At 40.1% G+C, this 144,179-nt stretch overlaps 4 protein-coding genes across 6 annotated transcripts; 2 read left to right on the plus strand and 2 right to left on the minus strand.

Moving 5' to 3' along the window:
- Positions 1 to 7,671: 7,671 nt before the first annotated feature.
- MAT1A (methionine adenosyltransferase 1A) lies at positions 7,672 to 24,485 on the plus strand. The gene is made up of 9 exons (XM_009087510.4): positions 7,672 to 8,020; positions 14,644 to 14,721; positions 15,224 to 15,346; positions 16,993 to 17,105; positions 18,669 to 18,812; positions 19,486 to 19,704; positions 22,634 to 22,816; positions 23,309 to 23,442; positions 23,726 to 24,485. The coding sequence occupies exons 1-9, from the start codon at positions 7,927 to 7,929 to the stop codon at positions 23,826 to 23,828; spliced, it is 1,191 nt and encodes a 396-aa protein (XP_009085758.1). The 5' UTR covers positions 7,672 to 7,926; the 3' UTR covers positions 23,829 to 24,485.
- A 1,674-nt stretch (positions 24,486 to 26,159) lies between these two features.
- On the plus strand, positions 26,160 to 30,238 carry LOC108961639 (uncharacterized). Its single transcript, XM_018911008.3, has 6 exons — positions 26,160 to 26,437; positions 26,754 to 26,833; positions 27,258 to 27,372; positions 28,087 to 28,193; positions 28,417 to 28,531; positions 29,384 to 30,238. Exons 1-6 carry the CDS (start codon positions 26,374 to 26,376, stop codon positions 29,569 to 29,571), a joined length of 669 nt encoding a protein of 222 aa, XP_018766553.3. The 5' UTR covers positions 26,160 to 26,373; the 3' UTR covers positions 29,572 to 30,238.
- Positions 30,239 to 41,285: 11,047 nt separating this feature from the next.
- LOC103814212 (pulmonary surfactant-associated protein A-like) lies at positions 41,286 to 43,335 on the minus strand. The gene is made up of 3 exons (XM_030241314.2): positions 43,140 to 43,335; positions 42,436 to 42,513; positions 41,286 to 41,734 (listed from the first exon to the last, which is right to left on the minus strand). The coding sequence occupies exons 1-3, from the start codon at positions 43,294 to 43,296 to the stop codon at positions 41,358 to 41,360; spliced, it is 612 nt and encodes a 203-aa protein (XP_030097174.1). The 5' UTR covers positions 43,297 to 43,335; the 3' UTR covers positions 41,286 to 41,357.
- A 6,550-nt stretch (positions 43,336 to 49,885) lies between these two features.
- Positions 49,886 to 66,886, minus strand: LOC103814211 (pulmonary surfactant-associated protein A). 3 transcript variants are annotated; one of them, XM_050976273.1, is made up of 5 exons: positions 66,772 to 66,886; positions 59,753 to 59,840; positions 52,231 to 52,369; positions 51,154 to 51,231; positions 49,886 to 50,440 (listed from the first exon to the last, which is right to left on the minus strand). In XM_050976273.1, the coding sequence occupies exons 3-5, from the start codon at positions 52,352 to 52,354 to the stop codon at positions 50,064 to 50,066; spliced, it is 579 nt and encodes a 192-aa protein (XP_050832230.1). In that variant the 5' UTR covers positions 52,355 to 52,369; positions 59,753 to 59,840; positions 66,772 to 66,886; the 3' UTR covers positions 49,886 to 50,063. The 3 variants fall into 3 exon arrangements, with proteins under 3 accessions (XP_050832230.1, XP_050832229.1, XP_030097179.1); XM_050976272.1 differs by lacking the exon at positions 66,772 to 66,886 and adding an exon at positions 65,161 to 65,253; XM_030241319.2 differs by lacking the exons at positions 59,753 to 59,840; positions 66,772 to 66,886 and having other exon boundaries at positions 52,231 to 52,802.
- Between the last annotated feature and the right edge of the window lie 77,293 nt (positions 66,887 to 144,179).

The following is a 144,179-nucleotide window of genomic DNA, read 5'->3' on the forward strand; positions in this document are numbered from 1 at the left end:
CAGTATAAACTTGCCATTAGTTTTCTCATTAGCCAAGATTTTTAAAAACACAGAAAAGAGGGTACCTGAAAGGAGTTGGCTTATGCTAGGTGCTGATTTCAATAACAATTTTCAAAAGCAGAAAATGAGATGCTTCACTTCACTGGCTAAACCTTCTAATAAGTGCTAGTCAAGTGTTTTTTCTTCTCAGAGTCAATAGGAGTAGTTGATAGGTTTTGATTGTGGCAGGTCTGCTCTGATCTCTGTTTTCTGGCTGACTTACCAAACTGTTGAGAGGCCAAAGGCAACACTGATGTTTAATTACAAGCAACAAAGATTGTGGACATTAAAAAGAAGAAGCAGCAAGAAACCTATAAGCTGTCAACCTCCTGTCAAGAAACAAGAAAGAATCCTCTGCATAGAAATCAAGTAATTGATATGAACGTAGGAAATTTAGGTGCTCCTCAAATTGATTAATAGGAAAACCTGGAAGAGGGAAAAAAGAAGAAGGAAGGGGTAAGAAAATGTTGGAGGAGAAGAAAGATAGAGATATACCCTAAGATCAACTCTTCCACATGTTTAGCTATGAGCTGTTGCCTGGGGGGAGTCTATAGACCTATGTAGATGGTAAAGAGAATAGGTTTGTCCTTCTCTTTCCCTGCCTAGTAGAGCTGCAGGCTTCAGTTTCCACTTAAAGGACTAAAACTGTCTTCTTCCTAGAGATGATCTAGTGTGGCTGGTTTATTTTCTGGAGTACTGAGATTTGTGCATAACTTGCAAAATGAAAAAGTTATTGATCTTAAGCCTTAAGAATAAAATTTTGGAGTTTATAGTCTTAATTCACATTGCAAACACTGATCATATTCAGGAGGTTTTTGGGGGGCTTTTTTTGTTCATTTGAATAATTTTTCATGTTTTTGTACAACAGGCATTCCAGGTACTGATATTTCTCATTGCTACAAGTGTTCTTGTTGCTAAGGGTCAAAGCAAGATTGTAACACATCATAATTCTTGAGTTTTTTAGTTTGTTTCAGGGCAAAGGACTTGAAAGAAAAAAAAATAAGTGTCATAATGAAACTCTGAGAAGGCAACTATTTCTATAAGTCTAAAGATCTTTTGGTGAGATCCATTTCCCATTCCATATTCTATTAACTGGAATCTAAAAATATTGATGTGTTGTGATTCCTGTGTGAATTTTTGTATAGTACTGTTTATATACTTTTGTTAGGTGATCCTACATACCCTTCATCCATTACTTAATGGATGTTTAGACAGATATCAAAGAATATTTTTGGCTTTGTTTTAGTTCAGACCTGCTTATCTGAAACTGCTAAATTACTAACTGCAGTGAAATCTTTCAGACATAGATAGAAGACAATAATCTTAGCTGGTTGCTAATATATTTGCCCAGGTGAAGTATGTGAAATTACTACTTAGGTGGCAGCCTTCCCAGTCTGGATCAACTGTAGTAGCAAGGTCAGGGTGGAGGATTTCTGAAAGGTGTCACCTGTCAGTTGACTTGGTTAAGAGTTTCCTGCAGATCTCACAGCACCAGTAGAGCATTTGAGCTCTGTAGCAGTGACAGTGAGAGAATTTCTGAAAAGGCTGTGAATAACCACGGATAGGAATCATGGCTAAAATGGATCTTGGATGTGTGCAGTATCTTTTCTCCTGATAGCCATACAAGCCTAACTCGTGGGCTCACAGCATTGTGTAGCTATTTTCAGTCATGCAAAATGCATGTAAAATTATGCTATGTGTTATTTACTAGATTAGTATTGGGTGTTTGAATAGATGTTTGCCTGTATCAAGCAATTCAAGTATGTAAATATTTTCATTGCAAGCATAGAACAGTAGGAAAACATACACTAGTAGTGTAGGAAGCATACACTACTTCCCTATGTGTTTCACATTTGGGAAGTAGTGTATGCTTCCTACACTACTAGTGTAGAAGCATACACTACTCCATAGATGATGGAGAAGTATGTTCCAGCATTTTATCTTGAAAAAGTTCAAATGTGTCTGAATTTAACCTAATGTTCCTTGTCAGGAAGCCAGAATTAATGAATTCCACAACTGTTCTTGCAGATAGGTTTCTGAAACCTGACTTCATGTACTAAAGTCAATATTTGTTTCAAAGTCCAAAGACCACCTGTACTGTAAACATCTGTGAAACACTGCAGCAAAAACTCTTGGGTAATAGCTGTTTAAATGCATCAGTCTCTTTCCTAAGATACTGAGGAAATCCTAATGGTTTACACTGATAATGCCACTAGACATGGGAAAGCAGATAGATGATCATACAGAGCCCAAGCTGCTGGAAGCCAGCTGAAGTTCCCTAGCCAAACTGAGATAAAGATCTATGGCTGTAATGGGGTTTAGTCTGGGCAGGTGATCAGACCTGTCATTCACAGCAAAGAGCCCTAACTAATCCCACAGAAAGAAACTGTGGCTGCCTGTGGATCTCATGTGTCATCACACCCTGTGCAATTGAAATTAAGGGTTGTGCTTTGTTACATGTCAGATGATAGTCTTTTCCTAGCCAAAAAACTGACCATAGCAGCTGGAAAAAACACCCAGTAAAATACATAGATGGCTGTTTGTAAGGTTTAAGGGAGATCATTTCTAATTGAAGACTTTTCCATACCTGTCTAAGGCATAATTTTAACAATGAACGGGTGAATTTACTACATTTACTATGGTGGCTTATGAGTAAAATGCTAAATATGTATGTTGTAGACTGCTACATTTACAAGCTGAAACTTTTAATTGAGTGAGGTGAGTATGGAACAGGGCTCTATTTTTTCCCTTCTACCCTCTCATCATTTGTGAAGGATACAAAGAGCTTGTGATTCCATTGTAATAGGCCTTCACATAAGCATGTATCACAAACAAAAGCTTGTGCATTGCTCTACAGAGCTTATAACTTAAACAGGAAAACTGCTAAAGACTAAAGGCAGAGCTGATTATATACCAGTATGGTTTAATGCTGTTTAAATGAAGCAATAGTAACCAATCAGCAAATGGAAAACTTTAAAATTTAACTGATCTAGCTATTTTTGTACAATTTTTGGTACAGCAAGGGTTATTTATGAAAAATTATTAGAAAAAAGACTTTAATTTATTGTTATCTCAGGATTGAGACGTGAACTGCTAGTACTTTTATTAGGTGAATAAATAGAAAATTAATTTATATTAATTTTTGCTAATTTTAAAGAAATAATATTCCCAGTAAAATTAACACCAGGATATATTTTAATGAAAGCCCAATTTAGCCCCAGTGTAGCTTTAATTATTTCCTAAGAAACTAAAAGTTGCCACTTCATGTATAAAGGCCTAGCACATATTACTTTATACCGTGGCCATGAACAACCTGTTCAAGTTGGTCCTTCTTTGAGCAGAAGGTTGGAGTAGAGAGTGTCCAGCTTTAAGCATTGGGATTAAGTGAGGTATTTGAAAACAGAATTTGAGGTCAAACAGATGCAAAAAGGACAAGCACAGGGGAGAGAAGCAAAATTCATTATTTTCTCTGATGTTGGTAATGGAAGAACCTGGAAACACTTCTTAGGAAATGTCAGGGATGGCAGTTGGGAGATGCAACAGAGGACCTCTCTGAAGCTGAAGTGGAGTGTGTTACACAGAATGCACACTAAGAAGTTGCCCTGACTGGAATTGGTATTTACTCAAAGAGTCATAAAAGCCCTCCAGAATGAAAGGGCTGAATTGCTCATGGTCATGTGCAGGAGGTCCCATAGTCCAGTCTGGAGAAGGTGAAAGGTGAGATGAAAGAATAAATGCTGGCTGATAGACGCCCATCTCAGGGCACACACTACCTTCTTTCCTTCTACAATCATAACATTTTTTTTCTGCTCTGCAGTATTTATTTTACCCTGAATGTTTATGGGCCAGTGAAATCTACACCTGCATATTTGGGAGGCCTTGAGCCACTCTCATTTTCAGATAATACTAGATAGAGGCAAGAGTTTTGAAGCAGGTGGGAAGCAAGTTATGAATTCCCCATGTTCAAACTCTATTCCTGTATATTGCTGTACTTAACCATGTTTTGGTTCTTTAATGTAGTGGAATTGTAACTTTAAGTTACTGTAGTAAAAGTGTGTGATCTCTACATATCAAGTCATTATCCTTAAAGCTGTGATAAGAGAGAGAAATTGCATAGCTTAAGAAATGGTCTCCCCATAACTGATTCTAGTAATGCAGAATTCTTCCAAGTTATGGATACAATCCTCACTCAAAAGAAATCACCAAAAAGTTCCCATGGTGGTGAAACTGTAAGAGTGAAGGAGCCTGTACTGCTTGCCAGGAAAACTTGATTCTTCTGCAGCTGAAGTGAGGATTCCTAAGTCTTAGAGATACCTGCTTTCTTCTTTGCCCTTCTGCTGTCCTAGTGATTGTCTGTAATTTGTTAGGTCAAACTTGTTTCTCACTTCTACAGATATCATTCACCCATGTAGGCTCTATTTTCAGAGGTTTATAAGCTGAATGGGATATCAGTAGTGACAAGAAGGGAGATGGAAATGCACAAGTAAAAGGAGGGAAAAAAAAAACAAGAAGAAAGGGAAAATGTGTTTTAACTAACTTGGATAGAAGCAAGACAAAATGAGGGGAGAGGAGAAAGGCAAATAAATATAGAAAAGGAGAAAATAAAGCAAGTAAAGCAATCTGATGAGAATGAGAGGTCTAGGGTCAAGACAATTTATCATCTTTCTAGAGAATCAGCACCATCAATAGCAATCATTCATAACAGTTTCTCTGCTAAATCTTGTTCACTGATTTCCAGGGCTTTCTCAAGGCTGTGATAAATCTCTGCCTTCTGGTCAGTCTTTGTTATACTAGCTAGAAGAGGGGTGGTCTTGCAGAACTGCTGTGAGTAAAAGCAGCAATACTATAGGATGGTGCCAAATATTAATGCTCCTAAAGTCAATAGAAAGACTTAGATTGCTATTCCAATTGAAACATGGCTTCAATTGACATTGTAGACAATACAGAGAAATTCAGAGGGGCAGAGTTGTTTTTACATCAAGTTTTTTCCTGTCTTTTCCCTTATTTGAAAGCACAGTAGTCATATTGATTTGGAAGGTTTTATCAGTAGGTATCTTCTGAGTAAAGATCATAGAATATGGTCAAAAGGTAATACAATTATGGGTAATATGTGAATTATAAGGAGATTTATAGAGAAACTTTATTAGGGCTTGGTATGACAATAAAATTAATAGAAAATTTGGAATCCTGTTACATTGAGTATCAGCTGATAACAGCTGATTCATTATCAATAAAATGGAATAAAGAAAAATGCTGATATCCATCATTCTCTTAGTGTCATCTTTCTTTTTTTTTTTTTTCATAGACAGGAGTGCTATGCCAAAAAGACATGATGGTAAAACACTATCTTACCTTTTTACAAATATTTAAAAAGTCAAGTTTTTGGCGTCTGGGAAGAGACGCCAAATTAAATATTACATAATCCTACAATGCTTTAGCACTGGTCATAGATGTCCTAGAAGAGAACATGCTGAGGTGCTTCATGGCCATAAAGCAAATGTATTGCTCTTGATAGTAAAGGCACAGCTGGAAGAAGCTCAAATTGGAAGTTTTACACAAATTCATGTAAAATGCAGCTGGGCAACATTTCTGGAGTACTAGTACCAGAGAGGCTTTTGAATGAAGGGTGACCCTCCAAAGGTCACAAGGACCAATGCATTTAACTACACAGAAGCAAGTGCCATAAGAACTGTGAAAACAAAATATACAATGGTCCTGCAAACTCATTCCTCATGTATGTCAATACTTGTGGTCTTCAGCATTTTGAGAGCTTGTGGTTTTTTTTATTTTTACATGTGATAAGAGAATTGTGTGAGAGTACTGCATTCTCTGAAGTGTTACCTTAAAACCATGAATGCTGATTGCCAAACTACACTTTCTCTCCTTAAGTGGCATTGAAAACCAAGGAAAAGTAAAACCAGAAGCAAGAGAGAGTGGAACTCACAGGCTAATGATAATCAGTCTTGTCTGCTTTTGTTAGATGATTATTTGTAGAATCAGAAAGAGAACTCTTAATACACACAAAATAGTTTTTTGCTTCACCCATTCCCATTGTGTCTTTTGGTGCCTCCATAAAGAAGAAGAAAACATTTGCATTTAAGAATGAGTGCTTATCAATGTTATTTTACTTTAAAAGTTAATATAATTTTTTTAATGTTACAGATTAACTAGGTTTAATATGGTTAGTTACTCTTTGGTCCTATTTGTGATTTTTTTTTAAAATTTTTTTTACTAATTCAATTTTTTTGGGTGGTGTTAATGTGTAATTTATTCAGGCTGGGATAGTATCTTCATGTCAGTGGGGCGACCACAGTTTACTCCAGAAAAATCTGTGCCTCATAATTTGTATCTGATGTGTGAATTTGTGGAATTTAAGTGTAACTGGTGCTCATCATTCCATGAGATCACTTCTGTTCAATAGAAAACCAAGGAAGAGTATTTGAAATGAACGATTCTTTGTTGATGATTATTAGAGAGGGACAATGCTGCAGCAGATTACGGGTGAACATTCACAGGCATTGGTTATTGTTTTCAGGAATGTAGGCAGAAAGTGAAAATTCTAATGAGTTCTTACATAAATATGTAGCAGTGAGAAATTTGAATCCAAGGAATCTTTTTGGGGATTTTTAAATAATGTTATTATTAATAATAATAGTGATAATAATGGCTAAGGGTTTGAAGTAAACTAAGTTTTTAAACTGAAGAGTGGTAAGGAATTTTCTTTCATAGACCTGTGCTTTGGTCAGAGATTGAGAATATAGTGGTTTCTGTAAAGGAAATAAGGAAAATTACACCTACTTATAGTGGTGGGCATTTTGTGGATCTATCCCATGGGTATGTTTACTTGTTTTTTATATACTCACTTAAAGACACGATTACCCACAAAATGCCCTCTGCCTTCATACCTGACATGCCATCAGCATATTCCAGACATGAGCCATTTGACTCAGAAGAAATACTCTGCAGTAGAAATGATCACTGAGCTCTGAGATGTGGCAGTTATTGTATTTATAAGGGTTATGGAATATAGTATGGGAATATGATACAAAAATATAATTAAAATGGACCTGTATTAATGGAAGAAAGGACAGGGGAAAGAAAAGCAAAGGCTGAAGGGTAAGCTCTGTGTAGCAGACTGTGAAGCAGTGTGGTGCTAGATCTTATCAGACGTTTTGTCTCTCAAATGTGCACGAAAAATGAATGAAAATAAAAGAAAAAAACCCCAATTCATGGGGGAATTCTAGTTGTCTAGAGATGAAAAAGTAAAAGGAAAGTATGGTTATATGATGCAGAGCAACCTTCTTCGAGTCCTTCATTAGGAAAGACGTGAGTTTACACATTTTGTATCTATCCCTGCAAAACCACAACACAGAGTTGGAAGTACACCATAGATCCCAGAATCAGGGGAGAGCCAAAGAGAAAAGCAACTGACCTGAACTGTCACTAGCACTGCTGCATTACTTCATGCTCAGTCGAGCTACTAAGATAACCAGTCTTGCAAAGGTTGAATCCAGAGTGTTTCCAAGAACTGAGTTAATTAGTGAAGTATCCTAAAGTTAACTAACTCCCCTGCCAAGAAATGGGCTCTTCCATTTTCCTCACATGATTATCTGGGCACTTTCACTTTTCCATATATAGGAGCAGCTCAGGGACTGACAGATCAGGCTAGGTAGGGATACAGACTTCAGGCACATGCATACTCCTTGCATGCAGGCACGGATGCATGCACATGCTGCTTGCACACGCTGAAATTCAAGTTAGCCCAAGAGGTTACAAGTGAAGATAGCAATAGTTCTGCTGCTAAAGAGCCTTCTTAAACAGAAGGCACTGAAGGTAGAGCTCTTCAAGCCCTGTTTCTAGTAACCCACCAGGAGCAGCATCACAGCCATGAATGGGCCGGTGGATGGTTTATGTGACTACACGCTCGATGATGAGGGGGCTTTCATGTTCACATCGGAGTCCGTGGGAGAAGGACATCCAGGTAAGAAGCCTGCTCTGGTAAAAGTCTGAAAAGTGTAATATTTTCATTTGAGGTGTTTTAAAAGCCTAAAGCAGAATTCACCTGGTGTCAGCCTTACTAGAGAAGTTATTTGTAACAGGGTGCTTTTTCTATTTTATTTCTACTGGACTTTGTCCATACAAACTGCAGAACTCCTATAACTAGAGTGCTTCCAACAGGAGTTTATGTGCTTTTGGAGGGTGTGTGCTCAGCTGAGAAAGGCAGTGAGGTTTATGGGTGCTGCTCTTTCCTTTTCATCTACATTTCTATCAGTATTCCTGTGGAGACACTACTGTATCTCTGACAGGCTCAAGTTTCACATATGGGTAAGAATGCATAGCTTGCTTCTCGAGTTCCATATCTTTATGGGTCCTGTGAAACTGTCCTGCACATAGGGAGTGGTCTAAGGCTGTCACCCATGACAGGAATATCCCCAAGTAGCCTATCTTGGAGCCTTTTTTTAGTGGTTCCGGTAGCTGGACGTGGCAAAGCCACCAGTTTGCCCCCTGCCTCTCACCCCTTTCCATCATCTGATGCAATATGTGGAATTGCTTAAGCAAATAGTGGACAGTTATTTGCTAAACTTTATGTGTGGTCAGCAGAGATTAGTTCAATTTTATTGAAAACAAATATTCATCCACCGTAAACATACACCTTATGTCAACAGCAACTGCTTCCTCAAGTGAGGCCAGGGGACAATGGGCTATTTGAGGTCCTGAAAAGTGTATTTGTTTTAGAAGCTGATTTGGTGGCCTGTGCTTTTTGCTGTAATAAGGCTTTTTGGGTCTGTATTCATGTTATGTGAGTGAATCATAAATGGGTAGGATGATTTTATAACACAGGATAAAAAGGTCAGCAATGAGAACTTTATGTCTATAGTTTGATACTCTTCTAGATTAACTTAGTACTGCAGATCAAATCCATGGCTGATGCAATTGAGTACCTCTTCATCAATGCGAAGGCAACTACATCAGGTTTAACCAGTTGGGGTTCTTTCTGATGTAACACAGTCAGAAAATGACAACCATGTTTTGTCCTTGGAACCTGTGTCTCATGTCAGATTTATACACATTTACATCCAGTGTCTGTAGTGCTATGGAGTTTCCTGGGAAAATCACATAATACAGTAGGATAATTTTACATGGCTGATGTTATTTCCAAAGACAACTGATCACAAGTTATGCTACTCTAATCATTGTTTTTTAATCATTTTGGGGCAAAAATAGGGAAGTCTCAGAGCAGAGAGAATTCGACTGAGTCCCCAGATCCCTTGGTGTGTTTTCTTACCACTCCTCTTTTTATCTTGGTTCTTGTTTTAGAATTTGGCCAATTTTTTAGCTCTTATTCACAGTCCCTCCTTTATTTCCAAACCCTCTATCGGGCCTTTCTTTTAGGCCCCCTGATTATTATTTTTCTCCTGTGCTGAAATCCTAGGTGGGCCCTTGAGAAACACAGTTGCCACTTGGATATCCCTGCAGCTTCTTTCATCCTGGAGAGCTAGCTGGATCTCTGGGTCCTATGAGATACAAAGTACCAACCTGGGATGTTTATTTTAGAGTGAGTGGAAACTGAAATTTACCTGAGTGTTTTCAAGGCTGTGATGCTTTCTGAAACAGCCTAGACCTTTGCTTAGTGTACTGAAAACCCCAGTGCCTATGGCAAAGGGAAGATAGAGATTTTCCAGATCAAAGGAGGAAAGGCTGGCAGTAACTCTGGGTTGTCCTGCAAATTCTTTTTCCCGAGCATCAGCATTGGATCTTAATCATCTCAGTGACAGCTCTGTCTCCTGACAGCAAATTGATCACCTCTATACCCTGGCCAAGCCCCCCTTTTCCCCTCTGTGGTTTTGCACAAGAGGTATAGACATGCCATTAGGATTTTATCACCCAGCAAAATCTTGGCTATTTCTTAAAATGAGGCCCAGTGCCTGAGGCTGCAGTTGGGCTTCTGATGTTATCTCTAGCAATAGAGTTTTATTGTGAGTTTTGATTTCCTCTGTTTATACAAAATGGATAATTTGCGTGTTCTTGATTATTTCTCTTCCGTATGTGATAGTATAATTTTGCTAGAGGGCATTATTTGCAGTAAAGATCCTGAACCAGATCTTTGTCTGGTGGAAATTTGAATTGTTCTGATTGTATTAGCTGAGTATTGAATGCTTTAATGGAGACCTTCTTGATGCACAAAGCAGGAGAAATTGCATGCTTATTTATTGGAGTGTACAGAGAGCTGCCTTGTATCTGTGCAATGCCTAGAGCTGGGTGGCACTGAGAAGTCCAGAAGTCCAGCTGTCAATAATTAACCCACAGGTATCACCTGTGCTCCCCAAAGACATTATAGAAGATTGTTTATGCCATCTTCTCACTCTGATTCTTCAAAACCCCCTGGGCATAACATTTGGGAATTGCTTTCAGATCTTTAATCATTTAGTGGTGTAAATTCCAAATTCTCAGAGGACTTACACATGACTTCTTCCTTTCAATATAAGAATAAAGGTGCACAGACAGAATCATGAAAAAGATAACTCTTCTTTTCTGGTCTCTATTTTGTCACTGCTCCATTTTCCTTAGTCCTGTGGTGTCTGTCATGCTGCACAGGTTTCATGGTGCTTTGAAAAGCATTGTGTGTTTCTGTGCCCCACAATGTCCTACAGATGTCACACCACCAAGGAGTAATTCCCTCCTCTGTCTGGGTGGCTTCAGGTGGAACTGGCTGCAAACTGGCTTCCATTCAGTTTTCCAGAAAGTACTAAGGAATGTCTTTAAAAATATAAGACCAAACATCTTCTAAAAGCATCCTCAGGTTTTCAAGTATATAGAAAGCACATGTTTATCTTGTAGATATTCACAAGGGAAAAAATCCTGAAGGAAAAAAAACCCAGAAAATGCAGATCTGTTCAGCATGTCTTATATCTAAGATTATATATACTTAATGATATGCATGATACTTCAGTAAACTGTGCACTGAATTAGGAGAACAGCTGTACAAGACATTTGGACACTGCTAATATTGCATTACCACTGCAGTTATCAACTAGCACTGCTCAAGGGGTCTTTTAAATAGGAAAAATGTACAGCACAATGCAGGTATTTGAAGTCTTTCTAGTGAAAGTCTTTTGTTGGAAAGCTGATTTTTTGATGAAATGCTTATGATAAGTATCTGCATTTCTTCCCTGTTTAATTTTTTTTTTTTAGCAGAAAACTAACAATTGCTCTGTTTGCCATGCTTTGAATTTAAAAATTCACATTCTAATTTAATTTTTTTCTGTTGATAAAAATAACATATCATTAAAAATACTGAATTTAATGTTGTTGATTACATGTTTTGAGGAAAATTACCCTTGCCATTTCAAATGTTCAATGTTTATTATATTTACTACACCATCAAAGTCAGAAGTTTGGCTGTACCACTTTGTTGTATTTTGTGGAGCTTTTTTGAATAAAATTTTCAGGTCTTACTGCTGTTCATTGGGGGTTTTTTCCTCTGTTTGGTGAGTCTGTGAAAGTGAATTCCTGTGAAGGTTCTGAGAATTTTTGTTAGGCTCTTACATACTCTAGATTCATGTAACAGACTTAAGTCTAACTATCTGGAAAACTGAGATGTTTCTTCTAATTTTCAGAGATCACCTTTGTTGTTGAACACCTCCTTTACTTCCTAGTATTACAACTGGGATTTTGAGTTGAGTTTATCCTCAGCCTCCCCAGACTCATTTTGTGGTTAGCAAGAGCTGTTCCATGGCTTGTTGGCATCTCTGGGCCTGTGGGATGACTGGATTTCATGACAGCAGTCATGGCTATTTAATTCTTTCCTACTCAGTCATTTCAGATACCCCTTTTGCAATATTCATTCTACTGGGTGGTACTTCATGACATAAAGGTATGCATGAACTGAATTCTGACCTATTACATAGGGTTTTCTTAAGATTGCACTGTCTCACCAGAGGTGTTCCATCACACTTTCCCTGTTTCTAAAAAAGAAGGGAAAATAAAAAGGGAAAAAAATGAATAGACAAACCTCTCACACTTACCAGATAATAAAAGAAATGGGCCAGCTGAGATGAGAAATTTAAATAACATAATGGAGGGTGCACAAAGCCTGCTAAGCTTTGCTAAAAATAGAATGCCTGGTTTTATTTTACACCAGAGACCTTTACTAATAGACATGCCTTTACTTTAATGCATTAATCAGCCAATCATCCATTGGATTTCTCTTTCCTGTCTTGACAGACATCTCTGTGTCTGGGTTTGGATCTAGTTGCACTAAAGCTGCTGGTTGTTGCACCAACAATCAGATATTACATGTTTATCAAACTGATTTGCCTCAGACTATTTTAATGTAAAGGTATGCTCTAACTATAGTAGATCAAATTATTCCAATCTGTTATTTGAGTTTATTAGGGTCTCACTCTAACAGATGTTAAAGATCAACAGGGTTCTTCTCCAAAATATAATCTGATCTGACTTTCCTACATAGATAATAATATTTAATGCAAGAGCTCTTCAAACAAGCTAGTAAATGGCAGCTGAATTTCATTCATACCTTTTAAAAAGATAATTCTATTTTCATGTAGACATTTGAAGGATAAGGAATCCTGCATGCCTCTAGATGAATGGTTTCCATGGCTCTCACTCCTTTCAGATTCTCCTTTTTGAATCTTTATCTGTCTCTTTTTAACTTTCATTTATCAACTGTAATTACATTATTCCCCATCAGAAAAAAACCCCTTTTCTCTCAGCACAGTACTTTTAGGTTCTTAGGGACTGAGATCTCAGTGCCTATAGGGGTTTCCTCTGGTAGGCTGCCTTTCCTTCAGTCTTTCAGAACTAGGTGGAGTTTGGTTGATTTCATCCTGCAAGATAGACTTTTCTGATTTAGGGCATTCTTCTCGTTCTGTCCTAAACCTTCCCACAGCTTCCTGACACCCTTCTTGAGTGTTTTGGCAAGAATGCATGTAGCATCCCAATGAGTACCATGCAGGAAACTTAGATATGTGGCACAGAGGCATCTAATGCAGGTGAGACATGCTTCATGTGGAGCAAGGACAGAAATAAAGGTTGTTCATTGTAACTCTGGGAGGTGAAAAAAAGACTACAAAGCAGTCCCAGCCACTACAGTTTGCTGCTGGGTATTGGACCCAAGAAAGCCATCCTAACCCCAGGGGCTCTGTTGTCTCACCCAGGTAATAAATTGCATATTGTTGTCAATATTTCTTGCTTGCATGCTTGAAAATGTGGATGTATTTCCTTATAAAATGAAAAATTTGAAGAGTGTAAGCAAAAATACATTTTAATCACTCCTGCCACCTTTGTACCCAGGTTTGCTAAACAAGGTTCAGTTGGACATCTAATTAAATTGCAAGTCTGATTCCTGTTTGGTAATAATTGTCCCAAATTTAGTAATCCATGTACAGTTCTTGCAAGGCTGAAAGTTCCTACCTTTGCCAATTGTCTTTTGTGTTCATTCTTTTTGTGTTGAAGTCATGAGATGGGAGAGAATATGGGAGATAAGAGTGTCAGAATCTCATTAGTTCTCCAGTCCTTGATTTGTCCCTCTTTGCTAAATGTACACCTTCTTCACGAAAATAAGTGAGAATTTATTTTGACTTGAGCTTAAGTGTATTAAAAGCCTGTAATGACAGACTCTTACAAAACATTGCTTTCCAACAGATTGTGTTGCACACAGCAAGGCAGGAGATTAATTAATTTTGCCACACAGCTTGTTATGTGAAAATCTCAAAGCAATACTAGACTTTTTTAAAGAACAGTGAAATTAAATTATATAAGAATATTTACCATTTTCCACGTGAAAATGGTAAATATTGCTATGGGTGCTGCCCTTTTGTGTCCATTAGATTAGCTTGATTATTTGATTAAGATTGAATATTTGTTTTAAAGATTAGAAAAGAAACAAAGAAAAACACAAAATACTATTATGAAAAGCTTCAGCTGAAACCTTTGTATTTGGCATGTGACTCAAAGTTTACCTCAGACTAACTTCAGCTGGTGACCCCTTCTTTGCTGCTGTGTATGTATTCCCTGTGCTGCCTTATGTGGGTTGCAGGGTTTATTAGGAGGTGACATTGCCAGATGGCAGGAAGCAGTGACAAAAATCAACCCCAAGCCCAGCCCTCCACTGAGCTGTGCATTATCTCTATTACTCTAAACACTTCCTCAGGCTTTACCACCAGTGCAGGTCAGGTACATTGCAACTTTCTGTTGGGGAGATGGAAGTTGGTGGTAAAACATCCCCATTCCATTAGAGCATCACTGCTTTGCAGAGCTGGTGGTGCTGGAGAAAGAGAAAGCTGGGTGCAAAACCTCTTAACCTCTCGGGTTATTCTGTGCATTACACACTTGTTTCACATCTAAGTGCATAAAACTACAGGTAAAGTTCTAGTTAGTTTACACCAGTAGGTAAATGCCCTACTGTGTCCACTGAGTTTGCTGGAAGGATGTTTAATGTGTCTTTCTCTTTAGCTCCCTTAAATATGGCAATAATAAGCAATAAAAGAATTCCTTTCTGAAATACCTGCTGAAAGTGATGCAAACAGTCCATGTCCTGTATTGAGTGGTGTGGTTTTGAATCACAGCTTTGATGTCTTGCAGATAAAATCTGTGATCAGATCAGCGATGCTGTACTAGACGCCCATCTCAAACAGGACCCGAATGCCAAGGTTGCTTGTGGTGAGTTATTTGCTGCTTTGCTTTAAGTCATTGCACAGTCACATTATTTTTCTAGGATATTTGCAAAGACCTAGCTCGTTTCACTCTCAAAAAATGACATAAGAATCTCAGTTTTCTAATGGAGAGATGAGGAGAAACAGTAAAAGCTTTTGTAAAGACTGAAGAGCAAGCAGGCTGTGGAAGAGTAGAGCCATTGATTTTGTTTGTGGACTGAATTTTCCTGGAAGGAACAGGTTTACATATCACTGAATTGTGCTCAGTGTTATGACTTTCCCATTTGTAAATTGGACATATTAGTTTTTTCCTTGCTTTCAGACAGATGGCAAATATGAAAAGAATTTTTTTATAGATGGAGTTACAATGCTAAAAATATGGATAGAAAGGATTTACACTGTATACATCCAATGGATCTCTCAAAATCATCATCACCACAAACACAGTTCTTTGTCTTAGTAGCTGGTTTATTCTGCTACTGTAATCCTGATCTCATCTCTCTTTTCAGAGACAGTATGCAAGACAGGAATGGTGTTGCTCTGTGGGGAGATCACTTCTCGTGCCATTGTGGATTACCAGCGAGTTGTCCGAGATGCAATTAGACATATTGGCTATGATGATTCAGCTAAAGGTTGGTGGAAAAACTCATGAAATCATGGAAGAGCAAGCAATAGGCAACTGCAAAACAGGTCTGTCACCACTTCCATACAGGGGCTTTAGGAAGCCTGACACAAAATGAATGTGCTGTGTGAAAGCATGGTGCTACATTATACGTTTTCTGGCTTTACCCCAGTAAGTAAAAACCTTTCATTAGTTAAAACTGAATTTGGAGTAGGCAGACTATACTTTGAACTGTGGTATTTGGCCACAGTAGTTAACTGCTATTTGAACCATAGAACCTACCACTCCTCCAAACTTGCAAGAACTTGACTCTTGGTTTTTCATTTGGCAAGCTGGTTGTTGCACCTTGGTGCAAGAGAGAGAGAAGAAACCTAGCTCATTTCGTTGTACCTTTGTATTTTTGTACTGCTGTAGCATTTAGAATTCCCAGGTGTGAAGGTGGTTGTCACTGCAGGGTGCTTTGTCAGCTCTGAATATCTCCTTTTACACTGAGCAGTGTGTGGTCCAGACCTAGGTGGTGAGATACACAAATGATAAAAAAGACAAAATGCTCTGTGCACCAGACACATTTCCCTTTCTGATTTGCATGTATCTGTTTATAGAGTGGAAATATTTCAAGTATTCTGTTACAGTGAAGTGTATCTTTTAAGAGTTTACGAGTTGTTTACTGCAGTTCTTTGATTGCAATCAAATTTGCAGGAGGTTGTGATGTAGAATATTACAGCAGCTCAGCTGCAGGTTGCCTGTGCTGTCACACAACAGCAGTGCTTCCACAACACAGAGGCAAAGCTAGGAGGTCATAAATCTCCTTTTTATCCAAACTGCCAACAGTGATGAGGGGAGATTTGGTGAGCCAGTAAAAAACAATTTCTAGAAGTAAAAAAGAACCCTAAACCAAACAATTATGTACAGAGATATAATTTCCTTCTCTACATAGCCTACTGAAAAGAGGGTGAGGAGCATTCAAGTGGATGACATGCACATGGACGTGTATATATGTTGTACTGGCTGAACATGAGTTTGGTTTGCTCAGCAGCTGTCAGTAGCTATAGTTCTAGGAAATGTTGGATTTGGAGAGAAGCAAGTTACTATTAATACACCTAGGAACAGGTGGGAAATTTTGCCACAATCTTCTGTAAGTCTTTCAATTTCTTTTTACAACCTTACTTTTGGACTTGGAAAGCCATATAAGTTCCCATTTCCACATTTGTTGTGAGACCTGAATCTGGTGGTTTTCTGTTTGTGGTTCATGCAAAGTCCCATGCGTATTTAAGTACGGTCAATGCTTTGAATGTATTACAAATAATGTGGAGAGAGCAGAGTCTTCAGTCACTGAAAAACTCAGCTTCTGGGAATTCATGTAGAGGACTTCATCAGTATTCATTTGGGAGAGGCTCATAATCTGAATTGGATTGGCACAGGGAGTCAGTACAAGAAAAAATAACCAGTAACAAGCAAGAAAGGCAACCCTATATATCCCACCCCACCCAAAAAAGGTTTCAGGTGTGGTATTGACAAAAATTTTCCTAAAGAATAGCAGTTTGGTTTTGAGTTCTGAATATCCTTCAGAATAAAAATTTTGTAATCTGGTTCCAGGTTACTTTCCTTAATTGTGACAGAAAAAGTTAATTCACTGCTATTATTTTTTCCTAATAGGCTTTGACTACAAGACTTGTAATGTTTTAGTGGCACTGGAACAGCAGTCACCTGATATTGCCCAAGGTGTTCATCTACACAGGAATGAAGAGGATGTTGGTGCTGGAGATCAGGTAGACAAAGCATCACATCTAAAACACCAAAGCTGTTTTAATGGAAAAAATTTACTCCATCTTAATGCCCTATTTTTTATGTCAAAACCCATGTCAAAGTATTTCCACACTTTCCTTTATGCCAGAATAAAACCTGTAATTTTACTAAAACAGTTGGAGGTTCCTTGTGGGCAGACTTTTGTCTGGTGTTGCTTTAGCACTCCAGGCAAATCAGGAGAGCCCTGGCAGTTTGTAGGAGCAGAGGAGGTTCCCTTTAGAACTCAGAAAAGGTTTTTTGTTTATGTATTTCATGGTTTTGTTGTGTAGTTTTAGGTTCATCAGACCATTCATCTTCAGACTTGCCGTGTAACATGGAATAAACAAAGGATCTTTTCACGTTCAAAGAGCTGTTGAGACTTTGTGCAGCCAAGCATTAGGTGATGTTTCACCTGCCCTCAGCATTAGTACAATAAATGCCAGAGTACATTAAATTCTCACTTATTCCCAGAGGCAGCTCTTGTAATAGGTGCTCCATGTAATTAAGGCTGTCCAAACTGAGTTTCTCTGAGCTAAAGAACACATGTAGGCATTTATGGTGTGTTCTCAAGAGAGAGATACTAACAGAAAAACTGCATAATATGACTGATGATGAGTTAATTCAACATTTACTAGTTATCACTAGAAGTAATATCTAGTTTGTATGAGTGCTGTTAAGAACTGTAAGGGCAAGTATCAGAGTTCAGGAGCCAAGCTAATATTGTTAAAAAATCCCTTGAGGACTAAAATTAAAATTATTTTCTGCTGTCATGGGGACATAAGACTACATAAGATGAAAAGAGATTTGACTTCCTTTGACACTTTGATGGCTTCATTTTCCATTTGATCCAAGTGTCTTCCTGTCTTTTTTTCCCTTTTTTTTTTTCCCCGCACAACATACACTGGATGAGGAGAAAGAAAATGCTGCTAATTCTATTTATCAAATGATAATCTGATGCAGGGAACATGACAGAATAATAAAAGTAATATATAACAGTATGAATATAATATATAACAGTAGAAGCTGTGACTCTAAGCACGTGGCATTGAAAAATCTGAGGCAGGTGCCTTAAACTCTTTGAAGGGTATGTCCTTCATGGACTGCTCACACCCCATTCCACTGAAATTTCAGATGTGAGCTGCAGTAAGTATGTCTGTATTCATACATAAAAGCCTTTGGAACATTTCCAGGCTATAGAAAACATCTTTCCCAAGACAGAATAGTCCTGAAATATTTTCTCCAGCAGATTTTTTTTTTTTTTCTGTGAAAGAACCTATTGTTTTTTTGCAGCTAAGTCTTCATTTTTACTGAGGTTTCTAGCTCAACAATGTAAGCCTTCAGGCTAGTAAAAGAATTCTAGGAACATGATCTGCTTCTCATTACACTGTAACGTGTTGGAGCCTGATCTGAGTTTTGGCTTCTTGCACTGTGATGTAAAACAGTAGAAAGCAAACCTGAGGATACTGCTGGTTTTTTGCTTCAGGTTAAATCTTATTGCCTTTGATTGTAGTGCCTTTAACAGTGGTTGATGTTCTCTCTTCCTGCAGGGTTTGATGTTTGGCTATGCCACAGATGAGACAGAAGAATGCATGCCCCTAACAATTATTCTTGCTCACAAACTGAATGCCAGGTTAGCAGAGCTGAGGCGCAGTGGAGAACTCCCTTGGCTGAGGCCTGACTCTAAGACACAGGTAAATTAAATACTGCAGGGAATTGTCCACAATGTTGGAAACCAGCTCCTTGTCTTTCCAGAAATACTGAGGGTTTTTTGAAGGCAGCAGTTGATGTGTTTCAGCCCATCAGGATAACCTACAAGGAGCAGATAAAGCTTTTCCACTGCTCCTGACATTGTCTCCTTGGCTGTTGGAAAATGGTTAACTTGCCTCAGAGCACTCCACCACCTGCCACTGAAGGGATGCTTAATCCTTCAGAGCTAAAGTGGTTTGTGCTTGCTGGAAAAGTGACATCCCAAGGATTTATTTGTATTTAGGGGTCCAGGCTGACATTTCCAAGATGCACTAAGAACATAAATTTCTGAGGCTTGATAGTTTTGAAGGAAACTGCACCTGAAAGACATATTTTGGGTGATTTCATAGAGAATCAAGTTGTCCTGATTGAGTTGGGTTTTTTCTATTTTTTTCCTTTATTTTTTTTCCCTTAGCATAGCAAAAATTCAATGAGGAAACAGGAAATGGGCTTCATTTTTTATACCCTGGCATCACTGCGAGCAGCGATCACTCGAACGTCAGTAGCGACATTTCGCTGCAGTTTTGCTTTCGGAATAGCCCGGGTGACATTTGCTGGGTGCCACTAACACATTTACAGCAACACATTTACAGCAGCTCCGTTGTTTGTGCCCCTCAGGTGACAGTCCAGTACATCCAGAAGAACGGGGCCGTGATCCCCGTGCGCGTTCACACCATCGTGATCTCGGTGCAGCACGATGAGGGCATTTCCCTGGAGAACATGCGCAGCACCCTGAAGGAACGGGTGATCAAGGTCGTGGTCCCTGCCAAATACTTGGATGACAAAACTGTTTATCACCTCCAGCCCAGCGGACGTTTTGTGATTGGAGGGCCTCAGGTTTGTGTCATTGTATTATTTTGGTGGTCTTATGAGGTTGCCTTTCACCGTATGTGTGTCTTCAGTGCTCAGGTTTTGGCATCTCTGTCCCAGGGTAAGGAGCAAGCTGCCCAGTGGAAGGCTTTTTCTGCAGCTGGATGTGGGAGAAGGGCCCAGGGTTTCACGTGTCCTATGCCAAAGTACCCTTTGAGGGCCTGGTGATACTGCACACGTGTTGTGACCAGGCAGGCAAGTCTGCATCCAATCCTCCATTGCATGTAGAGTGTACAGCCCAGTTCTGGGTTTTCAAAACCCTCTGGGGACCAGCACTGAGTGAGACCTGCAGTCCTTCCTCATGGGAAGCACTTCTTATACAGAGATGGACAAGAGAAGCTTTACTTCTCCTACAGTGAACCTGCTTTTCAGATCTACATAGCACTCACTCTTCTATCTGACACCAGTAAGAGCTGCAGGTGTTCATCTGTCCTGAAAATCAGCCCCAATGAGGCTTCTTCTGGTGAGAAAATAGATGTTCCTTTTACTTTTAGGCAATGCAGGAGATAGGATTTATAATTTGATCCTGTTCTCACCAAAGTCAGGAAGAACTTCCACTCTCTGTAGGATCAGCAGTTCTGAGATTTAGTTTTTGAAAACAAATTTACCATTATGAATGTTTTAATCTTCATATGCCTTCAGAACTATCACAACAAAACTTCAAAAACTCCTTCCTGAAAATTAGGTTCAATTTTAAAACAAATCCAAGTTTTCCCTTTGATTTACAAATTCTTGCCAGAATTTTCTAGAATTATTTCTAAGGCACTCTTTTTTATATTAGTGCCATGCAACAGGTAAGAAGATGTTGAGACTTATTATTATATTATTGATTCTACAAAAAAAAAAAAATATTCAGTTGAATGGGTTGTGTCACCGTAATTTTGTGTATCATTGACATTCTTGACTATGCACAAAAGGAGAGTCAAACTTGAGCTGTAACTTAGAGTGAATGAACCAAGGCAGCAATCATAGCTACACAGAAAAAGAAGGCTACACACAGGAAAATTTTTATGTGTGCAGTGAAGTGCACCCATTAAAAATGTAAATCTTTCAGATGTGTACTGAACTGCACATCCCTTTTAAAATGGACTATAGTTCCAAGTGATAAGCCAGCCAGGGACCCCTTGCTACTCTTGTGCTGGAGCTGTGTTGCATATGTTTGCACATACAAACTGAGAAAAGTCACAGTGTCCATTTACAGCTGTTTAAACCTGGGCTATGTTTACTCAGTATGGGTCAATCTGCCTATGTGTCCATGACCTTCCAACTGCTATCATCACTTGTGCAATTTACAATGGCATTGCAGCATAGAAATAACCATTTCTCCCCTTGACTTTACCAGCTTTAGCTTTCTGCTTATTTCTCAGAAGAGCGTTATTCAGTTTTATTTTTAACAAAGCTAGCTACAGGAGGCTGTCTTACCTCCAGCTCAATTCATCTAAGGAAGATACATGTATTTCACTTGGGATTTTCATCTTATGGTTTTGAGTGTGGTGGGACCTTGAATTCTGGCTATGGCAAAATGAGCAGGTTTGCTGCTGTCATCGTTCTCCTACCAGCAGTACCTGCTGGTGTGGTGAGGACAGACCTTACAGCTCATCACAACCATGACTTCCCCACACTTTACAAGTGCATTTCTACTTGTTCAGCACCTTTGAAACAAGAGGTGGGGTTTTTGCCTTTCACATGTCCATTTATTCTTCCTCTCACTCAGTTCTGCAGTTAAGTCATGGTGGCATGCAAGGTGTTGTCATTGCAACTGTCTGCAATGTCACAAATTAAGGTTTGAGACGAGCAGAAAAACCCAAGGATAGGATCCTTTAATACATGCTCAGCTATCTAAAATCCAGATTGATGTCCCAGTGCTTTCTGAGCAGAATGGAACAAACAGTGCCAAAGGTTTACTTCTGTGTATATGCACAGTGTCCAAGAAAAACCTTGACTCCCCACTGGTGTTTGCCGTGCAAACATTCCAGCAGTTGAATTTTAGTGACATGATGTTCTGAGGCAAAGAATTTCAAATCTGCCTGTACAGGTGGCAGTGGAATGTAAAACTTGAATATGTTTTCCTTTACACGAGAAAACTTAAAGATTTAGTAAATTGCAGGGGTCAGACAATTAGGCTGGTGCTGATCAGCTAACCCAGAACAAATGAAAATATGAAGCAATTGTGAGGAGCAGTTGGGATAGCTATAGGCAACCAGAATATTATCTGTGCTTCCTTATTTAATATTTTAGAATATTCATCTATAAGTATCTTTTCCTAGAAATAAGTAATCCTTTCCTCAATTACCTATGGCTGCCTAGTACTCCATACCCATACAGTTCAAATTAGACTATAAATATTTTGGGGTTGGAAATGCAGTTTTTAGTCCATATATGACAGTCTCTGATACTGCATTGGCAGTGTTGGGTGCAATGTCCATGTGACCATCTATAAGGTACCACTGACATACTTTGGACTGTAAATTAAAAAAAAAATCTACTATTTAATATTAACACAATTTATGATTTTGACTAAAAGATACGAAAGGCTGGATTTATTTTTTTTTTTTATATTTTAAACAGTGTGAAATCTTTCATTAGTTCCTTTATGGCACACAGCATTTCAGCAATATTCCATAATAGGTTTGGATACTTAGTGGGTGATTTCTAAAGCAAAGCTTCCATGTTATCTGGGTGTAAGCCTGTTGGCTTGATTAACCAAACGAATTTGTGAAGGGCTTATCTTGAGAACCTGGCCTTAAAGAACAATTAGAGCCAGTGCTGTACCTTGGTGAGACAAGTTCATTCCTCCAGCCATCCCCAGCAATGCCCAAAGTGTGGTCAGCTTACACTGGGGGCCTTGTTTGAGACGGAGGGGATGTGACATGGAGCACTTCTGTCCCCGGCTCAGGGCGACGCCGGTGTCACGGGCAGGAAGATCATCGTGGACACCTACGGCGGCTGGGGCGCGCACGGCGGCGGGGCCTTCTCGGGCAAGGACTACACCAAGGTGGACAGGTCGGCCGCCTACGCCGCCCGCTGGGTGGCCAAGTCCCTGGTGAAAGCTGGGCTCTGCCGCCGTGTCCTGGTTCAGGTATGGTTTGCTGGGGCTGCTGCTTCTCTCAAATCCGTTCTCCCGTTTCAGGTTGTCTTTGAGTGCCCATGGCACGAGCCGCCGTAGTAGAAGATTGTTTTGTGGAGAAAGGAAGACTTGATCCTTTGTTCAAGCCCACTGTAATGTCACTCATAACCAGTGGGCTTCTTGAAACTGGAACTTTGCCTTTAGCTTTCTGGCTATTTTATTGGCTATTTTTCTGTATATTTGTTGAGCCCTCAACCCTCTGACACTCACTGTCATTGAAATGAGCATGGGGTGACTGGATAATGAGGGAGAAAGTAGTCCAGAGGCCTCAGCATTTTCAAAGTTTTCTTTTTTCTACAAATACAGATTGTGCAAATATGAGAAGTGAAGGGGAGGCCTTAGTTTTCATAAGATGATTCATAAATTAATGCTTTGTTCTGCTGCCCACTGTTGCCCAGAGGTGCTGTGTTTATTGGCTGACTAAGGAACCTTTTTTCCCCACAGGTTTCCTATGCCATTGGGGTTGCTCATCCACTGTCTATTTCACTGTTCACTTATGGAACTTCCCAAAAAACAGAGAAAGAGCTGCTGGACATTGTGCACAAAAACTTTGATCTTCGGCCTGGAGTCATTGTCAGGTAAAGAAATGTACAGAAAGGGAAATATCCCAGTAGTTGCATCCAAGAAATGATTTCTTGCAGAATCTTCAGCTGTTACTGAAGGTTTGGCCTTCTATAGAGTATGGAAGTCAAATACAACAACTTTTGCATTCCAAGAACTTTAAGTTACTTTGCTCTGATAAAAAGGTGTCTTTTGGTTTACCAAAGGAGTTTAAGATTATTTCATATTTTCCATTTAATAGTAGTTATCATGAAGTATCTTAATATGAAATTTTTTTCCTTCTTTTTATTATACACACAGGGATCTGGATTTAAAAAAGCCCATTTACCAGAAGACTGCATGTTATGGTCACTTTGGAAGACAGGAATTCTCTTGGGAAGTGCCTAAAAAACTCGTGTTTTGACATCAGTGTCATGTCACCTTATAAAACCAGAAAGGAAGACCACTAATGATGAGGATGCTTCTGAAAATCAAATTTGACAGCTTTATATTCAACATAAGGAATTTTAGATTTTAAAAGGAAAGAAAGAAAAGGTTATTTTCTTGGAAATTGATTTTTTTTAAACCCTCAGTGTCTTTCATTATCTAAGATATAATGGACAGAGTCTGTTTTTTTAATCAGCATAAGACAGCAAAATACAGTTTACTTTTAACTGCTGCTCTGTTGGTTCTTTGGATACAGACTGTGACTCAGGTACTCAACCCAAAAGCTGAACCTCAAACCTTTGATGGGCAAAGGTGAAGATGACTTTCCCAACTCTGACTAAGGATCAGCAGATCTGTTGCTTCTGATTAGACAATGGGAAATTCCAGGGTCCAATTTCCTTACTGGAGTTAGCAATGCATACCGCTGGGGGCTGCTTTGATGGGAGAAGGCTGAATAGCACCTAACAGTATCTTTGCCTCTTTTATAAAAGATGTTAACCTGTGTGTAATATTTAAATCACCTTCAGTGCAGATGTGCTGTTACTGTCGCGTTTCAATTACCTGTGTTTTTGAAACAGAAGTGCTCTCCTATGACACAACAATCATAGAATAAAAAGCTTTTTCCTACCATGTATGTAAAGGTGTATCTTTTTCTATATTTTTAAAATGCTGATGCAAAATGGTCCATCTCAAGTCAGCTGCTTCTACTCTTGCAGGAATTTAGTTTACCAACATAACTGAATTTTATTTGATTTTTAAATTGTTACATGCAGTTCCCTGTTAATACGTGTATGATCACTCTTTAGCCCTTGTGATTAATGGAAATTCTGTGGAAAAGTATTCGATTTTTATTTGTAACTCTTAGGTAGTGAGACCACATTTATCTTCAGTGATAGTTTTTTCGTCAGTAGGCAACAACTTAATCCTCCAATGCAAGGGTTGCCTGTGTATGGCCCCCAAGAGGGACTTAAAGCTTTCAGCCAGTATTCTGAGAAATCTGCGCTGGAGAAGTGCTGCCACCCCGTGTTTATCTCCTAAATAAATGTCTTCATACAGTGCCTCCCGAGCAGGTGTGGTGGTGGAAAGAAAGCGCCTGTGATGAACATTAAAGAAAAAGCTGCCATTTATTCCTTTCAAGTATGTCCCAAACACAATTTCTATCTAGTCAAGCCAGAGGTCTCTCCACTTTTATTATTTATGCTAATGTGCTCTGTGTAAGTTGAGATAAACAGGTTTATGTGTAGCTTCTGATCTCCCAAGGACTTACCACATTCATCAGTGGGCCTTGCTGGGTACCCACCTGGGTACATTTTGGCAGGAAAATATCTTAAAGAACACCTGCATCTTAGAGAATGAGTTGGCAAAGATTTCCCAGGGACTGCTTTCCTAGCTGCATATTGCTTATCTTCCAAGGAATATGGAATATGTGTGTGTCAGCCTCAGCAAGGTAAGCTGTTTGGAGCTCCAGGTCATAATGTAGTACACTACAACCAGCAGAAGTAAGTGAATGAAAAATTAACAAAAACAAACTAATAAAAAAATTAAATAAAATATTTTATAATTAATTAAGAAATAAATAAATGTGTTTCACGACCTGACATGAAAATAGAAAGTCCGTGCTCAACAAAAAGAAACACCTGCAGACAGACAAAAGGTGGTGACAGTAACAACCATTAAAGGTTTGTTGGAGAGGAGGGGGGGTGTGTGTGTGTGCCCAGCTGGTTGGCAGGAAGGTGAGGCTGGCCCGAGGCTTGGCAGTGTGTGCAGGTGTGTGACAGGCTCTCAGCTGAAAGGCTGTGACTCTGAACCCTGCACTTCACACACGGGTCAGGCACACCCCAAGGAAAATTGGATTAATCTGCTAGTAAATGTGTAGGGTAGAAAAGGTGGAACTTTTGAGGCAATTTTGCTACCTATTCAGCTCTTCCCATAAATGGATTTAAGCACATGAGGTTCATGGCTTCATCAAAAAAAAAAAAAAAATAGAAATTAGCAAGATTCTGGATGCTACAGGATACAGACCATCGCCCATTGGTTCAAAGCTGTCACTTGATGTTCTGAGCTTTCTCTTGGAGCACGACATACAAGTTAAAGCACTATTATGGCTACTTTATCAAAGTGTGTGTGTGTGTGTGTGTGTGTGTGTGTGTGTGTGTGTGAGAGGCAAACACAGACAGATGGGGAGGTGCTGAGAGAGCCAGAGCATGCAAGAATGCATACACTAAACATGTTTACAGTAACCAGTTAATGTGAAAATTTCCCCGTGGAGCTGGCAGCAGCAGAGCCAGTCTGCCTCAGTGCCCTAACGAGGACATGCCCTTGCGGTCCCCAGACTGTTCTGGCAAGCTCTCCTTGGGCTTCCCAGCAAGTGGGGCCATGTGTGCCTCCCCCTAATCCCTGATCACAGGGGAGTGAGGCACAGGGTAAACAGCCAGCCACACACGGGCACACAGCTCTGTGCCTGACTGCAGGGCTTTTGCTCTTAGGCACCACAAGCAACAAGTGGTCTCCTGCCGAGAGAAATGTTCGGCTCCTGCCTCCCCTGGAAAACACTGTTTGTTCTAAGTTTAGCAGTTCTTTTTGCAGGTAAGATGGGCTTGAATATGAGTAACAATTATTTAAATAGGACTGTCTTAGAGAAATGAAGGGCCTGCTTGGGAACCCAGCCCTGAGTGGCCCCAAACAGGTGCTCACATTGCTGTTTCCAACAAATCAATATTTGTACAGATTATTCAGAATTGAGCACTGATCACCTCAGGTATAGGAGCTGGTACAAGGACTGTGGGATGGGATAGAAGCAGGATAGAGGGAGAGTTCCTCTGCACAAGTGGTATTTGGGGTTTGTTCACGTGTCAGGAGGGACTATGACCTAGCTAAGTACCTGCTTCTGCTCGTCTTTCAGACTTTACCGAAATCCGAGCGTTTGCCGATCGAAGCGAATGCAAAAGTGCAACCATAGATGATGTGAATGGGAGTCTCAAGGTAAGAGGCTGGCTGAGCAGGGTCTGTTCTGCACCCACCTCCTGTGCTGGTGGGCTCCTGCCGTGTCTGCCTGCTCTGCCTGGGCAAGCACAACCCCTGTGCTGCTTTGGCAATGTACAAAGTACACGCTGGGGGTGGGGGGAGCCACAGGCACGAGCAGGAAAGCATTAGTGCCATCTGACTTACCACAGCTTTGCTCCTGCTACTGCTAGTCCAAGAAGGGTCCTTGTAGATATGTTTTCCAGTTTGGCCCTGCTCCAGATATATAAAGTGGCTTGAAGGTAAGCAATATGGTGAGATAAATAACAGTAGCTACCTAGACATACATGAGCTTCTTTATTTACATATGTTCACAGATAGGTTAATTCTAAAGCTCCAAAGTATTTCCTTTTCAGCTTAGACTTTTTCTCCCCTATCTCCACAGAAATTTTCGAAATGCTTGCCTGAAATGATTGCTGAGGGTGAGAAAGCTTCAATCAATTTCCTGGCATGGACACTACAAGAAACTCTTGATCTGCTGCGCCCTGTTCAGGAGCAATGTGAGGCCCCTCCTGGCCAGCCCCTTTGCTGGGTGTTAAACTAAGTGGCAGAGCAGGAGCACAAAGGAAACTTTTTCTACTACAGAATGAACCAAGTGTCTGCATTTCTTCAGGGGAGGAGGATAAAATAAAAGATAAAATAAAAGATAAAATAAAAGATAAAATAAAAGATGTCTCAGCAACAGGGAGCACTGGGACTGGAGAGCAGCACAAACAGGGGGTCCCGCTGTCCCTGCAGCCCCAGCACTGGTGCTGAGCAGCAGCACAATCACAGGGCCAGCAGGGCCTGCTCTGCCCTCCAGCCAGAGCCTCTGGGCTGTCTTGGAGCTGGCATGCCAGTCATATTTTTCCAGGAAATATCTGGATAATTTTGGTCACAATAGCACTGAATGTCAGAGCTGTGAATGCAAACGCCACAGTGAGCTGCCTCTAAAGCTTAACTGGGGCTGACCCTGTAGTCTAGGGGACAAGTGAGGGGAAAATTCAGTGGATGTGGCCAAAAAAAACCCCAAAAAATAGTGATGGGATGAAAAAATTTTAAACAAGCGAAAACGCTTGCTTTGATGATGTCAGCTGAATGACATCATCATTCAGCTGACATCATCATTGACAGGTCAATGAATTTGCTTGGGAAGGGGAAGCTTTTATGCCCACTTTCACTCTGATGTGTTGTTTTCTTGCTCTCTTTCTTTTTCCTTTTTATCCACCCAAAAGTTTGCAAGCAGCTATCTCCATGCCCTCGCCCAGTGGCCCCAAAAAACGGGGGGCTGGTGTGTGTGACCATTGACAACACTCAGTACTGCAAACCCATGTGCAACCAGGTAACATTCCTGCCTTGCATATTGCTGCATCTATTCCTTCCTTTGCAGCTGCTTATTTGGTAAAGCCTGATTTTGCTTGCTATACTTTGTTTTATATCCCTCAGGGCTGGGAGAGGTTGTAGTGTTTGTGTTTACCTGCCCTGACTCTTTCTTCCCCTGGCAGCTACCATGACATGGCCTCAGACAGTGTTTGTTTATTTTCTCCCCACCCCTGTTTTCCAAGGGTTATGACTTCCAGTTCCTCAGGAGCAGCAGGCTGTATGAAGAGTGTGGCAATGCCACGGGGTTCTCCTGGACCACGCAGCTTGTTGGGGAAAAGGCACTGGCAGTCTGCAACCGTGAGTGCTCCTCAGATAGGTCTGCTCATGGGGACACATGGAGCTCTCTTTTGTGCCAAAAAATAGCAGGAAAGAAAAGTTATCTTTTTGTGACAGCCTCTCGCGTGTGACACCGTGAGAGCCAGTGCTGAGTTGGCAAACTGATGAACAAGAAAACACATTGGCTCTAATACTCTCATGAAGGCACTGCTATTTCAACTTGGGGTATCAAATATGGCATTTATGCAAATGTCTGTGGGAGGATGGACCTGTTTTTTTAAAAACCAGTGAATTGGCATCACCACAACACGAACCCCATGTTGCACAAGAGTTGTGTGACCCACTGGACGGACTGCCATTGGACATAAAACTGTTTGTCTTGCAACAATAGGTGAAGAATCTCAGCAAATTGGCCAACACCTGTATGTACACACAATAAAGCCCAGCAGCTGGGCCCCAGCCAGCAGTGCTGCCATCTTCATGGCAGCCCAGGGACTGTAAGGCTGCTCCCATTGTATCCATTGCTCAATCTGTGACCCAAAGCAGGCTCTTTGACTGTGTTGTTACTACCTTAATTTAAAAATAAATGTGCATGTAGATACACAAAAAGGCCACCCTACCTCTCCTGTGCTTAATGGAAAATATTTTACTGTCGACAGTGCCTAGTTGCTAGAGCAGTTGCTAGTTGTTTTCCAAGGCTTAATAAAAGCAAGCAATCATCTGGGCACTCTTATTCCAACTTGGAGACTTTAGTTTAGAAAAGTGGAATGCCAGCACATGTTCAAAGATCAGGACAAAGCTAAGCTAAGTGAAATCAGCTGCTTATTTATTTTGTTTATTTGTTTGTTTGTTTGTCATCTTTGATTTTTCCAGCCTCCGAGGTGGCCATCAGTGGAGCTAAATCTGCCTATTTCCCCAGCAACAGCACCTGTGTGCACACTCTTGCCTTCCCTGAGGCTCAGGCAGAGCAGCTGAACATCTTCCTCCGGGAGATGGCCGAGCGCGGCATCGACGGCTCGGGCCGAGACCCGGGGGCTGACTGTGTCACCTGTGGTTACTGACAGCAGCCTGAGCACAGCCAGCCTCTGACTGCACTCGGGCAGCAGCAGCAGAGCAGTGAAATCATGGCTGGCACCTGTAAACACACAGCTTTTATTTAGTTAAAGGTCGGGAGATCGTAGTCATGACCGCAGCTTTGGGCTACGGACATGTAGGCTAAATCTAATCCCGCAGCTCATGGCAAGAATTTCAAAGGAAGAAGACCACTTTTATGGCTTTAATTTGTCTAGCTGGAATGAAGTAAGATTTTTTTAACAGTTTTTTAATGGATACCTTCCTATTGGCTTAACTTCTTCAGGATCTCTGCAGAGAGTGATAACACTGAGTGTTGTCAGAAATTGTCCTGTCAGGGGTCCTCTTTACTGAGAAGGGGCTGTGCTTCCACTCACATTTACAGCTGCCAGTTACTCACTGTTATTGCTCTGATGACCATTTAAGCTGTGTAAGTGACGAGAGTTCCTGGCTGCAGGGGTATGGTACTTTATTCACTTGATTGCTTGACTGGGGCTTAGTACAGCAGCAGAAAACCTGTCCATTGTCCACCTGGCACTAAGTGAAAGTGAAGATCAGAAGCAACTCATCATTGGTCACCCAGTTTATCTGTGGAGCTGTAGCTACCAAACAATGTGCATGTGAATTATTGTGAAATATAAACAAGAAATTCAGTTACTGCTTGCTTGGTTTTCAGTGGAATCTGTGCTTGAGGTAATATTTTAATTTTCTTCTGTTGAGCAAACAGTGAAGCTGTAGATCTGAAGACAGACTCATCTGTTTGTGTTTCCTTTCCCTTTTTTACCTTTTCCCTATTTCTGTTGATCTCTCAGACACAGACTGCATAGTTTTGTGGTACATGATGTAAAATTGACCTTGGCCTCATTATTCAGATAAATGATTTAAATATATATATTTGCATACTTATATTAGGCTCAGAATGGAGTCATTGCAGCAAGCAAAAAACCCCATAAATAACCCCAGCTGCTTCAGAGCCCAGAAGCAGACAGTCATATGACAATGAGTGGAGCAGATAATTACACCAGAAAAGGAATGAGCTGGCTGCTTTGGCTGCTTAAAACCATGTGGCAATAAATTAAGTCATTGTGCTGGTGATAAAAGTGCTGTAGTCTTAAAGAAAAACAATGAGATTTGAATCACTGATTTTTGGGTTTTATTTATTTATTTATGGCAAGCAAATGATCTCTATCAAATGAAATTATAATGTTTTAAGTCTTTTCATCCAAATCATTATCAACCGATGCTCATGTAAAATATCTGGAGTACTTTGCAGTATAATTTAACTGGTATATAACTTTGCAGTACAATTTATAACTGGTGCTAAACTCCATTTTTTCCTCTCAATTTTTTAATCTATTCTAGTGACTTTCCAAACCAACCAACAAATTAAATGCCACTCATATTTTATTTCATGAGGAAATCAAACCTGTAATCTAACAGAAACTGTTTCGTTTCTAGGTCAGAAATCCTCATAGTGAGTGTCACACAGTGTGGAAGAATTAGGCTGGAAAGGTTTAATTACCATCTGTTATGAACCTTACATTAGGCTGGAGATTGGGTTGCTGGGATGTTTTTCAAAAACTTGCAGAGAAGAAATTTTGTTCTATTCCCACCACCTGAGTTCTTATTTATATATAACAGAGTTGGCTCAATAAGCCAATATGACACAGTCAAAAACTAAAGTAAATTTAATCATGCTATTTCCCAGAGTACATTTGCATAATTTCATTGATGTAAATGGTTGCTGGGTGTTTGCATTAACTTGTTGTTGGAGTCTGGCCTGTCTGAGCATTAGACCGTTCCCTACAAACCCCATCCTGCTCTAGTCCCAGGATGGGGTTTGTTCTGGCACTAGGGGGTTGAGGAGAGAGGGAAATTCATATAGAAGGAAAGAATTTAAGAACATTTTAAACCATTAAGTTCTCAGATCAAACAATAGAAGCAGGGGAGGCTAATATCTTGAAATATTCTCAGAAATTTTATTTTTTTTTTATGTTTTGCAATACAACCAGACTAAACCACTGCCTCCCCAGAGTATCCTGCATGCTTTGGATAAATCCACCTGCATAAGTGTCAGTCAGCTAAAGGCTTTGGTAATATTTACAGTGTAACTATAGAGAGGGAGGCTTTCCTGATATTAATTAAGGGAATACAGTGCTGCATCATCCTTCTCTTTCAGTCCATTATAACACCAGAGAAAAACTCAGTGCAGGAGCTGAGCCAACAGCAGTCATTACAACCCAGCCAGAACACCCAAAGCAAAGTCTGGAGAGCTGCAGCTCATGGCCACAAAATCACACACCTTCTCTTCTCACAGGAACTCAGCAGCTACAGACTGGCAGACCCACTGCTCTAGGGGGGACCACAGGTAGTGAGAGATGTTCTGAGGGTGAACCATCCTCCCAGGGCAGTGGTGGGAGCGGGGCTGGCTCACACGGAGCCCTGCAGCGAGATCTGCGGCGCACGCCTCATCCTCCAGATCAGCACCGCAGCTGGGGGCAGCAGCATCAGGAAACTCATCACCAGCACTGCAGCAAAAATGACCAGCAGGATTTCCCACGGGGCCAGGATTGTTTCCACCATGATTTCCTCCATCTCAGGAGTCTGAAGCTGTAAAGCAAAAGATGTGCTGCATTATATACTTGCAAATAGGAATTATGGCTGAATGGATGTGTTTGTGTCAGCCAGAACAGGGGTGTCAGCCTCTTTGGCCTATTCCTTTCTCAGCCTAAAAATTAAACCCATTTCCTGGGCTGCAGACCCCAGAAGAGCTCCTGCTCTTTCTCTCCCTCTGTGTGCCCTCAGGAGCCTCTATAGAGCATCAGCCTGCCCTTCCCCCTTGGCTCAGCTGCAGTTGTTGATGCTGGTGTAGACAGCCTGTCCACCCTAAAGCACTGCTCCTAACCCTTGGCTAAGCCTTTATCTTTAAAATTTTGATTTTTAAGGCCCTCCTCTCCCACTCAGAGCATCATTACACAAAATGATTACTACACTGACATGTAGCAAAGCTAAAGCTGAAAACAAAAGAATATGATGGAAAGGAGAACAGGAATTTGAACAGCCATCAGAACGCATCTTTTTCCATGTATAAGGCTTTAGAAAGAGCAGGGTGCTTAGGAAGGAGTTTATCTGTGTTGATTCTGTTAAGTGCTATCAGGTGTGTCCTAGGAATGCAGTGTTCAATACAACTCCTGCCACAGGACCCACACACCTGAAAGTCACCAGGATGGCCAGTCCCCTTCCTGGACCTACACACCTGAGGGTGTGTAGGTCCAGGAAGCTGTACTGTGGGTGAATAAATGAGGGGCCAGGGGCTGAAAAGGTTTTTTTCTCCCCAGTCCCTTGTGCCAGTAGTGAAGAGGTTTCCTCAGGGGCTGCAGTGCTGCCTTTGCTGTGGGAACTGGGACTACAGCTCACCAAAGGAGGTCTCAGATTTGTCCAAGCATGTGCTTTACTGGGTTTTGTTACTAGATCCTGACCTTTATGTAAAGGTGAAGATGGAAACTGGGCTGATAGAGTATTTATGTCTTAGAAGAGTAGAAAATTTGAATAATTTCCAGGAATTGTGCACATGACTGTTAAAATTGCTATCCTTTTTTTTTTTTTTTGTGGTTTGTAAGGGGAGTGTGTGTTACCAGTGTGTGCCAAGTAATAAATCTTGGTGGATTCAGGCCATGATATCCTTAGTGAAACCTAGCTATCCATCAGCAGAGTCCTGATGGAGATCTCCTTGGCTGCTGTGTCATGTTCTAGTTGCATTAATCTCAACTCCTACAAGCACAGAAAAACTTCAGAGGATGCAGCTCAGGGCCTGGAGCACTCTCTCACTGCTCTCTTTTTACCAGTGAAGCCACACACCCATGGCTGGAGCTGGAATGCTGCCCACCAGGCCCATTCCCTGAAGTGGGCTGTGCTCTGTGTCTGTTTTCTACAGAGCAGCTCCTGGATTCTGTGTGTGTTCATCTGCTCTGACCTCTGGCTCTGCTGCTGTGGGCTGTGCTGCAGAGCCCATCAGGCTTTGGGATATTCTCACCTTCCCTGTGGCAGCCTTGGGTGTTATTCCTCTCTTCCCACTGGCTCTGGATGAAGACAGGTGTGAGGCTGTTCCTAACCTGGAGAGGGATTTTTTATTTTGCTCAGGAGGCTTCCTTGTGCTGCTTCCCTGCTGCCTAGGGCTGCTGCACAGGGAATGTCACAGGCTGTTGAGTTTTAATAAGGGTGTCTTAAGGATTGTTCTGCATTAACCTATTCCAAGCTTCTCCTGCACCTGTGTTCTAGATCTATCCCTAAATTTAAGGAATGGGTAGATGAGTAAGGGTGTCTGCCAGGATTTGAGCTGAACACATTGAATGACATGCAATAAAAGACTTTAGAGAAGCATACAGTGAAGGAGTTAGGGAAGGGAGAAAAAAGAGACCTATTAGAGGTGGGATTTGTGATTGTATCTTCCATTTCCAGTGTTTCATTTAAGACTTGCCCAAAGGCTATACAAATTGAGGTGGTTTTTTTCCCATACTATGGTTGATGAAAGACCATTCTGGATGCTAAAAGTGACTTAATCTTAGCACAGTGGACAGACTATTTTCCTACTGAAACCACAATTCAATCATTTAACCCTCCAGAGAAAACAAGTGTAAATTCATTATATAATTCTGGAAATGAAGTTGGTACTCTTCACTACCGTCATATATTTAATGCAAGCTAAAGTAGAGCCTGTAAAAATGTACCCTAGATTGTGGATTGCTTCATTGCTCCCCCTATCTTAGCAAAGATTCACTTTTCAATTGCAATACTTCAAGATCATGGCACACAACTCTTGCACAGGACAGTACAAGCAGGAAACAAAATACTTTAGTGTTTTTAGCTGATGCACTGTGTGCTGGCTTACAGCCTGCAGCAATATAGAAAAGCCAGAAAATAATGTTTGACTGGTTGCTTTGAAGCCTTACCTTTTGATTATTAGGAAAAAGAGCAAAACCACATATAGGGAGAGAGTGATTTACTCTGCCTTGCTGCTGTGGTGCTGCAGGATGCAGCTGAGACAGCTGCCTTGGGGCCTCTGCCCTGCAAGGAGTGCACCCCAGTCCTTCCCACCACCTATTGAAACTATTGAAGAGGACTGTTCCTAATTGATGTCTTTTTAACCTGGCAAAGGTTAGATTCAATACAGTTCCTTTTCTCTGCTAATCCTGTTTCCCCTGCCCCCTCCAAATTACACATGGATATCTTGATTTTGGAGAAGTAAGGGAAAACCTTACAAAGTAAGGGAGGTAGGGAAAACCTTACAAAACCCCCGGGTGTATTTATCCCACTATCACTTCTGGGAGGGGGGAATTGCACTTCCTCAATGTCCAATGAAGACAAATGCAGAAGGGAGCAACACTGTAAGAAAAAAAAAAGGCTTATTTGCAGTCTACAGAAATGGTGTGAAGGTTCAAGACAGCCCTCTGAATCTTACTAACAGTAACTTTAGTTACTGTAACTTGAGAAGTTCCCTTGAGCAAGATGCTTGTGGGAGGTGGTGGCCTCCCAGTCTGTAACTTACTCTCACTTGAGGTTTCTTTGAAAATGTATTGCATAGGGCTAAAAGAGGAACTGCTATCTGAATTAGCAAGTATTTATAGAATTTATTGGCCTTCAAACTACAGAATTAGCGGCCATCATGTAATTTTTCTTCTGTGCCTGGGAAGTCACAAAGCTAGTACTACTGGCTAAACTCTGGGAACAGAAAAGCAAGTTTTAAAACTTTGGGAGCCCAGTAAATTTGTTAATGCAGCCACCAAATGGCAGAAGGGATTGAAGTCTGCAAGGTCTACTTTATATCAGTGAATATTTATATTTTCTTTTGTTTCTAGGAAGATATTCTGATTAGCAGCTAGAGCACTTAATGTCAGTCAAAGACTTGTCTTTGTGAAATCAAGTGACAGGACTCAGTTCTTACTTTGGTGGAGATGGATTCAGTCAGATTGGATAAAAAAACCACAATCAATAGCACAAAGCAATATAAAATTTGTATAAAATAGAAAAATGTAACTGAAATATTAAACATTGATTATTAGTGATATCTTTAAACAATTTTAAATATTTTGTTAGGTGAGGAATTCCACTAGATTCTGCTACAAATGATATCAGATAAAACCACATGGACTATATTGAATTTCCAGTATCTTCTACGAAGAGGTGTAGAAGATAGGTGTTTATGTGGGCAGGGGTTTTATTATCTACACCTGAGAGCTGCTCAGTCACATTCAAAGAAGGGCTCCCAGTGGCTTTAGCAGGACCAGAGCCGTGAACACTTCCCACACTGCAGGGTGTGACCACTCTTCTCCCAGGCACACACTTATTCTAAAGGCAGAACAAGCTGAAAGGGGCAAACCAACAACAACAACAACGAACTTGTTCTGCTTCATTTTCCACTCAGTCGGTGACATAAATATTTGCCCTTCAACTGGGGACAACAAGTGCTCCTGGGTGCTCTGAGTGAGCTGCCAGCTTCCTGTTAGCACTGCAGGATAATTACATGGCTGGCTTTCTGAGGAGGTCACTGCTGCTGCAGCCTCCTCGAGTGCCTTGGAGCCCTGTGCGACTGCAGGAAGGTGAATGCATTCCTCTGCCACTTCCCTGGCTCTGGGCTACAGACAGAGGCAGCAAATGGTAGGAACAGGAAAAATTCTCAGACCTAGGTGTCTGGCACAGTGATGGACTCGAAAAGAGGGTGACGATCTAGAGATAACTACAGTGCAAGTGGAAATTGTCACTTAGAACTCCTGTAAGAACCAGAAATCATAGTAATGAGTTTAGAGTCTAGAAAACCTTAGAAAGATCTAATAATGCTGCTTTGGTCTCTAGAGGGCTGACCCTTTCAAACCAAGAGTGTATGAAAACGCTCAGAATCATTAAAATATTAACAGAAATTTCACTGAATATGTTTGTTACAAATCTCTCTCTCTACAAGTAACTCAAGTATTAATTAAAATATTTCAGAATTCATTTTTAAAAATTTCATCCCTTATAAGGCATGAAGCAGATTAGTCTGATTATTTTTAAGTCAAATCTGAATGTATTTATTTTTCAGTGAGTAAAGACACTGCAGGATACAAATCAAGCTTAAAATCTCTTAATGTGCAAATTGGGTGCAGAAATTAAATGTGTGAAACCTGGGGGAAGATTTTTTAAAACAAAAATTATGATGAAGACAGACTATTTAATAGATAAAACTAGCATAGCAAAGTGTGATTAAGCAGATCAAGCCCTTAGTTTCACCTCACTTCCAAAAGTAACTGTAATCAGGAGACTACAATGAAAGTTTAAAAATGCAAGAGGAGTTTCTTGGGTGTTATACAATCATGCTGTTTTGGACATTTAAGTTTAGATTTTTGTATTTTGTCTAAAAAGATGGTTTTGTGCTCTCATAGATAAGGCATTGCGGCATATTGGGTTTCTGATTCCTGAATGTGTAGCAGTGAGGAGATTCCTACATCTGAGTCACAGACATTTCCTGTCCTGAAATATTTAGATTTTAAACACTTTTGAATAAACTTAGCACACCTCCACCTTGTGTAACTGTAAAAGGAAAATAAAGGACTTACAGACATAATTATAACCATTTAGCAAACTATTTTGCACTTAGAAATAATCATGTGACTAGGAACTCTATCTTCTTCAACTCTTCCCAGCTGACAACCTTTTACCCGACTTACAAACAATTATAGTTATCCCCTTACTTTTATAGAAAGGCATCAAAGCAGCTGAATTTGTGTTGAATATTTTCGTCTTTCCCGAGCGGACAGCAGGCACCTGTCTCTGTTCTGCGCACCCTTACCTGCTCCGTGCCCCCGGGCTGCCGCGGCTCCGCTCGGCCGCCCATCCTGCGCTGCGGGGCGGCGGCTCCACCCGGGCAGGGCGGGCTGGGCGAGCCCCAGGGCAGCGCTGCAGGAGCTCCGGCCCTTGCCTGGACAGCGGGGCCTCCACCACCTCCCACCTGTGCTCTTAAAGCGGCACCAGCCTGCCCCGGGAGCCGCTCTGCTCTGCCCGCAGTGCCCCGGGAGCGGCGGAGCAGAGCTGGCTCCTCACCCTGCCCAGCCTGCTGATGTCTCTAAGTTTATTGCAGATCCAAACATTCCTACACCAAATTCTCTTCCACCTGTGTATATTCAACAATCCGCTTGGTACTGAACAGCTTAGCTTTACTTCAATATTTGAAAAACCACAGCTATGCTCAGGCAAACCACAATCAATAGAACAAAACAACATCAAATTTGTATAGAATACAAAAGAGTATATCTGAAATATTAAAGATTGATTATTAGTGATATCTTTATACATTTTAAAATATTTTATTAGGTAAGGAATTCCACCTGATTCTGCTATAAATAATATCAGATAAAACTGCATGGATTGTATTGAATTTCCAGTGTCTTCTACAAACGGGGAAGATAGGTGTTTATGTGGGCAGGGGTTTTATCATCTACACCTGAGAGCTGCTCAGTCACATACAAAGACACTACTGCTGCAGTCTGTTATATAAATGCATAAACCTCTTCAGAGGCTTTGCTAAGCCAGCTCTGGCTCCTCTCCACGCTGCTGTGGAGGTGGCACTCCACAGTCCCAGAGAAGTGGCCCTGCTGGCTGAGCACACTGCTGCATCTGGCTCTTGCCTCTTGACAGGAGAAGATGTGAAGGCCAAACTGCAGCCTGCCTTAAAAACTGAACCCTGAAATCTGTGCAGCAATCTCTGCTGGAGTGGATGCATCCAAAGGGATGTGCAGAGCTTCAGATTGCAAGGATGTCCCTTTAGACCTCAAAGCCACGCAGCCAGCAGTAGGCTTTTCAGTTTCTTACAAAGCAGAAAAAAATATTAACCAGGGTATTTTCACAGAAAATAACAGCTGTTAATAGCTTTTCCCATGGTGGATATTTTTATAGATTAAAAATGATTTTCTGAACAATTCTTGGCAGGGGGATGGGTGGAATAATTTAATAGTGCTTTCCACTACACAAGACAGAATCAGTAACACTTTTCCCTGCAGAGCTTGACAAGCCACTTCCACGTCTCTCAATATTTGACACTAATATTTTGTCCTGCTAAAATCAAATTCCTTGCTAAGTTGCTTTCTGAGAAACCTGTTTATCCTGTTCTTTTACTAACTCTTCAGATTAATACAGTTTTAACTTTACTTAATCCTAGTGGTGGTACTAGTAGTCCTACAATCAGAAGTGGGGAAGTGCATGCCATTGACTGAAAATCACAGAGTTTGGCTTGTCAGCATGCTGGGTGGTCCAGAATATCCACAAGTACTAGCAAATACAAGTCCAATAGTGGCAGTTTTTAAAAGCACAACTAATATTTAGAGTTAGGATAGGGTGGATTAAGCTTTTAAAGTAAGCTCACAAATACTTCAGAAAACAGCTTTTGAAATAAATTTGAAATAAATAGGCTTGCTAGCCTTGGGAAATCCTGTCTTTCTACAAATCAGAGGATGCTGTACTGCCATCTCATTCAGATGCAGGAAATAAGTTTGGTGCCCAAATGCTGAGCCAATCTGCCTTTCAGGGCAAGACTGCTGTTTCCAGATCTGCTTGCTGTCAGCAGGGTTGTTGGAGGTGGCAGCTTCAGGCAGAATGACAAACATTTGCTTTGAGGTTCCGTGTCCTCATCCTAGTACCTACTGAAGGCAGCTGCTTTCTTTGACACACCTGCAAATAGCTTTAATTTTGAGGTAACTCTGTGACCCCCCTGTGAGATTACAGGATAGAATAAAAAACTTACCGTGGCTTTAAATGTTTGCTGGTGGTGGGCTGTGTGTCCAGCTTCATTCTCAGGCTGATGTTAATCACTGTACATTTCTTAAACTTTACTGGAATGTGATGAGTGGAAAATTACTACATCTGGTGATGCTTGTGGTCCTGTTTCCTTGTGCTCATGGCAGAGTCAATTTCACAACAGGAGTCATGCAAGGCTGAGGACTGGGCAGGTGAGCTGATAGGAGCAGGCAGATACTGGTGAGCTGTAAAGTGTGAGTAAGAACAGAGTTTGAAAGTGAAGCAGCGCCATACAGACTCCTGAGTCCTCATTTCTCCTCTATGTACCTGTTTCCACTGGGTTAACTGAGGAGTCTACCTGATATGGGATTCAGTAGTTTGTAGTTTGGCTGTGCTGTCCAGAAATAAGGCATTTGTTAACAGCTTCTAGATCTCCTTACATGCCAAACAGATGCATGGATAAAAAGGACTTTGCTCAGAAATTTTTCTCTTGGCATATGTTGGGATAACTTTATAGATATTGGAAACAGGGTCCTATTTAGTATGCATTGTGATGCAGGATTTAACTACTGCTGGAGTGAATAATTGAGTCTGCCTGTGGAGGTGGACCACCTGCAGGCACCAGGCTGCCCAAGCAGAAAGGTGTCTTGGTTTGACACCCACCTTGTGGCACTGATTTTCCCAATACCTAAAAGAAAAGCAGCTTACTTTGCAGAGAATAACAGCAAGAATTCACAGGACCTGACATCAAGCAGAGGGCTGAAATAGACCAGGAAGACCCATTCCTTGTCACAGAGCAGGTGGTGAGACCACATGCCCCAAATAATCCTGTAATTGAATTTAAGCCAGCCCAGGAATGTTGTGAGTGGCAAGGTGCTGCTCTGGAATTACAGTGATTTGCACAGTACAAGGTCCCAGGCAGCCTCCCAGGCTCACACAAGCTGTGAGCACACCTTCCCTCCACTCATCTCTGAGTGTGCAGCTATGCACAAAAAAAAAAAAAAATCTAAACTTGGGGAATCCTCACCTTGAGTAGGTGAACAGACTCAAGCAAGAAAGCTGAGAAAGATTTCTCTTAATCCTTTGGCTTAAGCTGGATGGTGAGATGGTGAGCTGGATGAGACTGAGCAGCTTCTGCACTGAGTGCTGAGTCACTTGGCATCCTCCAACCCTGCCCCTGCGGGAATCCCAGTGAGGGCCTGACAGGCATCTCTGTGGTGCCCAAAATTGGTTGTATCTGAATCTTATGACAATACAGCCTGAAAAAATTGGCCTTGTCATGGCTCTGCTGATTTCCCCTAAATCACACAGGCCCAGTAATTTTTCAGCTGTCTCCCCTGTGTTTTCTTCCACAGATCCCATGTGACAGGGGACCTTGGTCTTCTTGTGCTCCTTGAGTCAGGAAAGGCATTAGGAATTCTGAACAGGTGGCTTCTGGTCACCTCTTTTGAGGTGCAGGAAGGCTAAAGCCCTGCTGACTGAAGTGTTCCCATGGGAAATGTAAGGAGGGTGGCTCTGTGCCACCCCAGCAGCATTGCTGGTGTCTTCTTTAGGGCACCTCTTGGGGGTCAGGGTGGCCAAAGCATCATGGGCTGAGCAGGGAGTCTATATGGGGAGTTTTGGTGAGGGAAACTTCCAGAAAGGGATCAAAATACACACAAACTAGAGGTTCATGGGTAAAGGAGTACTGGAAGATCTTGTGGCTGCAAGTCACTTCAGATATGCAGCCAAGAACTCTAATTTTTGGTCTTGTAATTAATCAGCAGGCTAACAGCAGTAGGAACCCATAGGCAGCAGTATTAAGACACTCAATGGGCAATGATTAACAAACAGAAAAAATGGCCTCTGCTTTCATTGTACAGTTTCCTCTTTAGGGCTGGCATTTGTTTAAAAGACAAATCAGACTGGGAAAGAGTGCATTTTATTTTTTCATGCTGCTTTATCTAAGTTCACGAGCTACAAAGGAAGACACAAGTGATAGGGAAGCATATTCCAGCCAGCAGCAAGGGAAGCACTAAAACTGGCAGACAACAAGGTGATTCTTGTTACACCTCTTGTCATTCCAGGTGCCATCAGTGTACATCTCCACACACTCCTCCTCCCCTTTGCCAGAAGGTTCATTTGGATACCAGTTAGTATAGCCCAGCTGAGCACCGTTCAGGAGCTGGAATCTTCCTGGAATAAGGGATTGTTTTATCCCCAGGTAGGCGTAGGTGTTAAAATATTTCACAAAGTACAGAATGGCATCATTCTCTCCAGGGCTCTTTGGAGTGGCAATAGAGCCTCCAGCCTCTTTACATTTTTCCACTGTAGCATCAAAATCAGCTTTTTTTCCATTGGTAGCAAAGATTTTTCCTCCTGACTCTGTTATCATCTTGTTCAAGCGAAGGACTGCAAGCGGAGGGAAAAGCTGTTAAATGTGTACTGTTAATTGTGTGCTCACTTTGCTGTCAATTTTAACTCTTGCTACTTTGCTCCAGGACTTTAGATTAAACCCAGGAAAAGGTAAAGGAAAGGAGAACTTGAAATCAAAGAAAATTGAAAATGGAGAAGGGAGAAAAGGGAAGAAACACACAGATGATGAAACAGGAGAATCACATAAGAATTTGGAGGGGGAAAGGAAATGAGGAATCCTTTTTTAAAAAAAAAACATAGTATTTTCTTTGGACTCTCTAGAAGACTCTGAGGTGGTTTGCAGTATACCAATGTTCTTGAGTGAGAGGGATCTTAGATTTGATCTGGTCATGATTGTCTTAGTATGTTTTTAGTGTTCTCTTTGTCTTTTGGGGGCACAAGGTGTGCATGGAGCAGCTCTGCATAGGCAGGGGTTTTAATCTGCCACATTCCTGCCTTGCTTGCACTCATACTTCAGAGGTGTTACCAGATGTCTCCCACTAGTTATGAAAATCTAATTCCCACTCCCCCACCCCCATTTGAAAGTTTTCACTCATTGATATACCAGTGAAGAAGATAGAAAAAGGAATGTTATAAAACTGCAGAAAATTCTGCCTCCTTCCTAAGAAGCAAATTTTGCCCACCTGGTCTACCCCCATTAACCCAGCAGCAGCAGAAAGTAAAGGCAGATAAAATACCTCCTTCCAGTCTGGAAATCCGATATTCCAACTGCTGGATGGGGTCTCCATGTTCATTGCCAGCCCGAGCTGTGAGCTCTGTGAACAAAACCATCTATCATGCACTTGGCTTTACAGTGTCAGTCTTGGCTTTCAAATAAAGCAGGGCTCATCATATGAAATTAATGTGAACTTTTGAAATGTTTGTTTGACAACTTTTGGTTTACTGCTGTGTTTTAAACAGGTGATATCCTCACACATTAATCTTTGTAAGGACAGGGGATCAGTTCCTGAAAGTCACCTGCAGAGCAGGAATCCTTGTGGAAAAATGGAACTGGCAATCTGAGTTTTCTCTCTAAGTGATTGAGCCAGTCCAGGCAAAACTCTGACACTTGTGCAGTAGGTTTAGCTGTACTTTTAACTGTGTCTAGGGACTGAGTCCTTGATAGAATCCTTCAGGCTGTTCAAGCAGTTGCTTACAGCTACAACCTAGGACTCAGCAACAAGTTTCTTGTCTACGGAAAATTCAAAACTTTTCTCTGTGAGTTGAACCACTGCATCATTGAATAGAGATTTAAGCATCTTACTTCCTATAAGGAAATTAATATTAAGTCCTGATTATTTTATTTCAAGTAGATCACAGATCAGATTATGGTAGATAGCACTGAGTTTTCAAAGCATAAAAATAGAACAGAACAGATAAAAATGGAGATAACTTCACATACCTGGTATTTGTTGCTCATCTTCGCTGTTGCTCCCACCTCCAAAAAAAGGCTTGAAAGGGAATGATGGAAGAAATCCTGCAGGTTTGCCTTGAGCACAGAGTGGGAGCAGGAAAAAAGCTACTGCTAAGATTTTGTGCAGCTGTGGAGACAGCATCATTTAAAGCTAAAGGTAAACCAGACTGGTTTAGTCTCCAGGGTAGAGTCCTGCATTTAAATAAAAAAAGAGAATGTTTTAGAATTTTTCAGAGTGTGAAGTCTGACATATATTAGGCTTTGCCTGCAGTGACATGAATTTCATTCATGTAGTTGCAAAGTTATCTTATTTCAGACAATTAAGATATTTTCCCAAAAGACAGTCTGCTAAGTCTACAAAAGTCTACAGAGCAAAAAACCCAAACATCCCCTCAAAGCTCTTTCCTGTACCTCAGATACCATTATATGCCATTTTTCCCCATACAAAAAGTTACAGTTTCATTTTACAGGAGAGCAATAGACACGTGGCTGTTTTTGCAAGAAAATGTTTAAGACAAAATGGGACATGCTGTCTTTGTCAATTGCTTTAAGAGCAAGACAAATGCTAATACTTATTCTTCTATAATACTTATTCTTCTATTGCAGCACCCATTTTTTAACATCTCTTCACCTAAGGTGACATGGTCTATAAAAAGAGGTGAAATTGTTAAAAATGTTGATACACACATTGAAATTGGAAAGTTTTGTGATACAGTTTAACAGATTCAACATGGTTGAAGCAGCAACCTATCTAAAGATGTTCAACTTACCTAGCAGCTCCAGTGTGAACTAGAAAGACTCATTTAATGGTCCAATTTATAGGGCATGTAACTTGAGATTCATCTTCTTATCTACAGAGAGCACAAAGAATATATCATATGATATGAATTGGCATATAAATGGAAATTTAATGAACTTTAACTTGAATGATAGGGGGAATGTTTTCTTCAAGAGGTAAACATACTTAAAACATGAGGAAAGTATTTGAAGGTACTTTTGTAACTTGTAGAAACACTTTCACAGGTTTTAAAACACCAACCCTGGAACAGAACAAATTTCTCAATTCATATTTGAAATACCTAATGTTTCCACAGAGTGGGTGTGGAAATGTCACAGAAGATAAGCCATAACAAGTTCACCTGAAATATAATATGCACCAGGAACACCACCATCATTTTTGTAAGACTGAGGACTTACCAATGATTAAGACCAAAGTCTCATAGCTAAACAAAATCTCACAATTGTAGCAGCAAAGGCAAGTGACAGTGGTGCATCTGCAGCACATGCAGAGGAGACAGCTAGAGAGACACATGCTGAAATAACTTACAGAACACTCCAGGGGAGGCTTATGTGTCAAAAAGAGCAGTTTTCTCCAGTGGAGCAAGGACCTCTCAGTGAAGGAGAAAAGCTGCTTTATGCCAGTCCTGTAAGTACAGAGGCCCAAGACAAGAAGCATCACTGGAATGGAGATGGCCTTGGCAAGTATTTTACAGCTGTACTCAGCAGCGAGTTGGCTCTGTGCAGTGAGGGCTTTGAGGAAAGGTGTTTGTGTCTGTATCCCAGTTCAACCCATCATGCTTGTGGTGTCAGGCCAGCATCCTGATGTTGCAGCAATGCCAACAGCCAGGACAGCTGGGGAATGAAGTGCTTTGAGACAGGATGGGGAATGCCAGCAGGATCTGTATCAGTCTAAGCAATGCTGCTGGGTCTAGGCAAGGCTAGATCACATCCACAGGCACTGTGCACCCGTGCCCTGCACTTCCACACTCACCTCCACCTCTGATGTGTGCCTCAGCACCTTTGTCCTTGGTGGTGTGCCCACAGATGCTGGATTAAATCCTGCTGCATTGTTTATGGAGTGCCATTGAGTGCCCCAGCCCTGTGAAAAACAAACAGGCAGTACCCAGCTGTGTGCACATCGACAGAAGAGGGCTGGTTTCAATTTGCACAAGTTACCTTTGTTTCAAACTTCTTGTCAAATTTCACGTTTCTTAGCTTTTGAGTGTTTGATGTAATGCTTTCAACATTCTCCTGGCAGAGATTTTTTACTTTTTTGGGAAAAAAGCCCCACCAAAATCAAACAGAGAACGTGAGACGAGCCAGTACCTGGGTTCTAGATGGGCCCTGGAAAAGGTCACTGGCAGATCCTGGCTCTTTGCATCCATGGTGAGAACAACTTGAACGTTTAACTGCACCTGGAGGAAACCACAAGTGAGGCAAGTGTGAGAAGAGGAGGAGGTTTGCCTGCAGTTGTGGGTTTTACATGCTGACTCAGGGCCTGGGAAACCAGGAGGGGGACAAAAGGTTTCTTGTGATAGACTCCTGGGGAAAAACTGATGTAGATTGGATAAACTATAAACCTTTCTTGTCTTGATTTTCATCAGCATGTTAATAAGATGGTGCAAGTTAAATAGATCTTTAAATACACCTTCATTTCTAATATGCTTGTTTATGATTGCCTAATAGACTATTTTATATAACTACCATAGCTTGTAAACTATTTTCTGATCTTTCCTTGAACCACACATCACAGAGGTCTAGCGAGATTCAAGGACACAGATCTGATAAAGAACAAACTATTTTTGAGTATTGGGGTAACTTTTCTTCAGTTTCCACATCAATCAGTAAGAGGTTTCCTAGTTTCAGTGGCAGTGAAGCAGATGATGGATATTCTGAGTAGGTTGTGTTGTGCAGTCTATGTAGGCAAAGGCAAAACCTGCTAAGGACAGAGGTTGGTCAGTGCTGCTTTCTTAGCTGCTCTGAGAAATACAGACAGGGTTGAATGGCTGTGTGCTCCTTCCATAAGCCTGTTTGTTAGCCTTGCCTTGGTATACTTAGTCTCCTGAAAGTTAGGGTTTTTTCTTCCATAGTGCTATTCACAAGTGACCTTACAAATTGTTTTCTTATTCTCTGTTTGTATTTAAATGTCCCTAACCCAGCAATATTTTCTGTTTAATTTGATTTTGTTCTGTTCTGCTGTTTCCACCCTATCTTGTTTCCACCTTGTCCTATGTTTTCTGCATCTTTTTCTCCTCCAGAAAATTGTCCCCAGCAACTCTCTTACGCCTGGGAATAGCAGGAAGAGCACAGAGCATGGGGAGACACGAGGTCCCATTTCTCAGAGGAGGGCTAAGGCCACTTTTGCTGAGCATTAAAAGCAATCCAGCAAAATGTAGACACTTGGGATAGCAGACTTCAACAGGCATTTTTAAAAATTAAATGATGAACAGTATTTTAGAGCAGAAAATCTTCCTTTTACCTGTGATCAGTGCACATGAATGCTACAGCCATCTTGCCCCATGGGCTTAGGTGAAGGATAATGAGGAGGGCTCTGGATGTGTCTGATATGCCATGTGCAGCTCAGCTGAGAAAAAGCACAGAAGCTGTATAGCCAATGGAAAGCAGGAGAATATCTCATTTCTTTAATAGTTAAATAGTTCCCATTGCCACAGCCTCCTCAAGGGTTAAGGTACCACTGCTCTTCAGGGTTGTTCAGCTCCTGAGCCACAAGGGCAGAGATGAGTGAAAGCTTCATTCCAGGTTTCACTTGGCATCACCTTGAGGCAAATTCTGCCAGACCCTGGTTTCCTAACAGGGACTGCAAAAAAACATCCCAGTCCTCTTACCATGTTTTTAAGATGCCACTCTAATTTCCAAGAATCCTGTATCTGTTGTGTTTTGGAATCAGCTGTGTTTGTGTAGCTGTTGGCTAACAGGATTTTACAAAAGTGTGCTTCAACTTCCGCTAATGGGAGATCGCTTGCAACCTGACACTCTGAGCTACAGCTCCCAGTTTGTACAAGACAGGGCAGCCCTGCCAGCCTGTGTCACATCCTGCCAGTCAGGTTCTCAAAAGGTTGAACTGGAACTCAGTTTTCTCAAGAAACATGGGCCATGGGGTTTTTTTAATCCAGTTTCTACAAAAATGAAAAAAATTTGTGTTTGCTGGAACCAATGGTCAGTTTCTTCACATGTGGTAGGGATTGATTGATTGATGGGGGCTGGGGTGAGGTTTTTGAATGCCCAAAATTGAAAACAGTATTTCTAAGCTGAAATAATGAATTATATTACACCTTTATAAAAGAGTTTATCACTCTAGACCAGAGAAAATTCTCTCTGAAATAGATATCCATTATTTTTTGGGGTAAGTCCGACTTATATGTTGAACATACCTTATTAACTATATTCAGTTTCTCTGATGTGAGACAGGATCCACTTGCCTCAAAAGGGTTGGAATTTTTGCCATCTTTTTACTTGTACTAGAATCTGAATTCTTAAAAAAACAGCTTCTATAGCATGTGGGGAGTAACTAATTTTCTGATTTAAAGATCTTATCTTTATGTTGCATTTCTGTAGCAAATTATTATAAATGAAGAAAAAAAGATTAACCTGGATTTTTCCTGGTCTGGTACAGGAAAAAATACATCAGAAATTATTATTGCACTTTCAAGGAAAGATTTTATCAAGATTTTTTATATTACTATAGCAGAACACAGAAACAATGTATTTTGTTTCTTCATGTGCCCAACCTCTCTGTCCAAAAAAAACCAAAACCCAAACATAACTGGAGAATTCAGATCTTTCACAAAAAAAACAGACTGAAATGCTGGTATTTCAAATAGCACTTGAGGGTATAAATTGATAACGTTATACACCTTAACACCAAAAAAAAAAGCCATGTCAAAATAAAAAAAAATAACAATTTCTGGATACTTTTCCTCTGTGGAACTGCAAAGAATAATCAAGAAACATTACAGATCAAGTGTGAACCATAAAGAGGAAAGTACTGCCTAGCAGTTCTCTGGCTGGACCTGTGGACCTTTCAATTTTCAGCATCATGTATGTGTTTAATTTGATTTTTTTCTCCTTTTTTCAATAATAATGGCTAAAGCAGAAAAAATTGGGCTTTAAGACCTACGTTAGATACTTTGCTTATTGATGTAATAAATACTAGCTTGTGACTGGAAAATAAAAATCTTATTTTTCTTAACTGGAAAAACACCCCGCTGTCTTGAAGTCTAAATCTGTTTAGATGTAGATTTAGAAATAGATGTTATGTGGTGTTAAAACATTTGTAAAACGTTTTTACCCATTAAGGGTCTTGACAAGAGATCTCTACAGTCATTTTGCAATCCCAAATGTGGTAGAAATAAATTTTTCATTAACTATAGGAATAGGTTACCCCAAAACATAGTTGGGATAGTTGGAGATATATGTAAATAGGATATGGTTTTTCATTTCAGAGAGTAAAAGATGATGTTGGTAGAGATTTTTTGGGAAAAGGCTTTGGTGACTTTCTGTGACAGCTAAACACTTTGCTCTAACAAAGGAACTGCACAGTTAGACTCAAAACTTGCAAATGAGGTTTGCTTATTGAAATACTAATATTTAACAGGTAGTTTTAAGTAAACTTTCAGCTCCTTTCTAGCAGATTTAGTGTAGCTGGGTTTTCTAAACCCAGGAAAATGAAAAGGTATAAATTTAGCCTTACTTTTTTCTTAATGTAACCACAGAGTTCGAGTTGTCATGGCTCTAAAAGTTCCTGTTGGGAACTTTTGGCTGAAATGGTACCATGGTCCTTGGTCTCAAAACAAGCTGCTCTGGAAAGCAGGTTTGAAAGCAGGTTCACCCTTTGAAATCCATCCAGCATGGTCCTGGGTGTGCCTTTTCCAATTCAGAATCCCAGTCTGCTCTCTTCTCAGCTGGAGTGCTGCATGAACCTTGCAGATGAATCATCCCTTGCCAAAATTTTGGCAGGGCTTGCAGTGGATGGGAATAGACCCTACCCCTCTTCCTCATGGGAGGCTTGGGAACATCTGGGAGTGCCCAGAGTCAAGTCCAGCTCCCAGGGGCTTCCTGCACAGAGCCAAATGTGGGGGAGGAGATTGTGTTTAATGCATCAATTTCAAAGCTAGTGCTTTCTTTTTTTCCCCCCTTCAGGTAGTGTGTAAATGAGGATGGATGAGCCCAGGGCTTCCTCCCTGCAAGGTAAGAATGTGAGAATTTGCTGCCCCTGCTCACCAGCTGCCCAAGCAGAGTGGAAGTGAGAATATTCTGTGAAAAGTTCCTTCTTGGTCCTACCAGATTTGAGTTGAAGTCTGTCTGTGCAGCTGCTTGGTGTATAACATCAGCAGAGATGTGTGTGTTTGAACTGATTGAAATTCCACTCTTAGCTGCCTTCCCAAAATATTATCAGTGTTTTGGGAAAAGACAGGTAGCCCTCTTAACACTGCAGTCTCATGGTTTTCTGAGGGAATGTGCTGTTCCAGCAACAAAATGCAATCTTTGGCATTTTATCTATCTTCTTGAACTGAGTGCAATATTTACCTTTGTGTTTTAAAGAGAGTAGCTTCTGAAACTAGAAAAAAAATTAATTGTAACTAGTATTATTGATATTTTTATAAAACAAAATGTGGATGCTGATGAATCAGAGAGTGGTTCAATGTGACACAGGCTCTGTGATTGAAAGTGATGTCCAAAACCTGAAACCATGATTGCTCCAGTGAAGTCAACCTCTGTGCATCTCTTTTGAGGCAGAAACTATTAAGTACTTCAAAATGCTTCCAACTATGAAGCCACAGGCAATTTTAACTTCAGCATTTCCAATCTCCCTAGTTAAACCTTGGAATTTTCCTCTAATCTTCACAAAGGTATGGAGACAGTCTGCCATGAAAAATGAATTCTGAGTATTCCCAACCCTCCAAAAGGGAGAAACACATCGGGCACATCAGTTCAGGCACATTTTAATCATGTTAATCACTTAGCATATTTGGCATTTTCCTAAGGCTAAAAAAATATCACAATATGATTCATCTTATATTTTAGGATACAGAGAAATGGCAGGAATTTAATCAACCTGAAACAGAGATACTTCATTGTCTCCATACTCTGAGGTGGCTGAAAGGCCATTCTTTAAAATTCACAGATTGTGAGACGGTACATATTGCATTTTTTGTCATTCCAGGTGCCATCAGTGTACATCTCCACACATTTCTCTTTCCCCTTGCCATTGGGCTCGTGCTGGTGCCAGTTGCTATAACTCAGAGGCATGCCATCTAAATACTTCACCTGACCTGAAGTCTCCCCCTTTCTAATGCCCAAGTAAGCATATTGGTTATACTCTTTCACAATGTCCATGACAGCTTTATTCTCCTCCTCATTCCTGGGGGCTGCAAGAGTTCCTCCAGCCTCTTCACAGGATTGTAGTGCAGATGCAAAGTCAGCTTTCTTCCCATTGCTAGCAAGTATTTTCTCTCCTACTTTTCTTATTTTCCCATTCAAAGCAAGCACTGAAACATGAAAAGAGTTAGGTTTGTAAGTTTTCTATGGCATACTGATGTAAAAGCAAAGAGAAATCAAGAGATGAACACTAAAAGTACTAAGAGGAACAGAGGGAAAAATCGAGCTAAGGATGAAGAGAAATAAAAATCTTTAATGTTATCTACTCACTAACTGTTCATTAATATATTTTGCTGCTTGTGACCACCTGTCCTTGTCTCCAAGACAAGGATTCCCACCAACATCTGCTAAATATCAGCCCTGTTATATTTTGTGTACTTTCTAAAGATGATCTGCATGCTTCAGATTTGAGCAAGGGAAACAGAAAAGTGATAACTGTTTTGGGAATCCCTTTTCAGTGCAAGGGAAAAGGGATTTTTCAGTGCAAGGCAAAGCAATTTACCACCTTTAACAACCTGGCTGCTGATAGACAAAAGTGGTACAAGACAGAGTTTCTATGAATCCATGTGGAAAGTGCAACATCAGGTAGTTGGAATAGTTTTAAAAATAAACCCAATTTGAATGAATGTGTATTATGATTGCCAAGGGGAATCTGCTTCTCTCCAGGGAGACAAGAACCCTGACTTCCCCTGCCTTGAGTGAGAAAATGGAGTTTTGGAGGGTAGCACCCTTTCCTTCCTGCAAGTTGTGATTCTGTAACTAACTTTGCCTACTGCACTTAAAATTGATTGTGAGCTGAAAAAGTAACAAGGGGAAGGATTACCAGCCTCAAGTTGGAAAAGTTGGTGCTTCAAATGTGCTAAAGCATTGTGGTGTTTGCTGGCCAGAGAATCAGGCAGACCTACAGAGATGAAAACAAAAGTTATACAGCTATACTAGGCTGTGCTGCTAGGAACAATCCCCTGGGAAAAAAACAATTATTTTCCAGAACTAACTTGCAATTATATTATTTAACATCAGCAAGAGTAAAATAAATATTTTCCCAGTATTTTCTCACATTGTTGTTAGTCTATATTAAAGCAAACTAACAAAAATATCCAGTCCTCTGAAATGCTGATAATTCCCCTCTGCAGAAAAGCAACTGAAGCGTTACAGGTTGAAGCCTTTTGTTAGTTTATCTGTGAAACTGGCTTTGCCAAAGAGAGGGTTCATTCCAGTAATTGGTCATGAACAGGCATGAGGGATACTTTGAGGAGGAGACAGTTTATATGGCACTGTGTGATTTTCTTTTCAAAGTGCTGGGTGTTTATCTTGCTTTAATGGGAGCCATGAACAGTGGGAGTGGAAGGTTTCTGAATAGTGTAAAATACATCCAGCACTGCTTGCTAAAGATGGGAACCCACTGTAAAGGTAGATTCTTTTTTCCATACCACTTTCCACGGGTAATGGAAGTGCTACATGTAGAATAAAGTCACTAATGTGATCATAATCCCCAATTCACAGCTAAACCAAACAGCAATGTAGAAGCACAAAATGTTGCTGCATCCCCAGCAACACTGCAGCTCTTACTGCACTTCAAAATCCATTATAAAAACCCCATATTTGACCTAATACAGGGAGACTGGGAGTAATTCTGATCATGTTTTAGCCTTGCCAGCAGACCTGGAGAAAGCATTTCTACACATATATAAAATATTTATATTTAGAGTTTTTCTTCCCCCAGAAGAGAGGGGAGAACTGTTTTGTAGAAAGAAATTAAACTGCCCATTTCCTCCATTCTCTTTTCCTTCCTGTGCTGAGCACATCTGCTCCCTTGAGAGCACATGTCCTGCCGTGTCATCTGTTCTGCTCATGCAGCCTTCGTGAGGTGGGTCTCTTGCAAAAGAAGAAGTTTGCTTACCTTTCAGACCATCCCTTCCAGGGATACCAGGTAGCCCAGAAATCCCTGGGTATTTACTTAATGCATGGCAAGTCCCTGAGAAAGCAGCCAGTGCTACGAGGATGTAGGATGAGTAAGACAACATGATTTCTCAGGCCAGCTGTAAAAAACCCACACATTTGTCAAGCAATGATTCTGTAAGTAATTGTAGACATTGGTTTACACAGCTGCACACTCCTCCCCCCACCATCCCTTCTTGAAATTTACATTTTTTCCTTGTTTAAATAAAGTTTATACTTCAGATGTAAGAGATTTCCCAGATTTATTTTGCAACCATTGTGTACTTTATACACAAAACTCTTTCCAGACTGATAAACTTGGAGTAGTGAAGATAAATTATTCCTTTCACTGTCACTGACTATTTGTTGGATGAATCCTTGAGAAATGATAGGCTCAGAGGTAACTGATCACACTTAAGCCATCAGCTGTCTGCAAGGAATGGAATCACTCAATGATGCACAGGATATTAACCTGCAAGGCAGATGTGCCACAGTGGTACTGGTCAGGTTTGGGAGCTTCTTACAGCACAGCACTGTCTAACCACATCTATTTGGCATAAACTGATACTCTTTTACACATGGGCAAAACTTTATAGCTCAATTGACATTTCTATCCTGTTCTGAACAAAATTCCACAAGCCCGAAAATGTCAGTTAATCTTGTAGAAAATGAAGTTTTGCTGGTTGGCAATAGGCTTATTCATTTTATTTTTTCCCTACAGATTAAAAAATAACTAGGTTTATAATCTTAGTGCTGAGCTATCATGACTAAAAGCATTTTAAAACTGTACATTGTGGGTTGTTTAAAGCAGAGTGAGTGTTTATGCTGTGCAGCTGTGAAACATGAAGGACTGTAAGATACCATGGCATAGAAATATCCAGTTGTTGACATCATTCAGTTAAACTAACAGGAGATGCAAAGAAAGTTCAAGATGCCAGAATAGGTATCTGTGTCCAATGGGATGATGCTCATGGGTTGAGTCATGCAGAACAAATAACTTAGGATCCATTACTTCACTTTTCTATTGGCACAACTCAAAGAGGATCCTGTACCTACTCTCTCTTATAAACTTCTATCTTATAAAAAAAAAAATCAGCACTTACACATACTAGGTTTTAAATCTATCTCCATTTGAAAATTAAAATAAAAGCTTGGTTGGCTTGAATGCTGTAAAATGATTAACACCTAGGTTCATCAAGTACAAAAAAGTATTTGCTATTACATTTCAAAGTATATATGCCAAGCAGAATCAAAATATCAGTCTAGTGTCATTTATTGAGGTGACCTTTTAGAAGAAAAAGCATTGTTCATATCTTCCATATTGACTCTGTTATAGAAGACTTTTGAGATTATTTTTAAGCTGCATCAACAGCAACTTGTTTTTCTAGGGGAATGTCTCATCAACCTCCATCTGATGGGACATACCCTTGAATATAAAAATACTCAATTATGTCATAAATTTGCAGCATACAGGAACTGTTTAACTAATAGCAATACGGTCAAGAATTTGCACTTGAAAGAATGTAAAATCAAATCCCCCAGAGAGCACAGTGCAGCACTGAAGGTGCTGTTGAGTTTGGTTTGTTGAATTTGAAGCATCTCGAGTTGCTTACCCTTTACTGAAGGCCAGCAGACCCCTCTGGAAACCCTGGCCAGTGACTCAGAGAGAGCAGATTATTAAAGACCCTAACAGAAACCTACCTTGGGTGGCCAGGAATACTTACAACCTTGAGATAAGGAAATGAAATTACAACATGCAGCCTTTGCCTGGTGATGATCCTTCAGGGAATTACATTTGAATGGACTGCTGCATCCAGCTCATAATTGGGTTATGATGCAGAGTCAGACTCCTGATCAGTTATATAGCAAAACTGAAAAAACACAGCCCTTCAGTCTTAATCCAGTTTTAATGACCTTCATCAGTCATTACTATCTAGTGTCCTTCAGGCACCTCCTTATCTACCAAAATTGCTAGCATAAGCACAGTAAAAAAATTACTAATAAAGGGAAATTTAATTTTAGAATGTAAATATGACCACAGAAATCAAAAAGAACAGGTTTGCCTTCTAGCTGAAATTCTTTGTGATTTATTAAAAGGGAATTCAACTTACCCTCCTGCTTCAAAATGAAATGAAAAAGCAGTTCACACAGATTCCTTTTATATAGTGTGGTGTTTGTTAAATGATATGGCTGAAGTGGAGACTGGATACTGAGGCTGCGAATGAGCTTTTTCTGTTTTGCTCACATATTTGCTATGCAAATACTGAGGTCAGTTTTAAGGGTTGACAAATTTCTTTTTTATTAACAAAATTAAGCCAAAGTTGTAGAAAATACAATCCAGAAATAACAGATAACCCCAGATTTGTAGACACAGAAGATATAAAAACGTAAAGTGACTTTCAGCAATTCTAGGTCACATTTTCAAATTGTTGTTTTATAAAAGCAAAAAATGGCAGATGACCACCAGTGGCTCTTGTGAAAGGAAAGATACTCTTGTGATTAATCTTAGGAAAGCCTGGTATCTTCCAGATAGTCTGACCCAGTAATCAGAATTCTAAACTCTCCTCCCCTCTCTGTATCTGATGTACTTCTCTTACCTTAATATAATTTTCTAGCTATGTGCTAGAATGCTCATTTTGGTCTCTCTTGCACAAGACAGCTGCTCCTCTCTTGGTCAGAGATGGATCTTGGAAAAAAATCTGTGTACATGCACAAAATTCTCAAATGGACATCATTTTCAAGGAAAAAAAAACATGAAGCCAGAGGTTTTGCTCCTCTTGTTTCCCAGAAATAAATACTGGGATTTTGTAGCTTCCTTCTGGTTCTGATGCATTCTACTCTAAGATGTTTGACCCTAGATGGGGTTTGTTTTATAAACCTCAGCAAGCCAACACATCAGTTCTCACCTGAGAGATGGAAATACCTCAGCTTCACAGATTTTCTGTGTTTTGTCAGTTTATACTGTGGTCTCTTAAGGACAGGATGTTTTCTATTTTTCATTGGCATTTTACTGAAACTCTTTAAATTTTGTCATCACCCCTAATAATAGTGTTATTCTTTCTGAATGATTCCAGCAGGATTCACAGCTGCAATCTAACACCTTTAGGCTCCCTGCTCAGCAATTAGAGATGTTTAAGATCAACTGGCTGACCTAGCCAAGATAAAATACCAAAGCAGAAGATACATTTAGGATTCCCCTTAGAGGTAGTGCAGGCACTTAAATCCAATTCCATTTCCAACTGTGAGCCTTGTCCTGCAGTTAAAAGTGCCCAGCATGGCCAGTCCTCCATCTCAAAAACCCCCACAAATAGCAAACTGAGGATGTAGCAGGTTTCCTTCTTAGCAAACGATCAGTTAGCACTCACAGCTGTATGTTCTGGACCATCTATACTCAAAGTCCTTTCTCTACCAGATGGGCAGCAGAGCTCTGAATGCACATTAGTCCTTTTACATCACCACTGGAAACTATTTCTCTCTGTAGTCCAGATGATGTAGATGTAAAAATACATGTTGAGTGCATAAGATTAGACAGTACCCAAGAGAGAAAATATTTTCTTTCCAATTCCTCTTGCAGTTTGGAAATAGCACAGGCACCAGACACTTGAGCACAGTCAAAGACACAGCTAATTCTGTTTCTGGATGGCAGCAGACCTCTGGGGTACATAGGGAATTTCTTCAATTCCAGAATAAGATGGAACTCAATGGATCCAGATTTTGAGAAGCAGGATTTTAAATTACAAGGTACCCAAGTTCTTGGGAATGTTACCAGAACAAAATCTCAGCAGATCTAATTTCTAGGCAACTCTGCAACAGTTGTAAGGGCTAGTTTTTCTGCTGCATCATTGCATATACATGCACCTCTAATACATGAACATGATAAGTCTCTGGAGATTTGTTCTGTTTCTTCTACCTAACACCGTTTATATTATAAGAAAATTAAAGAATTGAAAACATTAAACAGGGGGATGAGTAAAACTCCATTAGCTTATCTCTATCCCTTTATGAAAGTGTGGCATGAGCAAAACAGGGCTTATGGTCTAGGAAAACCTTATCAATTATTATCTTTTGTTAAAGGTTTTGAAGAAAGATACATTTGATAACAGTTGTTCTCCCATGAGTCAGATCATACTTACACAATGGAATCTGATAAGAAATCTAAAACATAATCCAGTGTGAGAGATTACTTAGTCATTAGATTTACTTTCCTTAGTTATGCAGCAGAGAATGAGGGAAAACAAACATACTCAAACAAGGAAGAAAGAAAGTAAATAGTTTTTCTCAACCTAGCATCCCTGTAGAACAGCTGGGATGGGAATTCTGAAATTTCCAGGTAAACCTGTGTGGTAATGGTTGAAGGCCTTTAGCTGGGAAACACCCACAAAACTCACCCAGGGAATTTTCATGGTTTCAGAGGACCCCAGGTACTGCATTCCTCCTTCTGTCATTAGGAAGAACCATAAGAATAATAAATATAATGTGCTGCCAGTGGGTTTAACCCAAGCCCTGCTCAGCTCTCAGCAAAGGAGAACTTGGGGGAAAAATGGAATCTGATTTTCAAAATGTCATATAGCCAAAAAGACTGCTTCTTTCTATAACAGCTCTGCATGCTACCCTCAAAAAACTAACTGCCAAGGGGGTTCAGAACCAGAACAATTCTATACAGCTTTCAAGCCTCTCATTTTCAGAACACAAGGTAAACTCCCCATTTTACTGATCTGAAGTGAGCTGATTGCTAACTAATTGTGGTAACTTAGCACTCCCTGATCTGTGTAAAGCTATGCCATGCTCTTTCACATAAAATAGTGATGTACAGCCTTGCTAGTTTATATCAGCAATTTGTGAGACAACAACTTAAAATGTGTCACTGTGCTGCAAGATCCTGATACTGACTCTGAGCAATTCTTGGTACAGCATTTGCATGGTAAGCAGGTGTGGTCACTTCTCCATGTTTACCTCTTTCAAAACAATAGTCATTTTTTATATTTGTATTCCAGCATTTCCACTGCAATTTATTTGCTGAGCTTTAAATCATACAGAGTTAAGTGTCTCTATTTAGCTTTAAGAGGGCTCATAGGCATCACTCAAGACTTCATCAGAAATACAGGGCACTAAGCATATGTCACCTCTTATGTCATGAAACAACCCAGTAGGTGAAGTGTTACCTCCTGCAATTCAATTTTATTGACACAAAGCCAAACAAAAATATGGGAAGTTCAACAGTCCCTGCCTTTGGAAAATAAGCAGCACTGATAAAATAGTTTGTGTGCTAATTTACAGTGCACTGATGCAGGGATGGGGAAAAAATGTAGACAGTGAGGAACTTAACCACACTGCTAATACTGAAAGAAAATTCTGCTGTGTGTGCCCTAGACCTTAACTTGAGGATAAACATACCTCAGGAAGAATGTAATTGCTGATGAGACCTGTTTATATTTATGAAAAAATCATGGCATCAGAGAAATGCTGTCAGCTCAATAGTACACTGTTCTTTTGGGGAGTGGATCCCAGGGAGATTTTTACATCCAAGGGTACACAGGTGGATGGGGAAAAAGAAGGAATACTGAATATAGATCACAACTTTCCAAGCAGAGATGGGGAACAGCTTGGAGTATTGGATTTTAAAGAGCTGGCTTCTCCAGACTGGACTGAACCCTAACCCAAATCCCTTTCAATCTATCAATTTTCTATTCTAGGAAAAACAATTAAAACTTTGCTATCAAGAAAAGAGGTGACCAGATTTCCATTAAAAAAAAAAAAAGTAATGGTTCTCTCCTGCCAAAGAACTTTCAAGTTAAACCTATGTCAACAGAAGTACCTGGCCTTTGCTTTCAGATTATATTAGACTCCTTCTCTCTCATATACTTCAAATAATTGATTTAAACTACAGATATCAAAGTGGTCTCTTGGGTTTTGTGAAAATGGTAGGCAAGTTGCTAGATTAAAGTAATTTTGACTGAACTATTGTTTCTATGCCTTGAATTAAAAAAGGAGAAAATCAACCCGAGCACATAAAAACAAAGGCTTCAAGTAGCTCTTGCTTTGACAATGACAGACTTTCAGACACAGCCTTCCTTCTTCCTTTGGGCAGGCCAAGTGCTCTTCCCTTCTCCCTTTCCATATTCTTTATCCAGGCTTAGTAAAAACTTGGACCATACTCTAATCAGCTTCTGTCTTGTCTTTTCATAAACAGACAGAAACCAGAAATGTTTCACTCTAAATTCACAACCTACTGATGTTTTCAAGTCTGTTTATTGCCTGTTTCAGAGCTAGAATAACTAAAGTTTAGAGAGATGCTATTCCTAGGATCACTGAGGAATCCTGTTGTTTTTCCTCTCAGATCATCAATTCACCTTTTTATCCTGTAGGACAACTGTATTTTCCTGTGTTACCAGCTGAAAGTCCCCCCTGCATCTTCTGCAGCAAGCAGCCCCCTTACAGGAATATTGCATAACAGCACAGGACTCCTAATCTTTGGTCAACAGCACAAGGAAATTCCTCACTGCAGTGTCAGTCAGGTGTGCCACAGAGGAGTGAACATTGCCTTCTTTCACTGGGAACAGTGCCAAGAGTAATGCTGCAGGTGTCCTGCCACCTTGTGCTCCCATAGAGATGAACTGCACCATTTACCTCCCATCAAAAGTGGTCATAGGAAGCAATTTATGCTTGAACAGCCACTGGCCAACACTGCCTTGGAAACATGTGCTTGCAATTCATATCTTGCCCTTATGAATAGCCACCTGGCTCTTGTTATCAATTTAAAATAATCTAGCCTGCTGATAGGAAAAAAGTTCTGCCAAGCTCTTATTATGTTGTTATTGCTGGGAAATGGCTGTGCAATGTCTCACTGATAAGTGTTAGAGCACATGTAACCAAAAGCATTGTCAATGTTTTATTTGCAATAGAAATTCAAAGTCCTTGGGAGAAACTTGTGGTTGAAAACACATGGCAGAAAATACAGAGCAGCAAAGGAAAATAATAAACTCACCAAGCTGCTGTCAAGGTCTGATGATCACAGTGAAATGAAGCTGCTTTGTATTTTACTGAAGGGACATAACCATTAATGAATTCTCAGCAAACACCACCTATTGTGGTTTTTATTGCTCTTATGAGCTGAAAATTAAGATAACAGCTATTACAGAATTCCATTTTCCACAGATTTTTTCAGGAGAGTGAACACAAAATTCTCTGTGTTTTAGCTGATGGTGCTGTTGGAAGCAGATAGAGCTTAACACACCAAATCTGCTTCTTTTGCACATGTTTGATCCCAATTTGTGCAAAAGCAGAGGAACATTTTATAGCAGACAGCTCATAAAGTACCCCATCATTTCAGATGCCCTGAGCAGCAGATATCCTGAGCTCCTGATGGGTTGGTGAGGCCCAGCCCTGCACCCACCCAGCTCCTGCAACTGCACCTTCTGTTTCAGCAGTGCTGACCTGCAAAGGAAAGGCTGTCAGTGCCCAAGGAAGCAGATCCATCCCCTTACCTTGGATTGATACATCTCAGCTGCCTTGAAACCACCTAAGGTGCAGTTATTGCAGAGGCTTCAGTGCAGAAATATTCTTGGAAGGTTCCTGCGAGGTAAATGAGAAAAGCTCTGTTTAAAGCCCCTTGAAGTCAGCTCATAGATAAAAACAAGGAACAGATGAAGACTCAAAGAAATGGAAATAAAACAAACAGGAATGAACAGAGTTCTACACCCTCAGATTCTCTCTCAAGAGATGGGAACATCTTGAATGTTGCTTGAGGCCAAAATGATTCAAACTGAAATCATTTAGTAGGTTATTAAAACACAGCAGACTTAACTTGAATGACAAATCAAAGAGAATGTTTAATAACTCTGAGAAATGTAATAACCATGAATGTCAACTACTTAACTAATAAAATATCATTTTGTTATTCCATGGGGTTCACCCCTTACAGCCTTTGAGTAGCTTTATATGTAGTTTTGAAGATTAAACACTATTTTTGTTAGTAAGAGAAAACAAACTGTATAGAATTATTAACAATCATTTCAGCTACCTATTCTAGTATAAAATATACCTTTTATAGTATAATGAAAGCATTAATTACATTTATTTATAAATTAGCTTTGGCACTCTTACTTGGATTTGAGGACTCATTCTAGGCAGACAGGAACTGCTTGTTTCCCAGGATGGGAATCTACACAAGAACTCCTCAAATATGCCTATTTTTCAAGTAGTCTCACTGTTTGTCTGCCTCACCAGAACATCTTGGGACCCAAGCTAGAAAACAGGTTTTCCCCAGCTGTGCCTGCTGGCTACAGCAGAGTGCCTCTTTCACAGGGTCAGGCCATTGCCATTGTTCCTGTGGACAATCCCCTAAAGCTGGAGTGATTTTAAGTATTAACTTATAAAATTTAGTTTTCAAAACCTGGAGAACCTGTGCTCCTGTTTTGGTACCAGTGTCACCATGCCAGTAGTACATTGCATTTCTCTAGCATCTATTTTCCTGCACAAACGGGGCCCAACTGTTTAATCACTGCCATCTTTTATTATGGTTTTTTACCTTTCCTGAGGAACATACTTTGTGACTGTTACAGAGGTAAATGATGTAAATTACAATATATTCAAAAACTCACACAGTTTGCTAGAATAAAGACCAAATTCAGAACTATTTTGGGAGTGTTTGAAAAAAATAAACCTTAGGACTGCATCATTCAAAACCAGTGGAGAGCTCCCAGTAACTAACTATTAATACTCTTAATATTAAGAGTAATATTCAATCTTCAGTGAAGTGATATACATAATATACTTAAGCACTGCAGATACATTTGAAATATTTCTTAAATAGCTTTTATAACTACTATTGTGTGAGAAGCTGAAGACTTTTCTTGTCATCCAGTCCTGCCATATTGCTGCCAACACTTATTAAAAATACTACTGGTTTTGCTTTTAGACAGAATCTAAAACATGATGTTATAAAACACCAGGAACAGAAATATTTTCACTTTGCTTGTAGAACTTTTCCATTGAAAGGCTTTTCACCTTTTTTTCACCATTAGTCATCAAAGTTAGAAATGCACTTCACTCATGAAACTGACAGATGAGATTCTCCAGAAGGTGGCAATTGCAGCTTGAAGCTAAATACCATGTAGTAGAAAATAACAGCCCATAGAGGACAATCAGAAGCTTCAAGATAGTATTTGCTCCACTAGTTTTTGATGCATAAATAAAAGATCTACTGAACAGGCTTAGGAAGTCCCATAAATACACCCCCTTTTTCCATTTTAGCTGCAGCTCTAGAATAAAAAGGTAAAAGGATTTTAAAATTACATCATTTCTTCCTGTCTTTACCTTCAGTGAATATGTATGGTTGCTTAGGCAGGGTGGAGAGGCTGTAAGGGGACAGAGAAGTTAAATGCTTGTGATCTGTAGGCAATGCAGTGCTGGTCAAACCACTTCTGAATGGGACACCTCCACAGAGGTGTCAGTGGACATGTGAAGTGCAAGGCAGGAGATGATCAAGAGAGCAACTAATGTAGACAATATCATTTAGCTGAAGGAGCTTCAGGATTTCCAACTAAATTCGGTGGAACTCTGTGTCTGTCCATCTCCGCTAAAGAAACTTGCATGGTTTAACTTCTCTTACATCAAAAGAAAACCATGAATTATAAATGTGCTTGGATATAATTCTTGGGGCAGGATGGAAATTTGCACAGAAATTCTTCTTCTACACAGCTGAAGCATGAGGGGAATGTGGCCAAGTGTAGTAGCACAGCTGTACAGGTGGGAAGAAAGGGAAAAGATTCCATTCAGGACCCTCCCAGGTAAGCCCAGAAAGCCTGCTGAGGAGAGGAACCAGTGAAATTCAGGCTGCTGCACTGCTGAGCAGGTGCAGGTGTGTTTGCATGAAGCCCAAGCAGCAATCTCAGGCTCTGCAATCACACACCCAAGCGTGGGTCTATTGCTGCTCTCTCTCACACTCTGCATTTAGTCCAGCTGCTTGAAATTTTATCTGAATTTAAACACCCTGGAAGAGGATGCCAACCAGCTGCACACTGTGGAGTCTTCCTCCCACTGCAAATATGCCAGAAGTTTCTTGCAGGATGAAGACAAAAGCTCAGCTCAGAGGGACAAGCTGTGCCACTAGCTGAAGCCATAAACAGAGCAGAGCTCACAGAAAGCCAGGAGAGAGCTCTCACAATTGTCTACCCTGAAGCACTGAGCTAAACAGCTCAACTGATGTCTGAATCTTCACTGGGGTCACAGGCCATAAAAAGAGATTTTAACTGCAGGTGCCTCAGGAAAAAGTCATTTGTGCTAGAGAGAGCACAGAGTATCCAGTCATGCTGCTGCTGCTGAGAGGTTTAGCAGAGCTTAAAAGAGACACAAGGCTGTGCCTAGTTTTCCAGGCAATCTTGCATTATTTATTCTTCTGAGTATTTTTGGCCAAACTGCAACCCAGGAATCATTTCTCACTCCTTAGCTCTCCAGGTGCTAAGCAACAGAGCAGAGCCATTTGGCAGTGCTGAAGTCACAGACCCTGCATCCAGCTTCTCCTCTGCACATTTAAACTGAAGAGTTTGATGCCTTCCCAACAGGACACCAGCCACAGCAAAGAACACACCTCTCCTCTGCTCCACCTGCTCCCCCATATTTATGTGTTATAAGGAAAAAATAAAGCAGCAAGTATGAGTTGCTACTGATTGAATGGCTTCCTGTTTGCACCTTGTAGCTTCCACTAAAAATTGCCACTTGAAAACTAAAGAGAATGAAAAGAGCCTTTCAGTGATTGTGTTTTTTCACATGTGACAGGATAGCTCCTCCTGAGCATGTACTTAACCTGAAAGTGTGTTTTAGGAAGATAAACACAGCAGCTGATTAACAAATGCTGTTTTCATCCTGAATTACTTATGAGCTCTGTGGAGGTCATATTAGCACTATATGAATTGGTTCTAATCAGGGATAGAACAGCAAATACAGATTAATTTATAACTAATGCAAAATTAAGTGGTCATCAGGAATGCTGATTTAAGCCTTCTGGAAGACAATAGACCACAGTTTCAAACTCTTTCTTCAAAATATTTCTCCAGGTTTGTTTGCTGTTTTGTTTTTTTTTTTCCAAATCAGTAGTTTAGTCATTGCAACCTACTGGCTGATGCACTGGGGGCAAAACATGTCCCTGCTCTTAGTCCAACTCCAGATGAAATGGTCTCAAAACAGTTCACAGTGGTTTTTGTGCCTCACAATATACTTACATAATCATTCCAAATGAATGCATTGGAGACTGAATTATTTCTGATCCCTAAACCCAAATACATCTTTTAAATATTGCACCATTTCCTGTGGTTTTAGGTAATAAATATTGATTAAAAATTCCCAGGCAAAATTTTAAGCGTGCTGTTTTTCATAGCTGCAGGACACCAATTAATGCAGAAAAGAAATTCAGATCACTCAAGAACTGCAAAGATACTTTGCCAGTAATGACAAGGAGGGCATGAAGCAGATCAGCAGATAAATCATACTCTGGAAAATTCATATCCTTTACCAACCAATTTCAGTAATTGCTTTTTTGCTGTACCTGTATAACCTAGTGCAGAGAAAATAAATGTCATTACTTATAAAGGTAGACAGGGAATTAGGCAGTGAAAATAACAGCTATAAAACAGATGAGCTGGGCATCAATTTCTCCTCTGTACAGACACATTTCTATGTTCCCATGGGTCCATAACTTGCCAGTGTAGCCACAATCCTTCTCTCCTTAGAGGCACTTAGCTTAGTCTTAAACTAAGTGGAAGACAAATTGAAAATCTGCTCCTCCATGGTTAAACACTTACAGCCTTCAATGGAAACATTTTTCTTAATTGTCAAACTTGTAGTGCTGGGCTTTGTTGTCATGATAGGCACCTATTCCTAGTTAATACAGTCCATAATTGTGTTTTTGTAGTTCACCTGAGGTGAAAGAAGCTCCCACCAAGAAAAATCATAAAAGCTTGTAGGATCACTTCTCTCACATTAAGGACCTGTCACACAAACAGGACCTTTTGCATTCTTTTCTGCATGAGCTAAATTCCACTTGGAGAACATTTCAGTAGCAAGCTTTTGTATTTAACTTAAGACAAAAAAAAAAAAAATCTGCTTTCCACTGCATCTAAATCTTGATTTATATCTCCTGTACCTCAGCTGATGCCTATAGATTGCCAGAACACCTCATCTTGTTCTCTTCTTGTGATTTTCTACTGCCCACAAAGCAGCTTGCCTGACTGGTTTACTGTTTTATTCCCCTTTGTAGCTACAGCACAATTCATTTTCCAATCACAGAGGAAGAGCTGCATGAAAATAGCTGAAACTTCAAAAAAGAAATTATTTCCATGTCAGTAGCTGCTGCAGTGGACTTCTGTACTCAGAGGATAAATACAACTCTAGGCTCTCAGTGATCATTATCAGTCAATTTTAGAAGTAGAATAAAAGCACCCCAGGAGCAAAGGCATCACCAAATGCTGAAGGAACTTGGGACTGGATGCTCTGTCCATTATTTACATCATAAAAGAATGGATCAGAAGCTGCATTTAGAGAGCAATCTCTCCAAGTTTACAGCTCAGCTCAAAGATGAAATAGAGACAAATTTTTCATTTGTTTCAAGATTATTAACAAATGCTTCTCTCACTCTGTATTTACGAGGAACTCGGGCAGAAGGAACCACCAGCCTGCTGAGCATGCCATGACTTATTACCACCAGGACAAACACATTTTAACACATAATGATTGAAAATATGAAATCTATTTTACTAGGAGATTGAAAACTGCATGTCCAAGAGAGAACAATTATAAATACACCTTTTTTCTGGGTATTCCAGGCCCCTTTTAGGGGCACAGCACAAGCACATCCATCATTTTACCAGGCCAAAAAATATACTTACCTTTACCTTACCTTTTTTGTGTCTGTTTAATTCAGCCTCCAAAACCTGTGCTTCTGTTTCCAAAGCAGTTACTTGTCTCTGCAAGTCATCAGTTACTATCAGTGGTACTCAAGGCTGTTATTAAATAATTTATACTAAAATGACTGCACAGCACCTGTCTCCAAGATGCTCAGCTCTCCTGTAATCTGATGCCACGTGAAAGAGATATTTGGTTTCCAGAGCAGAAATCACAGGCCACACAGCAGATTTGCTCAAGGAATTTGTCCAACTGGGAGTGCCTTACCCCTGACCAAAGTGAACACTTGGACAGGCTTTGAATTCTCAGGGCTGCTAAAGTCATCTTCTGTTCAGAGGGAAAAGCCCCGTTCTCACAGGCAAAACACACATGTGAACATTTTTAAATTAATTAAAGTTGGAGCAAAAAATGCATGAACAGGCAAAGAATGAGAGAAGAAAAAATGCTGTTTATAACATCAGATAGAGGGCTTGGTATTTCACCCACAGAAAACAAGCTGGTGACTCATTCCAGGCAATTTCTCCCTCCAGTTCTGTTGGGCAACTCATTTCTGATGTAACAGATGGTTTCTTTATCTGCTCCTCACACTTCTGGAAGTCACACCTTTCCTGAAATGGTGCTATAGGAATACCAGCCACTAACACAAATATGTTTTGAAGAATATACTGAAAGGTTGAAAACCAGACTACAGAAGCATGAGAAATTTATTTCTTACTTCCATGTTCTACTTCTGTTCCTCTCTCTCCTTGCGGTTCTAAAGTTCCTTTTATTCCTGAATGTCTCACTTTTCCAGAGAAACTCTACAGGCCTCTTGATTCTTCTCCTAGAATTCAATTTAAAATAAAAAATTGGTCAAATGTTTCCTATATTTTTCCTCCCGCTATGTTTCCTTAATGCTTTAAGAGAGCACCAAACACTGACTCCTTCCCCCTTGCTCTTCCAGCTGCCCACCCTCAGGAAAATAAAAACATCTCAGGAAAATGGAATTATTCCCACAGAAACCTTCATTTCCTAGGAAATGCATTACTTTGATGAAAAAGCCTTCACTACCCCTACACATGGCACTGAAAATCTGTGAAATAAATGCTCTCATGTTGTTCCAGAGTTGTACATTCTCTTAAACCAGAAAGCCAGCCTTGTTCAGCTGTAATCCAATCCCACATCACACTATATGATCTAGAAAATGAGCTAAATCACAGCATTACTAAGGATTCCTCTCTGGAGTAGTTTGTTGAAAGGTACTGCTGGCTTTGCTTATTTTAACCATGGAATTGCAGAGGGCACACAGAGGAGAAGGGGACCAGAAGATGTCTATACAGAATATCAGGGCATGCCACTGAAATTTGATGTCATAGTTCATATGAAGTGATAATGTTGAGAATTTCCTTTGTGGATGGAAAGCAAGCCCCTCATTGCAAGGTGGGTGGTTTACACTTGATAACACAGATGTGATATGGTAAGAAAATAAACAATTTCACGTGTACTTATTAAGAGTTTGGGCAGAAGCTGACGTGGTCACTTGGCAGAGAGTGTGACTTGGTTGTGCCACATGACAGAAAGCATTCTAGAGCCATTTGCTGCTTGCAGCAGCACATGAAAAAATTACCTGACAAATCACACCTTGGGGGAATTCTGCTGTTGGGGCAGAGAGTATGAAGCAATCAAATTATGACCATCAGATTAGGAGGCAACTCTAGCAAGCCTGATCTCTGGTTTTGAGAGCTGGCCCCTGGAAAGAAGGAGCAGTAATAATTTAGTGGGAGATAATAGGAAGTGATTCAGAGTACAAACGGTACAATCAGATTAAAATCTCATTACGTCTTTATTTTATGGGCTGCTGTGAAAATGTACAATATTAATTTTTTATTTATTAAAAGCCAAGTATCCAGAGTAGCATTATAAATGCAGAAAGCATGTTCAGCTTCCTGAAATTGTGCAGAGCCTACAAAAGGCTAGTGGGGCAGAAGAAAATGAGAGAAGTAAAGAGACAAAATGAAAGATTGAAGAAGGCAGGAAACAAGAGTAAAGGGATGACAAGGAGTGCCAAAATTACAGTATTGCTAAATGGTCATGGCTCTGTACCTGTTCACCCTTTGCACCTTTGGGACCATCTGTAGCTGGTGAGACAATGGCTGCAGGAGCACTGCACTGAACTTCTGGGCAGGAATAAAGTGTCTTTTCTGGCTTTTCTGTGTTAACTGGACTTATTACTCTTAGCAGTGAAAGCCAAGGCATTGAAAGGAAGAAAAAGAATCATTGCTAAGCCCACAGACCCGTGACAAATCAGAGTCATTTAATAAATTTCTCTATTTGCATAGTTTTGAGGTGTTACCTGGAAAATACACTCCTGTCTTCAGGCAAGGGAATAGTGTCTGAATCATGTCATACAGCCCCTGTTGGCATCTGTGCATATTGAAAAGAAACAACCAAACTTATGACAGTCTGAAAGCCTCGAGGTCTAATGAAAATACCTAATATCACAACAGCCATTCATCTCACCGTGCTGCAAATTAATGCCAGTGTTTTGTTCACTATATGTCTAAATGTACAGCCTTTATCTTCATGCCAAATGAGTCATACAATATTCCAGTGGAGGATGAATCCTCTACAGCTCATTGTGCTTCTGCTGGGACTCTTCACACCTAATGCCTAAACTCAAAGTGTTTCAGTGCTGCTCTTATCAGAATCTCCACTAATTGCATACACCCACACCTTAAAGGACAAAAAGCTCAAGTATCTTTGAGCAGCAGTGATCTGAATGCCTCCCCCATTTCTCCTTTCAGACTTAGATTTTTCCTCAGTATTACATCTCAGAGCTGAGCTCCTTTTGGATTCCAAAAGATCTGCAATCCTTTGCTGCCCTCTCTGAGCAGAACAGCAGTAACAGACAGAAACAGCATAAGGTAAAGCTCTGACAGGCTGCACCACAGTGACTGCCTCGTTTGCAATATGAGTGTCAAATGAGAGGCAATCATACCCCATGTATTCTCTTTAACTGAAAAAAACCCCAAAATTAAACTACCACAAACGTGTGGTGACAAACTTCTAGTACATAAACTACACATTAAAGGCAAGTGGCCTTAATTGCTCTTAATTTGTCCCAGTTCTACCAGTCAAAAAAAGAGAAGCCTCAGGAAACACCATTTGGCTGACAGATTTGGTTAACAAGAGAAAAGTCTAATCCAGCATGAATTCTGTTATTCACCTCAATTATTTCTCTTTATTCTAAGCTTCAGAAAATATTTCCCACAGAGAGCAGCTTCCCCTGCCAGGTTTCATCTGATAAAGTACCATATAGAGTATAATCATTAGATTATTACTGCAAGAGCATTATAATTGGGATAAAAAGCAGAGGTTAAGAAGCACCATTTTCCTATATTCTTCTTTGTGCTTCCTCCATTAGGCTCCCATCAAAGTTTACAGCAGTGGCACATACTAAAATAAAATAAGGAAGGAATTTAGCTAACTAGTATAACAAACTTGAATCCTGGTTTCTAATTCTCATCCAATCTCATGGACTCCAGGCAGTTCTTAACACCCTGTAAGGATTTCCTTCTGCTGATTTTCTATACTATGTTAATTATCCAACACTAGGCAAGTTGACCCTGCTGGTGTCTCCCTTGAAGGTAACATGACAAAGCTCAAAATAAAAGAAAACTTGAAAACAAAATGTAAGCCTTCAGATAAGCCCACTCCCTGCAGGGATTCAACCTCACACAAATCTCTGTTGGTTTTGCCAGCCAGGAGCTAAAATCTATTTGCATCCATAGTTTTCCAGGGTGCTCCAATCCTTTATTCTAGAACAGCCCAAGTGTCTGTTTACACTTTGGCAAAATGGTGGCAGGTTTTCCTAGCAATTACATCACTTTCCAAGGCAACTGATGACAATTAGCACCAACAACAGCTTAGATTTAAAAAAAAAAAAAAAAACAACAAACGCACCAAAATTCTCACAAAATTGAGATAAATCTCAGGGAGCTGAAAAAAAAAAAAAAAAAACAAAACAAAATTGGGGTTTGCAATCCATGCAATCCATACCTATAGAAGGATAGAGAATTCCATGTGGAGAATCACATTGTGTGTATTTAATGAGAGTCTTCAGGTCCCACGGCTTACTCAGTTTGAGATTTCTCAGCAGAGATCAGAATTAGGCTTTGAAAGATGCCCTAAAACTTATATTTAGGAGGTAGCTAGTTTGGAAAGTCCTTTTTGAAGACAGATATTTCAGGTAATTAATTTTTCCTCCTTAAAATATTCTTTAAGCCATGATTGACCCAATGCAGGTAATGGCAGAGAGGGGAACCTGGTGAGGCAGCAGAAAGTCCTTTTTCCAGACCTGGTCCTGGAGGTGCCAACTCTTGGTCATCAGCCCAAAATCCCAAAACCTGGCAGCAGAGGACAGCCCTGCTTAATTAAAGTCCTAGGTAACCTGTATTTCCACACAGACTACTCAGGGGCAGAATGCTCTTAGACTGTGAGATTCCACCCTCCTGACAGTGCCCACAAAAGTCCCTCCAAGCCACCATGTCTGCAGCAACCTGCGAAGGCTGCAAGGCCTCAGCACAAATATCCCAGCGTGGAACTCTTCACTTCCCAGCACCTTTAGCACAGCAGCACACAGGGAAGCTTTGCTTGCCTGGCAGCCAGCACAACAGAGTGCTGGAGGGAAGAAGTGAAATAGAAACCAGCTGCATTTTTAGCAGGAGGACAAGGCTGCCAAAAGAAAAAGGTATATCCTCTGCATTTCTGCTAAAAGCTGTTATTTTGTGCTTTGTTTTGGCAAGGGGTTGCTCACTTATCTCTGCCTTGCACAATCCTGGTGACTGCCTACCTCAGTCTCCCCACCCCTATTTACAGGGGCTGCGTGTGACACCCTGGGCTGAGCCCTTTGCTCTTTGCCTGGCCTTGGGCTGTGGCACAGTACCAATGAACTCTAGAATCAGCACAGCTGCAGGCACTGAGCTTGACTGAAAGGTTTTTCCCCTTTTTCCAGTCAGTGGATGCAGTTTTCAGTAGCCCAGGAGAGGGAAGGCTCTTTGAGACCGCCTGTCCTGCAGCAGAGCTGGCACTGCCCAGCTGGCCAAGGTACCACTGTGTGGGCACTGACAGAACAGCGTGTGCTAGGTGGCTCTGCAACTTAACAACACAAAATTTAATGCTGAGGAAGAGACTTTTCAGCAATTTCGCATGCAGAAAATTTCCTTACCCAGAGTAAGTTCTGTTAGATGTTTCCAGCTGCAAAAATTAAAGCTCTCAATCCCTGTGGCAGTGTCAGGAGGGGTTTTGGTCCCAGGATCCCATTTCTGGGGATATTGTTCTCTGTTCTGGTGGCATCAGATAGAGCAGTTATAGGCTGTCAGTTTTTGCCTTGTATCTTTCTATTCAAGAGCTAGGATAAATCTAGTGTCTGTAAAAATATAATGAACACATCAGTTCAGAGCAGTGCTACTTGTCAGACATGATAAAAACATTGCAGAGCCAACATCATTAAAAAGAGATTTGGAATTAGAGATCTCTTGGGGTGTTTTTAAACAAGAAGCTGAGATTGCCAGGCTGACCTTTGCTGTTTTGGCCAAGAAGCAGAGTGGGATCTCTGCGCTGTCAACACGCAGCATTCAGGGCTCAACTCGTAACCTTGTAACCTAAAAAATGTCTGGTTTGTTGTACAGCTGTTGAACTTCCCTGGAGGTTGCTTGCCTGCAAAAGCAGAAGTATGAAGCAGACAGGATTGTCAGCAATTTCCCCTCCCCTAAGTTCTCACCAGGTCAAGACATCATCTTGCTGAAACATAGCTCTTCCACACAGCAGAAATTTCACTAAACTCTGCCAAACCTAGCATGTTTATACGAAGAACAAAATTTACAGGACTATTGTAAATACCTGCATTAAGCAACAAATAAAAAATAATAAGGGCAGGTGGCTTAGTATTCACAAACTATTAAATGTTTTTCTTAACTGAGTCTGTAATTTCTTTATCTGCTTATCTCTACATCTTTCTTCAGAATGACTTGGTTGTGATTCCATGTTTGCATACAGACCTCCTCACTATTTAGATCCTTGAATGTACCTTCTTTCTGCAGATCATTATTTTGGGGGAATGGTCTTATGTCTGTGTATTCTTGAATATCCAGTGAAACTCTGCAGATTTCCTTGGAGAAGGAAGCAGCTCAGCACAGGAGAACACTTGGCTTTTGAAGTTTCAAAGTTGCCTTTGCAGCCATCAGTTTTGAGTATTCTTCACCAGCGGCAATATCTTATGGGAAAAGGAGAAGTGGGAACTACACCCAATTATTTTCATCACAACATAGCAGGGTGACAGCTCCCAGACACTTGCAAAAGAATAAATGGTTAAAGCAAGGGGTAGAAATGCACAGCTACCTCACTGATTCTCTTTGATGTCAGACCATCAGAGTGCTTTTATTCTGAAACCAGGAGTTCACAAAGCCTTTCACACTTTTCATTGAGACAATTAGAGACAGGATTAAAGACTTTTGAAGAACAAAACTCTAGGAATAACCTTGCCTGAAAAAAACCTCAGATCAGGCATGATGGAGCACTATTCTTAATAAGTGCATAATTAGAGCCATTAGAAATATATAAAATGGAAGGTGTCCTGTGCAGGATCATTTTCTTGTGAATTAGCAGTGATTTATCCCTTGTCTGTGTATCCTACCACACATCCATGCTTCTGCACAATCAGGAGGATGGAGCAGAGCTGAAGTTCTTTATTTCTTTTGACTTGTCAGCCTGCCAAAGGGACTGTGCACATGAGCTGCTTTCTGTTTTGTTTTCTATCTTGAAATAGTCAATCCTCATTAGTGATATAATCTTCAAGTGTCCTGTGATTGCTTGGTATGTTAAGAGCAAAGTAAAAGCATCAACTTCTTGTGAGGGAGAAGGGAATATCTACAGAAGGGCACACTAGGAACAGTGCCACAGGAATAACACAGCTTGCAAGGCTGAGCATAATCTTGCCAGAAGCAGTTAGGAGAGTGAGACAGTTCTGAAGCAGACCAGGCCAAAAAAAACAAACAACTTGCTTAATTCAGGGGAGGTTCTGTTTGACATTCAAAGCTGATGTTTCCCACAGGATCCCTCACTTGGGATACTGACTATTAAGAACACCTGTATTGAGCTTCTCCTCCTCTTCTGAAAATCAGCTGAGTTTCCTGTCATCAGAGGTAAAAGACATGTGAGCTTTAAAACATGAGCTTCTGAATGAAGATAAATAACATCAAGATGCTGTTCTTAGCATCCCTAGTCAGCTCTTCTACTTCAAATTACTTTATTAAAGTTTGACTATAAAGTCAAAGAACTTATCTCTTCAGCTTCATGGAGCTTTAAGGGATTTTACCTTACACATTTGGAATGCATCTGCATATGGGACACCCACCACTCCATAAAAGTTTTTATCCAGCACCAGGCCACTCTGCACCCAGCTTTCTGTTTGACCCCTGCAAAGACTCCATTCCTTAGTGAAACTGGAAAACTAAGCACAGTGTAAATCTTTGTATATTTACATCTTTATCCTTGAGAATAGCTATGGTTTTTATCCCAATATTAAAGGAATTATTAGGGAGCTAGAGAGACAGAATATTGCAGGTTTTTGTCTGCTCCAGTACACTTGCACACAAAGGTGCTTCATGGTTAAACCTGAGTTTACACCTTGATATTTACTCAACTGAATCAAACAAAAATATTTTGATGCTGACACACCTGTATGATGCTGAGCTGTTCAGCACTATATTGCTCTGAGCAAGAAGTGGTTAAATGCTGCCATCAAATAGGAACAAAACAAAAACATATGCCATCCATCCCAAGCTCAGAACACATTATCTAATTGTTGGGCTAAAGGGGTCTATACACTATTGGGAAATTTCTGTCCTTCATTCAACTTGGAGGAACAGGAACATTCCCACTCTGTTCCTTTGCTTTTCCCTCATCTACTGTACATGAAATGTAAGAGGAAGGACCTTTTTTTCTGTTGAGACTCCTTCAAACACAGGCCATGAGGAGGTGATCTTAATGCTTAAGGGCTCGTTAAACACCATGGCAGATTTCCAGCTCTTCACTCCAGCTGCAACAGATGATGCAGAATGGCAGCTTTTGCCAAAGCTGCGTGAGTTGTTCACATTTGGCAATTGATCTGTCAAATAAAGATTTCTCAAGGGTTTTCATTATTTTGCAGCAAAAATTTATGAAGCTGAAGCCTACACTTGTAGAGGGTGATCTTGCAAGCCCAATAAGTTGCAGCTGTTTCAGTTGCTGAAGATTGGAGGTGGGCCTGATCTTAACAGGCCACACCTGCAATCAATAAGAACTAGTGCTATATAAGAGTAAGGAAAGAGGAGTGAGGAGAGTCAGATCACTGTGAGGACCTGGAGAAGTCAGTGTGTAGAGGAGCTGCCTGTATCAAGAAAGTATGAAGCTCTGATAATATGAAATCCTTGTAGTATGATGATGATAAAACCTTTGCTATCTAAGACAACATACACTAGCGTTCAAGAGCTGACGTTCACGTACAATTGAAATATCAGAAGCTGCAAACACGTTTACTTCTCAACTTAAGTGCACATTGAGAAAGGTTTTGTGAAGATTGAGCTGATAACACTCCAGATAAGAATCCCATATAGATTTAGTAATACAGGGTATAGAGTTGGCTCACACTCAAGAACCTTTAATATGCACAGCAAAACTTGTGAATCTTGTTGTAAATACTGAGATTACCTACCAAGGTTATGGGGTCAAGGAAGTCCCTACAGTTCTTCATGATTTTTATTATGTTTCAGCAGGATTTTTCCTTTCTTCTTCTTAAAGTTAATGATTCTGGAAAAGATTCAAAGTCATTAGTAGGGTCTTCAGGACCTGCATTTCAAAAGCTGATCCAAAACTACTCCATAGGGAAAGCAACAGAAGCTAACTAGGCAAGTGAAAGCACAGCCCCCAGTGAATAAAGTGGCCTGTAAGGGACCTCTGGTGGACAAGAACAGTGTTAAATTTCTTTGTATTTCTTAACAAAAGAGTTTATCCATTTAACTAACTTACAGCCATTCAGTTGAATGTTATCTCTTGTTATAGAATAATCAAAACCTTTTTCCACTTGAACAAAAAGAATTTGATACAAAAAGAAAAGGAAATTAATACAGTTGAATCATAAACTCTAAAATCATCTGTAACAATGGGATTATTTATTGCTGTGTATGTTCACTAACAAAGTGAAGCTAAGGCAAATTTTCAGGTGATATAAATCTCACAAGCAGTGAGTTTCCAAGGGAAAAGAGTGATCCTTTGAGGACATATCAGTCATTCCAAAAAAACATTTCCCAGGTTGGGTGAGGTGATGGTACCTGTTGCTTCCAGCACATGCAGTGGTAGATCAGAGCCACTGTACTCAATCACAAGAGCTTATGTAGCTACTTATTACAGTGAAGAATATCCCCAAGGACCTTATCCTATTCCAAACGAAATATTTTTTAAAAGTGTTACGAGCTTGGGAATTTATTTTGATCTCATGGCTTGAAGAGGCTCCCAGCTCTGAGCTTTGGGACCTCTGTTTTCAGAGTGCATGTGTAGTCTGACAGACCCCAAATGTGCAGATCCCTCTAGGATCCCAAATTCCCCTTTGGTAACTGGACTTGTCTTCCCTTGCTGCTCTTTCCCAGTCTCCACATGGAGCTAAAACTCTGACAGCTTCTCACGTGGGTGTAACAACAGACATGGGAGATGGTTTGCTGTACAGAAATAACACTCTGAAATGGTTCCCTAGGCAAAGCAGCATGTCTTGGCAACAGTTGTCCTGGCAACAAAGTCTCCTGGCAGAGGGTGGTGGCCACTGATCTGTGGAAACTGACCCATCACATGTGTTTTCTCAGAGACCTGAGTGGATAGGGACTAGAATGGGAAAGCCCCTACATTTGGCTTCCCCCCATCCCTTGCATTGACAGGAACCAGCCAAAGAGGCTATTTGAATGGTTTTGGAATTCTGCCTCTTGAACACAGCTATAGGGCCAACTAATTACAAGGTATATTAATGGACAGCATCCTATCAAACACCATTGTTTTTCCTTTTTTTATCTAGTCACATTAGGAACTGTCTTAACTCTCCATCATGAAGGAAAATTGCACTGGAAAAATCACAGCAGAAAATGTCAGCATAGCCATAAGAGTACTGAACAGCACAGATAAAAATGACAAAGCACATTTTTGTCTAAGCAGCTTTTCAGAAGACTGTGAAAACTTTGGTGGCCTGTACAGCTTTTGATCTCATATCCTATGTGGAGTGTGGCACACTAGGGCTAGCAGAAAGATTGTGCTGCACTTGTGACTGCACAGGCCAGACCTGAGCCTGAATGGAGCTTGAGGCTCCTAGCCAGGAGCTCAAATGGAGGTCCTTGACCCGTGTTCAGCAATCCCTGGTTGCCTGCTATGACCTGATTGCTCTTCCTGCGGGAGTGGCCTCACTGCCAGTTGCTCTGACCTGGGGACAAAGCACATGCTCTGTTCATTGCTGCACTGTCCAAGGCATTTATTGGCCTGGCACCTGGGGCTCAGATGGACAATGCAGGAATGGCTCTGTCCCAGCAGCGTTTGCACACACACACACAGGGTGTGAGAGAACACTCAGAGTGTCCCTTCCCAGCTCCAGCACGCTGGAACAGCAAACCTCCCTCACAGGGAGAGCAAGCAGCCCCTTGGCCACAGAGGTTCTGGTTCCCAGGAAATCCTGCTGCCCAGGAAAAGCAGAGACACAGAAAAAGGCCATTTCATGGGCTTGTCACCCCTGAGCTGTCCCTTTCAAAGCACAAGTGTGACTGTAGCCTCGGGGTGACTGAATGACCAGCAAGGGGGTGAGTGGTGAGCAGGAACTTTTGGAATGGATCAGCTGGAAGAAATGAGAAGTACCTGAGTCTATGCCAGCTCTGAAGGGCCAGTGTGAGGCTGAAGGAGAGTACACCAGGACACTGGGGTCCAGAACAGCAACACTTCCAGCAGGTGCTCAGAAACTGTTCTGAAAGAAACTTTTCTGTTTCAGAAAACATGACTTGGCAACAAAATTATTTCCTCTTGAAATATTTCTCATGGTTTATTCTCCTGCTTTAATCTGAATTATGCTAATTCATGCATAGGATGAGTCTATTTAGCCATGAACATTTGGACAAATACATTTTCATATAAGAGGAATGCAAAAGAGTTTATTAGATGATAGCACAACCAATGCATGAATTCAATATTTGCACAAGAAGCAGAGAAATGTTTTTCATCAGTTTACGATTCCCTTTCCATTACCTGCACAGTAAACTCCAGCACAATAAATGTTTCAGGATGATATTAGGCAGGTGGACTCCCAGAGATTTTCAAGGAAATGGAAAAAAGCACCTCAAGCAGTAAATCATACATCTTGAAACTTGCATAGTAAACCCTTGGAGACATATAAAATCCCACTTCTAACCTAAACAAGTAAACAACTTGAAAAAATGGGCTCAGAGATAAAAATTGTGAGCTGACTACAAATGATCTGCAAATACATTGAAGGCCTATATTTGTTCAAATACATTATTCATAAGAAATAATTTGAGTTTTAGTTATATGCAATTTATGTTGCATAAACTTAAGCAAATACTTGTAACCAAAAGCTGTTTTAAAGAATTAATGAGCAATCTCTAAATAAATTTCTATTACCAAATAAAATCTTCCCTGATTTGCAAAGCCATATGCTTCTTTTAGCATATACATTAGTAAGTACTTCTATAAAGAGCTGAGGCCTGAAGTGCTGTGATAGAGAACTTAGATCTGATTGAGCTCTCACTAAGCAAAAGCACTGCTTTTGAAGTGTTCTTAAAATATTTAGGATTCAACAGCAACAAAGTCAACTGAATTCTTGTGCTAAACAGCTACATTTCTTCTCTAGAATCAACATTTCTGAATTTTTAGTAAACAAATAAAGAGAAGGGGAATGTAGCTTCTCACCTCTAGTAAAACAAAGTCCACTGTGCATTGCTGCACTCCCTTGGACACTGAATTTGTCAGTGAACATTTCAGGCTTAGAGGCACTGCAGTACAGGGTGGCACAGTTTGAATTGCTGTACCAGAGCTTCCTGTGGAACAGCATGAGGGGTGGCTTCACTTACACTGTCTGCAGTAACCCCATACTCCTCTGTGCTAACTCTGAACTGAACAAATGCACTGTGCTGAAGCAATATTGATATTATTAGTGTGTAAATTCAAATATTATATACTAGCATCTTAATAAACCAGATGCTTTTACACAGTTGGAGACAACAGGGAATGTCTACACACTAACATCTCCCCCAGTTATTACCCTCAAAAGTTATTACCCAAATAGATGAAAGAACTAGTCTGGCTTCCACAAATAGTTGTCTCTTAAATCTGAATTTAGTGAAAGTACTCAGGCTGCTTGACCAACAGTTGAGACACTGCAAAGCTTTCCTCTGACAGGGATAATGCTAAAAAAAAAAAAACAAAAAAAAACCAGCTAATATTTACAAACAAATTATGTACAATTACAATTACTCAAGGAAAGTAGCTTGTACCACCTACTTTCCACTAATATCTACCAGTCCTCTCGCATTCACTTCAGCCAAAAATGTGAGTTGTACAAAAACTTTCTATTCTGTCTTTACTTATCCATCCTCTTTATTTCAAAACCACTTCTAAAATTCTGAATAATCTTGAAGTAGTTTCCCAGCTTAGCCATGGGGCAGAGGCTGTTGTGCAGACTGACCTCCCTTACAGGAATTCTTTGCTGTTTCCCTGCAAGGCAGCCATAGGCTGTCACACCGTGGATGGGCAGCAATGCCCAACAAGCTGTTTCTCCCCACTGCCTCCTCTGGATCTGACTCTTTTGACTGCAAGGACAACAGAGACAAAATTTTTCCTTTTGTAATTGTCATGCACAATTTCCTCACATTATGGACTAAACCAAAATGGACTCTTGAAAATTTGTTTGATTTTAACCCCCTCCCCTCTGGTTTGGGTAATTTATGGAACAAACCAAACAGCTAGCTGTTGTCATTAACCTTATAGCATTGCTTCTCATTAGAAATCAAAGCTGCTGCATTTCTACACTAGCTTTCCACAAAATATGTCTTGGTATCTGAAAAATATTAGGGAATGAATCCGAACTGCTCTTAAAAGGTAGCTGCCAAAAATATGAAAGTCACAAAGAGTTTTAAGACCCAGGATTTTGAAACACTAAATCCTTCCAAAGAGAGCGAGCCAAAGACATCCTGATGTGATGGCAGAAATGCAGAAATGGGTTTGTTAATGTGTTCTGACAGCACCCCTGGAGTCTCCAAAACCTCTCAGCCACGTCCTGTCTGACAGGAGCTTTGCAGCTCCAGTGCACTAAGAACAACTGTGACTCTGCCAGTCACTTCTCCTGGACTGTCTGAATAATCTTTAAATGGGCACTGGTTTAAATACAATTTACACCACCAGCTGAAGTGTATAATAGAACAGGATCTTCTGGCACAGACTGCTTCTGTTAGGAATTGCTCCAGTAGCTGAGCAATAACCTTCTGGAGAGCCTTTCTGCTGCAGCTCAAACACAGCTCTCATCTTTCTGTAAAGTTTGGTGCCCCAGAGTTTTCAATGACCTCAGTGAGGGCTGTGAGTTTTCAGAATGGTTTGAAAGCCTACCACTCTTTTTTGTTTTTTTTAATGAAAACTAATTTAAATATGTTAGTTTAAATAGACAGAATTCTGAAAAATATGAAATAGATCCCCAACAGCTTTCATGCAAACAAGAGAAGACATAAAAAAGAAGCATCATTTTCACTCAACCTTTTCTAATCTTATTTTTGATAACCATAGGCTACATTACAGCTCTTCAGACACACAGGAATTGCCTAGCAAATGACAGCTAACTAAGGTCACAGGAAGATTTACTGTCATTAATATCACCTCACAGTAAGAGGGAATGTTCTCTTCCTGTTAGTGAGTCACCAAACACGGTTTCTGTTTGTCTAAAAGTGATAAGAGCAGCATACAAGAAAGTTAATTTTCACTGATGACAGGGTGAATGGAGACTCATGTAGCTGACAAACTTCAATGTAGAATCCAAGCAGGAATGTTAAAGTAGTGAATTGGTTACTGAGATGCAGTAATGCAGTACAGGCATAATGGGGACATCATTTATACACTATGATAAAAAACATTACATGTGATATATTGGCAATGTGTGAAGCAACGTGCACATTTATACCAAGTGACAGCCCAGGGACAGGTAGATTAGAGTCTGAAATTACCAGCAGGATCCATCTTTTCACTTTCACCTTTGTCCACTGTTCTCTCTTTGCCACTCTGTTTCTATTGATCTCAGTTTGAATATTAGGATGCTTAAGCATTGCTCCTGCCTGCATATCATCCATTTCAGGTGATGGTTATTCTGAGCTGCTATTTATTCTATAGCTCTACTCTCTGCTGACTGCCTTGGAGAAGCAAGGGGCCCAGCAGCTTGGCAATGAAGTGCTTTTGATCTCTCAAGTCACCTTCAAAAATATCAGGTTTTAATGATTTTCCACTATCACTCCTGCCTTTTGGGAACAGGAGGATGAAGAGGACCCAGAAACACAATCCATCTAAATTACTTTCAGCACAGCAGAGCAGAGTGGCAGCTTCTGGGAGCCTGCTGAGCAAGGCCACCTTCTTTCCCAAAGTGCCCCACGTGTGAGAGCACTGCACACAAGTGCATGGCCAATTTGCCCACTTGCTTTGATGTCAGTGCAGCTGAGTGCTGCTGTTCCAAATACAGAGTTTATAAAGGGGTTTCCAGCTCTGCAGCCCTCAAAGATCTAGGGCTGCAGGATCAAATGTGTCCTGGAACCAGATACCCCATGAAATGGCCTTTGCATCCATGCTCTTGTTACTGAAGAATCACTTCTGTCAGATCTCTGAGAAAGCTGCAGTAACTCTGGGAAATGGTTTTTTTCCTAGGAGGAATAGTGCATTTCTTGTACACAATAATTTGCTGTTGTTTATGCCATCAGTAATCACCACTGGGCATGCAACATCTTGGCTGCATCCCTCAGCTGAGGGTAAAACAAAGCCTGTCCAAATCCCCTGCAAAGCCCAGCTCGTTCTGGTTCAGCTTTCACAAGGCAGCTGCATGAGGGAAGCATCTAGCAGAATGCCCTGCCTATGCTTCATCACCTCCCCTGCCTAAACAAGGACCTTATCTCAACCTGGAAAGAGGAATTGGGCCTTTCTTCCCCTCACATCAGGTTTGTTTACTTTACCTTGTCTGCCTACACTTTTTATGGGCCTTTTACTTCCTGTAAGAAAAGGCTGACCCTGCCACCCAGCTCTTCTAATGTCTGTGACTGCTGTGCCTTGTGCTCCACCAAGCCCACATGTTCCAAAAAGAACCTCAACTCTTCATGACCCAGTGAGTTCAATCAGAAAAGCTGAAGAGAAACAGTGCAATGAAGCAAATGAAGCAAATAATTAATCTCACAACTTTGCAAACATTTGCAGCTCTATCTTAAAATGACTGGGGTGCAGATTGTAACTAATAAAATGAAACCAAGGTCTTTTACTACAAATGCAAAGTATAATATTTGATACCTATGGATCTGAACAGGAACTCCAGAACTGAATATATTCAAGAAGTTCAGACATTTGCATTTAGATCCTGCTTGAATAAATTCCTATGATTGCTGAATGGCCCTTTAAGTCTCCCTTTTGGCCCTAATAAAATTATTTAAGTGCAAACGAGGCATTGCTTTCTGTGCAGTTTTCCCAGGCAGATTTTGGAAAGTTACCTGATGGAAAGAGGTAAAACAGTGAAAAGACTTCAGTGCTATGCAGTTGATTTCTTCTTTCATCACAGGATAATGTGCACAGAAATTAATTTTCCACTTGCACAAAACAACTGACCAAGCACTGACCTAGATATATCAGAAATAAATAAGTTACCGTTTCAGAAGAAAATTCAGTTCCTCTTCTGAAATAAAATTAACCCCTAATACTGCATTTATTAAGGGGGTTTTTGTGGTAAATAGCAGTTGCAATATGTCACTATTTAGAATCACATATTTTATTACCTTATTTCAGAATGTATTGAGTTTCTTGGAAAATGTGAAGTGATGATATTCTATTTATAGCTGTGCCATGATGATGAAGTGGCATTACTGCAAGGTATAATTATGGTGAGTTAGTACTGGCCTTATTAGAAGCATGTCTTGACTTTAGTGTCTATTACTAGCTGAGCTTGGAGGCTCCTCTGACTGGAAAATTGCTGTTTTATCTTGGTCTGCCTATCTTTATTAACCTCCACACCATTTCTGCTGTTCTAAAAAATTCTGCAAAGTGCAAACATTTATTTCCTTTTTCCTCATATTTGCATAAAATAGCATTAGATGATTTTTTTTTTCATTTTTAAAGAGAAAAATAGGAAAGCAAGGCAAAAAAAAAATTTACTGAAATACCTGTCTTGAGAGGATAATGGCAGGATTAAGAACTGGGTGCAAGTGTGGGATATTTGAGAGGCATTTCCTCCATCCTCCCCAGGCTGCTTACAAGGAAACCACAAGTGCTGGTGTGAAGCCACACTGAGGTGTGTGAAGCCATAACTGAGGTAGAATTAGTGACTATGAAAGGCTTTTGGGAAGGGCTAATGCAGGGACTGATTGGTGAGGCAGAAGGGCAAACCTGCCTCCTTCTTTGCCCCTGAAGCTGCAGGGGTGCTGCATGACACCACGAGTCTGTGACCAGGTCCTCTGGCCCCTCCAGCTGCCTGCCAGCCTGGATGGACAGATGTGCCACCACCAGTGGCCAGAGCTCAGGCAGGGGTGGCGAGTCCTGCTTGCTTGAATCAGAAAGGTTTAAATTTTTCTGCCTAATTAGCTGAGTGGAGCTGTAAAGCACAGTGCCTCAAGGCTGGCTTTGAAGGCACTACTCTTCTAGCCTTCCTTCAGGCAGAGAGATGGATTATGTGACTTTTCATAACCCTTAGTAACCTTCTCTTCTACACTTTTTTTCACTGGTTTAATGCCTTAATAGTACTTTCTTGCAAGCAGCTTCATTTCATGAGTACTCAATCTCTTATGACACACACATTTGCTTTAGAGTTCTATTTTTTCCTCAGCTTGGTAGTGGGAAATTTTCAGACCTTCTCTCAAGTTAAATTTCTGTCTTCTAGCCCTCTAGAAACATAAGATTTCTGCAGAACTTAACAGGAGTCAGAATAATGGTTTTTATGGGTCCAGAAAGATGTAATTGTTTGAGTAGCTTCTTTTAGTTTTAACACAGGCATTTCTAATTACCTTAATCATGAGCAGAAATCCTTTAACTGTAGGTCATTTTGAGCATGCTTGGTAAGGATGTTGCCTGAGCATTCCCAGATAGCTAATGAATTGTTAGTTACAATTTAGACTGAAAAAACCTTCTTAAGTCTAGAGAACTTCCCCCTTTTTTTGGCCTTTAATTTCCTTCTGTCTTTTATTCAAGGGAAAAAAAACCCAACAATTGAAATGCTCATAGATTCTTCCCATCTTAGTGTAAAATATTGAACTGGGCTATGTATCTTACAGCACCATGTTTGCCTTAGAAAAAGGTATGAAGGATTCATGGAAAAACCTTCTGAAACAACACCACCAGTAACAGATTTAATTCACTACCAGACCAGAGCCCATTTAATCATGGCAATCTAGAACTGAAAGAACCATAGAAGAATAATTACCCCTGCAATACTCCACCCTCATTTTACATGCTGCCCTCGTGTTCCTCTAGTCTTTTACCACAGAATTGCATGAAATCAGGAGATTTTATAAACCTTCAGATCAGCAATGGTCACAAGCATTCTTTCCATGCTTGGCAGGTTGAGGACTGTACTAAACACAATTTTAATGAAGACTAGCTGAACACAGTTACCAGTGAGATAAATTGTAGGAAAGCCACTTTACTGTGCCTGGATCCATTTGGACCCCCATTTCCTCTCTATTTCTGCTGTCTTTGCCTGGAGCTGCATTCTGAGCAGGGCCACAGCCTGGAGCATGTTTGCAGTGCTAGAGATGCCACTTGCTCCTGGGACTGAAGAGCTCAGCACTGGCTCAGTCTGGCCTGCAGGGGTTAATGACCAAATTAGTGTAAGAGCTGTTGGCTCTCTTTAGCTGCCCATGCTCCATGAGGTAACTATATCACATCCAAGTGGGCTGATCACCTCTTTTTATTCTGAATTTCTGCCTTTTAAGACATAAAATGAGCGTTCCTTTGCCACTCTTAAACAACACCTTTAAAAAGGGGACTTTAAACCAGACATTAGTTGTAAAAATTGACTAAAATGCAAAGTAGTAAGCTAAGGCTCCATCACATGACACTGAGAGCCCTGGGATGAAAGTAACCCCCAGACTGTCTGCCCCTTGCTCAGAGTTAAGGGTTTGTCATGTCCCCTGAAGACAGGACAACTTCAGAGATGGGACAGATGTCCCACATGCTTGGAAGCCTTTATTCACTGAGTGATGAGCTTTTGAGGGCTTTAACTGATAATTTTGGGGTTATTTCTGCTAAGCCACTGAAGTTCCTGTGAGAGGAAAATTCAGCCCTTATAATCCTGTCTCAACACCCTTTTTGCTGTTTGACTCATTAGCTGTAGGTAATGCCCAATTGCATCTGAGCTCACAGTTGCTCTGGAGTCACTGAGTTTGTTCAAACAGAACTGCACTAAAATCCAATTTCTAAGCTTATGATTTTGTAATTAGCAGTCAAAACCCATCCAGACTGGATCTCTGGAATACAGATTCATTTTTCTTGTTGTGAAAAGAGGTAGATGTGCACAGGTAAGCTGCTTTGTGTGAACAACTCCAATGTATGTCAAGCACAGAATTTTAAAATTTCAGGAATAAGATGGTGACCATTAACACACCCTCTGTAAATCAGGAGACCAGAAATAAGAGTTACTTCAGACATGCTTAATGGGTGCTACCTGTTCTGTTAAATTTAGTATTAGGCATGCCATCAGGATTTCATCTATATAAATATTATTCTGATTTTTAAAGAAACCTTTTTTGAATGCAGCTCCACTGAAAGAAGACAAAGTGGAAATCAGAGGCAGAGAGTGCACTCAGTTATTTACCCCATGATTTTTGCTGCTTTGAGAAGTTTCAAGCAGAAATAATTTTGGAGTTCAACCTCCCATTAGCCACTAAGCAATGAGTAGAATGATCTCCAATTCCTCCCCCATGCCACTTTATTGTATGTACATTTACCTAATTAATCTAAACAAATAATCTAGTTTTTTTAAATGGTAAATAAACACATTGTACAAACAAAGGAACAACAGCTGATAACTAATTAACTGATATGTCTAATTCATGGCAGAATAGGGACCAAATGTATATCATAATCAGGCTTCTGGAGTATTTGATAACACCAGCAACAATGCTTGTGAAAATTCTGCCTACACACATTCTACATTTAGGAGGGATCAAAAATATAATGAAAGCAAGGAAAATATTTCTGTGGAATGCAAGAACTCTGGCTCATGCCTCTGTCTGAGTCAATTTGCATGATGCTGAACTTAGCAGTAAATACAAAATCTGAAATACAAACAGAGAAGATTTTTCTTTTGCAATATATTCTCCTCAAACTCATGGTCTTCAGATCCCATCTGGATTTCCCAGCATTTTTTACCCACTCCCAGCTGTCATTTTATCATCTGTTGTATAAAGCAGATATTTAATTATGGGGTGCTGTGGAAGACATTCAACAGAGATATCCCTACCTACAGCAGAGTAGTAAAAGAACTAATGATGCTTCTTTCCAATTTCATACACCATTTTTCCCTGATCAAAATACAGGGTTTGTGATTTTACTAACTGATAGCCCAGTACTCAGAAATATCAGAGCCATCAGAGCTGAATAATCAAAATATTATTAGGGCTTTATAAGGCTGTCTACCACAAGTAGTCATTAGAGGATTTCAGCTGTGTCTCCCAACTATTTCCACATACATCTAAATTGCAATGGTTTAAATTGCAATAGTCCTTGAGCCCTGATTAATAAAAGCAGGGTGTGCCCAGTTACTAACTCAGTTTCAGTAATTATGAGGCCTAGGAGAAAGATTCTGAAAAATGACAGAGAAGCTGATTTTTCTTAACCCAGTTTAAAAGGAATAAAAATCTTGGCAGTATAGGACTCTAGCACTACTCAAGCACTGAAAAATCAGATTTTATACTGTTTATCAGAGGAGAATAATGACCCCAAGTCACTCCTGTGGCCTCACGGGAGACAGTGCTTTACAGGCTGCCCTCCTATATCTGGCTACTGAGAGTCTAAACACAAGAGTTTCTACCTTCTAAAATCTGACAGAAATGACAAGCCTGAATTTATTTTTAACATGTTTGTTAGTATTAGGGGTAGATTAGATCTTAACCTCTTTCTATTTCTTCCTTATATTAGTCTCACATCTGATTTAGGGTTAAAAGCATCTTGTCATCAGATATCATACTTTCAGGGAAACCTGGAGAGCTTCTAATTCTGCTTTAACATGTTCAAAGACTTTGTGAGAGTAGGTCAGCATTCTAATGAAGATGGCTCTGGGTTTCCCTCCTCTGTTATGCCATTGTAAAGTTACTGACTTTACAGAAACACTAGGGAGACTCTAGTTTAAAGAAATGTACTTCAGCCTCCAAGCAGCTACACCAGGGTGACAAGGCTGCATTTGAGTACTTACTTGAGTTTTTTAGCAGGCTAGAAGACACTGAAGCTTGGGCAGCCAGCTTTACATTAGCCAGAAATGGTTCTCAAATAAAAATCTGCAAATAGTCTTTATGATGGCATCAGAAATATGCCAGCAACGTATTTTTCTATTTATGTATTCTTGAGCAAAAGATTTAAACAGATTTATAGCACTACATAATTTAAATAGAATCATTTGGATCCACTTAGGAAGCTAGAGCCATGAATAAACATAAAATAAATAATTACATATCCAAACATATCTTTTTTCCTTTAAAGCAACCGGGTCTTCATTAGTACACAGACACTGGGCTGCTTGAAAGTGTGAGCAGGGTTAGGGCTGGCAGTTTTCCTTCAGGGACTGCACCAGGACAGGGGGATGTGAAACTGGTGGTAGCAGCATCATTCAGCTGCAGCTTGCACTTGGGTAGCTGGATGCAACATAAGGCACATGCAAGATTCAAAATGCCCAAGGGCAAGCTAAACATCTACTCTAGGAATTACTGCATTGCATGCATACATCCAGACAGAACTTTCACCACTCATACAGCTTTTATTCTTTGCTCTTTCAGACAGGTCCTGTTGAATTTTAAATGTTTGAACACTTCCTCAGATTCGGTCATTGTCGCTTTATGTCTGCAGAAAGAGCCACTTTGTTGAATTTGCCATCTAAACCATTTATAATTTGTACTAAAATGGGGGCCCATTTTTAGCCCTGGAACATCCTTTTCCTGCCATTTCAAGGCACAGAGCTCTTTGTACAATCACAATCTTTAGGTAGCCAGTAATTTTTAAGAAAATGAATTGTTGTATTTGTAGCCTCAGGCTAGACAATTTCAACCCAAGATTTTTACAATATTTATGATTGGCAGTCACAATTACATACTTGTCCAATGAAAAATTTTGTATCAGCTCTAACAGTCATTTATGTCTCAGGTTTTCTGTTTTAATAGCACAAATACAGGAAATGAGAAGAATTAAAAACCAGTGCTAGTGTTCAAAACAAGGTATGAACACATACTGCATAAAAGAGTTCCATGATTAATATCTAAAATACAAATGTGTGAAGAAACAAAACTTTGGCAAATTATGTACTGCCTTATCTTTAAAAACTTAAGTGAGAGATAAAAGAAATAATTTTTAAATTTTGTATGAAAAGATCCTCAGAATAACCCCTTTCCTTAGAATCAGACTCTTCATTCATGCACGTGTTCACCATGGATGAATTAACAGGAGCTTTGGTGGTGTCTTGGCTGTGCCAGTTTACAGGAAGCAGGAATGGCACCTGCCATACATGAAATTATGACAAGAGAAACCAAAACTAATGTAAAGCTTAGTGTTGACACAGGAAGGAAGGAAAAAGCACCCTGCATTGATTGCTGCCTCATGTTCTGCAGGTTGTTCTGTATGCCACCTGGCTTTTCAACAACGAGGAGCAATTATTTACAAAGATCACAGAATCTCCTCAAATTTTCCTCAAAGTACTTCAATTGGTGTGGGATTGCTACTCTCATTTAAAGTAGTTCTTTACTTACTACCCTCTTTCTGTATAAAACACAGACTAGGCTGGGATTGAATAGGGCCATCCCTTGCCTGTCCCCCCTCCTTCCCTTCACACTCTGCTCTGAGGGTGTACAAAGATTAAAAAAATAAAAATTTTATATATATATATATATATATACACACACACACATACGTGTGTGTGTTTGTGTATAGACATTAAAAGAAGTTGCTGGAAGGCTTATGCTTTGGCAGAATCTCATTACCCTGGGATTTCACAAGGGCTGACCTGTAAGAACAGACTTTAACACTGCTCTTGTCAAATGTTTCCCACTGGAACTGTTTCTATATTTTCAGCCTCTGACAGCCTTTAAGAAATCTAAATTCTATAGCTCTCCAGATAACAAACCAGGCTACAACCTGACCTCACTAAGAGCAGTAATTACCAAGTGAGAAAGCTGAGTTTATGGTGACAGGAACTTTTTTAGGAGAAACCCAGGAGGACAAACACTAGTACCAAGAGTTCATCTTGTCAGTCCAGCACCTTTCCTTAAACTCAAAGAGAAAGACCACTCTATTTCTATTTCCAGTGACCAATAGATTTCAAATAGAGATTACAAGATTGTTGCCACCCGTTCCATAGAAAGGACACTGCTTTTCAATTCTTTGTTTTCCCTTACAGCAGTGACAGGCAAAAGCTAAAAGATCACACAGGGCAACTAAAATAGTGCTTTTTCTTCCAGGCAGAGAATGAGAAAGAAAGGGAGAGAGATATCTGTTCAGGACAGTTTATAAGACTGAAATACCTCAGCAATGTTGGCTCTCTGAGCTATATTGAGGCCAAGACCTTTTGAGCAGGGCCCATAATCCTTGGGTCATTGACCAGCTTTACCTCCCACAGCTTATAAGCACTCTCTAGATCCCCCCTCTCTGATCAAGGCCTCAGACTCAGTAAAATCCTTTCCATCAAATCTTTTCCACTGTTTCTTTTCCCTCCCCTGCACTTGCCCAAAATTTCCCCTTACCCTATACAGCCTGTACAGAGTTGACACATTACAATATTTTGTTCAATCTATTTTAAATAATGCTTATGATATTGCTGACTTAAATCAAAATTACATGTACTGCTCAGTTACTCAATGAGGTCATGCTTCCTACAGGTATTTTGATACTCAGCAAAACATTTGTTATGATTCAGTCCATTCTACCCTCAGGCTTTTACTCACAGGATAGACAGTATTTCACTCAGTACTCCTATAATACTCTATCAAATGAATCCTTTTATCTTAAAAAAAAAAAAAAAGGGACAGAATTAATATTTTGATCTTAACACATCATTTCTTTTTCCTATGGCTGCAAGTTAAGGAAAGTCCTAGTGAACTTAGATGGACCATTAACTATAAAAAGTCACCACCAGGGTTCTATTTCAAGCCAAAACTGAAAGATCAAGTGGATAAAACTATCCCCCAGGTGAAACACTTCAATACAAATGAGGAGAAGCAGGGTATTCTGCAGCCCAATCATTTGATGACTGTAACTTCCATCTGTGCCTTGCTGAATCCTGGCTGGACTGCTTAGTCTATTATTGCTCAGCCAGCAGGATGACTTTGTTATGGCAGGGGATGTGGGGCAGCTGCTCCAATGAAGGCAGGTATCACAGCAAATTGGTAACAGAAGAAACAGATCTTGAATGAGTTTATGACCTGGTTGTCTATAGGCAGACAATGCATCAAATAGGGATTGGAGTAATTTGTTCTGTAGGATATTTAGATTTTTATTCAGCACATATCACTGCCTCGTGAATGCACTGTGGTTTCTTACCTTGATATACTGGGAAAATGAAGCCTTTTCTGTTTAACAGGAAAGAAAGGTATTTCTACTGCCATATAAAAATAGTAGAGATGAATTAAACATTACACCTTAAATGAAGTGTATTCCAGACAAAGCACACTATCCAACATTCATGCTTAGGTGGTATGTCATGAATCAGCAGCTTTAAACCCTTCCTTTGAAAATATTTGCTGGTACTTTGTTTCTTTGAGTGAAATATGCTTTTAGATGCAATTTTATGGTTGAAGATTGTACATGTCTCTTCAGTATAAGCAAGCCAGAATTTTATTATTTAACTATGTCCTTTAATTATGGGATTAATCTTCAAAGCATTGTGAAGTACATTTGCAAAGTCACAGAGAGAATAAAAGGCTTAGAGAGGATAAAAACCTCAGAGAGCATAAGAGGTAGCAATGGTATGAGTGAATGGTGATAATGAAAAGATGCACATATGCTCCAGCTGTATTTATACACTAGGGTTAGAAGGTATAGGAATGAAGGAACCATGGTGCTTTTGTCCCTTTACACTGGCAAAGCTACAATGGCAGCTCTCTGTACAGGGCTACTGGAACATTTTACAATCAGCTCTTTCCCACAACTGCATGCTCTGCATCAGCTGCCCGGGGTCATCCTCACTGGGGGAGCTGTGATGCATCACAAACCTTCTCGAGTTCTTTTTTCAACACACTCAGAAGGCAGGAACTGATTTACTGTAGTGGACCCCACAATTATTTCAGACTATTAAGTTAAAATCTCACTATTTTCCTCCACTTCTCAGTGAGACCTCCCAGATGACACTTGGTCACCCTGAACCCTCTGACTCCTCCAGTGGAGGAAAAAAGATATTACAAGCTAATGTCAAAACCAGTTCAAAATTGGAGCAAAAGTATGTGATGCTGGAATATTTGTTCCAACATCTGTTATCATTTTGCATAAAAATAATGTATTTAAAATCAATTTGTACTTGACTGACTAAGCAAAGAAACAAGTCCCTACTGGACTCCCTAAATTTCATGTCATGAATAAATTATCTACCTTGAAAGGAAACAAGACAGAAATTTCTTTCTAATAAAGATATCAGATCTCTTCCTTTGTCTGTCGTACTGCAGGTGTTTGAGCTCAGCACCTGCGAATACATTATGCAGGATTCCTTTTTTATGTTTTTTTTTCCGTCATTAAAAATTCTTCATTGATTCATAGCAATTACTCTTTTGACAAGAAATCTAACCTAGTGATATCAGGAACACTGAGCATAAGTTATCTGAGGACACTGGTTAATTAGTCTCTGATGGAGTTAATATCTGTGCAAATAATTAGCAGAAAATATATGCAGTACTTATCTAAAATAAGTGGCTTATGGCCATTTGTCTAGCTGTGTACCTCATGCCGGACATACTTCTAGACAATAACATTTCTTTTAGGTACACAAATCAGTTCATTATTTTCCCTCTTAGGAATTAAAAAATTGTGACTAATGCCCAGAAGCTCCCAGTATTATTTTAAAAATTTAAACAATTTTCTAAACACAAAACAGAAAAACTGTATTGGTTCATTTTCTGTAAACTCCCACAGTGCTCTGAAGTTCATTTGTCATAGTCACGTGCTTCATAAAACAGTAGAAATCCTGGGAGAAAAAAAAATCAGTGTAGGAGGGGGAATGGATCCAAATAATTTGGTCAAACGTCAGGGGGAATTCAGAGAGGCAGCCAGGGCAGGCAGGAGAGGATCTCTTGTGTTTAAAGCAGTGCTGCCTGCTCACTTCATCTTAACACTACTGGAACGTGTGGTACCACACTCTCACCTCTCCCTGAGCACAGCTCCCGGCTGGAGCCCTGCCTCTCTTCACAGCCCTGCTGCAGCCTCCAAATGCCCTGAGGAAGAACAGGCACTGCCGGCAGTAACAACTGCATGAGCTGCTTGGTGCTACAGAGAGAAACCCAAATGTGCCTGAGGTATCCCAGCACCAGCATTCAAACCCAAATGTGCCTGATGTATCACAGCATCAATGTTCCAACCAGATGTGCCTGATTCATCCAAGCACCAGCCTTCCAAATGTGCCTGATGAATCCCAGCACCAGCATTCCAAACCCAAACGTGCCTGATGTATCCCAGCACCAGTGGTCCAAACGTGCCTGATGTATCGCAGCACCAGGATTCCGAGCCCGAAGGTGCCGGACGTGTCCCGGGCCGGGGCGCGGGGCCGGCGGTGCCGCGGCCGCGAGGGGGAGCGGCAGCGCCGCGGTTCCGCAGCCCGGGCGCTCCGCCGGCCCCGACCCGGCACCGCCATCCCCTCCCGGAGCTGGAACCCGTCCCGGCGGTCCCGCAGGCCGCTGCTTTGGGTGGCTGGGCGATGCCGCTGCCCGGCGATGCCAGGGCCGCTCCCGGCTGGCAGAGCCGCTGGGCTGACAGCGGGAGAAGCCAGCGGGGCGCACCTGCCTGGGCAGGAGCGACGGGGCTGGCTTAAAGGGATGAACTGTGTGCGACCTGCTTCCCTGCCATGAGTGGTTATATGTATGTTATATTTAATATCATTACTACCAGGTTTGGTGACAGAGTCAGAAAAAACTGCGATTTCTCCCTCGCTTGCAAATACTTTGATTTCTCGGCTGCAAATCACGCTGTGCTTTCTAGCCTCAACAATACAGACTAAACTCGCGAAACACCCACACTGCTGTCCTGCCCTCACCGATGTTCCCTCAAACACAGTCATGCTGCTGCTGCTGCTGCAAAGAAATGTATTCCAGATCCACTTGTGACAGCTGAGTGTCAGAGTTAAAGCACGGTGCTGGGGACAGTGCAAAGCTTGTCTTCATCAGCACATGCCCTCCTAGCTCTGTGGCTAGAGCACATAGCAGTCTCCAGCACTGCTGTTTTGATTAAATGTACTCCTGGTACACTTCAAATAGATTTTCACACAGAACATCGTGGTCTCTCCGAAGGACTGTTTGACGTCTGAGTCGCTCATCTGAATGTGGCACACATTCTGGCATTCCCATTTCATTTTGGGAACCAAATTTCACTGGGCTCCATACAAGTATTGCGCACTGTGAATTTTCAACTCGAGCAGTGCAGAGTCATAAAACTGTAACTAAAGATGCTGCTCCTTATGGCAACAAAGCGCGAGGGTATCAGATGACTCAGAGCCTTTCCTTCTCTTATGCTGTCTTTATGTCATATTTAGTTGTTAATTAATTAGAAGATATGAATTGAAATGTCTTCCCTCTCTTAGCAATACTTCTGTATGAATTTTAATCATTATGCAGCACAGAGCTCCAAACTGTGCCTGACACACAGCTGAACAAGGGTTATGTTGTTACATTTAAGTCCTAATCCCTTTTCTTCTTAAGTACAGACAGATGTGTTTAATCTATTTAAATTTGCCTTAATTGTTTGAATCTATAGAAAGCTGACTGTACTTTCTGCTTTAATTTGAGTGATTCCAAGAAATTAATGTGCACTAAGCTGTTTTTCCCTAGATATTGCAGAGTGGTGTTAGCAGTTACAGTGACTAAGCAGACACAAAGTCCATTCCCTGGTGATGCAAAGATGCCCCACGGTGTTTGCCACTGCCTGTTTTTACCTTGATATCCAGAGACAGAGGAAGCTCTCTCATGGTTTTAGGATGCAAGCAGCCATCTAACTCCTCTATTCCCCTATGCCACTTGTTCCCACTGACATCCCAAATGTGGCATCGATGTCAAGTTGCCTGTACCTGGTTTTCAGACTGAAAACTGGTTGCCCTTCCTTACACAGTTGCAGAGAATAAAGTAGTGACATCTGTCATGTGTCACCTGGACATTTACCCCTTCACATGCAACACTAAGCTCAGCAAAAAAACTTTATTCTGTGTTAAAAAAAAGGTAATGAAAATAAATGAAAGATAATGCAAAATTGCCTACAAGGTACCAGATGGGCAGCCTACTTTAAAGTTCTCATTTGATCCTGCACATGAAAGAAGTTGTATTTATGTCCTCTTCCATTTCTTTTAAACCAGAACTTAAACAATTATTTTTGACCCTATTGTGTATGACAATTCCCAAGATAATTCTTTTTCCATCAAGACATTAGTTTTCCACTGTGACTATACCCAGATTAAAATTTAAACACCAAAGTCTGATATTGTTTCTGTTACCTAATTAAGTGTGAAATATTTTAAATGGAACACTAATGGAATAACATCCTTAAGTGTTTTCTGTAAATCTTCTGGGATTCAAAGCCTTCATCACAAATACATAAAGGCTACTAAAAAACTCTCATATATTAAGTGCTCAAGACAAACCACTGTGAACCGAGGTATCACTTCTCCCATACTTGCAAAAATTTTTTTTCTTTATATTTACATGTTTTATTCAAGTAATATTGTTCCTGGAACTGTAGCCAGTTTTGGAAGTTGACACAAATTAGGAAGCTAAAGGCTACTGAACACATAAAAAGTTCTGAGTGCATAGCTCTGCTCCTCTCACCTCACAAAATCAACTTTTTTTGTTCTCTAGTGCCAGAGAACTGTCATGTTGAAATAAACAGATGAGAAGCTACTATTTTTCACTCTTGCTGGCTACTGCACTTGTAGTCAGTATCCTGCAATTCAGTACAGTTCTTTAGCCTGGAACACAGTGAAGGCTTGCCAGCCTGATTGCCATGAGGTAAATCCTTACCTGCCAGTGCAGGACAGTGTCAGACTCCTGGGAAATGGAATAGAATGCACAGCTTCTCCCGCCATCCTTGGTCACTAGGAAAAAAAGAAAAAATTTGGGTCTTTCTAAGCAAGTGAGCATGTTTCCTGAACCTTTATTTACATTATTTTTATGGCCACGAGCATTTTCTCTCCCCTTTCGACTGTCTCCCTGGTTCACAGGGAGGAAAATGTAGAATTTTGTTTTCAGGAGGAAAACGTAGAATTGAGGGTAGAGTGAAAATCTAAATTCTATAAAAAGCCCAGGTTTGGTCCTATTTTCCTGATCTGTCAAACTGTCTCTTCTGTTTTGTCAGGCATTCGTGTGCATGACCCTGGTCTCAGTGCCATGGAACAAATCTTTAACAATGTAACTTAATGGAAATATCCAGGTATGTACAAGGTGCAAATAAAGTCAGAATCTGACCTAGAGCTCATGCTTTACCAGGTGTTTGTATCTGTTGCATTTCAGTATTTCAGTTCCAGACTTGGTTTTTTTCCCTACCCTACGACACTCCAAATAGAATTTTTTGGAATAGAAACTTCCCCAGTTTGAATGAATGGGCTTTTTTTAAATGAGAAAAATCCATTTGGCTGTATTCCAGCTATCTAAATAAAATCTTTACTGACTTTAAATTGTTTTTATGTATGTATTTCCTTTCACAGGTGTCACATAGATTGCTTTTATTCATGAAATTTATCATGCGAAGAATATATGCTTAAACTCAGACACAATTAAAAAATTTGGTATGCAAAAAATTGCTTTGCTTACATGCATTTAGATAAGAATATATTCCAAATTAAGGAAAAATAATAACCATTTCAAGAAGTAAAAAAAGGAAAGCCATATTTTCATTTTTAGATCCCTCTACCACACCCTATATTTGGGGATACTTATGAAGATGGGGAAAAATTGTTTTTTTTTTTCTCAGATGTCTTTTAAAGGAGTCTTTCTAGTATTGAGTGTTTTTTATCCATTTTATTGGGAATAGGATCAGGTCTAAATTGTATTTTGCTTCATTGATGCCTGATGTGTATAAATATTCATGAGTCAACACCTGGGGTTGGCCATTTTCTAAAATCTGTATAACTGTTATTGCAGTTTTATCTGTGGTCTGTGATGTCTCATTTGAATTCATGAGACCTGTTATAGATTTTAAATATATATGAATAGATATTAAAGTCTAATGAAGAACAGGAGTCCCACCTGCTACCTGCAATTTAGTACTACCTGCAAAAGAGGGAAATAGGAATCTTAGCAGTGAAGATGGAAACTTGATTGTTTATTAAAACTTCAGATTTGTTTTGATCATTCCTTCTAATCCCTATTGATAAAAATCATGTTCCAAAATGGCTCCTTTCCAGATTTCTGTAGAGATCTTGGAGCTTTAAGCCACTAAAAGTTTGGCAGAGCATCTAACTGCCATATTTTTGTTAAAGAGGAAAAGTACTTAAATTCCCTGAGAGGAGTCTATTTTATTGGCAACTTTGCTCACATATCAGACTCTCTTTTATGCTTTCTTATTTCTGAGACCTGCAAAACAAATTTTATTTACAGTTTTCAGCTTAGTTTTGTGTCATGAGAATTGCATTCCAATTTACTTGCACATTCATACCACCTAAAAGATGAAAGGTATTTGTTGTGGTACCAAGCAATATATTTATTCTCACTTTTAAATACTTTTCAGAACTGTTTTCTCACTGAATTCCAACAAGAGTTATTTCTGAGCTCAGACAGAGAGGGAGATTGAGCTCTCCAAAGTGACCACAGAGAGGTTGTGAGTATCAGGGGATACAGAACATGATGGTAACCTTGGGAGGATCCTGGTGTCCCCTGCCTAGGGATAACAGGACATCACAAGATACTTTTACAGTGCATTTTTAATTGCTCTTTAAGATTAGATTTGTGGGAGGGAGGCAAGTTCACCACTGATAGCAGCAAGGCTGGTGCTTCACAGTGTGGTATCCAGCCTGAAGAGAATAGAACAAACAGAATAATTTTCTTTGTGTGTGTCTAACCCCAAATCTGAAATCTGCTATCAGCTCTCTGTATGAGAACAAACTTACTAATGGGCTGTGACTGCAACAGTTCATAATCATCACCATGTTCCCTGCAAAAGCATGAAAACACAGGGCTGAAGTCTGGTCCTTGGCTATTATCACTGTTCTCACACAGCCATTTTTCCAGGTTTCCAAAGGAAAAAGGAGAAAGTACTTTAAAGATTTCTTTCCTTGTTTCTTTCTCTGACAAGTGGAAGAAAACAAGCAGAAATCTGTACTGAGATTATAGAGTACTGCAGAAAAGCTGGAGTAACAGGGAGTCACACACAGATGATAGAAAGATAATTTTTTTAAAAAATTCAGATTGAAAGCAGACTATCATAATGAGCCAAAAATGTTCAATTTTCCCTAGGTGCATCAATCTCCTTTACTAAAGGCAGTTTTAAACTGTCAGCATTGACCCCTAGTTCCAGCCTCCATCATGCACCATAATTAAAGAATGTCTGTCTCCATTCCACCAAAAAATCTGCAATCAGCTGCAGCATTTCCCTTGGCAGACACATTCAAGTGACATTCTCCCTGCAGCAACAGGAAGGATACACCTCTCCAGAGGTGGGAAGAAGAGGCAGCAGCAAAGCTGACTTGTTACAGCTCCTGCCACTTGCACAGAAGAAAAACTTCTGCTGTGCTAATAGAAATCTGAGTGCCTTACAAATGGCACAACAGATGCTGTGCACTGATGAAAACAAGACAGACAGTGATGCTGCAGGAACTCTTCAGGCAGAAACGTCAGGTACTGAACATCTCACATGTGAATTGCCACAGCAATGATTGTGGGGACGTTTGGCCGTGCCCTAAGCTAAGCTCCTGCACTGTCTGAAGTATTCCTTGGGCTTTTCATTTCCAGATGGAGAAACAATAGCTCCAAGTTCATCATGTCATGTTCAGGATGACATCTTCCTCAGAGAAACACCCCCTGTCACCAAAAGACAGTGCCAAGCGTTGGGTGTCAGCCCAGTACATGAGGTGGAAATGGAAACCACAGCCTTCTGCTGCTGAGACAGCAGCCAAGAGTTGACTCATCCCAAGACCTTCCCACAAATCCTTGTACACTGCTTTTTACATTAGAAAACTGATACTGATACAAATCTGTGCTGCCAGGACTAGGGTGGCAAGATGGGAGTAAGGAGAAATAAGCATCCAGACAATTTTCTGCATTATGAGTCCTCTCTGAGCATTCCTGGAAGTTTATAAGACAATCACAAATCTTACTTGAAACTGGATACAAAATAATATTTAGAACTAGAAATAAAGCTCAATACTACCTGAGAGGTAAATCAGGACCCTTCTTTGGCAAATGGGCTGCCAGAGGAATGACTGGCCAAGAATTCACTCAGAGCTAGTCTGTGCTAGACATACTGTTTAGCTGCATTATCTGATGCTACCCTCTTCTTCTGATTCAAGGTCTGCCTCATTTGTGAGGTCCTGTCCTTTATTCTCCAAACACAATGGTAAAGTGATTGCCAGTGATTTTATGCTTTTCTGTGCCCAGGACAATGGGACTGTTCAGCTGTCTGAAAGAGCTTAACACATACTTTATGATGAGAAAGGAACAGCCAGAGCCACCAAGGAAAGGTGGGATTCTTTTCATCATTCTATAGCATCTTCAGCAGCAAATAGCATTTTTAATACTATAGCTTTAAAGTGCCTGAGGTTTTCCTAAAGTACAAAAGCGTGGCACGTTGAGACAAAAGGATTCTCGGACATTTAATCCAGTTAAAATATTCAAGATTCATTCTGAATTGTATTAGTCCGCTGTGATTCAAAATGTTAAATGCTTCATCAAACACTATCAGACAGAATGATTTCAGTAGCCATCTGTGACAATGGGAGTGAAGTAATTGCACAGTGGGCTTCTACAACAGCATATAATCTCCTGAAGTCTTAAAGTGGGACCAGTTCAACGCTTGCCTGGCCTTTTGCAGGCATCCTCTGATATGTTGGTGCCTTTCAGACTCATTAGAAATTATATCATAGCTCAATACAATTAAAGGAAATCCTTCTTATTGCAACAAGCTTCAAAAAGAAAAGAGAACATTTGCAGAAAAAGAAATTAACTTGGAGAGAGTGAAAATGAAGCCACTACTGGCAGAGAGCACTAAAGACTGAGGCACAAACCTGCAGTGCACCTGCATCCAAATCCTTCCAAGAGATACCTGCTGGTCAATCATGTCTGAGGGACAGCTTTAGTAAAAAACAAGTAAAATTTTTAGTCTCTGTCTTTTCTTTTGATTTCAAAAGCTGTAGGATGTAAGGGGTGAAATGCACTGCCATTAAAGCCAAAAGAGTACCTCCTGCTTATTTCAAAGTAAGCTTAATTTCAACAAACCTTGTATTTTCATGGCTGGAAAGCAAATGACTTCTGCTCTGGGAGGAGCTCCCACAGTTTGCTGATGCTATTGAAGATTGGGCTCAGCCCCACTCAGAGGCTGCAAGACTTCATGGACGTGGTCAGCATTTGACCCTCAAAGTCAATGGCCTGCACAGTCCTTGGACTGAAATCCTGCCAAAGGCAGAAATGAAATTACTGAGGGCCCCCTGCCAAGAGCAGCATCCAGAGAGCACTGTCACACCTCCTGTGAGCACAGCCACTCGTCCAGCTCTGGGGCACCTCACTGCCTCACCCCAGAAAGAAAAGAGCCTTCCACCAAATCATCACCAACCTGCAGTACCTGCAGGAGGAACTCTAAAAGAAGAGTTAAACTACTGCAGGGAAAACTTAGAGAAATGTGGCAATGGCACACAGACACGTAGCTATAGGCTCTATTTATAATTTATGGTTTACAGATTTATAGTGTGAAAGTGCAGCTTTATGCAGCATGATTTACAGTGTGAAACTGCTGTTCATACTGTCAAGTATGAAAAAAGCAAGTTTCTAGGTATTTTTTTCATATTAAACAATAAAGTTACATAAGTGTGAACAGCATCTTTTAAAGTGAAACTAACAATTTCACTTTGAATATGGGAACATTTAATAAGAGATAAATATACTCACTGTAGTTAATGAGCTGTTCAGTCATATTCTGCTCCTAAAATATGAGCCCCAGCTCTACTGGAATCAAATCCCACTTAGGAAAAAATAAAACAGGGAGAAAAGGGAAGCAAAGAGCATCCAGATTATAAAACAAACAAACAAGAACTTAAAAAAATAAATTGTGAGGCTAAAGAGTGATGGGGGGAAAAAAAGAGGATGGAGACACAGCACTTTACTGGAAAACACAATGTTTTCTCAAGCTGAAATCTGTTAGAGCTGATGTTAGAATCTTTGTTGTACACAGGATTTGCAGTGAGCTCTGTAAAAATGTATAGAGTGAATTTAAACTAATATTTTAGGATCCATCTTCCCCAGTACGTGTCTGGAAAATGTGACTTTAAAATGTGCTTTGCATTGGAAGGGGAACAAAAAAGAAAAAAAAGAGAAGAGAAAGAAGGAGGAAGAATAATCACGACAGAAAATAAGAAAAGAGAGTCAAGAGCTTCAAAAGAGAGGTTTACAAGTGATTCACAGAAAGCCAGTTCCATGGTAGAAATTACATCTGAGCACAAGCCTCTCTAGAATGGTTTTAAGAATTTCTAGGATCACAGTAAGATAGGTGTTCTTCCTTTTTAGAACAGGGAAATCTGAAGCTAAAATATTCAGTTCCAGTCACAGCTTCCTCAATGTTTGTGCCGAGGCAAAAGGAAGTCAACTGAGACTCCAATATGTTTGGCTTCAAAATTCTGGTAAATTCCTTGGCCTTCATGGGTGTTGGGACATGATCAGCCCCAGTTCACAAAAGAGAAAGTGACATTAAAAAAACTCTTACAATTAAAAAATATTTCATGTGATCACTTTTGCTGTGATCCTGCTGTTCTAGTAGCACAACTGAGAGTCCACAAAGACCTTCTATATATCAATGACTATTATTTTCAAATGCAAATAGCATTGAAAGCACATGGATTTTAAGCCATAAATCACTATGAATCAAAGTGGGCATCATTCACTTATTTTCCAAAGAACTATCTGTTTTTCCTGCTCTTCCTTCTACTGCTCTGTGATGGTAGGTATAGGTTTAATCACACTTGATGTGGTGCCAGATTTTAGGCAAGCAGATCCAGTGATGCTCATTAAGAGAGTCTGGCCCTGTAAGTGCACAGTGGGGGTGATCTCACATGGCTCAGGTGATGGTGACATTTAGAATAGTGTCTAGAGGCTGTAAGCACAGTGATAGATATTTTTCCTCATAAATCACAAAAGAAACAAAACTACATGGAAGTCTAGAGTATCTGGAAGAAAGAGTAAATGATTCATGGGGAGACATCACATTTGCAAGATCATGCTGTGGACAAACTCACTTCCAGCCACATTCACAGAAATGTTGTTCTTGGCTTAACCCTAATCTGCACAGTGTGTTCATCTTTCTGCTCAGCCTAACACCAGACTCACAGCCAAGACACACCAATTATCTCACACAGCAGATGCTGAGATCAGATTGCCTACAGTATTCTGGGGCTCAGATCACAAACACTGTCACCTCAGCGTGGCCCTGGATTTACAGGTTCTAAGCATTTGTGCAAACACATCCCAGTTTTGGATAACTTGCAGCTCATGAGGAAAGGGACCTCAACGAGGAGCTCTTAGCAAAGAGCAATTGCAGCTGGGGAAGAGGGGAGGGAGCCAGCCCCTCCTGCCTCCAGCAGCCTACCACACCCTGACCACAGATCCCTTGCTGGCCTTACTGGGTGCTAATTCCTCAATTAGGGCTTCAGTTTCTCACATTAGAGCTCCTCCATGGCTGGGTGAGGAATGCAGTGCAGCCACATAGGAATTTTGATATCCCAACTTTTACTTTCTGAGCAGCTGCCTGTTTTCTGCTTAGTCATTCCACACTGACAACTTTTGGTCTGCTTGTATGGCCTGTTCCCAAGGCAGGAATAAAATGAAGAGGGAGGCTCACAGCTGTTGGCATCCTGTATCTCAAGATATCTGATATCTTCCTCCCACAGGCAGACTTTCCATGGTCTAGCTATGCCAAGTTTGTTTAAACTTCAGAGGCAGGCTAAAAAGAGTAGGGGAAAATTCTCTTTATCCCAGGTATAATGTGTTTTGCAGGACACAAACAGTCTCTGCCTTCCTAAGCATCTCACATTGTGGGTTTTTGTTCAGCCATCCCCTGATGGGAAGGCACTCTGCATGAGCCCTTACAAAATAACTCCCCTGGGTCCAAGCCCCAAGGTGCAAGGTGGAAGAGGAGCTGCTGCTGCTGCAGGTGAGGCTCAGCATCGGGCAGGCTGTGAAAACAGCCAGGCCAGGGCCAGAAGCAGCAATGATCCTCTCCCTGCTTACTTCAGTCACTAATGGCAGCACTGAGCAGAACAGAATATTTTTTTATCCACTGAAAAATAAAACCACTGCACCTACCAATCCCTGTGTACTGCTTATGGGAGAATGATAAAATGCAGCTATGGTCTGTGTTCTACAAATAAAGCTCCATGAGAACTGTTTACTTCCCCCCCTTCCAGAATCCACTGAGCAATCTGCATTTCACATGTGTTTCCAACTATTGTGCTGGTCAGCTAACACACAGATCTGAAGGAGGAGATGGATGGCAACAATATAATAAACAGTTCCCAGGAATGGATACAAACATCAGCTTTGTAGCTCTCCTGTGAATTGAATGGATTCCTGTACGCTTATATTTAACAAACAAGTAGCATGAGTGGAGAGAAAAACTGAAATGATTTAACATACTCCTGAAATGCTAACGCTGCTCTAAATGCTTCCTTCTCCCAACTGCTTTTCCTTGGTGAGCAGATTTCGATCAGGTGGATTACCTGGTCTAGCTGTGATTGCGTTTCAAGCTGGTATCAGCAAGAAGAGCAGAAAACGCCCAGGATGACATGACTGCACCAAAGAGGTGCCGAGCCTGTAATGCCCTCTGGCTGTAATGGCCCATTAGTGCTGAAACATCACCCACTGCTGATGGCAATCAGCCTGTACCTGCTAATTTCTGCACATACGGTGTCATGTTGGCTTTTGCTACTTGATTTAGTTAGATATGTACGTAGGGCTAGGAAGAGATCCTCAGAGGAACACAGCAAAGGAGTAAATAAGACAGTTTGTAAATATTATTGTTCTTTTCTCTTATAGCTCATTTGTGTACATATCCATATCAGTGGGAGAGGGACAAAATTAAAAGCAAAGAATGGCTTAATGCAATAAAAAGGAGGGGGAAAAAATAACAAATGGCTTAATGCAATAAAAAGGAGGGGGAAAAAAATAACAGGAGTGCCAGCTTTCTTCCCCTCACAGGGCATCATCCCTAGCTGGAAAAGTCTTTGGTGGATAGTCCTATATTTACATCACAGAGAACCTGTAAGACACAGCACCCCTGCCTCCATTTCACACGTTTCCTGATTCATCAGATGGAAAGAACAAAACATTGAAAAAATGTGTGAATCCTACCACAATAAGAAAATATCACAGGACCTATGGCACTAGAATTATTACAGCTGCAACACTTGCTGCTGTCTGTTCACATTTGCAACAGAAAAGGACAGCAAAAAGGAAGTTTTATGTGGTTTAGGTGCTGTTTAGATTTAGGCATGAAGGCTTTTCAGCTGTCATCTCTTCAGAAATGGCATGTCCTGAAGACTGACACATTTCATTGGAATACAAGGCAGGCCAAGACTATTTCTGGTTCCAAGGTGCCACGATACCACACTGAAAGTAAAGCCATGCAGAAACTATAACGTTAAATACAGCTTACTGCAGATGCAGGAAATATTTTTGGGTTTTATTATCATCTATACCTCTGAGGATTTCTACCACAAACCTATTGCTAGGAAAGGAGAAAAAACTTGCTGATATATCACAGCATTAGAATTGTGTTAGTTTGCTAAACGTGTTTGGTAACCATGGGTACTAAACAATTTCATAAGGATTTCACATAATCTAGGAACTATAAATAGACTTGGAAACAAAGTAGGAGCTTAATGCAATATCCACAGGTTGGGAGGCAAAATGTTCTTTGTAACATAATTTATTTCTATGTGCTCCAACGAGCATTTTTAAGGCATTTCTGACAATATCATAATTTCTGTCTTTGTGCAGATGTTCTTTTCTAGCTTATCCTGCCCATCACTTGTGACTTGATCAAGCTAAGCCTGGGTGATAATGAAGCAGGGAGTAATAACAAAGCCCCACTTAATTTATTTAAATTTTAGAGGAAAGTGTGCAGAGTAATGTGTATTAGCCAATGCTGAGGAAATTTAACCAGGTGAAAGATACACGAAATAGAGTATTTGCTCCATGTTATGAGGGTTTTTTTAACTCTTTGCACACTTAGCTGGAAAAAGAACTGAATTTCTCATGAAGACAAACCAATAAACATAGTAGGCAGTTCACTACCCAAAGTTTGGATGACTCAATATGAAGACAACTCAGTTAATCAAATAATTCAACTCATTATCTAAAGCATTTTACAACAAAGCTAACAATAAATTAGTCTTAGCATTTCAGCTCCTGAAGAGAGCTTAGAAATCCATGGTATTACAGAGAACTCTGTTTAACAGAATAGTGGCTGCTATAATTATAACTTCTATTCATATTTTAGCATTCTCCTTTATCACCTTCACCTCTCCTTTCAGTGTGTGTGCTTCGAGAAGAAAAAGCACTTGTAGATTTTTGGGGAGATTTTTCTAGTGTCAACAGAAAAAGTAAAGCAGCATCTTGTCTCAGGGTTACTCTGGCATCCCATAATGAAAGAGGTTCGGCCTCAAGTGGATCTGTTTCAGCTTCAAACATTTTTGATGAGCTCCTTGCTCACATCTTTAGTCAGCTTCCTTTCACTGCTCTATAGCAAAAGCTGTACACATCTATATTTCCTGTGAATAAACTCCCACCCAATCACAGATGCCTCAGACTTAATTTTGACACAGGCTTCCAGCCCAGCCCAGCCAGCCTAGTGGGGTCTGTGGCATCATGTTCAGACTCAGCTGAGACCCAAAGCACTAATGCACTGGGACTTCAACCACAAGCCACAGCTCAAGTTCTCATAATTCATCAGCTGTTAATCAAATCACTCAGGGCTCCAAGGCTGTGGCTGGGCTGGGTGAAATAGCTGGCAGCAACTCTTGCAGTGAAGACAAAGGCTGGGAGCACACGGAGCCAAATCCAAGCAAATGCTCCAGCAGTTCTTCCCTGTCAAGCTAATTCATGTGTGCTCAGTTTTTAATGAGAAATTCTTGATGAATTTAACACAAATGGCTATTTTCTAAAGGCTAACTAGCACATGGATTTATACTTGTAAAGCTGGAGCTAATTATAGATTTTTTTCCCTTGTTTTTTTGGCTAAATTTGTTGTTAAAGTGGAAAAATATGCACAATACAACGTTAAGGCAAAGAAGTGTTTTTCTCATTCTAGCAAGAAGTTTCAGTTATTAGATTTCTGATATTAAAATAAAAGTCACCAGCAATCTTTCCTAGCACTGGCTGGCCACCAGCATCTGTGTAGCATTTTAATTGTCTAAAGAGGATTTTCATTACCTTCCTGTTAGTATTTTAAAAGTTTATCTTTTTTGAGGGTTTACTTGGACAGAGCCAGCCCAGTGGATGCCCCAGGGGTTCCAAGATGCACACTGGGGCTCTCCAACATGCCAGCAGCCAGCCCAGCTGGCAGGGCTGCAGGGTCCCTGCCAACCTGCCCCAAGAAATCCCCTCCTGCTGGGCAAGGCTCTGCTGAGGGAGAGTGGGACTCTGCAAGGGGAGACACAGAGTGAAATCTGAGAGGCAGGAGAAGGCCAGGAGCACCACTGCCATCCCACTCCAGAGGTGAGCAGGTCATTTCCCAGCAGCCTCAGTGCTTCCCCAGATGTGCCTGGGAATGCATTTTGGATCTCTAGCCAGAAATTACTTTTTCATGCAACAACATCTTTGTGACCATAAAAAGAAAACTTCTGAGAACAAAGGTGTTTAAACAAAACTTAGCATTTCCTTAATTTATCCCAAAATTGTGCTTGGCTTTGTATCCATTAGTAAGCATCCTCATCAAGGGTCAGGCTTGTTTTTCAGGGTATTATTGTGGTCTAGTTCCAGGACTGAAGTCCAGTGCATAGAGGGCTAAAAAGAATTTTTCAGAAATTTTCTCTCCCTCAACCACCCTGATACTGCACAAAGGAATTATTGCAAAGGACAAGAGAAAGAGAAGAGAATTCTCTCATTTGGATCTTGCCACTGACAGCCTCTGGCTTTGACAGGCTATGCCACTACTCCACACCTCAGAAAACCATTCCTTATACATCAACATAAGTGCAGATTTAAAGGCTGACTTCAAAATGTGAATTACTATGAAATCCAAACATTGTTTAAAAGGAAACACACAAATAGCACACTTTCCAGTACAGCATCATGAAAATCTGCATTTCAGAGAGCTGAGCTAACAAACTGCAAAATGGAAGGAAAGAGATTTACTCTCTCAGTTCTTTCTTGGGAAGCCATGTGACCAGGTACATACAAGACAGTGACTGTGGGGAAACTTAGGGTTCTCTGTTAAAACTTGGGTTTCTATTAAAATTATTACTCAGAGTTTTCTCTTCCACATTATCATCCTTGGGCTCCGTTTTTTCTTTTCCAAAGGATGCAAAGCAAAAATTTCACCATTGCTCTACAGAATTCCTGTTTCAAGGATGAATAACTTACAAGGCTGAAGCTGCCTACTGTTACTGTGGTTACCAAAGTTTCCTTCCCACTGAATCAGAATATCAGTTCTGTTCCAGTTTGCATATTTCAAGCTTCTGTTACTGATATTTTTTTTTTCTTTTCTATCTGCTGTACTGCAAACAACAGAGTATTGTTTACCTTTAAAGCAGTCTTTGACTTCCATCCTCTGTGCAGTGTCCCAGGCTGGGCCCACTTCTCACCAGTTATTAATTTTGGGTGTTTCCATTGATTCCATCTGACTCCAAACCCTACAGGAGAAACGCCAACATTTCTTGCAGAGGAAGGAAGTTAATTACACCCAGCAGAGCACATGGAGCAAGCTACAACCACACATCCCCAAGGATGTAAACTGCACACCCTTGCAGGAATGACATAGCAGGGAATCTGATATACTGAGCATGGACATATTAACTGTGCAAAACTTGTAGGGCTACTGCTTTAAAGAAGCACCAGACATGCTAAACAAAGATCATGAACTCTGAAATGGACACACTTTTTCTTCCTCCTTCTAAAAATCCTTTTGGTGGACATCAACACCAGCAGAGGATGGCACTGCTCCTCTGCACTGTAACAAAACTGGACATTGTTCTACAGAATTCAAACTGGCAGCTTTAATCCGGGCTGAATGTGTGGTTGGACCAAGGTACAAAGAAGTTATTGATGCAAAACCATATCATAAGGTCATTCCTAGGTTCCATTTCTCCACAGATGATGGCAAAACCAGTAGAGCAAGATTTTGATGATATCAAATAGCATCTTTGATGCTGTATATGCTTTACATTTTCTCACCTTTGAGAAAAACCCTGCCAGTCCCACAGGGAAACACACACAAATTTTCATCTAATAGAAAAGTGCAACAGCTTGAAGACATACAGTGTTTGAACAGCAGCTCCTTGCCTGCATTCTCCCCTGTATTTTTTTCTCTCTAGGGCATATACACTGTCTGAAGAACTTTCTCTGGTTCCTTTAAGATTAGCAACAATGGTCCGGAGCCTTTAAAGCAAAGCAAACTCTTGAATCTTGCCAGGGTTTAATCAAAAGTCATCTTACTTAATTTTAAAATACTGGTTTTTAATTTTCCTTTTAAATTTAAGGTTTTAAACCCACAGGATTTTGTTTAAATATTTTGAATAAATTAATTCAAAGGGAAATTGCTTAACCTTGGGTTTTTTAATTTGGCAGAGATGAAACAATTTTAACTGTCTTAATGTAAAACCTATGCAGATTAACTTTAGTACAATATGCAGTGCTCAGTAAAATGCATTTCTGACTCTGGAACACAGATAAGCCCTTCCCTCTGCCTACAAAGAACACAAACCAAACCAAAACAACCCTAAAAAGGGAATATATTGTCACCATAAAATCAGAGGTCATTAAACACAGAACAGAACTGAAGCAAGCCAAAGAACTGCTGAAGGTCTCTGTTTCCAGCACAGCTGCTACAACAGAGAATGAACCTAGCTGATAAACTAACCCCCAGGAAACTTTAATGGATGAATTAGAGCCCTCAAGGTTGACACTAGATATAAATTAATGATAAAATAGAAATGAATGATATTTTACTAGATATAAATTAATGAGGTCTATATACTGGGATGAAGGATTGGCCTCTGTTTGCCTTCTGTGGACTGACAGTGCTGAGTGTTTTCAGAAGCCACTGAGAAACAGCACATCCATGTTTTTAGGAGCACATCTCAGGACATCCTGGAGCTCCAGGGTCCCTGCCAGGATCCAAGGAAGCCATTCCCAAGCAGAGGGGAACGTGAGACCCTTCAGTGAGAGTGCTGCTGCCCATGTGCCCACTGACAATCAGAGCTATTGATTGCAGTGCAGTGCAGGCCCCCAGAGCACTGGGGCTTCTGCAAAGCTTGGCCTGGTGAATTCCTGTGAGCCTGTCCTTTCACATGGTGCACTGCCAGATTTTTGGTATCAAGCTGGAACAACATTGTCATTTCCCTGGAATAACTGACACCCTAAATACCAAAGTGCAAAAGACACAAGGACTGGTCCCAAGCAGTGAAAGCAGCTCAGTGGGACAGTTGCAGAGAGCTACTGAATAGCAATGGTAAAACACAGAAGGATTTCTAAATTTTTGAGGGTTTCTAAACTGCAAAGGCAATGAAGCACAAGATGAAGGGAGGTCTGGTTTGGAAAATTATGCTTCTGTCATTCTGCTACAAGCCCACAAGATGCTTCTTCCACCTACCTCCCTTTGGAATATATAAACCTCTACAAATTTTAAAAAATATGTAGCAAGAGTCAATAGTTATACAAAGAAAAGAACTGACCAAACCCAGCTTTCCCAAATTTTCCTAATTATGCCTTGATTAGATGTTCACTATATTCAAAGAACAACTCTCTACTGAAAACTAATGATTTTTTATGTCATGTCTGCCACTGTATGTTATTTCACTGTTGATAAACCAATGCATTTAAGGTGGCATTAGCAGAAGATTTGTTTTTAATTTCTGTTTCAAAGAAAAATATGCAATTTTAATTCCATTTATTTTTGCAGCTCCTTTTTAGCTCAGCTCTGACAGAAAGGAAATCAGACATTTGGAAAAATGAGCTAGGTTGATTGAATATTGATAAGCCAATTTTTAATTTATCAAGGTTATCTAGAGGAGCTCACACGACGCTGCATACTAACAAGAAATATCAACACACTAAGTGGTGTGTACAGTGAAATATTTCTTTGGGGAAAGAGCTCTGGAAGGACTGGGATTATTAAAATTAGAACCACACAATGGGGATAGGAAGGGACTTCCTAGGAGGAAATTAAAAGCAGGTGACAAATGTGACAAAGAGACTGAGATGAATAGATGGCAAATTCTGTATTTTGCACTGGCTGCAACACAAAACCCACAACAAATGGGTCTGGATAAAGAGAGACATCCTCTGAGATGACACCCTCTGAGGTAAAATGGCACAAGCAATGCTAATGTTTAACTCCTCCAAAATTTCACAGCAAGCCAGGTGATTGTTACAGACCTTACAATGCACACTCCACATTGTCAAAAACCTGCAAGGCTTGGCAGCCTCCATCAAAGACAATGCCCAAACAGCTGAGAAGAAGCAAGTGAGCATTATTTTTTAGTCTGGGGATGCAAAAATGAGCAAAGTGTACTGCAACAAGAATGATGCCAGAGGAATATGTAAGGTTTTGGAAAAAGTGCATTGATTCCTCTCTTGACTCCTAGCAGCAATTAAATAAAATTAAATTTTATAGCAGTACTAGTCCAATAGCAGATGTTTGTACTTGTTCATTGGAGATAAATAATTAGAATCCTTCATTTCATGGATTTATCAATAATTTAAAAGCTATGTGAGACTCAAGTGAACATCAGTGTGGGCAGGAAATGCTAGAAATGAAGGTTTTTACAGGGCTTCTCCCTCTCATGAAGCTAAGAGTACTGAAGCCTTACTGAAGAGCTTTGTGTTTTATCTTCTGCTCACTCCCTGTGTCAGCAGCAGCAGAGGAACTGTGGCAGCTGACCTGGCCCTGTCTGACCCCAGCCAGGACAGTCCCAGCCAAGGTGTCTCCACCCTGGCTGCTGGGAGCACTGAGTGGGAATTCTCCACCACAGCTGCATAAGGATCTGATTTCACAGATGACTTCCCTTACTGCTCTCCTGCATAAAAGAGTGTCTGATGTAAACTGCCTTTGTTAATACTCATTTTTACATCTTTTCCAGCCCTGCAAGACCTTACTTTCCGCAATCTCTCACATATTTTTCTATATCCAACATGGCAATTGTACATAGATAGCATCCTCCAGACCTGGACCTTACAATTTACTCTTTTCAAAAATTCCTCTAATATTCTCTCAGTTCCATAGTTTACGGCAGATTAATGCTGTAGCTGATTTATGCTTCAGAGACAGGTGCAAAAAAATGTTCTCAAGATTTTCCTGCATATGGGAACATCATCAGGCAGACTCAAGAGAATCTCTGGACCTCCCAGTTCCAGTCATGTGCTGTTCATGTTTTCACTACTCCCCAGCCTGATCTAAATGCTTCATTCACTGTTTGACTCTTCACTGGTCTAAAGCAATGTCTCCATCCCTCGTTCACCTGGTTTACCTCTCACTAGGGATGTCCCATTCACCTCCCAGGAGCAAATTCCCTTACACCTTGTCATTTGTTCTTGGCAAGTTTGGAACTGAATTCTTTCATCCACAACTGGTTACAATTCAGCATAAGTGACACTTATCTACTCATTCTTTGTCCTCCTTTTAGGAGGGACTTATCACCACCATCATTTGTAATATCTGCTCTTTTACTCCCCTCTGCCTTGCATGTAGGGGACCCATCCAGCAGGACACAGTCTGATATCAGAACAGGCCATTGAAAAGCTAATTTTTGATTCTATCTTAGCACCCAGCCACTATTTCTAAAACAAGTGACAAGAAAGTTATAAATCTGCTACTATTTTTAAAAACCTACCTTTATATTTGCACACAGAAAAATTGCATTTCTTTTTTTTTTTCTGAAAACACTGATATTTCAGAAGGTTACACAGAAATAATTTGGTGTGTGTATCTCAAAAAGCCTGAGTCCACCCCAACACTCCAAACCACTCCACCCCAACTCACATTTCAGCAAATAATTATCAAACAAGCTATTAATGTAGAGGATCTAAAGCTACAATTTTGAGACAGATTATAATTTGTTGCACTCAATGCACTGTGAATATACCCAAAGTCATGATAAAGGAAAAAGACACTATTGTACTTTAATAATGGAAAAAAAGGCCAAAAAATTGTTTAAATTTTTTTTTAGATTCTTTAAACTATTTTATATTGGCATAATTTTGTGCTTGCATAGGATATATGTTTTTAACTTTTCAGCTATGAAACTTCATTGATATAAGTTTGCATTGTCTCATACCTTTCAGAGAGAATGCCATGAGCATAATGAAGCTGGAAATGACAGAAATAATCTGCATTTGATCTCTTCTGAATGACCCCTAGTTCTGCTGTGGTTCAATTCCTCCTATCTCTTAGACCATATTAATTGGAAACAGAAATCTGAAATATTAAATTGATAACGGACGGCTTTTAATTTCCTTCAGAGCTTATCATGCTGCATCAGTGTGCACAGCTCTGAGGATCTGAGAATCTCTGTGTGAATTAATGATGCATCTCCATATCTGCATGATAAAGATGGACTGCTCTGACAACATTTACATCTGATACTATTAGAGCCTCTCCAATGATAACCATTAACAAGTCCATTAATGAGAGCATATTTCCCTGAGGCCCTGTGGCCATTTGACATTGTAATCTAAATCTATACTCTCCAGAAACTCTATTAGAAAGCAATGAAGTAAGTCCCTGAACTATGCAAAGGTTATCAGCCACATTATCTCACTGAGCAAAAAAGATGGGGGAGGCTTCCTTCAGTACTGGCAGTATAGAAGAGTAAAATGTACAATAGTATTTTCTCCTAACAAGTAACTATATTACAAATATATTGGCTGAAAGCCACATTCCTCTGGCTTCAAGCAACTCATCCTCAAACCCTTAACTTTCAGAAGATTGTGTTCAAGTGGAATAACAGTCCAGAAACTCATCATACAGATCAATATAAAAATCTAATAATGATGTTAAAACCCCACTCCTGTTGGCTTGAAGTCTATATCCCAACTTACACAGATTTGATTGAAATAAGAGATCCTGCAATATTCAATTCCTTATTCACCAGCAGATAAAACTGTAGCTCAAGAAACAGAAGAATTATTTTCATTTCAAAATGATTCTATTATAAAACCACACTCATCAATCTATTTTCTGTGAAACTGGTTTCACCTCAGGCCTAACAGTGATAATCATTCACCATACAACAGGCATCTGAGGTGGCATCTTCAGAAAAGCAAATATTGCTGACAAAAATAGACAGCTGCTCTCAAGTCCTAATTCTTATGACAGTAATTGAGAGGGCATCACTGCTCCAATCTCCTCCTGATCTGATCTGGGAGGAAGCACAATTTCAGACTCCTGGATCATACACTTGGTATCCTTCCTCTGTGTTAAATCAAAAGTTTGCTGGAATCAACAAAATATGAAGTCCTAATGTAAATGTGCTTTTGAGGAGGAATATTTTATTTCTTAAATTGGCAAAAGCCCATAGTTAATTGTTCATTATTATCATTTAAAGGTTCTTCATGAAGGCAAAATTTCACAGAATGTCAGCATTATGTAAAGCAAAATAAATTATGTCCAAAATAAAAAAGGAGAAATATGCTTCAGTGTATTGAAGCCATGGGTAGACACTGATGAGAAACATTGCTATAGCCTTCAAGTTCATTACTAAACTGGCCTCATTTTACCTCAAATCTGCCCTGGCTGTGATGGATTTTGATTTTGCAGAAAAGCATGCATTTGTCTTAAGGCATTACAGAAGCTGAAAAACAACTTTCCATAAATTACTTGATTATGTTGCAATGCAAATATAAACACCCCAAGAGTTATCACTGATCAGTCAATGTTTTTAGGACTGAGGCTTTTTTGGTCCCAGCAATAAAAATCTATTGATATTCAGAAGCTATTTATGTTGTTCACTTCATGTACCATGAGAAAATCTGACAGGAGACTGTTAGCACAGGCATTGAATACTAATACCTCTTCATATTGGTGTCATACTCATAACAAGCTCTGTGCTTTCTTAGCAAATTGAAGAAATACAATTATGTAAGGTTCTTTGATCTTTTTTTTTCTATGTAGCCTCTGTTAGAAATAGAAGAGTGATCTAGGTGAGCCTTCAGTTCAACACCATAGAGGAATTTCTATCTCTATAAATAGTATCTAATTTAGAAGATCTTTAAACAACTTCTATTTCCTCTTAAGTCTCTCTCAGACGACCTGGGAGATTACACACAATACCTGTCTCTACTTAGTTTCCTTAGCCATGTTAAAATTTCAAGACTTCTTAGAGGAGAAAATACACTTTAAAAATCCACTCATTAAATACTCCTCTAAGCTAGGCAAAGACCCCATTTTGTCAACAGTCATGTTAAGAGTATCTTAACTTCTGAGCTATTATTACTTTTTTAGAATTTAACATTTAGGAACAGAACTTGAAATTTCACATAATATGTTATAATTTACTCAGCAATCATCAAGGTCACTCCTAAGCAACTGCTCAAGAAATATTGTATATGGAAAGGTAAAGCAAGTTCTGTGTTATAAAATACAATGAAGCATTTTAAAATCCAAATCCCTTCCCTCCCTCCAAAGGAACAAATTATTTTTTCCTGGAAACCAGCATGCTGCTAGATTCAGACTCTGTCTGCCAAATCTGAGTCTGAGTGAATGTTTCACAGGGAAGACATAATACCTTGGAAAGAGAAAACACACATAACGAACCTGACAAGAACAGCAGTGCACACAGGGCTCAGCCATGGGAACAAGTGCTGTGCCAGAATTAATCACATCCAGAAAAGTACAGCTCCTTCATGTTCATCTTTAGTGCTTGCCAATGGTGCTGACAACCTCTAACATGCTGCAGTATATTAAGAGCTTTTCTGAAAACCTGCAAGAAGATTAAAGGACGGTGATAAGTCTCCTCAGGCTCAGCTCAAGAAATAAATGGTGAAGAATTTTTGGAAACACACTGAAAACCCTGTATCAGCACACTGAGGTACTTGGTCCATGTTTGTGATAGCTCACATGAAAGCCTCAATTCCAGGTTCTCAGTGAAATGTATATTTCCTGCTATATTCAACCACCTGCAGAGTTCTGAAGGTGCCAGCTCATCCTTTATTGCACTGCCTGAGCACAACGTCAGGCAGAGCTCTGCACCAACACTTCTGCAAACCCAGCTGAATGCAAAGTCTTAACAAAAGCATTTTAAAAACACAGCAAAAACAACCCAGAAAAAAACCCCCAACTTACTCCATTTTTACTATGCATAGCATATAATTTTTTCTCATAGACTGGGTGGTATTTGCTTCTTTTGGAAAAGCAACTTTTTTTTTAGTGGCTTAGTGAAGCCTCTGCAAACTGCCTGAAGCAAGTTTTTCCCATGTATAAACATCAGTTTAGGATCTTCAAATCTAAAAAGATTTATTGAATAATCACTGCAAGATCATTTCTCTAGTAATTTACATGCACAAAGAATCACTGCCTTCCAGTTCTATTTCAAGACAGGCATTACCTATTGTCTGTTTTCAGGATCCATTGCATTCTGCTCAGCAGTCTACTAATGCATGACTTGTACTGCTGAACCATCTCCTTGAGACTTGGCATCTTCTTAACAAGACAGTCCTTGGCAGGAACTTGGCTTTCATAGTAATAAAATAACACAGAGGTTTTTAATTACCTCTGGCCAGTTAACCTTCATTGATTGTTCCATGACTCCATCACGTCAGTGTTTCTGGAAATCACTCATCACAGACAACCTCTCCAAACAGTCTGACACTGCAAGACAGGAAAGAAGCCCATTTTAGTGACTTAGCAATAACAATGAGAATTATACAAGTGCTGAAACGAAAAAGAAGAAAGACAACAACACATACTTATATAAAGGTTAGAAAGAAGGAAAATAGGAGAGAACAGAAAAAGTTAAAGCAGAAAGGCAAAACCAGGTAGAAAGCAGCAGAATGGGAAGAAAGCTCAGGGGCAAATGTAGGAATAACTGTTCCTCTTGCTTCTCCATAAGCAGAACAGTAGCCTGCCAGATGTCTAAAACCAGGTATAGACACAAGGAAAGGCTGTATAATATCCTGTTCTCTAGTCTTTGGGGTCATTCAGCAGTCAGGATCAGGCTTTTCCAGACTGCAAACTGGAGAGGAAGCTGGCTTCCATAGACAGTTGTTCCCTTAAGTATGTAGATTTTACCAGAAAAGAAAAAACCCCAAACCCAAAATACTTAGATGTAAGTGTCTAGATTGGTCTTTCTGGAGCTTCACACACACTTTGTGCAAATCACTTGGCAATCCATTTTGGCTAGAGGAGTTAGCTGGTTTTGGCAGCTCACAGTCTCAAAAAAGCTTTCAGTAACTTTTGTTGACTTCCTTGTATGTGGCTATAAACAAACCTTTTCTCCTCTTCTAAAGTCCCATCAGTATGGGGGGCACACAGAGCTTCAGACAGGATTATATTTATCAAGGCTGTTGCTGCAAATACTACTTTTACAGTCTCAAATGTCATCTCAAAATCTAAACACCTGCAAGTCTCTGATATGGTTACATCAATTGCAATTCCTTCAGACAGTGATGAACTGACAAATCTGTTTGGTTTGTGCTGTTTTCTCCTTATCTTCTGCTTTTTCAGAATCTGTGACAGCTTTATGGGAATGCATTATTCCTTGGGAAATGTAAGATCTGCACAGCCTTTTCAGTGAAAGACAGAATTCCTGAGTTCTATAAGCAGTAAAAAAGAGCTGTAAATGGACCGAGCAATTTTCTTCCTGGTTTCAATGTAAATAACAGGTAACAGGGGACGAGCAGAACTCCCTGCAGATCCCCACGTGGTTTTGCTTCTGGCACACACTTGCTGCTTTGTGCTGGGGAAATGAAAGGTGCATCATCTTGATTGCCTGATGAAATCACTGGGCAAGAGTGATTTTCTCCTCCTTCGTGCTGGGCTTGTTGTGATATCTTCCATCTCAGTGGTGGTCTGAAGGCACAGTTTCTGATAACCCCCTGGCCACCAGAGTACAGATAAACTTTTAAACCTCAGAGCTGCTGCTATGTTTAAGGAAGTACTCCAGTTAAAATATTTGTCTTCACAATTCTTTTCACAGTAATTTTCCAGGGAATTTCAGACACTAATGAGTGTGCACCTTTCCAAGGCTGACCAAGAGAGATGCCAAACAGCAGAAACCCCTCTTCCAGATTGTGAGGTATGAAAACTTGTAACAATCATGACTTCTGAACCAAGAACTAAGCTGAGGTTTACTTTTGTCCAAAATTCCACCTTCATGAAACTCTAGAACTAAATGAAGTACAAAGCCTATGTCTCCTGAGATTGTCCTGCAGTTCTGAAAACTGTAATGCAAGAGAGCTTCAGAGAGAGATTAGAGTACTAATCTGGATCTCAGAAATGCATTCCAAATACAAAGTAAATTATTTCCCTGCAGGCAGATGGCCAATTTTTACATTCTCTTCCCATTTTTAATTATTCAACTGATGCTAGAACTGACTCTCAAACAGGACATAAATGTAGTCCCTACAGAAAAATTTATTTTCTAAACCCACTTCTACCTTTTTGAAGGAATTGGATTTCAGAGGATTTCTAAGATGAGAACTACTTTTTAAAAATGTGTTTAAAAATATTTTTTTATTATTCAACATAGGTCTAGAATTACTTGAAAATTAATCTTTACCCTACCAACCAATTGCATCCCAAAAATAACTTCCTAGATAGGTAGCTTCTATTATTTCAAAAGAACAACTACAATGTGGCATAATTGCAAGGGATAGTTTGATAGTATACAGAATATAATTACATGGTATTTCATATCTGAGTCATCCTAAGAATAGAAATGGAAGGAAGCAATAAAAATTACTCAATCACAAGCTTAAAATATTCTAGCCAATAAATTTAAACAGCCAACAACACACTTAACATATATGTGGCACAGGCAGCTCCCAGTAAATTATGAAGCACCTGGCAAATACTGTTAATTCCCTTGCACCTAAGTTAATTGCAGATTCCAGCAAGCAATCAGATATGATTAAATTACATTTTTGGAAACTACCACATGGTTGAGGCTGAAGGAAGACAGCTTAAAATAGACCTTTGAAAGGTAGCACTAATTAGGCAAAGTCTTAATTCTACTCCTCTCAGCTTCAAAATTGCAGGGACAAATTCTCCTTTCAGAACACTGTGTGAAAAGCAGCTGTAATCACCAGACTGGACAGGTGTATTGAACACAGGATTTTAACCTCCCATGGAAAATTTCTTTTGACCTTATTTATTCTCCAGAAAGAAGTATTCTATAAACAAGAAATAAAGATTTTTAATTTTTTTTTTTAAACTGGGTTTTCCCAGTGCCTCAGTGCATCAGTCCTAATTGATACAAAAAGCACTAACAAAGTTAGGGAATGCTGGAATATCCTGAAAGAAAGAGGTCTAAGAAAACAGCTAAGCAAGCAGCATTACTTGAGAAGGGATAACCAGAAGGGAGAATAAGAAGATGGGAGGTCAGGAATCATTTGGGAAGCTGTTCAGTAGCTCCAAATGCATGATGCTCTATACAACTGATATCATAAATTACCTCATCACTCTCTCTGGCATCTCCTCTAAGCCAGGCCCATTTTCCATTTTGATTGAAGTGAGGGAAGATCCTCACTGAATTCCTTGACACCCATCTCATTCATACATGGTCGTGGAGCTGGTATACTTTGAATTTTCCATTGTACCAAAACCTGCCTCCCTTGGTGAGCTGAGACCTCCCTTCCATCTCCCATCTCCATTCCTAATCCCATTAGAGACTCCAGTAAACTGCTGAGCTCAAGAAAGGTCAGTTTTCCCCGCAGGAACCCAACACACAGCAAAGCACACCCTGAACTTGAAGGAACTCTTCTTCTCCTGCCATAAAAAACCTCGAGCTTTTGCACATGCAGCACCAGGAAACCGACTGGAAAATGACCATAGACCAGGAAAAGGGGTTTTCCTGTCGCTGAAAATCACAGAAGTCAGCTTTGCAGACCCAAGCTAGATGGCATAACCATGCTGTAATTACTGCTATCAACAACAACAAGCACATTTTATCCTGATTGGTGCTCCAGGTCACTGCATCCTACCTAAAGACTGATGGCATGCACCTGAGGCAGAGAGACATCTCAGCTCACACTCAGAGCCCATCTAATGCCATGGGGTCTTTCAGGCTTTTGTAATTACCAGGAAATTAAAATATATATTTTAAGCCTTCAAAAAATGTACAAACCTATGTCATGATTGGCAGTACTGTACACATGGTGAACATAGAACAGTTCTAGAAAAATCCTGGTGTGTTTGTATTTTTAATAATATACTGGTAATACCTTTCCCATTTTTCTCCTTCAGTGGAATAAAGGAGTTTTACCACACCAATACTTTGAGCAAGAGTTCATGTAGTTTAACATAAAGAGCTGGGAAATGTTAAAAGAAAACTAAAAATCTCTGGTTTTGTGAGTTGTTCTAAGAGCTCAGGCACTTGGAAAGCAGCAGCAACCAACTCATTTACTTCATATTGTATTTTCCCCTCTTGCAGCATATCATTTGTTCATCAAATTTGCATTACTGAGCCCCAGAGTGGAATGTTTCAGATGAAGACAGAAAGGACAAAGTGTGGGTGGATAGACACCAAGTGCTCGTACATGCCAGACTGACTGATCAGTAAAAAGGAATTACTCATAAATGGGACTTCTGAGACAAATATTAGGCACAACTGTGCTTCCAAGTCCTGTAAAAAGAGAGACAGCTTCCACTCCATTCCAGGTAGAACTAACCTAAATAGCACATTAATTTTTTTCTGATTTCCATGACTCATCTAGCACTAGTAGAGGGCCTGATCTTGCAAGATATATCTTTAGCAGCTGTGAACTTCATCCTGACAGGGCACATGAAAAAGCTCTGATACTCCTACATTAAGCAAGATCAGTTACTTAATGTAATTGATATTCTGGAGGGGGATCTAAAGGAACTCCCTCATGAAAATTTATCCATCAGACCCATGGAAGAATGGATGGTGTCCTTGACTTTGGGGGAATCAATTTCCATTGGACACTCCTGAATCTTTTCAGTACAAAGAATTTAAAAGTCCCCTGGGCAAAAAAGTCTGTGTGAAGACCTTGCTGTTTGGGGTTTCTAATGGGCTGATATAATCAAATGCCAGTATTTAGAAGCCAGATGCCAGGAAGGAAATATCTAGAACCCCACAGGAAAATATTTCACCCTGCACCTGCCTTACCTGTTAGAGATTTAAGTTTGATTAGATCAAATTTTGATACTAATGAGGAGCTTCCCTACTCATAAATGTATGTATTACTACAAATACATATTGATAGTGTCAATATACATTGATATATGCTAGTTGCCCCTCTTTAAAGGATATATAAATACAGACACACAAGAAATGGTTACACATGTGCAAAGATACAAATAAATAGAAGTAAATAGAGGGTCTCCTACAGTGATATCATCTCTCTTCCACTCTCTGAACCATTCTCACTTAACTCTTTGGCTAAACACTGAGGAAGTATTTTGAGCTTTGAAAGGTGTCCTGATTAGAACAGCAGTAGATGGGCAGTGGCATGAACACCAACACCAAAAAGAAATTATTTAACTTGAAATTATGTGTCCAAGTCAGTGAATTCCCTTTAACGAAGAAACCAGACCAAACCAGCATAGTTACAACATTGTCTCCAATACAGACATGTCAAAAGACACATAACTGCAACAGCAGCTTTGCAGATTTCAGAGGTACACCAGAAACAAATTTTTAAAAACACACATACATGTATATATAAATTATTCATCTGGTCATTCTATACCATGAGCTTAGTATTTGCTCTGCTGCAACTTCCTACATTTTCTGTAACAATCTTATGGCACTCAGAATAAAACTTTCCCAGGAAGTGTGGTTTTAAATGGGAAGTACTTACTCTTCTTAAGAAAGAGCTCCTTCAAGGGACTTAAGAGACAAAGTTTTGCATCTGAACCATCAGTACAAGTCCAGGTGACACTGACTAATGGAATTTGGTTACCAGGACATTAAGGAAGCTGTGAGTTGGGTCAATCACACACACACACCCCTGCAGACTGAAAGTTTTTGTACCTGAAACCAGTGTGTTTGCCTTGCCAAAAAGGCCAATAATTGGATAGCAATGAGAAATAGCTATTCTCATACTTGAGTGTTTCCTTCAACTTTTTTTACAAAGAATACAGGCACAACAAAAAGGAGAAACTTGAAAGGTTGGCTCCTATTGTAAACCAGGTTGTGCAATAAAGCCTGTAGAATTGCTGTTCCAGTGACTTTCCTGAACACTGAATCCTTGCTTTGAAAGTTCAGATCAGTATCTGTAGCTTGTAGCTTTTTTTGCAATTTGTATTCAATAGAGCTTCCAGAAACCACTCCCTCAAACAATACCTGGTCTTAAAAAAGGATAATTCATTTTACACTGGGCTATTCTTCAACAATTTTTCAGTAAATCACAGGGTTAGTCCACCTTATTTATAGGACACTAAATTAGGTTATAGTAATTAGATAAAATCTATTTAAAACTAATGTCTAGAAAGAAAATGTAACAAAGTTGGACTTTATTCATACATGCATTGTCTAGTCAAATAAACCTCGTCTCAGCAATTGTTTTATTTACATTGGCTTAATACCATTTATTATGGACAAAGTAGCAAATATCACCAAACTAAAAGCAATCATTTCAAAGTTCTAAACTCTCCTTGCATGGTTTCATTTGTAAGCACTTTATCCCTGTAATACAGGGAATATTATCAGTAGAGCTCTTTGCTTAGGTAAATACAATTATTTTCCCTGAAGGTCACTCAGGAACACCCCTGAATACAGGTACATAGGGTTTCAGAAAGGCTTCTAAGTAAGCAGGAGGGTAGGAAAGGACTGGTTGGTGTCCCATGGCAGAAAGGTGTTTCAACCCATGGAACTGAGCTACAGAGCTCATTTCAGTTCCTTGATAACGTGTGACATTGAAAAATGACTTGTCTTAGCAAAATCAAGTTTCTTACCTCTTAAAAGAAAAAAGTAACAAAATCACTTCATCTATACTCCACCAGTCTAAAAAACTAAACTTCTGGAGAGAGTTCTAAATATTTTTTAAAGTCACTTAAAAAAACCCCATTCCAAGGCACCCCCTTAGAAAATCACAACCAGTAATTTCTTTGTCAGAGCATGGCAAGAGACAAATAAAAACTTTAATCAGTGTCAGACATTGATTGATTTATGTATCATCATACAAAAAAGGAATGGATCCCCTAATATACCCAGGTGCTGCTTTCTGAATTCCTCCTTATTTGTGCTACCAAAGAACAGATAAAACCAGCTGTTTGAATCTATGCCATGGCATAGGGAACTAGGTGTAGATCTGTGTTTTCTGTCTAAAAGATCTGCATTTTTATCCCATAGTCCTTCTATATGCTATCCAATTAATCAGAAACAATATATCCAGCCACCAGAAACTGATGCTGAGAAAAAGAACTTGATATTTAGAATAAGCCCTTAAGTTAAAACATTTGCTAGCTAGAGAGTACAATGGGCATGGCAACCCCCACAAAAATTGTGTGCATTTTTAAACTAAAAATAATTAATTTAAGAGCAATGGAAGCTTCTATGACGAAGGACATTACAAAAGGCAGAGAATCCTGAAGATCTGGTTTAAACCCCAAAATATTTATCTTGCCTAGAATTAAAGCTAAACAGAACATTTCTTGCCATATCCTACCATCCAGAATTTGCTTCCTCCACTCGACAGCCCCAAACTCAGGACAAAAAATTCAACATAAATGAGCTGGCATGTGCACTGGGAGCCCGTGAAGCACACACCCTGCCAGGTTTGACATGAGGAAGGGTTGAATCCATCCAGCCCCCAAGGCAGCAGCAGGCTCTGACCCAGACACAGAGGCTGGGCAGTGCTGGGCTCAGCTGGGCTGACACCAGCCCCAGGAAGGGCAGGCACCTGGCACCTGATGGTGGCCTGGGCTTTTAGCCTGGCCATCTGGCAGGTGTCCCAGGTGAAAGCAGTCTGCTGTCTCCACCAGCTCAGCTGCTAGCTATGAATATTTTAACTCTCATAAAAAATACATTGCCTCTACCCTGCACTCCTGACTCGGAGGGGCTGCCAGAGGAATGTGGACAAGGTACCTGATTTCTGTAAAGAACTGCAAGAAACACTGATTTAGGACTGACCTGTTTGGGTCATTTAGTAGATATTTTCTGGGTGTACTTGGTTATTCTGAGAGCAGTAATGATAAACTATGTCCTCCTGTAAATTTCCTGGGATGGCATCACTTCCTGATGCCTTGCCATCGTTTCCTTCTGGAGAACCAGTTCCTATTCCAGACCCTATTCCAGACCCAGCTATCTCTGCCTTCCACAATACTTTGGAAAATGGAAACCATTTTAATGTCTGACCAAGGACAAAAGTTCGTTAAAGCATTTTTCATTCTCCACACCATCATCATAATCACTTTCATTCACTCCAGTGCATCTCCTGCATTATCACTGGTTCCCAAGACTGGCTCCTGGATTTATCAAACCTTTAGTTGCTTTCCTCAGCCACTTTGTGCAGTCACTTCTTCACAGAGCATCTTTATTCCTGCCCCTTGGTTCAAAGCTTTTTGGGCTCTTTTCTTAGCAAACTTCTATATACATAACTGTCATTTTTATGCAATCCATGTATCCTGAATTACCAGAAAGGAAAAATTTGAGATACACTATATTAATGGCAGCTGCACTGTGTATTAAGTCACTTATAATGGGGCTCTTTAGAGATGAAAGCTAAATGTATAAATTAACATAAGAAAAAAAATTTGGTGGTGAACAGTATCAAAAAGATATGCTGTATTAAAAAGATAACACGCATCCTCTAAATTTAAGGTATTAATTTTAAAATGCTGGTGATTGTATAAGACTATTTGCACAGCTCAACAGCTGGAACATGCTGTTAACATGGGAAAGTTCCATTAAGAAAGTAAATCAGAATCTTCAATAATAGATATGTATGACATTCTTTCACTTTTACATTAGCATCCACCCAATTGCTTCACCTCACAAGACAGACACCAGGTCAGGTACTGTACAAGTGACAGCAATGTAACTTCAAAAGTGTCTGCTATACCCTTAAGATTTTTAATTTGTCTTTTAGTCTTCTGGGCAGATAATTAAAACAGCTTCATACAAAAACCTGGCAGCTACCATGCACAACCAAAGATAAATCACCTTTTTTACATCATAACATATTATAAAGCCTGGACTAGTATGGAAATATACCAAAGCCATGGCATAGAAACAACTGGCTGGCTGAAATCTAACCCAGTTCTCCAGCTGATTTTTTTATCCAGGAATACACTTTACATTTATAAGCCATCTTAGTCCTTTCTTTAGAGGTTCAATGCTTGCTCTTAAGCAGCCTCACATGGAATGAGTTCCATAAAATAACACTGGTCTTGACTTTTCATTAACTTTGGTTCACAACCCCTGCTTTCTAGGAGTGATAAATTAAATTTGTACTGTGGAGGTTGTTTCAGTCCAACCTGTGTAATAGCTCTATGTTTTTTTCCCACAAGTTTGTATTTTTTGTTCTACTTCTGGAAGAACACATGCTTTTCTAAAAATAACTCATAAAAAATCATCAAACAAGAAATCATTTTAATCTGAAGATTTCTACTTTGCAAGCCAAACAATGAAAAGAACTAGCAGCAATAACTGGTTGTATTTAAATTGTTTAAAAAAATACAAAATTGGGGAAATCCTAATAAAAACTGCAACATATCAAGAGGAAAAGGAATGTGCCAAAGAAACACTTGCTTGAGTTGACTTACTAATAACAGAAAAAGATTTTTGTCTTTCTCCTCCCCATACCCCTTCAAACACATTGCTGTCCTTCCCAGCTTTGTTCTCTCCTTAGGTGATTTCCTCCTTCATTGTGACCATTATGGACTGCTAGAGGGGAGTTGTTTCATTTCTTCACTGAGATCAGCAGGCTACAGAGGAAAATGAAGAAGAACCCTCTCTTCAAAATGGTGAGGAATAATTTCTCTCTGCCAGCAGGTCAAGGAAACGAAGCAGGTGGATTTAGGATGTGCTTCCAGCAAGGTCCCAGCTGCCAACATCAAACTATAAAGGCAGGACCACTGAGGGAGCTGTGATCATCCCAAATTATGGGAGGGGAGAAGAAAGGGACAAGAATTTCAAGGGCAGTAAAGAAAAGGGTTTCCCAGGAAGAAGAAGAAACATTCAGAACATGCTGACCTCTCCTCCTTCAGCCCACAGAAGATGTTTACCCAGTTAAACGCCAGCAGCCCAGGACTCACTCGCTTCGTGATTCAGTGGAAGCACTGATGTCAGTAGCTGGATTCCAAGTGTGAGAGAAATGTGTGCTCCTTAACAAGCCTGACTTTTTACAGCTGACCTGCTGCAAGGTCCCAGAGTGCTGTGCCCATTAGTCTGCAGACAACACGTCCAAAACACCTCTGCTGCCAGCAGAGCACTCACAAATTTCCATCTAGTAATTTCAAAAGCAAAACATTTATACCTTGAAGCCAGCTGACAATATCTAATGCTTTGACCTCCAGAAAGCATGCAGCAAAAATTACCCCAAAAACATGGTATAACTAGAAAGATGTAGCTAGAAAAGTGATGTTTCTACTGCAGGGACAGAATGACCCCTGCCCCTCATGGAGCTGCCTGTGCTGTCCCTCTGCTCTCGGATGGCACAGTGACAACTACGTGTCTGCTTGTTCAGAATTGCAGTTCCTGTGGCAACCACTGCTCCCTATTGTACCACAGAAAAAATCATAAAAAAATATGATAAGCAGGAAAGGCAAGCAGGTTAAAAAGGTTACAGTGTTTTCAACAAAACAGCTTCATACTGTAGCATAAATACGTATACTAGAGTGCAAATAACACAATGAATAATGGAAGATTTACTGCAGGGCAGCAGCAAGGAAAAGGCTTTTAGACACTTAGGCATGGCTAAGATACCTCATGATTTATTCATGCTTTTTTGCCCAGTGTCAAATGGGCAGGTATCCACATCCCCAAATTTTTAAGAACTGTTAGTCAAATGCGTCCTCCTGGGCAGAATTAGGAATACAGCCAAAAACTAGATGAGCAGGAGGAAAAAAGCTGCATTTCCAGTGCCAGAGGGGATCCACAGAAGCACAAGGGTGATCTGGGTACTCGGGCAAGCCAAGCAGGTGCTGCTCTGCACACCAGCTGGCAGCCACCCCCTCCAGGCCCTCTGCCTGGCACCTCCACAAACACCAGAGTCTCCTGCTCAGGAACAATGATCACTGGACCATGGAGCCTCTCCAGCATGCTGAAGCCCTTTTTCATGGCAGCCATTCCCAGTAAGGGCAGCTAGGACTGCCTCAAGCTCCCAGCCCTGGTGAGCTGGCAGCCCTGGAGTTGCCTGCTTCCTTCACATGAAGGTTTTTGAGAAATACTGACAAGCAATGCCAAGAGAAGTTTGATGGACATCTACCACGCTAGCCTTTTGTTGTGTACATTGAGTGTTGGAAAAAGGAGGAAACACAAAGTTCCAAAGAATTTTTCTATGCAAATCTCACTTTTTATAACTTTAAATGAGTTTTAAATAAACCTGTTATCAACAGGCATATTATACATGAATTAATGCAGAGCATTAGAATGAAATGCAAAATGTGTTTGAAAAGATTAAACAGAGCAGCACTGTTGGCTGTCACTTGTTTCACTGGAGTACTGCACTCCTTCTACAGTACCATCAAAGCTCATCTTCTCATTACCTTTTATTTGCTTTACTTCCCTATAATACATTTACACAAAGAATAAAATGTCATAACTTCACACATGGTGAATGGGATCTGGATAACAAGGCAGGGAGAGTACCTTTGCACTTCATATAGGAGAGCTCAAAAAAGATTTCTCTGAAGAGGGGAGTTTATTGTTGCATAAATTCATAAAATAGAGTGAAAACAGTATCACATCTCATAGGAAGTGGGCAGCTCTGGAACATTTGGTGGGCTCTGGGCCAGATTTTATCTTGTTCACTCTGATGAAATCCACAGCAAATCTATTTAACTAATTTTGTGTCACCTTACCCACAATCAAAATTTTGTTCAGAGGTGAAAATTCCCCATCAAAATATATTGATTTCTTCCCCCTGAGATGTGACATAGCAAAGATGACACTAGATACAGCTGTCAAGTCCAATACATTGCTTAGGTATGTCATCAAACTGGCATCCAATTCAAATTCCTTCTCACACTGAGATCCTCTTCTTCTCTTAAAAAATTACTGATATACCAGAATGATGTGCAATACACTAAGTACACAGAATTTGAAAACCTAATTATCAAGAGTTTTAAATAACACTGTAGAGCATCACTCATATCTCCATTTGTAATTTGACAAGGCAGTGAAAACGACAGTGCCAACACTACCAACTCAAGATTAGTTTTGCAAAGCAAACTGGCCAACCCTTGGGTACCAATCAGAAGCTTGGTTTGACACTGCACATGCAATGCAATGGTACAAGTGGTCATAACCTGGTTTATGGATCACTAATTCAGTTATTCTTTGAACAAAAAAAAAGTATATCCACCTGAATTATTCAACTTCCCTCCTGTAGGACAAGGATGTCCATTCTGGAGAGAAGGGAAGCCAAATGCTTATTTACAGTCTCAGCCACAAGGAAATAAATAAACACTGATAAGTTTTATTTCACAACAGCATAAATCCTTAAAAACTCCACTGCCTCCATCTGTAGAAAAGCAACTTGATAACAGAATCTTTTTGGCTTTTTACAGAGCATCAATGACAGGGCTCTTCAAAGATTAAAAGGGCTGACTTTTGTCACTCCTTAGCTTGCAGCATGTCTGTGCACAGCACTGCCCTCTGCATCAGAAGGGATCTTGAGAAAAGCCTCCTTGCTTTGAAGAGCTGTGTGTAGTAGATGCATTTCACACTAATTAGCATGGTGACAGATGAGACACATGTGAGGTTTGTTTGGTTTTTTCCTCTTGTTCCTAAAAGCCACAATTAGCCACATGTCAAAACAGACCAGTACTAGACTGTACACGGCAATCGATGTACAGATATCAGCTCTCACCTCTGCTTCTAGATCTGACATTTCAGGCAGAGCTGTTTGGATTCCTTCTTTTTCCCCGTGGAGAGATCAAAACAGTAAGCCATTTTCAGTTTGGATTAGTAGCTATTGACTTACAAAATCATATCCAGACTTTCTATATGTGCTACAAGATCATTTGCATTCATATGCTTTGAGGACGAAATATTCTTTTTCTACCTGTGAAACTATACATTTCCTGAGCTGAGCTGAGCACAGGAAAAATATCCCAGAACCTGCAACTTTTCTCTTTTTTGCTTCTTCTTCCTTTGGATGGCCAAGCTGTCTGTGTTGACTGCCTTGTCAGACAATGAGCGCTGACTGTAGTTCTGAAGAGAACAATTATTTTGAACCAAGTTCACAGAAGTCAGTGGCCTAGGCTGACAATACAGAAAAATGAAGTGAATATTCTCATAAATGTGGTGGGCTTCAAACCCTTCCCTATTCACAAGATACAGTGTGGGCTGGCAAATATACATACACCTACTACTTATGTCAAGTTAATTGATTTGTGGCCACAAATCTGTAGACTCATTTGGTAAAAGAAATTAAAAACAAATGCCTGTTTAGAAAAAATTCTGTTATGTAACCCCTAAGTACAATTTTGTTTCTGTCACAGCATAGAGGGAATAAATGTCAGAAGACTAAAGGTTCTGTAGAACAGAACTGTCTTCAGGCCAATATATGTGTCTATGCCACCAAATTTAAGAGGAGGGAATGAGATTAAAATAGTTCTAACCTCAATTATCCAAACTGCAGGAAAATGAGTTGGTATGACTGGTGTCTTAAGCACTTCATTAAAAACATCTCCCTGAACAAACACATTTGTAATTTTCAAGGCCACATTCTCAGAAGCTTTGCTCATTTTCTTCCACTCTTACTCCTTTAATTTCTGGGTAGCTGCAAAATAGACATTTTGTACCTTCCACAATGCCAGGGTTCAATTCACTAATGAGAACTCAGCTTTAATGCATTACCCTTTGTGCTCCATTGCTGGGATTTAAATCCCAGCTGGATGTTCATATTCATGATGAATTCCAATTTCTGGATCTCTGCTGCCCTAACATGAGAACTTCACTTTTAGCAATAAGCAAAGAGGTTGCAAATTCCCCCCATGAGCATCTGAGATAGGAAGGCTGCAAAGGAATTGAAATTGCTTGTCATCCCTATGACCAAAAGCTCTGCATTCAATACTTAAATATGTATTTCAAGAATGCACACAGGATTTCTCAGGGCTTTTATAATTAATAGAGCTATTCAGGTGAAGAACTTTTCCATATACAACTCATTGTATGCAATAATTTGTATGAGTATTGCTTTCCAATGAAATTTCTACCAAAAATGCTCAGAAAATCCCGGTAAATTCTACATATTTAAATCTCATAGATTTTCCATTACATTTTCCATAAGGAGGGCTGATATGCTACAGTTACCGTGGCTGATGGATTTTAAGTTACTAATGTATCAAAGCTGAGTTGTGTTTTCATTTTCAGATCTCTCCAACTTAATTGTAACTATAAATTATAATTGGAAAATATTGAAAGTTGGATGATTTGTTAGATTCTCGGGCTGAAAAACTGAGCTTAGAGCTCTGTGTCTAAATCATGTTAGTGCTATACCCCTTCTCCTTGAGAAAGCTAAAGAAGCCTAAAATTAATGATCATGTGAACAAACTATTCAAATACCAAGTATTTGTAATCATCTTGCATAAACTGAAGTCTGTAAAGAATCTGCCTTAATTATGCATCCAGCAGCCACTGGTAAGTAGCTTTTAATCAGAGATCTGATTGCCTTTTTTTTTTTGTACCTGGTCCCTAATGAGTTACCCTGTTATATGTCATTCCCCTACCCAGTTAATACATCAAATATTTACATTTTCATTTTGAGGATGTAACACACTTTATATCAAGTATCTTTATGCCTCATTTTACAGAGAGAATCACAGACTGGATATGTTCCATGCGGTGAAAAATTGTGACATTTGTGTTTCATTATAATATCTTTGCCAGAAAAGCAGATCTGGGAGCAGAAGTAGCCCAGCTATAAAAACACAGAGTAAATTCAGAGAGGGCAGCAGCAATTACTATGCATAACACAAGAGCCAGTATCTTGTCAGAGCCATGGATGTAGGTGATAAATTACATTAGCAAAGGGTTGAAAAATTGCCTTTTTAAAATACAGTAGTGGCTAACAAGGGAACTGATCCTAACTAGATTAGATCCAAACACAACACTCTTCCTCAAATTAATGATTATGGCACAACACAACATTACGCCGGCCATGTGGACCTTACTAGAAATTAAAATTTTCTGTCTTCTTGCTCTTTAAAAATCAACAGCTACAAAATATATTTGATTTTCTCTACCTAATATTTGCCAGTGTGACAAACTCTTCAATATGCTAGTGAGCTGAAAGGTTGCATCTGAGCTTGTTTCATCTTCCCCTTCCAAAACCTGCAGTTACAGACACCCCGTTTTTCTCGTTCTTATTTCATACAAACTCAAGATGCCGCTGGAGCTTGCTGGGTTTGATAGGTTGGTTTTCCTTCTTGTTAGAGAACCACCTGCCCTTCTGCCCTGACTTTTTTGGGGGGTTTTTTGCAGAGCTGTGATTTGCACTTGGCTTGGTTACCAGGGTGATTCAGCAGAGCATTTCTGCAGAATGTCCCTAGGTCTATTACATGAACTGATGCAATTTCCCACATATCCTCCTCAGCAGAATCACCTGGCAGCTCCAGGATGGGAAGATCCTGCTCAGTCATCATTGCAGAGTCCCTTCCAGAGACAGACAGGTCCAAGCCAGAGTCCCAAAGTGCCTGGTGGGAAACACTGCAGAACTGCAGTGTGTGACCATTCTGAGCTCAAACAGGACTTCAGCAAGTGCATCATTTTCTGACCAAGGAAATCTGCAACTGATTTCCAAAAAGCTGCTTGCAGCCTTTTCATGAATAGTTGTTCAGTGCCACCATCACTCTATAAATAATAGGAAAAGGATAACATCGATTTTTTTTAAATTATTTTTTACCACTGCAAAGCCTGAATTTTCTTGGCAAATACAGAGCATTAGCATTACAGGGAAATGTTACAGTTAAATTATCAAAGAGAAAAAATTCTCCCAAATTCTGCTAACCCATCAAATTCCATCCACTAGATATCTAAACAAAGAAAGAGCTAAAAAATAGCATGTTCACACATGTCCACATGGCTGCAGAGCCTCCTTTCTTCCTCTGCCATCCACAGCTAACATAAATCTGCCTGATGTGAAATTTCATTATCATTTCATTTGCTGAAAATAAGCAAATCAAAATCACAGTCAAACCATTTCCTTTATGAGGTGTGTTGGGGTAGGGAGGTTCCTTTTGACACTGAACTACACATTAGGATAGGCTTCTAAAATACTGTTTTGTTTTCCTGGTCTTTTGAAGTTTTGCTTCTGTTTTCTTCACACTGACTCAACTTTGAACCCTCCAAGCCTTAACAAAGCAATTGAATAATACAGAGTATTAAAAGGAAATTCTCCAGCTTAAAATACTTACACAAAATGTCCTGATAATATCAATGGTCAAAACTTCTTTTCTTCTTAATTTTCATTAGGAAAGTCAACTATTCCTAAAGAAAACTCTCCCAAGTCCTGCTGTCTGAACTGGAGGGTGTAAAGCATTGTGACCCCAATCCAGTGAACAAAGTTCCCAGAGACAGTTGTGATAAATGATATGGATTATAGCAGACATGGAAGCAATGAATCATTCAGTATCTTGGATTTCAGTTTCACTGTAGTCCTCTTTGCTACACACTTGTGAGATCCCAGTCCAGAGAATAATGTGGACAGGCCTAATGCTCCAATAAAACCTTTTTTTTCAGCAGCCATCACTTCCTCTTCCTGCTGCTTCATCAATTCGACTGAAAAACTGAATTAAAACAGAGAGCATTGACAATCTTAACAACATGTGGTTTAGCTACAGCTTGGTTAGACCAGCAAAACCCAAACTATTTTAGAGCCACACCAAAACATGCAAACTAGTTTTAAAGAGAACAATCTTAATTACCTACTAAACCAAACAAACACATCAGTGCTTAAATGGCACAGAGAGTAAACAAATCAGACTCCAACATAAGATGAAGCATATTCCAACAAAAAAACATAGTGCAGAAAATAAATAAGGTCACTCAAGTCATTCTGACATCCCTTCCCTACCACATGGGATGAAGGAGACACAAAAAAGAGCTGTTCTGGTTCTTTAAACTCTGGCCATACTAAAAATGTCAGGGAGCTGAGACAGTTTGGCAAAAAAGGGCATATTTGGGACTTGGAGGCCCCCATTAGTGCAGGGCAAGACAAGTGGTTCTGTGAAACAAAACAGCAGCTGCCAAGACCCATGGTCCATGAGCTGATGGCCCTCTTGTGCCTGGGGTGCACCTTCTAGCTCAACTTCACCCCAAAGAAATACTGGGCTTGGGTTTGTGACTGCTCTGTGGTATGACTCAAAGTATGGGGAGGGGAAATTCACCTCCAAATCCTCCATGTTCATCTCAACTACTAATGCTGGCACAGCGTGGTACAAACCATGGGTGTGCTCTGGGTCATGGCTTTGCAGTTTATGTAGAATTAAACAACAGCAAGTTCTCCTGCCATAGAGCTTCCTCCTCCCATTGCAGTTTGGCAATAAATCTGCCCAAATCTGGCAATCAATTCTACCCAAAGATGTAGTTTTCTCAAAGGACAGGAGACACCTGCCTCATTTCCTTTCACAGTGGACAGCTATTTAGAACTGGCTAACAAGTAAGTGCAAAGAATTAAAATATAAGAACTCTGTGAAAGAAAACCAATCACTCCTAATGAAAATTGGAACAATAAGAAGGAGGTTATGCACAAATATCATAGACATTTTGGCTGTGAACAGATATATGCAAAGAGAGGAAAAAGACAAATCTTCCAATGCAGATAACCTCAAATAACTTTGTATTTCCTTAATATTTTTGAGTTTGTGAGGGGGGGTAAACTGAATGCCTCCAATTTTGTCATGAATATTTCACACATTTCTAAGACTAACAACACTTACATACATCAGAGAGGTGCTGTGAAACTTAATGTTTGCAAATCACTGTGAGACATGGATGAAAGGTGCTACAAAACAGCAATATCTGGTTGGTAAAACTTTCAAGCACAAATCTTCAGCTGGTGTTAATTGTCTGTTCCACTCTAAAGTCACAGAAGCTATGTAATTTATAAGCACCTGCTTCTCAAATGAAACGAGCTTTGTAAGAGGACAAATACCATTCTGATTAGAAAGATACCTGAAGAATAAAAGACCAGTTTATCAATATTAATGCAGCACTGACTCTGAATTTTACAATACACTTTATTTCTGAGAGGTGACTTTCTTAAACTGCAGTCAAGGTTTTCACATTTGTTTTTTTAACAAGTGCCTGACAACCTTAAAGATGCAATCCTGCAGTCTCTGACAGGCTGGTTTGTTTTGCTGTCCATCAAGTACAGACAGAGGGATCACCACCTAGGAGAGTGCACGTGCAGGGAGGGATGTGGACCCTTGGTGGGTGCATGGGCACCCTGCAGTGGGACACAGACAAGGGGAGCAGGTGCCCCTGGCCATGCCCACCCAGCAGCTGAGATGGCAGAACAAAGCTCTTCTCTGTTCTCTGTGGCTTTGGGGATGAGGAATTTCTGATGCTACCATAAAAATCACCCTGCAAGTGCTCAGCTCATGACTCACTGCTGCAGGTGCAAGCGTTTCCAGGGTGACACATTCACAGGCTCCAGGCTCAGAATCCTGTGTGATTTCTTACTGCTCCTTGTGACAAGCTGCTGCACCAGAAGCCAGGATTCCTTCTGTGAGAGCTCAAGCAATTAACCCAGGAGACAGGCACTGAGAGAGCTTGGAATGGGAGTAAAGTATCAAAACCATGTTGGTTCCCTGCCTGTGTGTTTAATACCATCTGTCAGTGTTGGCTATTATGGCTGCTTCTGAGGCCAGAGTGCTTTCAAAAAGTTGCAATTTTCTGAACAACAGGGAGCACTTCTTGCTAAGCTAATATGAGGATTTCTGTAATGGCCAGCTTTGTAGCATCTCACAAATATTTCTTGAAAACAGTTTTTATGTTCAGCCTCCTTCTCTCACCTGCCCCTCCACAAGCCAACAAAAACACAAGCTTTCTTTCAAGAAGTTACTTTTCAAGCTTAAAAATCAAATATAACCCAAAGTGCATTTAAGACTAAAATACCAATCCTTGCACATTAAAAGATCAAAGAACAAATGTTAGAAACCAGGTGAACAAAGCAGACCAGCCTGCCACATTCATTCCTAAAGTTCTTTGAAGACCCTGTGCATCTCTCCTTGGGGACTATATTTGAAATTCTGTCACAGATATTCTGTGACAGCTATCACTACACCTGGAACCCTAATTTGCTCCCAATTCCCTTAGAACTGCAGATTCAAAACATCATTAATGCTGCTATTTAGGAAAATTGTATCTGTAATTTTACTACATCTAAATGCTTCTAAACTGACAGAATTTAACAACACTCAGTCACCTCAAAAGATTAAAGTGATGAAAAAATAAATAATCACATTTATACACACCCTTCCTCAAGGGATCCCCAAGCACTTAGGGAAAGTATGATTTAACCATCATGCTTCTCTGCAGTTAAATTATTCTTTTTTTATCAAAGGGGAAAATGTGTAAGAAGAAAAAGGGCATTCCCTAAGGTCACTCAACTAGTCAGCTGCAGCACAGGGAGTTTAATCTGAATTTATATCTGAATTCTAGTCAACAGTTCTGCTCCCTGAAATAACTAAACTCTCCAAGTTCCACAGCACTGTATGTTCCTACACCGCCTTGTACTCCTCACTTCTGTGCCATTTGGGAAAATACCATATATACATTTTGACTCATTGCAACACTGTTCTCAACTTCAAGAATTTTGAGCATAATTAAGAGGTTTTCTTATAATGGAGGTGATTGCAATAAAATGCAATGCAGCTATGAGCCACAGGACAGAATTCTGATACCATTCAGTGGAGATTCTGCAGGTTCAGAGACACACACAAAATCATCATCATAAATGCAGCTAATTAAAGAGCAGTACATTTCCATTTGTCTCAAAAGACAATCATTATGCTAGAGGGACTGTCCTTGTATGGAAGCCATGTTATCACCTGATTCTTTTTCCCTTAAGACACAAATGATAAAAACCCCACTCATTTCATAGACTGAAAGATGCACAAGATGTAAAACACGTGATCAATAATCTCAATTATCACCAAAATAAATGCCTCCCCTCTCTCTAATTTACTAGCAGAAAACATGCTGTAAAAGCCTAGGACAAAAAAAAGGCAGGATATGATAACTGCATTTTAATTTAGACTTTGACAAGTCTTAGCACAGATTGCTTGAATGATTCCTTCTGCTGAACAGGGACATATGCTGGCCAAGAGTCAGAGTGCCAAAATACAGCCCTAAGAGGAGCAGACTTAGACATTCTTGCTCTGCCTCATTCAAACCTGCAGTCTGTTTCTTTCCCTTGTAGTCTTCAGTTCCTGTTTGCAATCCTGGTTTCCTACAAGAAGTGAAAAATCAGAGCTGTTGTTGTGACACACTGGGCTGAGGGGAATGGGAAGGCTTCAGAGAACCCAATCTCCTCTGCCATATGAACAGCTAGAAAGGTTTGGATACACCTAACACCACAAAAAACATCCCATTTGGAGAGGGGAGAACAATAAACCTTACCTGATGAATTCCAGATCAGCAAGGCTGCTTGAATTCACCTTTCATCACAAAAAGATGGAAGTCAAGACAGTAAGATGGATATGGGAGCACCTTTCAGGAAATCTGAGCAGATTTCCTAAAAATTTTTTTTTTTTTTTTTTTTTTTTTTTTTTTGAACCTTGGGACACATCTTAGCCAAATTTTGAGCATCCTGAGGCCTGCAAACACACAGTACTACAGAATCAGGTAAACTTCTATTAGGAAAGGTTTCTCTGAGGAAGTAGAAGCATCATCAGAATGCAATTTATTTTTTTTCTGTGCAGCTCCCATACAGTTTTTCCCATTTTGTATGAAGCCAAAATAACAAGGTAGGAGTTTTAGGCAAACAGATGTCAACTTCTTTTGACTTATAAATTTCTTAGCATGTTCCAGGAATGCTGGACTCCTGCATGATAATCTTTCAGCCTATAGACAGTCAGAATTACATTTTCCTTTTCCTTTTGGCTTCATTACCCTCTTAAAAATAGTCTGCAGGTCTGGGAGGAAGCTGCATGTTAAGATCAAAAACGCCACCAAGGAAATTTAACAAACTCTTGTCTCCTGGGAAGGTAACAAAGCAGCTCAAAGCAAAACCTTGAAGGATTTGGTCTCAGAATTTAAAAGAGGACTCAGTTGGGTACTTTCCAGTGTGACTCAACTGGGCAGAGATTTCACCTCATGCATACAAAATTTTGCAAAACATTAGCCAGGAAGGAACTTCATAAATGGGTGCCAATGTCCTAAGCAGGGACTGATGAATCCTGTACACAGTACAACAGACATGCAGGACATAAGCCATCCCCCCCAAGAGAACAGAAGTTAAATCCCTAATAAAGAATCCACCCAAATAACATCTCTATTATGGCCTTGATTATGCAAATCACCTGGTGCACATATCTAACTTTAAATCCTGAAATTAATAAATTAAATTAATATATTAAAACCAATGAGGTCCTGACTTGCTGATGCAGGTTGGTAGACTTAGGGCTTTATTGTGATTTACATGGGCCTTTTCATTTTTGTTTGTTATAAATACATTTAGTATCAATGTTAGGGGAAAAAATCCAAAACCCAAATCCAAAAACCAGGAGAAATTTGCAGAACAAATCTAGTGAGATCTACCACATAGTTTGTAGACCAAGGTCCTACCAGTATACATTCTGCATTTCTTGTCAAAATACAAAATCAAGTTTTTCCACAGTAAATACTTTATCTATAAACAAATAGTTCGACATGTTTTGGAAAGAAACTCAATTTTTTCAAATTCTGGTTTTGTTAAAAAACAAATCACTGTTAAAATTATGCAAGATTTGCCTCCAACATCTGCTATTACTGATAACTTTGGAAGGGCTTGTTTAACATCCTTGTTGACAGTGTAGCATGACCTCCTTGTTTGTTCTGTGTTCAGATGGCTGTTTACTGGAACTAAAAGCTGAAAGTTAGAACTGAATATTCTAAAAGCTTCAAGGATAGCTGGGGTTCCTCCCCAGATTCTGAAACTTTATTTCCTTTCAAATGAAAAGGGAATAAAGACTGTCCTTTTCAAACAGCATGACCTGGCACTACTGGTTGACTTTACACATCTTGTTTCCTAAATCTATATGATGGCAGTAGTGTGCCAGGCACTCTTTACACAAATGAGAGAAAAAAGGACTTTTTGTTATTCTGATTCCATCGTTCAGGTTTGATTTTCCTTGTTGCTGTAGCAGTCATGTGAGTTATTTTTACAGGTGCAGAGACCAAAGCAGGGGCTTTCCAGGTGTACTTTAAGCACTGTGGGGACAGCCCTCCTACACCAAGTTCTCCTGTTTATCCACCACAGCACTGCAGTTCGTGGCACTATTGACTCATACAGCCAAGTGCAATTTGATGCTCACCCTAAACTACACCTTCCCCTCCATTAATTCTTCATTTCCATCTCCTAATCAGCACTCTCTGAGTTTATATTTATACATTTGATTAACTGCTCCCAAAGGGATCACTATGGCATTTACTCTTCTTCAACCTCACTCTTCTGATCTGCCCACTGCTCTCTACTTTTTCTATATCTGCCTCAAAATTAAATATGCCTCCCATTATTTGTGTCACCAGTATATTTCAGCAGATTTCCCTGGAAAACTGCATGACACTGGAATAAGAACCATCAAGCTGGAGATAGAATTTTGCTCATCACAAACTTTCATTTTTGAACGTTTTTATTATTCAAGGTTTTCATTTTTGCTCTCAACCAAAGAGAATTCCTGCGTCAGAGGAAGCCAGGAATCAAAATTTGGCTAACTTCTTTTATGTGCAAAAAGATTTGCACGGTCTCTTCCTTCTGCCCAGAGAAGAGGAAGCTTCTTTTTCCATTATGAAACCACAACTTATGAGAAATGATTCCCCATGAATAATACAGGAGTATTAAGAACATCAAATGGCCACTTAGGAGGGCAGTATTTTTCCCAGAAGGATCATTTTTCATAAGAGAAAACTGTTTACTTCCTTGCTACTGCAAGTGCTTGTTTCTGTATAAATTGTCCTAAATTTTCAACAATTCAGGATATACTGTGAATGTAAATGAGCTTATAGAGGGATCTTTGGTTTGTCAGTGATATTTACCCCAATTAGACATTGCTTTTCATCTTTCAATAGCAAAGCTACCAGAATTTTCAATTAAAATTGATCCATCTCCTTCTGCCTATCTGCTACTATTGCTTTTTTCCTCCTGCCTACAGAGAGGAAATGGATACAGTTAGAGTAAATCATAATATCCTGCCCCATTAGACAGATTACAGAGCATGTCAATTTAGTCAGTTTTACTACTCCCCTGTGGTTACCCATTTCTCTCATCCACAGCTAGCTGTACCTGAATTTTTCAGGGCAGAAGTTTGAAATTCAGTAGCAAGCTGTATAGAACAGATCTGTTCTGGCAGCATGTACTCTTCCCAGAATCAAGATTAAAGATGTTTTGATGCCTAAAATGTGCCTTGGAATGTTCTCAGCATAAAGATACCAGCTAAGAGAATATGCAAATTGTGTAAAACCCCACTGCCTGGCTCTGCCTGAGAAGGAAAGCAGAATTTTGAGGTTATACATCCATTTGATGTATCATCTCTCAAAAAGGAGCAATAGTAATCACAGAGGTGAAGCATATCCTACCTTCCAGCCAGCACTCCCCCTTCCTACCCAAAGAGGACACGAACTTCCTCATCAAACCTTAATGGTGCAGAAATTTCCCCAAGTGCAGCAGTCCAGAGCACATTGAATTTATTGCATCCAGGACTATAAACCCATGTTTTACTACTGAAATTAATTGGGCCTGACACTTCCATCACATTAACACACATTAGGCACCGTGACCTTTGGATGATCAAGGAAGACCTAATTTAATAATTTAGAAACAGCATGATGATGTCTGAGCAGGCCCCAAAGGGGAAAGAAAAGTGCTATGAAAAATGATCCTATTTCACTAGTGTGGATATTTGCTTACTAAACCCCCCAGATGAACTTTGGCTGCTACTTTACCATTTTCTCTGTGGGTCACACACAGCACTCTACATTCTCACAGTGTTCCTTCTGATGCTGGTCACGTAATCCTCCATCAAATATCCTCTGAATTCTTACAGGAACAATGCACTTTTGCCTGCAAGACTGCAAACTCACCCCAGAAGTTTTTTAAACAGCAGCTGGAATAGCAAACAGGCTAGCAACTGCAATTAAACACAGGCAGCTACAATTCACTTCAGGCTTACAATACAAATTTGGCATCTTTAAAGAAACAATTTTGTCATAAACAGCTAAATCAAACATGGTCATCAATTATAGATGATTGATTCTGATCAGTGTGACTCAATCTTCATGTGAAGGCAGACATAATTCAGGATGAATAGCCAGGTTGACAGAAAGCATGAAGGACTAAGAGATGAGCAGACAAGACAGACAATGCCATTCAATTTCAAAATCTCGAGGCCCCAGAAAAGCATTTCCCTGCAGCAAATACTCATTTTCTCACAAGGCATGGGGAGATAAAGGGTCAGAACCTAAACCCATGGAGTTTTACACACAACATTTGAAACAAAATGCTCTGCAGTATTAGAGCTCGGGTGACCTCCAAAAACAGACTGCCAGTGCCTTGCAAGGGAAACTGGAAATCCACCTACCTTCCACATTTCTTTTTTAATAATTCCTTTATTATTCCTTTCTTATACCGGCTTTTAAAAATCCTAGATTCAAGAATTCTGTATTTTAAATGTAATAGAACAATTACAGTATGGTAAACCCATAGTAGGCTTTTTGCTGAAGATTTAACAAGCATCTAATAGAGTGCAGAATTTAATCTGTATGACTAGGAAAAGAAAAAGGAAACAGCCACAAAATAATTTGCTGCAATAAAATTTAATACTTGAAAACATGTGTCAGATTAAAGAGAAAATGAGGTCTTATTCATAGACCTGAGATCTGAGGCCACACAACTGTCACCAGATTGCATTTGCAAAACAGTCCTTCCTTGTTTCTTAATTCTGATAACTTTTCTTTTTCATACCCGAACAATACTTTTTAAAAATCTCACCACAGCACAAATGCTGAGTGTCACTCGTGCTCAGCTAGTCAGCCCTTGGGGTCTGAGGAACTGCAGCCCTTCCCTGTGGCCCAAGAGGGAAGAGCTCCTCCTGCCAAAAGGGCAGCTGGGTTCTCTGCTCCTGCCCTGCCTGCTGAGACCCGAATTCCAAACAGTGCAAGTGGTGCCTCAGCTCCTCCTACCACGAGCTGGTTTTCGCAGCTGCTCATTGCCAGGCAGACACCAAAAAGGAACCTTAGATCTGGAAGTGTGAGAGTAGTTTTCCTTTGTCTGAAATCAGTTCCTAACTCTTTTGTTATGAGGATTTTAAATGTGAAATTTGTAAAGTCCTGAGTAAAATCATTTTCATGGTATATATTTTTAGTGATTTATCTGAAAACTAGTACAGGGGACCAACATTAAAAATGCAGTCTATTTTCTCCCTTTGTAGTGAACTCAACACTTCTGGGCTGCAACAAGGAAAACATGCTTCAAAAAAAAAATCTATCTAAAAAGGTAAGATTGCACCTCCTCAGCTTTGTCTGCCATCAATCCACTTCATCTGGGTTGGGACAAGAGGATGAAAATGCACAAACGGGTAAAATACAAGGCTAATTTAGCTTCTGACAACTTTCATGGAGTTAATGAACCAAACATCTTGAGATATATATATATATATATATATAGCCTGCAAACAGTAACTTGTTGATAGAAGATATAATTTACCATATAAAACCAACAGCAAACACAGACAGATTAATTTTCTTTCTTTCTGAAAGAATAAAGTTTCATTCTCAGGTGTTAACAGCCACATATTTACTTTCTGCCACAGCTGCAACATCAAGGCTCCTGTAAAGCAATTAGCAAAGTGACAAGAAAGCACTTATATTCACTTTACAAGTAGTGGGTGACATTTGTACTTATGTCATTTTCACACCTTTGAGCAGAGTATCCCAGTTTTCCAATTTTCTTGCCTCTCCACACTATTTACAATTGTGTCACGCTTCTCTCTCCTCAATGCAGGCAATTTTGGTTCTGACACAGATTTACAGCCCTCAGCATTTAGAATACTTTCATGAACAATTTCTGTGCTGGTCAGACTCAAATTCATGCAACCTCCTTGTAAGCAAGCCCTCTTTGCCCATGGTGTTTACTGAAACAGAGCTGCTGAGAAATGTTCCTTCCCAGGCAGCAGTGTGCAGCACCACGAGGTGACCCAGGACACACTGCCTGTCCCTCTGAGCCCACCTCAGGCCTGGAGAAGGCACAGTGCACCCACACAGGGTCTGTTTGTTACACATCATTGTGGACCTGTCATCTGCATGCTCCTCCCATTGCCCTTCCCTAATTCTGCCTTTTCCCACCTGGGTAAGCACCATTTGACTATCTTTGCACACGCTTATACTTTCTAGAAGGAAAACAACTCTAAATTAAGATTTCTACCCTATGAAATTCTATTTTCTATCATGCTATGTCCACTACCCCCCTGTTGTGAGACCCTCCAATACACAAAGGCTGCTGGGGAAGAAGCCTGGATGTGCAGCACCCTTCCTCTGCACAGCATTTCCCATTTCTGTTCAGATTAGCTACTCCTGTTTTGACACATCTGAGGGCGAGGGAAAGAGCTGCTGCACTTAGAGAATTGATTCTACAATCACAGACACTGCAGCAGTTGAATTTGTGCATTCACATCCTTGCTTGGTGAAACATGATGCTGTGGAATGATAAAAATACAGACAAAATAGCAATTTACCTCTGTTATAAAAGTTTAGTAAAGGATTTCATTCAGAAACCCATTCTTTTGTCCTTCTTCCCTGTTGCTCTGCTGGGAATTTCATTATCAATTCAAACGAACAGTTTTTCTGTCATATAAATTTCTGCTTGGAATGCAAACATTTATCAAAGTAAAGCATAAGGTTTCTCTGTGATACAAACTTCTCTTGTAGGCATCTGTTTTGGTGCCTCTGCTCAGCTTTTTTCTAAGGGATACCTAACAGGAAAGGTGACAAAAGCCTTATTCTCATTTCTTTATTCATCCCACTAGAGGTGCTTCTATTAATTTTTGCATCTAAGAACTCATCTCATCTTTACTGATCAAAAATTCATAATTCAATCAGCTGTATTGAATTATGAGCTGTATCCCAATCCACCCTGTGATGAGTTTAAGAAAGCACATTAACATGCTAAAACTGAAGTCAAAGGGGATGCTCCCTTTTCAGATGATTAACCTGACTGTTTTCAATGTAACAATACATTTACATCCTTTCAAAAACATGCATCAAAACTCCAAAAGCACCTGATGTGGTCTAACATGCAGCACTTGCTATTAAATCACAGCTGTCCCAGTGTCTGCTCCCATGTTTGATTCTCTTTTGGGTTTAGATCTTCCCAGTGTGGGGGCTTTGCTGTATCAGAGGGGCAATGATAAGGCAGGGTGCACAGTCTGAACCTGTGCAAAGTGACCTTTGTGCACAGGCACTTCCCACCCCTGGATGCCAGGGGAGTAAAAACGGGCTGCTAAAATTATGGGGCTTGCCAAGACCAAAACAAAATTTTCATATATTTCAGGGAAAACTTGTTTGTCTTAGGCAGAATTATCAATATATAGGCATTACTGTTGCAGAAAAAGAGAGGAAATAAATTATAATCTAAAATTTCAAGATCTACCTCTGTTTCTTGAAGGGAAAATTCAATTTAATTTAGACAAACCACTGAAGAGAAGAGAATCCTTCCTTGAAATTATTTTCATGTGCTCTAGAGCCTCACCTGCTTTTGATGTGATAACTCATCTGAAAAGTGCTGACTATCCATCTAGAAAGCAATGAAAGAAACTTTGATTCTGCATAAGTTGTAGAGAACAATTTGGAGAGGAGAGCAAAACTGAGTGTGACATTTGGGACCATTTTGTATGTTTGCAGCAGCAGACAAAAATATCTCAAGGAAATTCTTCATATAAAATTGTGCAGCATGAATTCTGACTACATTCACCAAACACTAATTAGCTGGGCTCTAAAAATGCTGATATCAAGCACTTGGGGGAGGAATCAGGGAGAGGGAGAAACGAGTAGAGGAAACAGAAAGAAAGGGCAAGAAACTTTGGAAGCAAAACTGTTTCCATAAATTCATAATTTTGGACTATTCCTTAAGATTTAATACAGCTAAAAATTAAAAAGCAGCTCAGAAAGCAGCTCTGTCCTGCAGTACTACACAGCTCTTAGAACACAAAGGCATCCTGTCTTGAAAAGATGCCAGCCAGCATAAATCCTTGCAAAGCCACATAAAACCAAATGGGAGCTGCACTGTGCCTTTCATCCATTCCTCTCCTCAACACTTTTGTCTTCCAGGAGTACTGGCAAGGCAGCTTCTGCAAGACATTGCACCTTGACTACATCAAGTGTTTTCAGAAGTTCCTTACCTTGGTATACCCAAATTTGAATTTATTTCATATTGCAGCCTTGTGACATGGATAATTATGAGAGTTCTACACAGAGCATTAAGACTTGACACTGGAGATTTGGAAGCAAAACAATGCTGGATTATTTTCCAACCTCACTCTTTCAGACTTTACTTTTCATAAGGCAAAAAATTTATACACAGCTGTCTTGAAACAAAGAAATGTTGCACATTTTCATTTCATTTGTTACAAAAATACAGAAAAGCAAAAAAAGTGGCATGCGGGCAAATATTTTCATTTTCCTCCCAACTCTGAAAAGCATCACCAGAACAGAAAAAAGCATTATGCTTGTCCTTCTTGGGAAACAGGACTAAAGAATGGTCAGTCATGAAACAAGAGTCAGCCCTTATGGTTTCCTTGATTTCAGCATGCAGGAGCAGGGCTGAGTCAGGAGTCTGCAGACAGGAGGGATTCCTCCCATCTTAAGACAAATTTCTTTCTCAAACAAAACCTGAGGCAGAAGAAATCATCTTACCCATAAAAGAAATCCCATGGGATTTCCTGCTCTGGATTCCTTGGTGTGTTATTTACACACAACACCAGTATGGAGTCACTAAATGGTGAGGTTTTTATTGAGTGAACTGGAAAAATCAAAGTTCAGCAGTCTGAGGCAGAGCCCAGGCTGGCCACGATTGGAAAAGGTTGCCTAAGGAACCACCATGACTGCTTTTATTGTCATGATGAAACAGCTCTCGTGTCAAACAGGTTTTCCTTGGAGGCTCCTGGGCCTCCCAGACCACTTCACATCAGATATGGTCACACAGGAAAGATCTGAATTTCACTGAAGAGATAATGCTTTGTGTCAATACACAGTCACATTGAGGACAAGAAAACCCTTTTCCAGAATGACTAAGCAATGCAGCTGCATGAAATATGTTGTCAAGGAAATACCGAATGCCACAAATCACCAGAGCTGCACTGTATATACTAGAAATCAAAAAGAGTACATGACAGAATTTATATTCCAGTTTGAAGTTCTTGAATCTAAGTCAGATGCACACCCAGCTCCTCTCCCTTTCTTACTACCCTTACAGATGCCCCACCTCCCTTGTTTCTGTCTTTGATTCTTATTTGATTCAATTTGCAGAAGAATTCCAAAAACCCATTTTAAACATTACACTTCCTCCTTCAATGCTGCCCATTTTTTTGGTAGCTTTCCAAGATATTGTTTCCAAGTGTTCTAGTCTTGTATCAGGGAGAAAAGAAAAGAAAACAAAGTAGAGGAGGAAAGAGGTTTTCTTTTAGATGTTTGGAGAGATGGACAAACACAGGTGAAGACAAAGCAAGGCTGAACAGGGAGAGGGAAGAGCAGGGAAAAGGAAGAGCAGGGAAAAGGGAAATCTCTTCCTGGGAAATATCTAGGAGTGGTAAAGAGGCAAGGGCTGCACCAAAGCCAGCCCAGCATGAACAAGGAAAGTTTTCTCCATTTAAGTATTTTAAAGTAATGCTTTGCTGCAGAACTGCTCTTTTACAAACATACCCATGTAATCCTTTTATCTTGTGCACCTTCAGCAGCCTGAAGCTCGCAATAATTTTCTGAAGGTTTCTGCAGTTCCTCAAGTGGCTTTTATCATCAACCACGTGCCTGAACTATTGTCCCTCCAAACTGGAGAGCCAAACTGGTTTTGAGCTGGATCTGCTGCACTTGAGTCACTGCATCCTGGACCAGCCCCTAGAAACCTCCCTGTGCAGAGCCTGTGGAGCACATCAGGGCTCTCTGTCAACTCACACAGCTTTGCTCTCACAGGCTGCTTCCTGGACTGAGCCATGTGCTGGAACTGAAACTATTTCCATTGAAACAGATCTCTTTAAAGTCCTACTAATTAAAGGAAAGTTCGGAGCTCATATCAAATCAAGCAACTTCCTTGCCTTCCAAGTCCTTGAGCAACTGAAAGATAAGGAGCCAGAGAGTGACATCTGCATACACCAGAAATGTAAAAAATAAAAATACACCAAAATAAGAGCTAGCTAGGAGACTTTCAGCTTTACCTGCCTGTTGCCTTTTGGTTTTTTTTT

Source organism: Serinus canaria, chromosome 6, assembly GCF_022539315.1.
Source record: "Serinus canaria isolate serCan28SL12 chromosome 6, serCan2020, whole genome shotgun sequence".
Lineage (NCBI taxonomy): Eukaryota > Metazoa > Chordata > Aves > Passeriformes > Fringillidae > Serinus > Serinus canaria.

What these genes read in the sequence shown, in the direction of transcription:
- LOC103814212 (XM_030241314.2), bottom strand. Translation starts at nt 43,296, where the DNA reads ATGATGCTGTCTCCACAGCTGCACAAAATCTTAGCAGTAGCTTTTTTC. An exon ending in AGATGAGCAACAAATACCAG is followed by an intron (nt 42,514 to 43,139) that starts GTATGTGAAGTT and finishes TTTTGTTCACAG; the next exon opens with AGCTCACAGCTCGGGCTGGC. An exon ending in GATTTCCAGACTGGAAGGAG is followed by an intron (nt 41,735 to 42,435) that starts GTATTTTATCTG and finishes CTCCGCTTGCAG; the next exon opens with TCCTTCGCTTGAACAAGATG.
- MAT1A (XM_009087510.4), top strand. Translation starts at nt 7,927, where the DNA reads ATGAATGGGCCGGTGGATGGTTTATGTGACTACACGCTCGATGATGAG. An exon ending in CTATGATGATTCAGCTAAAG is followed by an intron (nt 15,347 to 16,992) that starts GTTGGTGGAAAA and finishes TTTTCCTAATAG; the next exon opens with GCTTTGACTACAAGACTTGT. An exon ending in CGGCCTGGAGTCATTGTCAG is followed by an intron (nt 23,443 to 23,725) that starts GTAAAGAAATGT and finishes TTATACACACAG; the next exon opens with GGATCTGGATTTAAAAAAGC.
- LOC108961639 (XM_018911008.3), top strand. Translation starts at nt 26,374, where the DNA reads ATGTTCGGCTCCTGCCTCCCCTGGAAAACACTGTTTGTTCTAAGTTTA. An exon ending in GCGCCCTGTTCAGGAGCAAT is followed by an intron (nt 27,373 to 28,086) that starts GTGAGGCCCCTC and finishes TCCACCCAAAAG; the next exon opens with TTTGCAAGCAGCTATCTCCA. An exon ending in GCAAACCCATGTGCAACCAG is followed by an intron (nt 28,194 to 28,416) that starts GTAACATTCCTG and finishes CTGTTTTCCAAG; the next exon opens with GGTTATGACTTCCAGTTCCT.
- LOC103814211 (XM_050976273.1), bottom strand. Translation starts at nt 52,354, where the DNA reads ATGTTGTCTTACTCATCCTACATCCTCGTAGCACTGGCTGCTTTCTCA. An exon ending in TGGAAGGGATGGTCTGAAAG is followed by an intron (nt 51,232 to 52,230) that starts GTAAGCAAACTT and finishes TCATCTCTGTAG; the next exon opens with GTCTGCCTGATTCTCTGGCC. An exon ending in ACTTTTCCAACTTGAGGCTG is followed by an intron (nt 50,441 to 51,153) that starts GTAATCCTTCCC and finishes TTCATGTTTCAG; the next exon opens with TGCTTGCTTTGAATGGGAAA.